This window comes from Nicotiana tabacum, chromosome 14 (genome assembly GCF_000715075.1).
Source record: "Nicotiana tabacum cultivar K326 chromosome 14, ASM71507v2, whole genome shotgun sequence".
Lineage (NCBI taxonomy): Eukaryota > Viridiplantae > Streptophyta > Magnoliopsida > Solanales > Solanaceae > Nicotiana > Nicotiana tabacum.
The window spans coordinates 94050508-94194686 of NC_134093.1; the positions used below are offsets into that span (position 1 = coordinate 94050508).

At 37.1% G+C, this 144179-nt stretch overlaps 1 protein-coding gene, 1 non-coding gene and 1 pseudogene across 8 annotated transcripts; 2 read left to right on the forward strand and 1 right to left on the reverse strand.

Annotated features, from left to right (window-relative positions):
* Window positions 1-2118: 2118 nt before the first annotated feature.
* TRNAN-GUU (transfer RNA asparagine (anticodon GUU)) lies at window positions 2119-2192 on the reverse strand. Its single transcript has one exon. It is a non-coding gene; the product is annotated as a tRNA-Asn (tRNA).
* A 15192-nt stretch (window positions 2193-17384) lies between these two features.
* LOC107821930 (U-box domain-containing protein 45-like) lies at window positions 17385-19557 on the forward strand (annotated as a pseudogene).
* A 25573-nt stretch (window positions 19558-45130) lies between these two features.
* Window positions 45131-88084, forward strand: LOC107790119 (protease Do-like 7). 7 transcript variants are annotated; one of them, XM_075229767.1, is made up of 24 exons: window positions 45136-45571; window positions 47480-47550; window positions 56766-56900; window positions 58622-58680; window positions 60041-60077; window positions 60873-60998; window positions 61963-62052; window positions 76059-76124; window positions 76206-76262; window positions 76348-76413; window positions 76856-76963; window positions 78623-78703; window positions 80525-80574; window positions 80738-80903; window positions 82413-82925; window positions 83933-84115; window positions 84293-84398; window positions 84987-85157; window positions 85357-85436; window positions 85513-85740; window positions 86692-86907; window positions 87052-87209; window positions 87463-87574; window positions 87788-88084. In XM_075229767.1, the coding sequence occupies exons 1-24, from the start codon at window positions 45340-45342 to the stop codon at window positions 87824-87826; spliced, it is 3150 nt and encodes a 1049-aa protein (XP_075085868.1). In that variant the 5' UTR covers window positions 45136-45339; the 3' UTR covers window positions 87827-88084. The 7 variants fall into 7 exon arrangements, with proteins under 7 accessions (XP_075085869.1, XP_075085870.1, XP_075085872.1 ...); XM_075229766.1 differs by having other exon boundaries at window positions 87463-88084; XM_075229768.1 differs by lacking the exons at window positions 87052-87209; window positions 87463-87574; window positions 87788-88084 and having other exon boundaries at window positions 45131-45571; window positions 86581-86792.
* The last annotated feature ends 56095 nt before the right edge of the window (window positions 88085-144179 follow it).

Genomic DNA, 144179 nt, shown 5'->3' on the forward strand with positions numbered 1-144179 from the left:
CTCTCCGCGAACACGATCAAATGTCTGCGATCGCGATGCACACTGTTGTAGCCAAAAATCAGCAATTAAAAATGGCCTAAAATAATTTGAAACCACCCCGAAACTCACCGAGCCCCTCGGGACCTCGTCCTAACATACTGACAAGTCTCAAAATATATTACTGACCTACTCGAGGCCCCAAATGACATATAACAACATCGAAACGATGAATCGTACCACAATTCAAACTTAGAAATTTTTAAATCTTTCGATTTCCAAACCTTGTGCCGAATCATATCAAATCAACTCGGAATGAAGTCAAATTTTGCACACAAGTCCTAAATAACATAACGAAGATATTCCTATCCCCGGAACTACAATCCGGATCTAATAGCCTCAAGTTCAACTCTCGGTCAAACTTATGAACTTTCCAAACTTTCAAATTTCCAACTTTCGCTAATTAGCGCCGAAACCTTCTAGAAATATCCAAATGCTAATTCGGGCATACGCCCGAGTCCAAAATCCCCATCCGAACCTAACGGAACCACAAAACTCCTTTCAGGGATCAACTATACAAAAGTTAAACTTGGTAAACTCTTCCAACTTAAAGCTTCAAACATGAAATTCATTCTTCCAAATCACTTCCGAAAAATCTGAAAATCAAAACCGACGATTCACACAAGTCATAATACATCATACGATGTTGCTCAAGACTTCAAATAGCTGAATAGAATGCAAATGCTGAAAACAACCGGCTGGATCATTACAATTAATTTATTCTGTGTGCCGATAGTCTATCGGAAACATCCTCTTTACCTTCACAAATGTAGGGGTAAGGTCTGCATACATCCTACCCTCCTTAGACTCCACTTGTAGATTTTTACTGTGCTTGTTATTGTTGTTGTTGTTGAATGTCTTATTAATTACTTATACTAACGTATTTCTTTTGTTGACTTTGAGAATTCAGATCATATGCTTGGATTTTCACATGTGAAGAAAGTTTTATATTCTAAAGTTGAAATTTAGTCTCTTTTTTAAGAACAAATATCCAGTTCCTTTCTCTTAACAATATGATCATGATTTCTTTAATAAAAACATAAAAATTTTGGATATTTTTTATTTTTATCGAGTAAATCGATAACCGAACCGATAACGATCGATAACTGACTAACCGATATCTTATCGATTTGATTATCAATTTAGCATATTTATAAATCGATAATCGATATGCCGAACGGATAAGATTCATACCGAATCGAACCGAATGATACCCACCCTTAATTATTAGAGGTGGAAAAAGAAACAAAAAATGAAGGTGATATGGAAGCATTTGGGGAATTAATGAACTTCAGGAGATTTTATCACAATCCGTACATTTGCCCCAACCCTGACATATAAGACAAGTAAAACAGAAAGACCAAACAATCTAAAAAATAAAAATAAAAAGTATGTTAAAAGACTATTTTCTTTAATGTTATCTTTGATATTTGTAGGAGTAGGCGTTCTGGCAGTTCGGGTTGAATATAAAAATTTCGGTTCGGATATTCGATTTTCGAATTGAATAAATGACAATCCAAATAAGCTCAGATTCATGTTAAATTACCTAAAAAGTTTCTCATTCCCACTGCAATCATCCAAATAAAGTATTGAAGTAATGAAATCATTATCAAGAAAATACAACGAAAATATAAATAAGACCGATAAGAAAGAGCAATAGTAAACCAATTATGTCCAAATAGAAAGTATTCTAACAGTAACTTAGTAATTAGTATTGAATATATGAGATAATGTCTAATAGGTAGGGCATTTGACTTATTACCCCTGTATATGGATAATGGACTAAATATGAAGTATAAAAATTTGAATTTTTGGATATCCACAAATCTAAAGTACCAAATCCAAAATCTAAACAATCTAAAAATTAAATCCGAAATACAATTCTTAATCTGAAAATCCAAACCAAAAATTCAAAAAAGTCGGATTTCGGGTTTGCCGAGACTATACCCAACCCTAGATATTTGAGATGAAAACTCAGCATTGCTCGGTCGTTTCTCTTTTTATTATAAGCTTTCCAACCTCTTTTTAACAAAATTTAAAAAGTAGTCGGATAACTCAAAATTACATAAAAAAATGAAAACACGCTAGAAGGAGGGCTTGAACCTCCGACCTTGTGGTTAACAGCCACACGCTCTAACCAACTGAGCTATTCCAGCTTTGGCGAAAGTGTAGCAATATCATCTCTATATATTACATCAGTAATAGCAAATAGGCAAAGGACTAACTTGTAACTTTCCTTCCAAAACAGTATATACCGATAACGTACAGTTATTAGTGTATGTGTGGGTAAAGGATATCATGTTTTCTTTTTGTAAAACATTTTGTTAATAATACTATTTTGAGTGTGTATGTGTATCTCTGCGTAGATACACTTAGCATCATAAAAGAGTTATTCATTTATACCGTTTGTAATGTAAACCAGATCAAGTTAATTCTTGGGTATAAAAATGTAGTACTTCTTCAGAATTAAGTCACTAAAACAGTGAAAGAATTAAAAATAGGAGATTCCAAATATGTTATCTCCCATCTCAATTTGACCATCAATATCACAATTTTTTGGAAACAAAGTTACATATAACAAAAAATGAAGTAGTACTAAATTTATAATTATTGCAATAAAAGTATTTTGCACCATGTAGAAGAAACCGTGTTCAAAAATAAATAGTTTGACTTTCCAAATATTATTACTTTAAAGCAACCCACTCATCTCTAGGAGTAGACTTTTGTATGGGGTAAAATTAATAAATGACAGGTAGACGTTCGTCGAGTTGTCACGTGGCAGTAAAAATATATAGGGTATGAGTCAGCAAACAGCTAGTACCGGTTACGAGTGTCTGACCGGTGTTTTGCGAGTTCCGAAGACATTGGAACCGGAGACAAAAAGTTTGAAAGTAAGATACTGATTGAAGAAGGCAGCATTAAAGGAGCAGCCGTTACAAAAAATCTTAGTATTTACACTTAACCGTTATGCAGCTATCAAAATGGGGTCTTTATTCACATTAAAGAGGAGCTTGATTTGGGGGTCTTGTCTCCCTTAATCTAGCTATAAATAGGGAATTTGTACTAAATATAAGGGCACAAAATATTTGTATGAAAAAAAGCTAAACTTACTCTTGTTTTCTATTAACATCTTTTTTGCTCAATATATGTTCTTATTCTTACTACCGGAAAAGCATAATTTGAGACACATACTCATCTCTTCTTGAATTACTTCTTACTTTATTTAATTTTGTTTTTTATCATATTTTTTTTTCGGATCAATTTAATTCATGTGTCTATAAACTACATTACAAATTCAACTGTACCGTTTTACGGGTAAATAATTTTGCGCCCACCGTGGGGTATAGACAATTGTGGTATTACTTTGATCCATTCATCTTTTACTGACGTATTTTGACATTTTTCTTTAGTAAAGCAAAAAATAGATATGGCACCTAATGATGTCAACAACTCGCTCAATGTTGGAACAAACAACGTTAATGAGCGTGAGGACAATTTCCGTGGTGGAAATTAGCAGGATGATTCTACCAGTGAAACTCGCAATGATGGGAATAAAGCCACTCCGATTCGGGAAGAACAAAATACTCGGCTTGCGAGGAGTCCTACCCCTAATGATATGGACGATGAACTCGTTGACGATACGGTGAAAGTTTTGAGAGCACAACAAAGGAAAATCATAAATCATCTCTCTAGACAGGATCGGATAATGACTGAGCTCCAACAAGCACTATCGGTTGTCTCAAATAATTCCAATGAAGGAGTTCGAGCACCTCCCAGTGGGCCTGCAAATCAGACAGCGGAAAGAACCGGTAACATCGCTTTAAGAGAGGAGTTCAGATTTAATGATAATTAAGCAGGTGGTGCAGATAATGGATCCGAAAATGATAACAACACAGATGATCCTTTTAAAACTGAGCTCATGAGGTTTATGAGGGACATTAATTATCGGATGGATCAAAACGCTAAAGAATTTTACGTACGGATGGATCAAATTCCGGGGGCACCTTTGGTATTGAAGGGCCCGGATTCAAAGAAGTATACTCAGCAATCGTTCAAACCAAGTGCGGCCCTAGAGTTGATCTAAAAAGGTTCAAGATGCCGGATATTTTGAAGTATGATGGAACATCGGATCCATATGAGCACATCACAACTTACACTACAACTGTAAAGAAAAATGATTTAGCTCAGCATGATATCGAATCAGTTTTGTTAAAGAAATTTGGCGAAACCCTAACGAAAGGAACTTTACCTGAACATTCAATCGATTCTTTTGAAATGCATGCAGATTCTTTTATCAAAGTTCATACCAAGGCAAGGAAAGTCCAAGTGTAAGAAGGCGGATATATTCAGAATCTCTCATCGAGAATCTGTATTGCTTCAAGAGTTCGTGATCCGGTTCCAAAAAGAGAATATAATTTTGTCGGCAGTACCGGATGAATGGGCAGCAGAGGCGTTCAATAAAGACCTCGATCTTTTAAGCTCCATTGCCTCGAGGAAATTGAAGGAGAGCCTGTTGGAATTTCAGGAAACCACATGGACAGATGTCCATAATTGTTATGAATCGAAAATCAGAATTGAAGATGATCAATTGAGTTCTTCGGTGTCATCCAAGGGTCATAATCGCGATCGCGATCGAAAAAAATTCACAAATGAAAGATCTAATGGGCGTGGAGCTAAAGATTTTCAATCATCAGAAAGATTCAGACCAGATAGAAGGAGGGATCATGTTCGGAGTATTAGAGCTTTGTAGGACAAAGAACCATTGGGGTCTCGGGATTCGGGATATCCCCAATTATCATATTACAATTTCAACATTAGTTTGGCAGAGTTGGTTTCGGTTATGAGAAATATCAAGGAGGCAAGGTTCCTAAAACCAATTCGATCAGATCCTAGTCAATTGGATCCTAATTTGTGGTGCGAATTCCATGGAACACGTGGTCATAGGAGTGAGAACTATAGTCATCTTCATGAAGAGGTGGCAATACTGTTGAAAAATGGTCACTTGAGAGAATTTTTAAGTGATCGGGTTAAGAAAAACAAGGGGAGCAGTCGAGATGCAATGGAGCCGACAAAAACAACCACATGATCTCCCCGCCAAACGATCAACATGGTTTTTGGTGGGGTTGAAGTAAATGGGGTGGCGTTTTTGGCAGCAAAAAGGACGAAGATATCAGTCACTCATGGCAAGAGAATTCGAGAAGCATCCGAAGATGATGAAATCACCTTCACAGAGGAAGATACAGACGACCTTATTTTACCGCACAATGATACTCTGGTAATATCTCTGAATGTTTTAGATTTTAAAATTAAACGTATATTGGTTGATAGAGGTAGTTCGGCTAATATCATCCAATTGAGGGTTTTGGAACAAGCAAAGTTAACCGAAAATATAGTTCCGGCAACAAAACTTCTGGACCGATTTAATTTAACAAGTGTAACGACCCCAGGAGAAATTATTTTACCTACCTATGCCAAAGGGGTGACGAAATCCACCTTATTCAAAGTTGTGGATGGCGATATGGGCTACAACATGATCATTGTTTGACCATGGATTCATGAAATGAAGGTTGTACCATCAATTTACCATCAATTGTTGAAGTTCCCTACACCGGATGGGATCAAACAGATTAGAGGAGATCAACATGTTGCAAAAGAAATAAATGCAGTCACCTTATCTAGCAGCAAGGTGGGGGGAATAAGCAAATAGCAACTACCGGAACCGGTATCTATTAAAGGTGATGGAGAAGAAGGGACATCAGATTTTTATCAAGTGTCAAGATCCTTTCAGGGACCGAAAGAAACAGATGCAACAAAGTCAACCGAAGAAGAGCTTGAACAAATTGATTTATTCACGGAATTTCTGGATAAAAAGGTTACTTGGGAACGGGGTTAATCCCCGAACTCAGGCTTAGAATTATTGAATTTTTAAAAGCTAACATTGATTGTTTTGTATGGTCTCATTCAGATATGATAGGTATTCTACTAGAAGTGGTTGTCCACAAGTTAAGTTTAGACCCTACTTTCCCTTCGGTAAAGCGGTCGATAGCCGAGGTGAGAAATAGGTTTGTAAAAGAATAGGTAACCAGGTTGCTAAATATAGGTTCTATTCGTGAAGCAAGTTATCCTGAATGGTTAGCTAACATAGTAGTTGTACCTAAAAAGAATAATAAGTTTAGAATGTATATAGACTATAAAGATTTAAATAAGGCTTGCCCTAAAGATTCTTTTTCGTTGCCAAACATTGACCAAATGATCAATGCTATGGCTGGGCATGAATTGATGAGTTTATTTTATGCTTACTCCGGGTATAATCAAATTAGGATGCACCTGGAGGAACAAGAAAAAACCTCATTTATCACAAATTTTGGTACATATTGCTATAATGTGATACCTTTTGGGCTTAAAAATGCTGGAGCAACTTACCAAAGGCTCATTAATAAGATGTTTGAGCGTCAAATTGGTAAAACCGTAGAAGTTTATATTGATGACATGCTGGTTAAGTCTCTCAGTGCAGGAGATCATTTGAATCATCCACAAGATACATTTGATATCTTGAGGAAATACAACATGAAGCTCAATCCAGAAAAGTGCGCTTTTGAAGTTGGGTCCGGGAAGTTTCTTAGTTTTTTGATTTCTCAAAGAGGAATTGAAGTAAATCCCAACAAAATTAAGGTTATAGAAGACATCCCTGACCAACTGAAAAGTATAAAGGATGTGCAAAGGCTATCCGGTAGGTTGGGGGACCTTAGCAGATTCATATCGAGGTCATCGGAGAAATGTCACCATTTCTTTTCGCTATTGAAAAAGAAGAATGACTTCTCGTGGATGTCGTAGTGCCAGCAAGTGTTGAAATACTTAAATAGGTATTTGCCTAGTCCTCCCCTAATGTCTAAACGAAGGAAGGGGAACAATTGTTAATTTATTTAGCTATGTCGGAAGTTGCAGTAAGTACATTTCTAGTTCGAGAGGAAGAAGGTACAGAATTTCCTATATATTATGTTAGTAAGATACTTTCAGGTGTGGAAACACGTTACCTGCACCTGGAAAAGTTAGATATAGCTCTCGTAGTTGCCTCTCGAAAGCTTAGACCCTACTTCCAATGCCACACAATAGCAGTTGTGATGACCTTTCCCTTGAGGAATGTCCTTCATACACCTAAATTATCAAGTCAATTGGCTAATGGGCAGTTGAAATTAGTGAATTTGATATTGAATATAAACCCCGAACTGCTATTACGTCACAAGTTTTGGCCGACTTTGGGGCTGATTTTAGTCCTGAATGAGGACTTTAGCTGCTAAAAAAGCAGTTATGGTATCCGAAATTGTCTCATGTGTATGAACCTTGTTTACAGATGGAGCCTCCAACATAAAATGTTCTGGTCTTTAGATAGTACTAATCACTCCTTCGGGAGAAATCCTAAGATAGGCCATTAGAATTGTCCTGTTGACTAACAATAAAGCTGAGTATGAAGCTTTGGTTGTAGGACTTGAATTAGCCCGGGGACTAGGCTCTAAGGTGATTGAAGTAAAATGCGACTCCCCCTTGGTTGTAAATCATATATATGGAATATTTGATACCAAAGAAGTGCGCATGCAGCAATACTTGATTAAAGTTCAAGTTTTACTTTCTCGGTTCAGGGAGTGATCGGTGATTCATATCCCAAGGAAAAAAATATGGAGGCGGACGCGTTCGCCAATTTAGGATTATCCATAGAAATGAAAAGAGCTTATTCCGGTGCAATTGTTCAGCTGTTGCATTCAGTCATAGACGTGGATGGGTATTATGAAGTTTACTCAACCAACCTAATCTGGGATTGGAGAAACGAGTTTATAGAATATTTAAGGCATGGAAAATTGCCTAAAGATTCTAAAGCCTCCCGAGCATTACGAACAAAAGTTGCTCGGTATTGTCTCGTTGATGGACAATTATACCGAAGGTCTTTCCAAGGACCGTTGGCTCGGTGTTTAGGAACATCATAGGCTGACTATGTCATGAGAGAAGTTCATGAAGGGGTTTGTGGAAATCACTCTGGTGCGGATTCACTAGTGCTCAAATTAATAAGGGTCAGTTGCTATTGGCCCCGAATGGAACATGATGCAAAGACGTTAGTTCAAAAATATGATAAGTCCTAACGTTATGCTCAATTGGTGCATCAGTCGACGGAAGTTTTGCATTCAGTGGTGTCACCATGACCATTCATGAAGCGGGGGATGAATATAGTCGGTCTTTTGCCTCAAAGGCTCGGGCAGCTAAAATTCCTTTTAGTTTTGACTGATTATTTCACTAAGTGAGTTGAAGCAAGTGCTTTCAAGAAGATTGGAGAGCGAGAAGTTATTGATTTTATTTTTGACCATGTCTTTTATCAGTTTGGAGTACCAAAGGATATGGCTTGTGATAATGGGCCACAATTTATATATTCTAAAGTTACAAAATTCCTAGATAGATTGAAGATCAAAAGGATCACATCCTCCCCATATCATCCCAAGTGCTAACGGTCAAGCGGAGTCAACCAACAAGGTGATAATTCAAAACCTCAAAAAGAAATTAGAGGATGTTAAAGGTAGATGGCCAGAAGAGCTGCCGAGAGTATTGTGAGCATATCGGACGATGGCAAAGTCGAGCACAGGAGAAACGCCTTTTTCCCTTGTATATGGTGTGGAAGCTTTGATGTCGGTAGAGATTATGGAACCGACCATAAGGTATTCCCGAGCAAACGAGCAGGAGAATGAAGAAGCAATGTTGATCAAGTTGGACTTGCTTGAGGAGCGTTGGAACTTAGTTTATGTAAGGATAGTGTCACAAAAGCAAAGGATGGAATGATACTATAACCGTAGAGCAAATCTTCCCTATTTCAAAATCGGAGACTTGGTTTTACAGAATGTAACTCACAATACCCGAAAAGTCAATGCTGAAAAATTGGGACCAACCTGGGTAGGACCTTACCGGATTTCAGCTATAACCGATAAAGGGTCATATCAACCGGAAAATCAAGAAGGAGTAAAATTACCAAGTAACTGGAACATGACTCACCTCAAAAGATATTATTGTTGAAGATTCTAAATGATACTGAAAGTATGTGTTGCGCTGTTATTTTCTTCATCCAGTTTTATCCCAATTGGGTTTTTCTGGCAAGGTTTTTAATGAGACAGCAACGTAAAGCATACTCTGAAGAAGAATCATTGACAACAACAAGAACTCCAATCTTCGGATTCTCATACTTTACATCCGAACACTGGGGGAGGAACTATTATATATCAGGGCACTAAAGATGTCAATAAAACCGGGGATTGTTAGAACCGGAAGCTGCATCTTGAACTTAAAAGTTTAAAAGTTTAGTTGTTTTGAAAGACCTCGAGTCAGGATCGGGGACTGAATTATCAGCCCCATAGAAATAAGTAGTAAGAGTTAACATATGTATAGGCAGCTTTATTTACTTAAGCGGATGTAAAAGTTTTGCTCATGTAAATGTACATTTTGAAATGGAAGGGATAAAATAAATTCCTTTTGTTTTTATCATATTTCTTGTCCAAATAATACGATATGGTCTTTTTCATTTAAGTGTTTCAAATGCTAGTGTCGGAATGAATAGGCGACGTCCTCTTCAAGAGCACCGTAAACATAAGGGCCCTCTCTTATGAAACCCTCATAATTAAAGGTAAAAGCTGAAAGTATGAATGTCCGGTATTAAAGTTATTGAATGTAAAAAATTTCGAACCCTATCAACGAAAAAATAAAAAGATGTCTTTTGCGCAAAAGTTAAGTAAAAGATGTCTTTTATTTCAAATATTCCAAACTCAATAAAAGTTTTGACGTAATTACAAAGAAAAAGAAAATACATTAATTTGTTTTATCAGCAGACTCCGAAGGACGAGAAGTCTCTAATGCATCTTTTGAAGGTGAAGGCTGCTCAGCATTCGGTTCTACACCTTCATCCTTATCCTTTTCTTATTCATCTTTAACCTCCTCCTCGATTTCTGAAGACTCGGAGCAAGTGCTCGAAGAGTTTAAAACTGTGGTTCGGGCACAAATGTTCTCGAAAGCGGTGGTCTCCAAGTCAAGGGCTTCAGCGATGCAGTCATCTATATTCGAAATGCCTTCTTTGGCATCATCTAAAGTTTTCCTCCTCATGTGATAAACTTCTTGAGTTTTCTCAAGAAGGAAAGAATCATCTTGATCCCGGAGTTTGGTTTGGAGCTTTTGGACTTTAGACTACAGCTGATAATTTTCAACTCTCAAGATATCATAAGTCTGGCAAAGGTCAGTGTTGGTCTTCGCATGTTCGTTGTTTTGCTCCATGAACTTTTTGAGCCTTTTCTCCATTCTTGCCCTCTTCTCCTCGGCCGCAACAGCTTCCTTGGTTTTGGAACATAAATTTTCTTTCAGGTTGTTGATTTGTTCCATGAAAGAAGATTCGCGTTTGGTTGCCGAAGTCACAGCATCTTGCAGCTCAGCCCACTTGATCTTCAACTCAGCAAGCTCAGCATGAAATTGAGTAGCCTTTTGGATATGGGCCATTTTTTCTTGCTTAGTTTTCTCCAAGAAAGCAAGTGGTACTCATTCGAAACCGAAAAGGTAACACTGCGTTTACCATTAGGGTTTCGGATGGGCGTCGAGAAGCCATTTTCTATGTTCCCTTGATCGGGTGACCGAGGAAAACGCACATCTTCCTCTTGATCGATTGGGGTCGGTGGTGAGGTGAGAGCTAGTGATGCGGCAGCTGGTGTTGGAACAAAGGATAGAGGAACCTCAGAAATAGAGCCCTTCTGGCCGAAGACAATAACTGGATCCCAGAATCGGGACTCAGCATTCTCAACTAAGACTAACTCTGTGAAGAGTCCTTCTATGTCCTCCGGTTAATCTGAGGGAGTTTTTCTTTTTCTTTTTTTCTAAAGAGAAATTGCTTCATCATCGTCCTCAGTTTCTTCTTCGTCAAGGACAATTGTGGTCGGTCCTACAAGGGTTTCTTCTATAATTGGAGGTTTCTCCTGAGTCTCATCCTTGGAGGTACGACTTCTTTTTGATTTTTAGTCCCCTTGGGCTAGGGACTTAAGGAAGGTGTGCCTTCACCGGAAGCAAGAGCAGCTTCACAGACCCTCTTTCGGTCAAGGTCTTCTTGAATTTGGTGCTGAGCCACTTTCGGGTCATGAGAAACTGCAACGGTAGGATAGACGAAAGATCCCTTCGGAAGGCCTACATATTATGAAAAGAAGTCAAAAAATTTATACTACATAAAGTTGAAGATTAAAAGAGGAAAAGGGAAGTTTTACTCACCATGGTTCTTGACCTTCCAGTTGAATCTATTTGAAATTTCCTTCCACTTACAGGAGTCTGGTGTGGAAATGTCTAAAAAAGATTGAACCCATTAGGTTAGGTTTACTACTGCTGGAGGAACCCAATGGGTGGCGGAAATAAGAGAAGAGAAGATTTAGTAAGAGGAGAAAATTACTTTGACACAATGAAGAAAGATATTAAGAAAGCTTACAATTATAATTTGAGGTTTCGGGAATAGGAGATGCTGACGCCGGTAGAATGTCTCCTCGAGTGATGAAAACAAACCTCTCCATCCAACCACGATCGTTGTCATCATCAACCTGGTGATGCTGGCATGGTGATCACGTTTACTGAGTTTGATCATATCTCCACGAAAATATTTAGGGGCCTAGAGGTTGATCAACCCTGCAAGCGTAAGGGTTTCACTGGCCCGGGAATATAGGAACCGAAGACAAGCCATTGTTCCCCATATCGACGGTCCTCCTTGAGCTAAACACACTTGGTAGTTCCGGCAAATCTCCAAGATGATGGGATCAATTTCCTTGCCAATCCTTAAAGTGAAAGGGTACGTGTAATATATGCGTACCCTAATTTACTAAAAGTAATTATTTCCACTTCATTAGAGGCTAAAACCTCAATATTGTTCCAGCCACAATCTTCTTTCACAACGGAAATACTAGTAGAGCGTATGGAAGTATGGTATTTACCAACAACTCTATTTCTATCATTTTTAGGGTCAGAGGATTCCTTTTGCATATGGAAATTCGTCTCACATTTTAGCTAAGAAGGGATGATTGTGTTAGTAGAAGGAGGACCGACATCGGGTTCCTTAGACTTGCTCTTCTAGGACGGGCCGCCACCGATGTAAGTGTCTGTGTAATCGGAGGAAGAGATAACGCAAGACATGATAATGGAAAGAATGAATATAAAAGTTTTACAGATAAAGAGAGAGTTGCAGAAGGCTTTAAGAGAATTCTAAGAAGGAAGGTTTGTAAATGTGAAAGGTAAAAGTGATGAGAAGGGGAGAAGTTTATAGGCGGCAGAATGCAAGGCCAACATTACCTAGGTAACTGGCGAAAGTATTTATCGAATCATGGGATAACACGTGTTCGGCTCATTAAATACAATGATACGTGCGTCCTTTCAAGTGTCAGAAATCGTTAGAGAACTTTTCTGCCAAGAAAAGGGCTCTTATCTACTTCCCGATCACTTCAAGTTGAGTCACCGGAAAGCAGAGGGACTATCTGTATGGGGTAAAATTAACAAATGATAGGTAGACGTTTATCGCGTTGACATGTGATAGTAAAGACAGGTTAGGTATGAGTCAGCAAATAGCTAGTATCGTTACGAGCATGTGACCGGTGTTGTGCGAGCTCCGAAGACATTGGAACCGGAGACGAAAAGTTTGAAAGTAAGATACCGGTTGAAGAAGACAGTATTAAAGGAGCAGTCGTTACAAAAAATCTTAGTATTCACACTTAATGGTTATGCAGCTATCAAGAAGAGTTTTTAATTTGGGGATCTTGTCTCCCTTAATCTAGCTATAAATAGGGGAATTTATACTCAATGTAAGGGCACGAAATACTTGTATAAAAAAAGGCTAAACTTACTCTTGCTTTCTATTAACATCTTTTTTGCTCAAAAGCATATTTTGAGGCTCAGGCTCAGGATCTTCTTCAATTATTTCTTACTTTATTTAATTTTATTCTCTATCATTTTACTTTTCGGATCAATTTAATTCACGTGTTTACAAATCACGTTATAAATTCAACTGTACTGTTTTACGGGTAAACAATTTTATCAAAGTAGAAGTAGAGTCCAATTCAGTCAAATGGCCGCCAAAACGTGACTAATAATATTCACAAGACCGAATCAAAAAAATTTCTTGGCACATGGGGTGGGGAGAGTACTTGATAGCATGAACAAAAACCATAACGTTAAAAAGCAAAAAGTCCAACCTGTGACCATGGTAATTTGATTTGACATGAAACTTAAAGATTTTTTTAAAAAAAATTGTGATTTCAAATATGTGGAAACATTTGTATGATGGCAAAAATTTTGAAGCATGTAAAATCATGAAAAAAAACTAATAACTTTTAAAAGTAATACGAAAACAGTGCCACATAAACTAGAACGGAGGAGTACATTTTTTCTACATTATCTGTCTTTTTAGATTTTTTATACTCTTTAAAAGAGATTTTTAATAGCATTAATAATAAAAATACTTTCGAAGCTACTTTATCTCTAATTAATTATACACTCTACTAATAAGAATAGTAAAAGTATATTTGAAAAAGAAGTTTAAATAACATCGTTTTTTAAACTTCAAATATTTTAACATAAATAAAATTTATCGAAATGATTATTATCTAAATTCATGGAAACTGGAAAGCATAGAAAGCAAGCAAAACAAAAAACAACATTTTGCAATGCCATGTTTGCTAGTTCTTTTTTATAATGGTTCGATGCATAATGAGAAACTGCAGACCTGGGATTAACTCATAAAATTTCATTCTGTGAAGGAAATTTAAATCACTCGAGCACTCAAATATATACCACGATTAAACAAGCCACCAAAAAATTGGGGTTTAATATCGCGTTTTATAAAGTAACAAGCCTCCAAAACCCGGTATCATATAATATAAGGACTATATACGCAAATGATTTTTGTGACTTCAATCCCTACTTAAATATAAGATCGCGTTTTATAAAAAATTTCACATGAAAGAATTTTGATGCTTGTGTTTGAATTATTCAGGCAATCATTTTCTTACCACAAAATAATATAGTATTTAATTTTTAATAAATTAAAATAATTGAAACTTAATAAAAATACATTAACATTGAAGAATTTGTCAATTTTGAAAAGAATAGAAAAATTCTTCATTAAAAATACTATAACAAGAACAAATATGTTAACTTGTATAAATATATGAATGAAGTTAATTTTATATAAATTATTTGTATAATTTCCTATACTACCTCTGATGTTGAGGGTGATCGTTCTATTTTATTGTGTACAGAAGTTGATCTTACTAAGCCTCTTTTATTTTATCTAAGTTTAAATCGCACTGTGTGAAAAATTGAGTATGAGAGCCTTCATATGATCTCTTTTAATTGTGGCAAAGGCAAATATAGCCTTAAAGGATGATAACTGTCCATTAAAGCAAGTTGAAGGCCAAACTGATGCAGTGAAAGATCCAGTTGATGGTCATGGGAACAGTAGCGATCGGTCAGGGCTGAAGTAGACCTTTCCTATTTTTTCATTATAATAAGTATATGAAAAGAGGAAAGGGCTTTTTTATATAGAGGGGCTGAAAGTATCTCAGAGCGAACGTAAGCTTTGCCATGGGAGTAGATCATCGGAGTTTATGATCATAAAGAAAAGGCTAACCCCCCCTTACGAAACATTTCACTTGCTTGACTGGTTCGCTTTCCAGGTTACTCACTTCCGTTCTATCGAGATGAACTAGCGATATGAGAGTTAGCCCATCTTCGACAACTAGTGATTCAGCAAGCGATTGATTCGGCGCATCTAAGTATTCTCTGCTCTCCGACTTGCAAGCCAACTAACAAGAGTATAAAGATTCCAGCTTTGAATCTTGTGCTTGACGATGATCATTTCTGCCACGTCGTAATAGTCTTTAGTGCTTTCTGTTTCAATGGTTTGGAACCCTTCTTACTTTCTTTATTATGTCTGAAAATTTTTTCTCTTAGTCCGCTAACTCCATAAAGGGCTGGTGGGTAGGGGTAGAGCCTCTAGCGCCGATGTCGATGAATCAAAGATTTCTATTTATGGAATGGAATAGGAAGAGCGAGAATGGAACCAGTTTTGTTGATGCATTCCTCTTGAGAATGAAGAAGAAGAGAGATCCTCTTTTTAACAGGAAAATTTGGTCAGGTAGATCTTCGTCCGAAAATCATAGTAAAAGTTATCTTAAGTCAACCATAACATACTGAATTTTTGAAAGACTGTTCAGAAAGAGAAAAGGTGAAATCTGAAGATGCGTTTAACTTGCAAACCTCTTTTTTTTCTATTGAAAGAAATTTCTCATTTTAAATTTTGTTTTTAGTTTTTGTAAAAATTGAACAAACCTTTTTTTGTATCAAAAGGAAAATAAAGCAACAAAAGAAACTAGCTAGAAATCAAGCAGTGAATGAAACGCTAACAACATTTCCCGCAACACACGAAAAAATACTAGAAGGCATAAGCGTATGTCATTTAAAACGAGGCTCTTGACTAAAGGCTAAATTGGCTAAATCATCAGCTACCGAACTAGTCTGCATGTAGATATGAGCATTAGAAATCACACAATTCCTAGTCAAAAGATAGAGATCACACGATTACAGTGGACAATATCACTATTCAGACGAGGCATAGACCCTCTAGACCGCAACACATCAACTACACTAGAACAATTTGCAAGGCAACTCGAAAGCCACCTCCTGTCCCAGACTTCTCAAAGGCCAGCGAGAACCCCATAGCTCAGTTATGAAGGATGGTAGACCTCTATTCCAACTGAAAATCCACCAATTCACCTGCCATTAAAATTACGAAAAACACCGCGAGCAGTCCCCATCATAGTACTTCTTCGAAGGGCCCCCATTTGTATTCAAAACTATCCGCCCATTCCTAATGGCTATCAAAAATCGACTAAATCGATCAAACTGTACCATATCGAACCGATTTTTAGGTTTCTTTTAATAAAACTGTAGATTTTTATATAAATCTATAACTGTATCGATAATTAGGGTAGGTTTTTTATTTTATGGAAATAAACCAAAAAAATATCTAACCGTGCCGAAAAAATTTACATGTGAAAAATATATTTATATATTAAGTTTAAAAATAATAAAGTATTAAATTTGTCCTTCGGCCTTGGAATTATAAAAACGGTTACAAGCCAACAAGTAATTAAACTCAAATCCTAATTCCTAAACTTATTATGTTACTCCTACTGAAACTAAATTATTTCCAACATATTCACTAGCAAGACATAAAGTATTCTAGCGATTATGAGTAACAAACTACAATGTATTGAATATGTTTCCTTTCGTATGATTTAGATTTATCTTTTTAAATATTTAATCTTGTATAAACTTTATTCTTGAATCTCAACTTGGTTAATATATTTCCATACGTGTGATTTATATTTTCTTTGTCTTTGCTTAGTTTCTTTTACTCTGCTGTAGAATAGTTGATGGATCTATACTCTGGCCGTCTTTCTTGTTTTTCTTAATTCATCACCCTTTAAACAGTAAAAATGTCTAGAGAGTTTTGCTAAATCCTATAAAAGTACGTATATTATTGCATTCTATTTCTACTAGTGACTTTTACATGACATTTAAAAATAATTACCGAATTAACAGAACTATACCGATACCAAAGAGAAACCGACATGATTGGGACGATTTTGAAAAGTATAATTTTGGTAGCAGCTATATGGAGTGCAGGATTATACCATATTTGGAAAGCTAGAAACTGAAAATTGTTTAAGGGATGCACAGTTAGGATGTCTAAGGAAGCACAATGCCGTAGGGGATTACTTCAGAAACTTCTTGTATTTTAGCTCTGTTGGAGGCCTGTATTTCATATTACCCTTCAAGGAAGGTGGCTATGGAAATTAGGTGCTCTATAGGTGTATTGGAGTTTGTTGTTAATGGTAATATTTACATTGTTACCAAAAAAGAAGTATAATTTTGATTATACACAAATAGAATAACCAAAAATTTGTTATGATACAAATTTTATAAAATAATCGGTCGAACCGAACCATTGACACCCTGGGAGGTGACCAACCGAGCGAGAAATAGTCTTTAATTTTCGTGAAAATCAAAATATCTTCCTTTCTTGGTGTTTGGTTGAAGAACAATTTTTCAAAAAGCAAATGAAAGGAATGCCACTGGTTAGTAATTTTTCTTTTTCTCATATTGGATAAGATGATACAGGAATAAGAAAATTAACGGAACCCGCGTCCAACTATCAAAACCCGTTGAAGAAAAGTCAACCGCGCTGTCGGACAATGACCGTAAAGTTTCTGTACCTCTAATACTACTGGCTGCTATACATAGATTAAAAAAACATCTCATTGATTTCGAACCTTGTCTAATTAATTACTGATATATTCTTCTATTTCTCTGAGCCACTCCTATTGAAGTTTCTATTACGAAAATTCGCCTTTAATTTTACTATATTCTATCAAGAGTACAAGTACCAGTCGTCAGTCCAATTGCTAAGCCTATTTCCTGATCGATCGATAGCTACACTAACACTACAATGTCTTTCTCCATTGTTGAAAAAACACTTTATCTCGTTCAATCGGAAGACCCAATTTTGAAAGTGCAGGGTGCTCGAGATATTCGCCGATTAACAAAGAGTTCCCTACGTTACCGGCGTCATTTCTCTGACGCCGTTAAACCCCTTGTTGATATGCTTCGTTCTACGTCCTTTGAATTCATTCAAGCTGCTCTTCTTGCCCTCCTCAATCTCTCCGTTAAAGATGAAGGGTACGTTAGTAAGTACAAGTATTATTTATTGGCTAATTTGGCTTTAATAAGCGAAATATAGTAGTAATTACTGGCAGACTCGGAGCTCGAATTTTAATTTTATGGGTTCGAATGAGACTTAAAGTCCTAATAACTGGGTTCTAAATCTAATTTGTATATATTTAACGAATTTCTTAATATAAATACATTATTCGAACAAAAGCTACTGGGTTCGGCCTAACCACTCGGGCTTCTAGCTCCACCCCTGGTTGCTGGTGGTCTACCGGAGTTTCCTGAATTCTGCGCTGATGTGTAATTTTCAAATTTCGCTTGTGAATTTCTCTGGTGCTATTTCTTAGGTGCTAATTTACCTTGTAATTGCTATATAAGGGACCTTGTAATTGCTGTTTCTTAGATTAAGTTCTTTCATTTTTGGTTGCGGATAGCGTTCTTGCTTATAGTTCCTACCGATACACCTTTTTACTTGCATTTAGTGCCTTGCATTCTTGGAAAGGGATGATTATACTCATATATATTTTAGTTGTTTTTTATTTTTGTTTTTTGTTATACTTCATTTATTTGGTATTATATGAAACTGTTTGACGGAACCCTAGTTAAGACAATAACTTGCCTTTCAGATCGATGGTAGTTGAGGAGGATGATAAAAATAATAGTTAAGTACAAAATTTATGCTATTATAAATGACACTTTTTTTTAATGTCTTCAATACACCCCCTTATGTGCCGGGTTGATCATTTTTATGTGACAACGAGCCTTGAACTTAGGATCTCTAACTTTTCTGAAACTGTGTTAAATCGTGTAATCAACTCATCTAAATTCTTAAATTATTAGAAAGCAAACAATCTGATCTTATTTGCTTGTATCTTCAACAGAAACAAGAAAAGTATCATAGAAGCTGGCGCCTTGGAACCGATTATTGGCTTTCTTCAATCAGAAAATGCAAGTTTACAGGATTATGCAACTGCTTCATTGCTCACATTATCAGCATCTTCTGTAACGAAGCCGATCCTTAGTTCTTTCGGTGTCATTCCTCTACTTGTGGATATTCTAAGACGCGGTAGCTCACAAGCCAAGGTTGATGCTATAATGACTCTTTACAATCTTTCAACTTATCAAGGAAATTTAACATTGATTCTTGAAACAGAACCAATTCCTTCTATTGTTTCTCTGCTTAAATCTTGTAAAAAGTCTTCAAAAACTGCTGAAAAATGTACTGCTCTTATAGAATCTTTATTGTGCTATGAGGAAGGTAGGAACGCATTGGCGTCTGAAGAAGGGGGGATTTTTGCAGTAGTAGAAGTGCTTGAAATTGGATCTTTGCAAAGTAGAGAACATGCTGTAGGAGCTCTACTTACAATGTGTCAAATTGATCGGTGTAAATACCGGGAGTTAATTCTTAGAGAAGGTGTAATGCCTGGACTTCTTGAGCTGACCGTTAAAGGGACAGCTAAATCTCAAGAAAAATCACAAACACTTTTAAGGTTGCTTAGAGACACTCCTTATAAGAGGTCTGAGCTTAAACCTGACACATTGGAGAACATTGTTTCAAATCTTATATCTCAATTAGATGGCAATGAGCAAACTGGAAAAGCGCGAGGTTTGCTTGCTGAAGTGATACAAGTTAGTATGGATCAAAGTTTGAGACATTTACACCAAAGGTGAAGTGGTATTTACTCCGGCTGATTTGTCTGTTTCCAGTGGTGCCTCCGAGATCTCTTCAACATGATACATTTTGGTACATTAGAATGAACAACGGTACCTAGTAAGTATCAAAACTAACCTCAGTAGAGTAGTGACGAGAGACAGGAAAAACACCTACTGGACCAGATATTCTAGACATGTATAGGTATAAAACTAACAAAGTATGATATCTCTACACAGCTACGCATAATGGCAACAATAATATGGTACTTGGGACCTTCTTGGCCCCAGGTGACTGGCTAATGTCTACAATTTAGGAGTTCTTAGAATCTTAGTTTTGAAGTTAGTCTTGGTATATTTGTACACTAACTCTGAAGGTTATACAAATAATGAAGGCTCCAATTTTGCTGGTTCCATGGTTTGTGAATGAGCGTTTTTTTTTAAGGAATGAATGTGTATTTTCTGGCACAGGAATTTCCACTCTTCACTTTAGGTTTTTATTGGTAAAAAATAGACTCACCGTGTGGATTGATTGTATCCCGACACGTGGCAAGAATATTAGAAGATCATGAAGAGGATGAGCCCGAGATGTGTCGAGTGGAGAATTATTTGGTACTGTGACCGTTTGTAACGTAATCTTTTATGAGTCGACATAGAAGACTTCCCGGGAGGACATAAGAGTACGGAAAAGAGAAGAATCAGTCAATCCCGAGTAAAGCGGGATTTGGTAGAGTAAAGCGGGATTTGGTATAATTTATTGAGCAGTTATAGATCCTTAGCGTAACGTGCGAAAAATAGAGGTAATGGGTAGGCGAGATATTAGGAGAACAATTACGGGTAATTTTACTATTTAAATCCCCACTTCTCATGCATGGTATCCATCTGAAAAAATCACTCGACCACTCTCTCTATATATATCACTGTATCTTGCTGGGATGAATCTAGGCGTGATTAGAAAAAGAAGACATCTTGATCAATTTGAATTCTTTTTCCATTTGTCTTATATTTGATTTCCTTATTTAGTGTCTTTATTATTTCTTGTCGTTTATATTTGAGAAAGTAAGTCAAATTGATTGATTGCTTGTGCCTTGAAAATGCAGATTTAATTGATTTGGCCTATAAAATCTAAATTTAGGTAAAACAAGGTCAAAGGTATTATAAGAAATATCAAATTATGGTGGATGTCTACTCTTCCTCCATGATCTTAATCTCAAATGCTTAATGACATATTCAATGACATATTTTCTATGTTTAATGACATATTCAATGACATATTTTCTTCATTTTTCATGCATATATAAATGCCTTGTAATAGATAAGAAAATACACACAATTGAAGAAGAAATAAGAATGTTTTCTCTCTTTCTCCATATATCTCTTAGCTTGTTTCTCCTTATTCCGTATTGTTATTTTGAGTTATATTTTATAACACGTTATCAGCACGAGACTCTACCGTCTCAAGAAGCTCTTTGAGAAGACTAAGCAAATATGGATATCTCTCAAAGCAAACTTGGATCAAATTTCAATTGTAAAAATATTTGCTTAATTGATTCATGTACGACACATACAATATTCAAAGAGAAGAAATATTTCTCTCATTTAAGTATGTGTAAGGCAGATATTACTACAATTTCTGGTAGTACTAATCTAATTGAAGGCTCTGGAAGAGCCACTATAACTTTGCCTAATGGAACAATACTTATCATAGAGAATGCAATGTTCTCCTCCAAGTCCAAGAGGAACTTGTTGAGTTTTAAAGATATCCGTCGAAATGGATTTCATATTGAGACAATAGATGAGAATAATATCGAATATCTCATCGTTACCAAGAATGTCTCTTGTCAGAAAAGGGTTATTGAGAAGTTCCTGTATTTATCTTGTGGCCTGTATTAGACAAGAATTAGTGCAATTGAGGGGCACATTCTATCGTAAACCAAAAAGTTACTGATTCCAGTACTTTTGTACTTTGGCATGATCGATTGGGACATCCTGAATCAATTATGATGAGACGAATTATAGAAAACTCAAATGGGCATCCATTAAAGAATTTAAAGATTCTTTTAAATAATGAATTTTCTTACATTTCTTATTATCAAGGAAAGTTAATTATTAGAGCATCACCAACAAAGGTTGGGATTGAGTCCCCTGCGTTTTTGGAACGTATACAAGGGGATATCTGTGGACCTATTCACCCACCTAGTGGGTCGTTTAGGTAGTTTATGGTCTTAATAGACACATCTTCTAGATGGTCTCATGTGTGCCTATTGTCATCTCGCAACCTGGCGTTTACAAATTTAATGGCACAAATTATTCGATTACGGGCACAGTTTCCCGATAATCCAATTAAGTCTATTCGACTTGATAATGCTGCTGAGTTTTCGTCCCAAGCATTTAATGATTATTGATTATCAACTGGGATAAAAGTGAAACATCTTGTAGCTCATGTTCACACTTAAAATGGTCTTGCAGAGTCTTTGATTAAACGTCTGCAATTGATAGCAAGACTATTACTCATGAAAACGAAATTACCCACCTCTATTTGGGGTCATGCCATTTTGTATGCAGCAATGCTAATTCGTCTCAGACCGACAAATTATCATAAATATTCTCCGTTGCAATTAGTTTTGGGTCATGAACCTAATATATCCCATCTAAGAATTTTTTGATGCATTGTATATGTGCCTGTAGCACCGCCATATCGCACCAAGATGGGTCCCCAAAGAAGGTTAGGAATATATGTTGGGTTTGAATCTCCCTCCATTATTCGCTACCTTGAAACATTAACGGGAGATTTGTTCACTGCTCGATTTATAGATTGTCGATTCGATGAGGCATTTTTCCCAAAATTAGGGGGAGAAATTGGTGACACCAAACGTGAAATTTTGTGGAAAAATACATTATTATCTCATCTTGATCTATGTACCTCTATTTGTGAAAAAGAGGTGCAAAAGATTATCCATTTGCAAAAAATAGCAAATCAAATGCCAAATGCATTTACGGATCTGAAAAGGATAACGAAATCACATATTCCTGCAGAGAATGTTCCAATCCGTATTGATATCTCTGTTGGACAATCTTCTAGTGTCATAGTAATGAGTCAAAAGCACGTTTAAAGCATGGCAGACCGTTGAGTTCTAAGGATTGAAATTCTAGAAAAAGAAAAATAAATGATCAAGATGACACTACGAATAACTCTCATAAAGAAACCCATGATTTAACCCATCCTAAAATTCATGAGGAAATCAATGAGCCTGAGACTCAATAAAATAAGAAACTATCAATAAACCCAATCGATATTGAGACAGATTTTAATTGATTGAATATAGTTGTGGATTATGTCTTTGCATATAATGTTGCATCTAGCATTATGCAAGATAATGAGGATATTGAACCTCAATCCATTGAAGAATGTTAACAAAGACGTGATTGGCCAAAATGGCAAGAAGAAATCCAATCTGAGTTGGATTCACTTGCGATTCATTAAGTTTTTGGGTCTGTAGTCCAAACACCTAATGGTGTTAAATCTATTGGCTATAAATGGGTATTTGTAGTAAAAGTAATGCGAAAAATGAGGTACAAAGATACAAGGCACGCCTTGTTGCACAAAGATTTTCACAAAGGCCTGGTGTCAATTATGAAGAGACGTATTCTCCTGTTATGGATGCTATAACGTTCCGTTATTTCATTAGTCTTGCTGTCCATGAAAAGGCTTGACATGCATTTAATAGATGTGGTTACAGCCTACCTTTACGGCTCACTTGATAATGAGATATACATGAAAATTTTTGAGGGATTTAAAATGCCTGACGCACATAATTCAAAGTCCAGGGAAATGTTTTCAATCAAATTACAAAGATCTTTGTATGGTCTAAAGCAACCAGGAAGAATGTGGTATAACCGCCTTAGTGAATATTTATTAAAAGAAGGTTATATAAATGATTTCATTTGTCCATGTGTTTTTATAAAGAAAACAACATCGGAGTTTGTTGTACTTGTCGTATATTTTGATGACATAAATCTTATTGGAACTCCTACAGAACTCCAAAGGGCAATTGACTATTTAAAGAAGGAATTCGAGATGAAAGATCCCAGAAAGACAAAATTATGTCTCGGTTTGCAAATTGAACATTTGGCAAACGGGATTTTTTGTTCATTAATCTGCCTACATAGAAAAGGTATTGAAACGGTTTTACATGGATGGAGCACATCCATTAAGTACTCTGATGGTTGTTCGATCACTTGATGTGAATAAGGACCCGTTCCGACCTCAAGAAAAGAATAAAGAGCTTCTTGGTCCTGAAATACCATATCTTAGTGCAATTGGTGCTCTAATGTATCTTGCTAACACTACGAGGCACGACATAACTTTTTCAGTTAATGTCTTAGTAAGATATAGCTCTTCTCCTACAAGGAGACATTAGAATGGAATCAAACACATATTTCTGTATCTAAAAGGGACTACCGATATGGGCTTATTTTATGGTAATGATTGCAGTCCCGATCTTGTTGGTTATGCCGATGCTCTGTATTTATCTGACCCACACAAGGCTCGATCTCAAATAGGCTATGTGTTTATATCTGGAGTGTTGCGGCCAAACGCACACTCACGCAAGTATACGTGGTCATCATGTAATAGAATAATGAGTAGAGTATCGTTCCCATGAAGACTTATGATTAACTTTCGACTGATTCAAACTCAAATGACTTATCGATTCAAAAATCTCACAAAATAGATAATTTACTAATTTACTACCTAAAAATTATAAAGTAATGGAATAATTAGAAATCAACCAAAATAATTAAGCAATTTCGGATAACAATTAGTAGAGGAGGATATTACAGGGTTACGGGTTAGCTAACAATCGTGTTGCGTTCTTGGCTTAAAATGACTAATTGATTTATCTAGGTTGTTGATTGACAGGGTTGATATTACTCATAAGAATCTGTCGAGTTCTTACTCACCTATTCAAGCTAACTTAATGCCTATATATCTATGGAATTAAGATTAACAAAAATGCATTTACACTTCCTGTATTTCAACCGAGCAAGACAATTAGGTATATTTTTATCCTAATTGCGAATCTGTTTCCCGATGCTCGGGTTCAAGAACTTACTCTATTTAATTCTATATGCAATCTAGAATTCCCACTTTCGAGTTCAACTCTAGATTCGTAGATAGTAATTCACTATTAGCTACTCAGCAAATTAATTAAAAAAAGAATTAAATAAATAACTCAATATGATAAAATCAACTTTGTCAAATTAAACTTCAAACATCAACATTCATGTATCACCCATGACCCTAGAATAATAGGGTTCTTAGCCACTCATGTTCATGCAATCATCAAATAATTCATAAGAGTGCATTAAAATCAATAAAAGAAGGAAAAAATAAGAACTCAAGACGAATTCCGTGGTTTCCAAGCTTTGTCGTGGCTTTTTCCCCCTTCCTAATATGTTAGATGACCTAAAAGAGACGTTTTTGGCTTATATATTGCGTACAAAAGTCGTGGGCCAAAGTTCTCCTATTCCTAATTCAAATCAGCTTCAAGGATTGATGCTGGGGTGGATGATTCGCATCCACCCCGTCCTCCACTTCTCAGCTTCGCATGCTAGGGTGGATGATTCGCATCCACCCTTTGTTCCTTCATCTCAGCTTTGCCCAGGTGCGGATGCTAAGGCGGATGCTATGGGCCGACTTCACTGCTAAGAGTGCACGAAATCTGATTATTTTCTAGATTGGATGCAACGCATCCAACCCCTCTTCCTCTAGCTAGAGCACCTTTTCTTCATATTTTTGCATTCCAAACACCCTAAATCATCACACACAACTCAATTAGTCATAAAACCAATAATTAAATCATGTTGGGCATTTTAAAGATCAAATAGCATCAAAAAGCGGTTAAAATATGGGTAAAGTAACATCAATACATATCGAAATATGCCCAACATCACCACCCCACACTTAAACCTTTGTTCGTCCTCGAGCAAAATAGAATCAACCCACAACCGATCGAACAAAATTAAGGTTATCGCTATCAAGCCACACATTTTACTTAAGCTTAAGCACCCCATGACTTTGATTGATACTAACAATTAGCCCCTTGCATATGCATTTTCAGACTTTATTCTCCATGTTGATAACATGCCAAGCACATTATTGAACAGTTCAAACCAGTCAAATAGCATATTCGGGACATCGCAACCTCAGAAACTGACTCCTTAGCATAACTACTTTCAGGCCAACTTACTCACTCTGATTGAAAAGTTTAATAAAGTCGCCCATTATGAAGCATGTGCCCTCACCATAAAACAGAGGAAGTTAGTCCACACACTCAAATAAAATTTGAATCGTAATTTAAGGACTTCACACAATAGAAGAATTCTCTCACTCTCTCAAAGAAGTTCATTTGCGCACAAAAGGTACCATATGCTTGCCCTTAATGTAAATCTCTACTAATGTAAGCTTGCTCGATATAAAATCAATTAAGACTTTTCATGATTGTAATGTGGGCTAAGGGATGGGTATGATGTATTTAGGAATAGTGGTTCACCCTCCTAAGTACTTTAACACGTCACATGATAACTTAAGCGCAAATTCTTCAACACCACTTCAATTTCATAAATAAAATCACCCCAAAAATGCCCCCTTATTCTTTAAGCACTACTTTAATTCATACCTACTAGCAAGAACAAGACAACAATTTATTCATCTCTATTTTTCCTTCCCCTTTTTTTCAGATTATTCTCTCTTTTTTTTCAACTATTTTTTTCAATTTCCGCTAGTGGTATATTATTTTATAAAACAAGTGAACCTTTCTTCCTTTCATTGGTTCCACTCAAAAGTCACCCCCACACTTAGTTCCTTCTTACTTCTTTTAGCGCTCATTTCATGATTAAAGTGTTTTAAGAGAAAATAGGATCAAAACAATGTCAATTGAGAATAAAAGGGGTCTAGGCTTGTAATGTGGGTACCAATTAAAAGTCAATAGGCTCTAAATGGCTTATTAGGGATAATTTTATTTATGATAAGCATTTAAGCTCAAAAAGATCAAAGAAGGCCTAAAATTATTTTTCAAACCGAGCAAAACTTAGAAATTCGCTTCAACTCACATACCGGGCAAGTTCTAGACACAAATGTACTACACGAGACTTTTACCAAAAATCTCACCACACATTGGTACATGGTTCACTTAGGAGGGCTACATTTCAACTTTCAATCAAAGTAAGTACGGAGTTAAGCCCCAATTTTAATGCATACAGCACAACAATTAGTACAGGAGTCAAGACAATGAACCTAAGCATCACAAAAAAAACTATTCAACTTTTAAAGGCAAAAATAGTTATCACAAAATCATGGAGAAAGTTATAATCCACGTGCTTAGGTCTAACTATGTTAGTATAAAACAAGTCACAGAATGTGCTGAATTTAGTCTGAGTCTTTACATCCTATACTACTCTAAAAAAAAAAAAAACTAGTACCCGGTTCAAAAATTCATCCTTTGGAAAAGAACCGATGGCCAAAGAAAAACCAATGGGGGATTATTACCTACTAGAATAAATTTACTAACTACTCAAGGCTATTAGTCTATTTTTGTGCTTTTCTTTAGTTTTCTGTCAATCTCCTAATACTAACACTAATTTCAAGAATCAAATAAAAATATTTTTGTATTTTTCTAAGGACCTTAATCCCTCGAGAGAACTGTTCAGGTAGTCCGTCGTCGGGAAAAGTCCTCTATTTTCTGGGTTTTTTTTTTTTGATAAGGCTACTTACTACGACTAGACACAACAATGGACTGACAGTTACTCCATATAGATGAATTTACTAACTATTATAGGCCATTAATCCAGTGAATATTACAGCCTCCAACAGTATCAAAATCAATAAAAATTGTAACAGTTAAGTACATTCATCCACAAAAAATATGAATAACCCCCACCCCACACTTAGAACCGTGCGTTGTCCCTAATGCACACAAATAAGGTAAAGTAGGGTGAGAAGAAACTCCCTCAAGTCAAGGTGGAAGGCTCCTCTACAGTTTGTGGAAGAGCATCAGCATCCATGGTATCCATCATGACCCCCTCTGGCCTAGCAATAGCATCCTCTCGAATAGGGAGATCAGTCACAGTCCTATCATCACCAACTAGAAGCAGGTGGTACAACGGCATCAGTAGGCATGGTGTGTGGAACCTCAGGGACTATAGGAGGAGCAGAGGTGGATGGTCCAGCAGTGGACGATGCAAGAAGCTGTGAGATGTCTATATCTGCACGTTGAACCAGAGCACGGAGGAGTAATGATACCTCCCTCATCATCGTGGCATGCTTAGCCTGAACTGGGCTTAGATCCGCACGAGTCTGACTCAACTTATCTCTGGTGGCACTCAACTCTACACGAGTCGCTATCAACTCAGCCCCATTCTCTTGCATATTAGGAAAGAGAAGCAAAGAGAAGAGATAAGAGAGATACCTGTTACCGTCGAGGTTTGGAGGTAGTGCGACGGGTTGAAGGGAAAATAGTGAGGGAGGGAATTTAGATGGTTCAAGTGTTTTAAGTAATACTTACCTGGGATGCGAACTTGGACGCGACGCGTCCCAAGTGACTTCTCTAAATTATTTTTGGACGTTGTTGTGGACGCTATAGGCATACTTCACTGCCTTGAGCAATTGGTCCGTCAATTTTTTATGCTGAGGGGGATGCGACACATCCACCCTGAAAAGAAAAAAATCAGAAATACAGAGCAAACAGGAAAAATGAACAAACTACGAAAACAAAAGCAAATACTTGGGTTGCCTCCCAAGAAGCGCCTGATTTAATGTCGCGGCATGACGCAACACGTTCTTCACACCTCCGCCAAATCCATCGAGGTCTTGTGGCATGCAATGTCACCACCCCAATAGTGTTTTACTCTCTGGCCATTTACCAAGAATGTCGCATTGGAACTCGTATCACGCAATTCCACCGCCCTATGAGGTTTCACACTAACCACTTCAAACAGACCCGACCATCGAGATTTAAGCTTTCTGGGAAAAAGCTTTAGCCTCGAATTAAACAAGAGAACTTCTTGACCTGGCTCAAACTCACGATGTTGGATGTACTTATCATGCCACCTTTTGGTATTTTCTTTATACAATTTGGCATTTTCATACACATGCAATCGAAACTCATCAAGCTCGTTGAGTTGTAGCAATCTCTTCTCACCGGCCAAGTCCATCTCCATATTTAGATTTTTAATCGCCCAATAGGCTTTGTTTTCAAGCTCAACGAGCAAGTGGCACGCCTTCCCATAAACCAACCTGTACGGAGAAGTACCTATGGGGGTCTTGTATGCAGTGTGATATGCCCATAATGCGTCATCCAGCTTCCCGGCCCAGTCCTTTCTATTCCCACTTACTGTTTTCTCCAAAATATGCTTTACCTCTCTATTTGAAACTTCTACTTGACCACTCGTTTGGGGATGATAGGCAGTGGAAACCTTATGCTTAACTCCATACTTTGCAAGAATATTATTCAGCAATTTGTTACAAAAGTGAGTTCCCCCGTCGCTTATCATCACTCTTGGAGTCCCAAAACGTGTGAAGATGTGCTTCTTTACAAAGCTTACCACTACCTTTGCGTCATTAGTAGGAAGAGCAATGGCCTCCACCCACTTGGAAACATAGTCGACCGCCACCAAGATGTACTTGTGCCCATTAGAATAGGAATGGTCCCATGAAATCAATCCCCCAAACATGCCCCCTTATTCTTTAGCATCTGTCAAAATTTTTTAGCATGATAATTCCGATTTTTTAGCATCTGTCAAAATTTTTACCAAAGGCATGTGCATCCTTAAACAATTTTGGCCAATAGAAACCTGATTGTAGCACTTTTTGGCGGTTTTATCCCCGTCGTGATGACCTCCATATGGCGAAACATGACAGTCATGCAATATTGCATTCATCTCTTCCTCAGGAACACACCTTCGCACCAACTGATCTGCGCACTGCCTATATAAGAATGGCTCATCCCACATGTAGAGCCTCACATCATGTAAGAATCTTCTTCTATTGTCAGGTGTCAATTCTAGTGGCGTCACCCCACTTGCAATAAAATTCACATAATCTGCATACCATGGGGCTTCACCTGAGGTGACTGCTAATAATTGCTCATCAGGAAATGTTTCTTTGATTGACCCTCCTTCAGCTACATGGTTCCAACTTTCTAATCTGGATAAGTGATCAGCCACTTGATTTTCTGTCCCTTTTCGATCTCGAATCTCTAAGTCAAATTCTTGCAAGAGGAGGACCCAACAAATCAGCCTCGGCTTGGCGTCTTTCTTTTCAAACAAGTATCTGATAGCTGAATGATCTGTGTAGACGATGACTTTGGTTCCCACTAGATAGGATCTGAACATGTCAAACGCCCACACCACTGCAAGCAACTCTTTTTCAGTAACTGTATAATTCATCTGAGCTGGATTCATAGTTTTGCTCGCTTAATAAATGGAGTGAAAGCTTTTATCCCTCATTTGCCCCAAAACAGCTCCGATTGCTATGTCACTTGTATCGCACATCAACTCAAATGGATGCGCCCAATCTGGGGTGATGATAATTGGTGCAGTCACTAACCTTCCCTTCAGCTCCTCAAATGCTTTCAGACAGGAATCATCAAACTTGAAGGGGACATCTTTCTCAAGAAGCTTGCACAAAGGAGAAGAAATTTTCAAAAAATCTTTAATGAAACCACGATAAAAATCTACATGGCCCAAGAAACTGCGAATGCCTTTAACGGATGTCGGTGGGGGCAATTTTTCAATCACCTCCACCTTCGCTTTGTCCACCTGCAAACCACTTTTCGACACCTTGTGCCCCAGGACTATACCTTCACGTACCATGAAATGACACTTTTTCCAGTTTAGCATCAAGTTCGTCTCTTCACTCCTAGCAAGCACTTTATCAAGGTTCATTAAACAATTATCAAAAGAACATCCAAACACAGAAAAATCATCCATGAACACTTCTACAAATCTTTCAACCATGTCAGTAAAATAGCCATCATACACCTTTGAAAAGTCGCAGGTGCAATACAAAGACCAAAGAGCATTCTCTTGAACGCATACGTGCCATAAGGACACGTAAATGTAGTTTTCTCTTGGTCCTCTGGGGCTATAGCAATCTGATTAAATCCCGAATAACCGTCCAGGAAACAGTAGTATTCCTGGCCAACTAACCTATCAAGCATTTGGTCAATAAAGGGGAGGGAAAAGTGGTATTTTCGCGTGGCATTGTTCAATTTTCTATAATCTATGCAAATTCTCCACCCAGTGACATTTCTTGTAGGAATTAAGTCATTATTTTTATTAACCACTACAGTCAGCCCCCCTTTCTTCGGCATACATTGAACGGGGCTTACCCATTTGCTATCAAAGATTGGAAATACAATACCTGCATCAAGCCACTTAATCACTTCTTTTCTCACCACCTCTTTCATGATTAGATTTAGTCGGCGTTGTTGCTATACACTTGGCTTGTGTCCGTCCTCCATGAGGATTTTATACATGCAGAAAGCAGTACTAGTGCCTTTAATGTCAGACATTGTCCACCCAATTGCTCGATTGTACTCACGTAGCACTCTTAATAGATTTTCTTCCTGCAATTTAAACAAGTGAGAAGAAACTATAACAGGTAAAGTGTCAGAACTACCCAAATAAGCATATTGAAGGTGAGGTGGTAGGGGTTTAAGTTCCAATTTTGGAGCTTCTTCAATTGACGGCTTTGGAGGAGGCCCACTTGGCCTATTCAGGGGCTTAAACGGGTGTATTCCTTGCATGTAAGCACATGATGCATCTAGGATATGCATCATCATCAATCATCAATATATCAAACAACATGCGTGATTTTTCTAGAGAGTCGTCTAGATATACACTCGTGTCAAGAAGTTGCTTATCCACCTCCACAACAGATATCATAGAGAGCTCCTCATAGTGGCGGGGAAGTTGGATTGCTTTGTAGACATTAAAGACTACTTCCTCGTTGTCCACCCTCATAATCATTTTTCCCTCTCTCACTTTAATTATTGCATCACCAATAGCCAAGAGAAGTCGTCCTAATATGATTGGAACTTGTTCATCAACATCAAAATCTAGAATAATGAAGTCAGCTGGTAAGATAAATTTTCCAATTTGCAGCAGCACATCTTCAATCACTCCTTCAGGGTAGGCTATGGACCTATCAGCTAATTGCAATATCACAGTGGTTGGTCTTGGAGCTCCCAGACCCAATTGCTTAAACAAGGACAATGGCATCAGATTTATGCTCACCCCCAAATCACAAAGAGCACGACCCACATCAATATTACCGATTCACACCGGGATGGTGAAGCTGCCAGGATCCTTGAGCTTTTGAGGAAGCTTGTTTTGGACCCTTGAAGTGCACTCCTCAGTAAGTGCAACTGTCTCGAACTCAGTCAATTTCCTCTTGTGAGCCACTATATCTTTTATGTACTTAGCATACTTTGGAATTTCACGAAGTACATCCACCAATGGAATATTTAATTGAACATGACTCAACATAGAGAGAAATTTGTTGAACATGCGATCGTCATTCTTTTCTGCACTCTCTGGGGGAAAGGTGGTGGTGGCCTTGCAGCCTCCACTGGCTCTGAACTTGCATCATTTTTCTTTGACTCGTGTATTGCCTTAGGGGTTAGCTCCCCCTCAGGTATAGGTTTGTCCTTTCTCTTCTTTGGCACTTCCTCTAGTTCCCTCCCGTTTCTGAGTGTAACTGCATTAACTTGAGGGATCTTCTATGTATCACTAGGAAGAGAGACTGTAGGTCTGGTATTTTGATTTGCTGCTAACTGCCCCATTTGCCTCTCAAGATTTCTGAAATCGGTCCTGAGCTGTTGATTGTCAAGCAACAACTTTTTTAGCAAGTCATTCGTACTCTCTTCTGTTTGTTGGGGTGGCTTCTGAGGCTGATTGAAATTTCCTTAAGGCCTATACTGATTCCGATTCTGTTGATTTCCGCCCCATGAGAAGTTAGGATGATTCCTCCAATTTGGATTGTAAGTGTTTCCATATTGTGCATGATGATTCGTCAGACATCTGTTTTGTTGCCCCACATAGTATATAGATTCGGGATTCGTGGGGCACATGTCACTCATATGACTGTCACCACATAGTTCGCAGCAAATAGACATATGTTGTACATGTTGCATCTGTTATGTTTGTTGCATTGTCCTTCTGTTCATCTGATTTGCCAGCTTTGCAATATTTGCTCTCATGGCTGAGAAGTCATCAAGCTCAATCACCCCGGCTGTCTTCTATTTAATTGCTCTTCTTGCGTCCCCATCTCATTGCCAATTATGATCATTAGCAGTGACGTTATTTAGCAAGAGTTGAATTTTACTGTACGGCCTCGCCATGCAACTACCCCCACAAGCTGAATCAAGATTCATCTTTGATGCCTCGTCTAGCCAATCAACAAAAGTGTGACCCAATACCTCATCAGTCTAACAATGATACGGGCAGTCTCTGAGTAGCTTCTTGTATCTTTCCCAAGCTTGACGAAGTGTCTCATCATCCCGTTGTTGGAACCCAAGAATTTGGCTCCTCAGCTATTTTTTCTTCTTAGTAGGGAAAAACTTGATTAGGAATTTTCTTGCTAAATCATCCCAAGTGTGGATTGAGTTCGCGGGCTCCTTTTGAAACCATTCCTTAGCTTCCCCAACAGTGAAAAGGGAAATAGTGTCAGCCTGACATAGTCCTTGGAAACGTTCGGATAATTGTAAGTGTCCGTAATTTCCAAAAAGTTCTGAATGTGCCTCTACGGGTCTTCATGAGATAGACCCACATATTGTCTTGTGGACTGAATCAGCTGTACCATGTACTATTTGAGTTCAAAATGCCTCGTGATATCAGGCTTCACGATAGCCTGAGTCATATTAGCAAGATTGGGCCTTGCGGCTTCTATCACTGGACACTCTTCATTACCTGCCATCTCTATTGGCTGTGGTTGAACTACAAGGTCCAACTCTCTTTCTATTCTCATTCTAGCTTCGACTTCCTTTCTCACTCTATGAAGTGTTCGTTCAATTTCTGGATCAAAAGGAAGGAGGTTGTTTGCACTTCTACTCCTCCGTATTCAAGAGAAGAGTGTGTGTTAACACAAACAAGGAAAACTGAAAATTAAAACTTGAACAAATAAGTAATAAAAGCTTAACTAACTCAAGTAGCTAATTTCTAGATCCCAGGCAATGGCGCCAAAAACTTGTTGCGGCCAAATGCACACTCACGCAAGTATACGTGGTCGTCAAGTAATAGAGTAATGAGTAGAGTATCGTTCCCACGAAGACTTATGATTAACTTTCGACTGATTCAAACTCAAATGACTTATCGATTCAAAATATTTCTCACAAAATAGATAATTTACTAATTTACTACCTAAAAATTATAAAGTAATGGAATAATTAGAAATCAACCAAAACAATTAAGCAATTTCGGATAACAATCAGTAGAGGAGGATATTCCAGGATTACGGGTTAGCTAACAATCGTGTTGCGTTCTTGGCTTAAAATGACTAATTGATTTATCTAGGTTGTTGATTGACAGGGTTGATATTACTCATAAGAATCTGTCGAGTTCTTACTCGCCTATTCAAGCTAACTTAATGCCTATATGTTTATGGAATTAAGATTAACAAGAATGCATTTACACTTCCTGTATTTCAACCGAGCAAGACAATTAGGTATATTTTTATCCTAATTGCGAATCAGTTTCCCGATGCCCGGGTTCAAGAACGAAATTAGGTATATTTCTATCCTAATTGTGAATCCGTTCCCCGATGTCCGGGTTTAAGAACTTGCTCTATTTAATTCTATATGCAATCTAGAATTCCCACTTTCGAGTTCAACTCTAGATTCGTAGATAGTAATTCACTGTTAGCTACTCAACAAATTAATTAAAAATAGAATTAAATAAGCAACCCAATATGATAAAATCAACTTTGTCAAATTAAACTTCAAACATCAACATTCATGTATCTCCCATGACCCTAGAATAATAGGTTCTTAGCCACTCATGTTCATGCAATCATCAAATAATTCACAAGAGTGCATAAAAATCAATAAAAGAAGGAAAAAATAATAACTCAAGACGAATTCCGTGGTTTCCAAGCTTTGTCGTGGCTTTTTCCCCTTCCCAATATGTTCGATGACCTAAAAGAAGCATTTTTGGCTTATATATTGCGTACAAAAGTCATGGGTCAATGTTCTCCTATTCCTAATCCAAATCAGCTTCAGGGATTGATGCTAGGGTGGATGCTTCGCATCCACCTCGTCCTCCACTTCTCAGCTTCGCATGCTAGGGTGGATGATTCGCATCCACCCCTTTGTTCCTCCATCTCAGCTTTGCCCGAGTGCGGATGCTATGGGCCGACTTCACTGCTAAGGGTGCACGAAATTTGATTTTTTTTCTAGATTGGATGCGACGCATCCAACCCCTCTTTCTCTAGCTAGAGCACTTTTTCTTCATATTTTTGCATTCCAAACACCCTAAATCATCACACACAACTCAATTAGTCATAAACTTAATAATTAAACCATGTTGGGCATTTTAAAGATCAAATAGCAATCAACAAGCAGTTCAAACATGGGTAAAGTAACATCAACACATATCGAAATATGCCCAATATCATGGAGGCACTGCAATATCTTGGCGATCGACTAAGCGATCAATCATGGCTACTTCATCTAATCATGTTGAGATAATTGCTATTCATGAAGCAAGTCGAGAATATGTATGGTTGAGGTCTGTAATACACCTTATTTGAGACAAATGTGGTTTGAAGTGTGACAAACTACCCACAATTTTGTATGAAGACAATGCAACATGCATAGCTCAATTGAAGGGAGGATTCATAAAAGGAGATAGAACAGAGCACATTTCACCAAAGTTATTTTTCACACATGATCTTCAAAAGAATGGTGATATCAGTGTGCAACAGATCCGTTCAAGTAATAATATGGCTGATTTGTTCACCAAATCTCTACCGACGTCAACCTTCAAGTAATTAGTGTACACGATTAGGATGTGAAGGCTCAAGGATGTGAATTGATGTTCTCATCAGGGGGAGTTAATATGCGGTGTACTCTTTTTCCCTTATAAGATTTTGTCCTACTGGGTTTTCCTTGCAAGGTTTTTAATAAGGCAACCAAAAAGCGTATTCCTAAACATGTGTACTCTTTTTTCTTCACTGGGATTTTTTTTTTCAAATAAGGTTTTAACGAGGCACATTATCTATGGACATCCAAGGGAGAGTGTTATAAGAAATATCAAATTATGGTGGATGTCTACTTTTCCTCCGTGATCTTCATCTCAAATGCTTAATGACATATTTTCTATGTTTAATGACATATTCAATGACATATTTTCTTCACTTTTCATGCCTATATAAAGGCTTGTAATAGATAGGAAAATACACACAATTGAAGAAGAAATAAGAATTTCTTCTCTTTTTCTCCATATATCTCTTAGCTTGTTTTTCCTTGTTCCATATTGTTACTTTGAGTTATATTTTATAACAAAAGACACATTTTGTTATAAAGATTACCCTTATTCTTACTTATCAAAAAAGTTAAACTTATCCAGCCTTCCCAGGTAAAGACCTACTTGTAAAAAGAAATTATACTGGTTATTTTCTGATGTTAGTCCCTTATTACTCAGATGCAGGTCAATTTGTTGGATTATTGTGTGCGTATCTTGCATTCTTGAATTCTACCTCTTGCCGTATACTGGCTAGTGAGAATGCGAATTAACATATCTTAAAACTGAAACTTGTTTGGGTTTGTGGTCAATCAATATATATATGAGATTTGATTGATGATCTTTTTACTGCTTTCAGTGCAGAAAAAATATTTTGCAGGTTGTTCTCGGCTTCTTTTTCAACTGAATATGGATATAAGTTTTGGATTAAATATAGTGATCACTAAATAGGAGTACTTACTAATAATTGCTTTTTCTAGTGGTGGGGCAAGGGTTGTTGGTGAGCACTGAGCAGACTGCAGAATGGAAGAAAAGTAGTTGTTCAAGAAAAGACCACGGTCTAACGACTCGCAACAGCCGCCAATTTTGATTTGAGAGACGTGACTGTGTGAGCCACTAGAAAAAAGGGGATTGTGCTGAAAACTGACTTCTATTGGCGAGCAGGCATGCATTAGTTATTGACTTGGACTTAAAAAATCTTAAAGTCAATTGACTTCATTATTCACCACGGATATTTTAGGAACACTAATAAATACTCCGTTCACTTTTACTTAACATGTATACTAAAAATAAATTTTTATTTTTACTTGTCATTTTACGCATATTAAGAGAAGATAATTTTTTTTCCTGTTATACCCATAATATTTATTAATCATTTCAAATCATTTTCTCAAATCCAATAAAATATACATCAATTTATATGAGTATTATGGTAAATTATGCACTTCATTTATTATTTCTTAAAAGGCGTGAAAAGTCAAAACGTGCCAAGTAGAAGTGAACGGAGGAAGTACATAGCATGTGTCGTTTACGCATATCTTTATAATAAATCATGATTGAGAATGTGTTCTTATATCAATCTAATATTTAATCATAGTAAATTAATATAACTCAATGTAAAAATCATGAATGTGTAAGTTTAAATTTGCACTGCAGACGTCAAATAATTATGGATTTAGAGTTGTCTAAACAGTAAGGGGTCGTTTGGTAGCCGGTTAGAAAGGAGTTATCCATGTATTAAAACTAAAATAACTTTATACATTAATTGGTTAAAAGAAGGGGAAAAAAGAATCTTCACATAGAAGCTAGCATAAATTATATAATGTTTGGTTGTTTTTTTCTCTTTTCCACATAAAATGTAGCATTGCTAATATAATGTCTGGTTCATATTTTTCTTTTCCGCATAACTAATATATGTATAAGTTATGAGAGAATCTATGTATTATTTATGCAAGGTAGAAGGTGGAATAACTTAGACATGTATTAGTAATAGTTGTATTAAAACACAAAATGATAAGAATACCCTTTATTCAAACTTTTATTTTTTTTTTGTTTAAAAATATATATTTAAACTATACTAACAATTTTAATAAAATAAAGTAAGCTAATAACAAATAACACTCACATTACATTTATATTACTAATCCTTATATAACTATCGCATAATTAATCCATGCATAACTAATCCCAACATAACTCAACCTTGCATAACTTATACATGCATAACTAATTCCTACATTACTTATTCCTGCATAACTAATTACATACATAACTAATACCTGCATAACTAAAACATGTATAAATAATACCTTCACAACTCTATCCGGCAACCAAACGACCCCTAAGGGGTTGTTTGGTAGGGTGTATAAGAATAATACTGAATAGAGTATATTAGTAATACTGAAACTAGTAATGTCGTGATTAGTTATGCTGGGATTATTTCTTATCAATTGTTTGGTTTGGTGCATTATTTCTTATGCTGGGATTAGTTATGCTTATCTGTGTATTAAAAATTATGATATTGCCTAGTGTTATGGTCTGCTATGTATAAGAATAGTACAATATACATATATTAAAAAACAATACCAAAGAAGTAATTATTAATATTAAAGCTAATATATATCTAGGGTAGGGGATGTGGTCAAGGGGTATCCGAGGCCGGAGAATATTAGGCTTTGTCATGACCCAAAATAAGGGCGCAACATGACACTCAACAAGCTAATGTCGACTAGGTGAAATATAACAATGAACAACTTAACAATAAGAGAAACATAATAACATATCCATAAATAGATATAAACAAACTGAAACAATTTGGTACAGATATGCCCAATCCGTCCAATACTTGCTTATTCATGCCCTTAGTTTAACCGAACCATTATTTTATCTTTCTTAAATAATTAATAACCGGACCCAACCAAAATCTACTTACCTAATCCGTTAGGACCCGGCCCACCCTTATTTCAAAGATATTTTTTGATATATTATTTTTGTTTGATTGAGAAATTGTGTGATAATCATATTTATTTATTTGAGTAATTTGATAATCGATTTTTTTTGTTATATATAATTTCGGGAAGTAATCCTACTAAAAAGTAGTAATTGATATTTATTTATTATTTTAATAATATAATATTCGAATTAGTTTGTGCTTTCTTCAATCATTTTACCATCTATTTTTATTTTTCTCAGTGGTGCTTGTTATAAAATAATTAATTAATAAAAATAAAAAAGAATTAACAGTGGTGCTTGTTATGAAATAATTAATTAATAAAAATGGAAAAGAAGCACCATTATTTTAACAATTTATTACTTATTTCATAACAAATTTGTAATGCAGAAAATAATCTAATAAACTAATAATCAATCATATAAAGATCACTTATCTAAACAAAAAAAACGGATCCATCAGGTTAAGTAATAGTGAACATGGAGTTATTTGTATTTGTATTGGTGAAAAATATAAATAAATTGTGAGAAAAATAAAAATAGATGGTAAAATGATTGAAGAAAGCACAAACTAATTCGAATATTATATTATTAAAATAATAAATAAATATCAATTACTACTTTTAGTAGGATTACTTCCCGAAATTATATATAACAAAAAAAATCGATTATCAAATTACTCAAATAAATAAATATGATTATCACACAATTTCTCAATCAAACAAAAATAATATATTAAAAAATATCTTTGAAATAAGGGTGGGTCGGGTCCTAACGAGTCGGGTCAGCATATATAAGTTGGGTCCGGTTATTAATTATTTAAGAAAGACAAAATAGTGGTTCTGTTAAACTAAGGGCATGAATGAGCAAGTATTGGACGGATTGGGCATATATGTGCCAAACTATTACCGACGGGCATATCTGTCCTAATTCGCATAGTTCACTAGAATATATGGCCCTTTTTCCGATAAAACAACAGAAAAGGAAGGCATGGAAAACTATCAAGTGGTCCATACCCTTCATTTCATGACATGTTTTTTTTTAAAAAAAAAATTCGAAGTTAGCGGGGTCATGAGTAGGGTCGTGCATAATTTGGTAAATACCGAATTACCGTACCGAAACCGAAAATTTTGATATTTGGTATTCGATATTTTAGTATTTGATTTAAGGTTTAAAAATAATTGGAAATACCGAAATACCGATATCGTACCGAAATATATATTATATTACACAATACACATATTATTAATTATATCATAAATATAAAAAAAAATCTAAACTTTTACTTTTCTTTATTCTCTAAGTTTATCAATTAACTCTAAGCAAATAATAAGACATTTCTTTATGTATATGAGTTTTCTCTCTCTATGTTGATATTTGCTGGTTTTGGACAAAACTTTGTCAACAAGCGTTTTTAGTTTTATACACTTTTGAGTATTTTAATTAAGAATATTATAGTCTATGGCTCCATGCACTAGTTAGTATTCAAACCGAATAAACAGAAATTACCGAACCGAAAAACCGAAACTGAAAGGAGAAAAACCGAACCATACCGAATTTAATTAGTTACGGTATTGATATAACATTTTAAGAAATCGAATACCGAAAGTATCAAACCGAAATATTTAAACACCATATCGTACCGACGAACACCCCTAGTCATGAGAGAGTAGTAGAGTCCGGTAGCAAGATGGCAGCGAGGTGCTACGAATTTGGATTGGGCAATCCCACTTTGAACAAGAGAGGATAAGCCTAGATTGTTTATAAGTGATTTGCAATAAAAGGCAGATTCAAGATTTCAAATTGATGAGTTAAATTTTTAAAGTTTTAGTATTGAACTTATTATATTTTTAAAATTATGCGTTCAAATTTAATATTTATTATATTTTAGTGAATATATATATATATATATATATATATATATATATATATATATATATATATATGCATGCAAAATACATAAGTTGACACTTGAAATATGGGCCAAATCCATGTTACACATTTTATGTGAGCAAAAATAATATTACACACTTAACCTTTTAAAAGTGTGTCTAATACACACATTTTTGACTAGGACTCAACATGTGTAAAACACAGGACAGAAGCGCGTCTATCAGATAAAAATATTATCTAAATACTTATTTATGCCACGTGTCAGCAAATCCCTCGTCTTCCCCGCCCATCTCTGTCTCTCTCTTCGTTTGTTTCGCCAGCCAAATTCTCCCTCCATACCATGTTCAAGAATCTTATTTTTTCCTCCATCTCTCCCTATCTTCACCACATTTATTTTCCATTTCTAATATCGATTCTGGCCTTTCTACGAACCATCTACAATTACTTCGTCAAATTTGAGTTTATTAACCTATTAGTTACTATCTAACAGTTAAAGTAAATATAGAACTAATGTCATACATTTTACCAAATTGATCAAGAACATCAACAACCCAGTTGTCACTTTTATCTTTTTTCTTCCATTACTTGTGATATTCTCCTGCAAATCCATCAATGTCGGTGTTGCTATCTTCGTTTCCTGTGATTTCTTTTTGTATAGTATCTAAAATCTAGGAAGAGGGATGCACAAGTATGGAAAAGTGAAAATTAAAATTTTAGATATTTAGATGAAAGGAGCAAGAAGATATCGAGGGATATTAGGAGGAAGAGATTGTTAAAATTGAAAATCAAATCACCAATTTATTTGCTGGTATGCAATTTAGTGATCCATGGCTTATTAGCTTTTGATGCCTTTTATTTCTTTCTCGGATTAAATCACTTGGGCTCCTAAATTTTGGGTTGAATTGTGTGTGCTGATTTTTCTGTTGGTCCATGGAGGACGAGATGGAGGGGAAAGAGATGGGGTTGAAGAAGACGAGGGTATGTGTGTAATTTTAGATAGTTATTTTATACTAATGACACGTGTTATGGCCTTATTGGTGCGTGACATTACCCATATTTTGGTAAAGTAGTCAAGAAAGCTATAAATACGACAATTAGCATCCATTGTAAACACGAAATATTTTGTACACAAAAGCTTAAATCAGCTATCATCTTACAATACTATTCTTTATCTTTTTTCTTGAATATTGTTCTCACTTCTGTTACTGAAGAGATTAAGTTCATATCCAGACTTGTGTTTTTAAATTTATTTTATAATCTTACTTTTGTTCTTGTTTATTTTATATTTTTGGATCAAATTAATTCACGTATATGTAAAACCACGTTACAAATTCAATTGTACTACTGTTTTACAGCTAAACAATACTGAGATCAAATAAATCAGCTGTGGGAAGGTCCGATTCCACCTGTCCGCACGCCTTCATTTCATCGGCTAACATTTTGGAGTTGAAGTAGACGAGTTTAATAAGGTGATGTTTGTCTGAAATATGTTAATCAGATACTCGCAGACGTATCTAATAATTGGTGAGCCGTATGATAATTGCTGCTTCGTTTGCATCAAATTCCAAACAAGACTCTTGTGCAACTGAGAACTTTCCTCCTGTTTTTTCCAATGGATGTTAGATGATTTCATTTATCCAATATGAATTTTGATTTCTTAAATTTGTTTTCACATAGAAAACAACTTTGGTATAAGAAGGATTTATACACTCGTCCCTGCAATTCTCACTCATTGCCCTCCAGTTTTCCTTTTCTTTCATCACTATTTATTACTCTGCTCCTATCTCAAAAAAAAAAAAAGTTAAAGAAAGAAAATTTACAACTCAAAAAATTAATTTTAAGTATAATTTATTTGATCTTTTTTCAAATTAAAAGGATAAATCAACATCTATTAAAATACCTCAATCGCTAGTATAATTCAAAAAAAAAAAGAAAAGAGAGTAACACATTTCTCATACAATTACAAATTTTGAATGTTTAATCATAACACGCATGAAAATTGATTGGATATTTGTGCTATTTATATTTTCTCTAATAGTTTCCTTGATTTATTGCCCTTATTTGTCATGTAACTTCTACCAAAAAAAGACAATTGGATCTTAAGAATTAAATCTCTCGAGTATGGTGTATGTAAATCATATTCTAAAAATTAACCTGCGACAAAATTGTCATTGAAGGCAAAAGCAGAACCTTTAGTCGAACACCACTATTTTATTATTCAAGCCAAGGGTGACATTTTATTCTTATTGGATATTCTCTTATTCTATAACAGATCGATTCAAATGAATTTTCTGACAAATGTGTTGACGTGGATCCACATTGCCATACAACTATTTCTGAATAAAAAAGAAAAAAAAGAAGTTCGCAAACTTAAATCCAAACGGACAAAACCATGCCAACAATAATCATATTGTCATGTAGCATGGCATTTCGATTTTAGGTAATTATTTAATTTTAGAAAAATAGACGCGAGTCTTGGCTGTACACAAAAGAAAAAAAATATAATGAAATCGTACTAAGAAAAGAAAATACTATAGATAGTTATTTGTTTACTTGGATTAAACAATTCAGATGTGCTGTAATCATTTATCAGCACATGCGCTTCTACTAATTTTGCTCAATAATCTTAACTAAGAATTTATCTAGTTTACTTTATTAGAATTTGAAATTTAGTTATAAATGTTGAGACTCTATATTTTTTTTAAAACTAGAGATTAATAATCAATAGTTTTCTAATATATGAGAAATATTCAAGGGTTAACAAAGCACATTTGGAAACTAGTTGATAATGAGTCCATCTCTCTATTTTTCTCCGAAAGGATTCAAAACATAAAATGCTGATAAACCGAAATATGTAAGATCAGTTAAACTCGTTTTCTGTCAAATTATGTTATAGTTTAAGTATAGGTCCTATAAGATTGATTCATCTGAGATGCAATTTATATAGTCTTGATTATTATGCGAGAGAATCAAATGAATGAAAAATTGTATGATGAAAAATAAAGTTAATATGACATTAAATTTGACTTCACTTGTTATTTTTTTTTAAAGATAAGATTCCTTCTATAAAGCATAATTAAATTAATAACTTGTTTCGAATTTACTTAATTCATACTATAATTTATAAACAATACCCGTCAAGAAAATATAATAAATCATACTATGTATGTAAATTATTTAATTGCTTCTTTCGAATATAATTACTTTTTAAATACTATACTCCTCTCAAATATATAATAAATCATAATATGCATGGAGATCAAGTACTTGTTGCCATCATTATATACGAATATGAATCTCTTCGAAATTTAATATAACGTGTTATATTAATTTTTTTTCTCATGACTAAAAATTGTATAACAAAAGTAATAAGTATAAACATATAAATCAGACGCAAGTATTTGAATAATTAAATCACAAATAAATAAACAAACACGATGCTTGATATTTTCAACAAAGAAATTACTCTATTACGATTTATGAACCAATTAAAATAAACTAGGATCCAGCATGACTACGAAAAAAAAAAAGAAAAAAAGAAGAAGAGAGAACAATATTCTGGAAGAGAAAAGAGAAGAAAAAGGAGGGACACGTGACTAGGATCCAGTTTTTACAAAAAAAAATTAATTATTTTTCGGGTATGAGTAACGAGTCTTTTTAATTAATTAGGAGATATTTATAATTGACTAACATGACGATGACACATATCCCTCCGTTTAAATGAGGGGTATATTTGAACCCAAAGTATGACCGTAGGGATATAGATAACCCAATAGTATAACGATGAGTATTTTTAGATCATTTTCGAAAATATAGAGGTATATTTGGCCCTTCGCGGTTTTATAGACTGCCACCGAGCTTTAGATACCTTTCCGTTGTGACATGGATCATACCGGTCGCAATAGGTAACTTGAGTGGTTGAGTCCGTTGTAACGGGACATAAAATTCTATACTGTGCGATTTTAATTAAAATGTCATAATTTTGCATTAAAAATTCTAATGATAAATCGTTTGAAACTGTTGAAAATTATTCTCAAGCCCCACAATTTTACTAGAAACATGTTACTTTGTTCTAATTGAGTCATGTATTTCTTGATCGAAATTATTGCTCCAAAATAAAATTTTCAATATTTATTGCTTAAATGTCATTATTTATACTCATTTAACTTCAAAAAATCATCTTTAATAATCAAATCCTCTCTTTTGCTATTTTTTTGTTGTTGCATATTCTTCAGTTTTTATCGTTTTCCTCTAATGCTTAAAATTCACAATTTTCCAAAAAATACTAAAGTGAGTTTTCTAATGATAGTATCACTAAAATTATTTACAGATAATTAAAATAATACAAATATGATTGAATTAAACCCCTTGATGTGCATCCATTTCCATAGTCAAATCACATATATGCAGGGCGGACGTAGATCACTGTCACCGAATTTCTGAACCCAGTACTTTTAGTACAGAGTAGAATTTTATGAGTAAAAATTCACTAAAATTACAACAGACAGTAGATATAAACCCATAACTTTTAAAAAATAATGGGTTCAATACTAAAAATTATAAAGATTAAATCCATAAAGTTTAAATTCTGAATCCGACTCTCCATATATGAGTCGAATCTTGTGACGTGTCCTTAACCTTAACCCACACATCACGCATTATGTTTTAACAATAGACCCAAGCTTTGGGGCAAGTAACTAATCAATAGTTATACTCCCTTGTTTTATTAGTTTAAGTTAATCATAGGTAAGCTTTGTTTCAATTACGTGTAATTAGAGTTTTATATGAGCTAATTGTGCAAATAAAAGTCTTCCCACTGTCGTCAAAAGTTTAGCTCTTTTTCCACACGAGTGAAGGGCCCCTCAACAGAGTGTCAACGCCAACTCAACTTCGCAGACGCCGCCAATTTTCTCGCATTTCTCTCTCCCAGTCCGCTGTCGCCGGAATAATCACTCTCCGTTCTTTTTAGCCGGAAAGTTTGTGATCGGAGGGAGAATTAAGACCAGAATATAGTCTAGTATAATGGAGGATTTGTGTATGGACATTGATCCTCCTCCGTTCAAGGAGAACAGCCTCGCTACGGCAGAAGATTGGCGAAAGGCGCTTGGCAAAGTAGTTCCTGCCGTCGTCGTGCTCAGAACCACCGCTTGCCGAGCTTTCGATACCGAATCTGCCGGTGTCAGTTCCGCTACGGGCTTCGTTGTTGATAAGCGTCGCGGAATTATACTCACGAATCGTCATGTTGTTAAACCTGGTGATTAAGATATCCTTATTTTTATCTCAAATTGTTTCTTAATCTGTTGATAGTGACTATTAAGCATGCGTTTGGACAAATTTTGAGTATAAGTGGAAAAAAGTATGTGGAAGCTGAAATGCGTTTAAATTATATATTTACGCAGTCAGGTCACTTACTGCAGGAAATTCTACTTAATAACGTTGAGCGGTAATCTGATATAAATGATAATTAACCTATAATAACTTGTTAAATTATACTGATAGTGTAAAAAATTCATTACACTATCACTTTATATAACTTAAATCCAGTTGAAATTATGTTCAGAGATGATCTTTACATAGCAAAATATTCATAAAAGTTGAAAATTGGTGACTGAAAGTTTGAAAAACTTCAACTGAAATACACTTCAAACAACTATTTCAATGTGAATTATGCACTGCCGGTAAATGTTTTTTTACACCATCAGTGTAATTTAACCTGTTATAGGTGGTTACTTATTCTAGGTTATCCGTCAATGATTTTTATTTTTATTTTTATAATGGTGTCTGGACCAGCTTGCGTGTATCTCGACTAATTCAACATGATACCTGCTACCTCCCACCAGCAAGAAGTACCAGGTAACTCTGTCCACGAAGGCTTGGATAGATAGGAAGAAATTACCTAGTATTTTTGCCTCCACTGAGATTTGAATTTGAATTTCATGGTTCTCAACCCACTTCATTGACCCCTAGGCCATACCCTTGGGTCTCCATCAATAATTATTAAATAGAGTTGCCTGCAACTATATTTTAAGTGATTTGACGGGTGTAAATATTTTTTAGACCGTTATTGTATAGACCTTAAACTCTTTCAATATTCCACTCAAAGTTTGTGAAAGTTAAAATTATGTTTGGACATGAAATTCACTTAAAAAGAAAATTCATGAAAATTGAAGATTTGAAAAACTTCACTTGAAATACACTTCAAACAACTATTTCAATATGTATTTAAGTTATATGCACTAGCTATAAAAACATTTACACCATCAGTCATTATAATTTAACCTGTTATAGCTGGGTAGTTACTGTTTATTCTAGGTTATCCATTAATGCTTATTAGATAGAGTTATCTGCAATTACTTTTTAAGTGATCTGATGATGTACATTTACATGTCAGTAATAAAACCTAAAACTTTTTCAATATTCCACTTAAAGTTTGTGAAAGTTGAAATTATGTTTGGACATGAAATTTCCCTTGGAAAAAAAAATTCATAAAAGTTGAAGATTTGAACTTGAAATGCACTTCAAACAACAATTTCAATGGATTTAAGCTATATACAAAAGTATTTTACACCATCAGTCTAATTTAGCATATTACAACAAGTTACTCACCATTTACTTTAGGTTATCCATCCATGCTTATTAAATAGAGATACTTGCAATTACCTTTAAGTGATTACCGGGAATTACCTTTAAGTGATTTGATGTGCATAAAACTTAAAACTCTTTCAGTATTCCACTCGAAGTTCAAGCAATGTTTCACTTGAAATCCAAAACATCTTGTCTGAACTAGTATTTGCAAATAATAATTTCAGTATATACAGATACTGTACGTGCTAAATGGGTACTAAGAAAGTAGGGTAATGAGTACATCTTAACACAACTCATCATTCTCAGTGGAAGCAAAAGACACTACATGATTTCTTCCCATCTGCCTAAGTTTTGGGGGGCAGAGTTACCTGGTACCTATGCTGGTGGGAGGTAGCAGGTAATCGGCGGAACGAGGTGCGCACAAGCTGGCATGACACCACCGCCATGAAAAAAAGAAAACAAAAAGAAAAAACACCATTCTGTTTATCATATAGTTTGAGTTTAGATAACCAAGAGAGAAATTTGGAATTCTTACTATTGTATTTTGATGGATGTATGACTGTTCATTTGTTTGTAGGACCTGTGATGGCAGAAGCTATGTTTGTGAACCGTGAAGAAATACCAGTTTACCCCATATACAGGGACCCTGTGAGTTCACTTAGACATCCTCTGTCATGTGACTGTTGGATTCTGTTTATGCATTTATTTTGGTTGCACAGTTCGTTCTCCACCTGTATTATCTGAACATTAGATTTGACTCACGGGATACAGCTAGGAAGAGGTGCTTAATGAAAGGGGGTAAACGGAAATTTTTTGGGAAATCTAAGCCGTGGGTACACTATTGAGAAATCTTAGACACATTCTCAGTGCCTCATACCGAAAGTGAACCTTATTGGAACTAAGGCTATTATGATATGACGTGGCATTTCATAGATATCAATTATGGACTTTTAGCTTCTCAAGGTTGTGGCTGTTCCATGGAGCTGTGTCGATCTGCCAAATGGATTACTTAATCTTGAAACTAGAATCAGTAGCAATGTTAGACATATTTTATTAATTTTGTGAACAGGTCGAATTACGAGTAGGCTTTTTAGCTTGACTGAAGGGTTATAACCGTAAAAGAGCCCAGTGATATACTTAGAAATTATAATTGGCCTTAAAGATGGTAGGTTTGACTTGTTCGATGTATTAGCAAAGTTACAGTTGATTGTGTAGGATCTATTGTATAGGATGCGACTCGGGAGTGGTTGTGTATATCTTTTATGGATGTGAGCTCTGGAGGTTCACAAGGGGGGAGAAAGATCAGGGTAATCCCCTACAATTCCATCTTAGTTGAGTCTGCCTGAGGCCTTGAAATTGGCTGTTGTAGACTGTGAGTTTATGTGTTTTGAATCTTTTGATTTTAGTGAATACGAAAGTGTCATTGTCATATATATGTTTATAGATTGTACCGATTAGAGGAGCACTAACATGCCTTTTCAATGCTCAATTAGATAGAACTGTTTCTCAATGAACGGAGTATACTTTTGATATTTGATGAATTCTCCAAAGAAGCATTTTTGTTAAAAGGCTCGTTTTAAGGAGCGTTACTTAAGCCCTAAAGCTAGGTGCAAAACAAGCTGAGGGCTTCTCACTTAACCAGCTTCAGTACAATCACCAAGGCGCTAAGACATACACCTATCACTTATGGGCATTGTCATAAAGAGGCGACACTAAATAATAAATATTGCACTTAATTGTATATACTTTTAAGTTCCTTCATCCATATAATTGTTATTTATGTTTATATTAATTATTCTTGAATTTTATATATACTAGTTTTTTTTCCACCACATTTGAGGCTTTCTTTATTAATTCCCGCGCTTTTTTGCGGCTTTGCTCTTAAGTCCCCAGCAGGCCTCTGTGCTTTTTTTCTTTGTTGCTTTGTGCATTTGGTTTTAACTCTTAATATCGGTTAAGAAAATCTTTGCTTCCTGTGTAGCTATCTATGTAACAAATGCTTGTTGTATGGTAAATCTATCATTTTACTTAGAGAAGTTTCCTTTCAAGCTAACTTCAGCCTTAGCTGTGCATGAATAGCTCTGGATTATCTGCTCATCCTTTTGGGTCTTGTGTGACTATGAACAATTCATCATTTTATTAGTCCACTAGTCCTCTGTATATACATAACATCTATTACTTGTGTTTAAGCTTATTTGTTGCTGTTACATTTGTATTAGATCCGAGTGTTGCTAGGAGTATGGTTTTACCCCAAAATAAAGTGTTTGCGAGGAGTATGGTTAGAGACTTCTATGATAGTATAGGGACATGTGGGCCTTCTAAAAAAGATTAAAGGGATTCGTAGTATGAGGGTCAAACCTTCTATTTTGGTCTCAATTCGGACATCAATTTCGTAATAAAAATAAGTTAAAATTTGCATAACTAGAAACTAGATAAAAAGTACTATAAACTACAATTTTTTATAATTAAAAATATTAAAAGAAAATGAAAAAGTTTTGGTCAAAGAAAAAGCTATTCGGCTCCCCAAATAGTAGTAATAATTTTATATAGTGGAATGGAGGGAGTAATAATTTGGTGAATAGAGCAGAATGAATGTAGAGGATTCATCTTGTTTGTGATTGAGATATAGTTGATCGATTAGTTGACTAATCCTCTATCATGGATTCCATAGTCTGTTGAACACTTGAACTTAGAAGTTCCAGTTTGCTGAACAAAACACATTATTGTGCGAGAGAAATATCTGAGGTGTTTTCCAGTTCGATGACACTAAGGAATTTGTTTGACTTTCAGGGTGTTGTTGGCACTTAAATGTAGGTTCTGCATTTATATTTTTCTTTTTGTGGAATGGATTTCTAGTTCAATGTACAACTTTTTTCTGATCAGGTTGTTCAATGTAAAACTTAACTTGGTCTACTCCGACCAGGCATATCTCTCTTTCCGAGGAAGGTTGTCACTCATATATAGTGTGTGAGGTTGAATCCCCACATACATGATGCCCCTAATCCCTGTTCCAGTGAATTTTTTGGAAGCAATTGGACAAACAGATGCAATTTTCTTTGGGAAGTCAATGCTGATGGATAAAGATAAATGTGATTAAATTATCAAATGCGAGTAGAGAACTTAAGAACGTATAACAAGAGAAAATGGTTATGAGAATTGATACTGAAAAAGAGGAATTGTGGAAAGATATAATCAAGTAAAAAATGGATAGTTAATGGTGCACCGAGGTCACAACATCTTATGGGTGGTAGTCTGGAAACAGATAAGGAAATGATGGAATGAATTTGAAGTGATGGTAAGAATTTGGGTGGGGAATGGAGGAGAACAAGGATGTGGTGTCTTGAAAACTGACCTTTTAAGGAGCTTTATCAGATCTTGACAGGTTTTCTCACAAAAAAGGCTACATCATAGCAGACTGCTTCAGTGGAAGTATCTAGAAACTCCACTTCAGAAGGAACCTGCAGGACTGGAAATCAGCGAGTGTGAGTCCGCTTATTTCTAGACTGGAAGGTACAGCGTTAGTGGAGAAAGTCACAACCTCTGCAATGGATGGCTAAGAAGGATGGAGGTTTTGAAGTAAAACCGAGCTATAAATGGAAGCAGCACAAGAGGGAGATCCCCAGTGGTCATGGAAGCTGCTATGGAAAACCTTTGTGCCAACAAAAATGGCTGGATTAGTTTGGATAGCACTCAACGATACCTGCCTCATGCATGGAAATCTTCGAAGAAGAGTATGCAACTATGCAATATATATTAAAACAAAAGGTCTATCCGGCGCCTAGTACTACATTGCAGATTCATATGGCAAATCTAGTGTAAGTTTCTCAGTCTAGTTAGTATCAAGGACGGATGACATTGGTTTTTTAAGTGAAAAGTGCAAAAAAGCAATGAGGTCCATGGGGCTTGAAGGGAAAAAAAAGAGATGTGAAACACATTCTTCTTTGAAGAGAAATGTACAATTCACCTATGTTACTCGGACTCTTCAAAAATATTGTTGGGTGCGTGTCGGATCCTCCAAATTTAGTATATTTTTGGAGGATCCGACACGGGTATGGGATCACTTTTGGAGAGTCCGAGTAACATAGCAATTCACTACATTTAACATACCAAACATATATGAATTTAGTTACCCCCAAAAAAAAAATGAATTAAGTACTATTATGATCAAATAGTAACTAATATAACTAATGTCATTATTAATATACAATAATGCCAATAATAATCCATCTCGTCAAAGTTGAGATTCAAAGAGCTGGCCACTTTCTTTGGGTCACTTGGTGCGTCGTTATTTAACGCGCACACATTTATGAAGCACATGGCTTTACTTATGAAGCGATAACCCTCGATTCACATCGAACATGAAAGATGCAGTGGCGAGCTGAAGTGAACAGAACATGAAAAAGTGGCAAAGACCCTGCGGAAAAACATTCAACTATTTATATTTGGACAACTTGGAAAGAGAGGAACCACAGATGTTTGGGGATAAGTGCTTATTATCTTTGTAAAGTTAAAATGATAACAAGCTTATATTTTTGGTGTAACATAAATGCCATAGATGCGTTGGATCTTTTACAGGAATTTGAAGGACTGAATTCCACGCTCATTTATTGTAACATGAGCACTACACACATAAATAGATATTATTTTGATTTTCGAAAAGAAAAGTGGCTCAACTTGGTGTAGTGTTGTGAAGATGGAAATTATGTCTTGAAAGAACTTAAAATATAAGTTAAATGCAAAGAGAAAAACACATGTTGCTTCTTATGATTGGCGCATAAGGGGTTTTGAAAAGTATATTGATGTTAGTAGGTTGCACCCAAGGTTGTGTCCTAGTGGTCAGTGAAGTGGGTTGAGAACCATGAGGTCTCAGGTTCAAATCCTAGCAGAATCAAAAATATCGCGTAATTTCTTCACATCTGTCAAAGCCTTGGTAAACAGGGTCACTCGGTGTTGTGCTGGTGGAAGGTAGCAGGTACCCCCGTGGAATTAGTTGAGATTTGCACAAACTGGCCCAGATACCACGGTTATTTAAAAAAGATTGATGTTAGTAGGTTATGTATACATGAAGAATCATGACTCGTAATCTATGCTTCTCATGTTAGAAAGATTCTTGTAAATGAGGGTTAGAGTTGTAGAGATGTCTTAGATCGTTGTGTCAAGTGGCTTCTTTAAGTTGATGGGTTATCTGAGTCAAATATTAAGGAGACAAATGTTCGGGAAGGAACATATATCATAAAACTTACACATTTCATCTATTAAATGTACCTTGGCCTTAACTCAACCCCAAAAGTTAGCTCAAGAGGTGAGAATTGCCCAAGTTTATATAAGGAGTCCACCCATCCCCTTTATTGTTGATATGGGACGCAACACCCCCTTCCACGCCCAGGACTGGACGTTTGGAGCGTGGACAATTATGGGGGCGCAACATCGGAAGATTGGGATGGGTTCTGCTTAGATACCATGTGAAATGGATTTTGGGCCTAACTCAACCCCAAAAGCTAGCTCAAGAGGTGAGGATTGCCCAAGCCCATATAAGAAGACCACCCATCCCCTTCATTGTCGGAGTAGGACTCAACATCATCTTCAAGTCTCTCTCTCTCTCTCTCATTGTCTCTTCCGCTCTCTTTTTGTAATGTCTTTTCTTTTGTGTTATCTTTTAAGTAAATTTATGAGTTAAGTTTTGTGGAACTGACAAATATCAAGTGAATAATGACTTTTTTACCTCGTTGTTGTTTCCTCAATTTAGATGAATATGTAGATTATTGTGGCTGGGGTGGGTGATGGTAGAGTGAGGTCATGTCCTTGGGTAAGACGGGGGGCGGCAAGGGAACCGCTAGGCTGAGAATTAGGTCCTAGAATATAGGGACATTGATAGGTAAGTCTAAAGAGTTAGGGAAGATTGTCCAGAAGAGGAAGATCAATATAACGTGTGTCCAGGAGACTAGATGGGTGGGTACTAAGGCGCAGGAAGTTAACGAGCTTAAATTGTGGTATTCAGGAGATGCTAGGGGCAAGTACATGGGAGGCATTTTAGTTGATAGGGATCTCAATGAGCTAGTGATGTATGTTAGGAGAGCGAACGATAGGCTAATCACTATTAAGCGAGTGGTTGGTGGTTCACTTCAAACGTGATTAGTGCATACGCCTCTCAAGCGGGCTTGGATGAGGAGGTCAAAAGGCACTTATGGGAGAATTTGGACGAGGTGGTGCGAGGTGTTTCGCTTACCGAGAAGCTATTCATAGGAGGTGATTTTAATGGACATATTGGGAAGACTGCTAGGGGCTATGACGATGTGTGTGGCGGGTTCGGTTTTGGAGGTAGGAACGAGGAAGGAACTTCGTTGTTGGACTTTGCTAAAGCTTTCAATTTGTGATGGCTAACACGTGTTATCAGAAGAGGGAGGAACACTTAAGTCACTTTCCGGAGTACGGTGGCCAAGACTCAGATTGATTACCTTTTCCGTAGGAAGTGTGATAAAAGCATGTGCATTGTTTGCAAGGTTATCCCGACTGAGTGTCTATCGACACAACATAGGCTCTTAGTAATGGACTTGGAGATTGAGAGAGAAGGAGATGAGAGCGGTATACGGTTAACCTAAGATCAAGTGGAAAGTTTTGACTAAAGACAAAGCTCATGAGTTGGGAAGAAATTGGTGGCTATGGGGGGCTGGAGGAGTTGTGGGGACGCGAGTAGTATGTGGACCACGACAACGAACTGCATTAGGAAAGTTGCTAGAGAGGTGTTAGGGGGCACAAATGGATACTCAGGAGGCCACAAAAGGGACTGGTGATAGAATGAAGAGGTCCCAGGAAAAGTGAAAGCCAAGAAAGCAGCATATTTGAAGCTAGTAGAGAGCGCGGTCGAGGAAAAGAAAAGGACGAATAGGGAGTGTTATAAGAAGGCTAAGAAAGGCGAAATTAGCGATCACATCGACTAAGACTGCAGCGTTTGGATGCTTGTATGAGGAACTTGGGGGCGAAGACAGTGACAAGAGACTGTACAGGTTAGCCCAGGTTAGTGAGAGGAAGGCTCGGGACCCTGATCAAGGGAGGTGCATCAAAGACGAAGAAGGCAAGGTATTGGTGGAAGAGGCGTGTATTAGGCGTAGGTAGCAGACATACTTCCATAAACTCTTGAACGAGGATGAGACATGAACATCGTACTTGGTGAGTTGGAGAACTCAAAGAGCCAGTGAGATTTTCGATTTTGTAGGCTTATTAAGGTTGAGGAGGTTGAAGGGGTGATGCGGAAGATGAGCAGGGGTAAAGCAACTGGCCAGACGAGATCTCGGTGGAAATTTTGAAGGATGCGGGCCGGGCAGGCTTGGAGTGGTTTATTGGATTGTTTGATGTCATTTTTAGGACGAAGAAGATGCCCTATGAATGAAGGTGGAGTTTGTTGGTTCCGTTGTACAAGGATAAAGGTGATGTCCAGAATTGCAACAACTATAGGGGTATCAAGCTGCTGAGTCACACTATGAAAGTTTGGGATAGGGTGGTGGAGAAGAGGGTATGGAGAAGTGTGACTATTTCTGAGAACCAGTTCGGATTCATGCCGGGGCGGTCGACTACAGAAGCCATTCATCTTGTAAGGAGATTGGTTGAGTAGTATAGGGAGAGGAAAAATGACTTGCATATGGTGTTCATTGACCTAGATAAAGCCTACGACATAGTCTCGATGGAGGTTCTATGGAGAAGTTTGGAGGTTAGCGATATTCTAGTAGCGTACACTAGGGTGCTAAAACTCGTGCGAGGACTGTGGGAGGAGACTCAGAACATTTTTCCAGTGATGGGTTACATCAGAGATCAGCTCTTAGCTTATTTTTATTTGCTCTAGCGATGGATGTGCTGACACGACACATCCAAGGGGAGGTGCCATGGTATATGTTATTTGCAGATGACATAATGCTGATTGATGAGATGCGCTGCGGGGTTAACGCTAGGCTGGAGGTTTGGAGACAGACCCTGGAGTCTAAAGGTTTCAAGTGAGTAGAAAGAAAACAAAATATTTGGACTGCAAGTTCAGTGATGGGACACATGAAGCAGAAGTGGACGTGAAGCTTGACACACAAGTCATCCCCAAGAGAGATAGCTTCAAATATCTTGGGTTTGTTCAACGGGGAGATTGACGGGGATGTTACACATCGTATTGGAGCGGGGTGAATGAAATGGAGGTTCACATATGGTGTTTTGTGTGATAAGAATGTGCCACCAAGACTTAAGGGCAAGTTCTACAGAGTGGTAGTTAGACCGACTATGTTGTATGATGTTGAGTGTTGGCTAGTCAAGAAGTCCCATTTCCAGAAGATGAAAGTAGCAGAGATGAGGATGTTGAGATGAATGTGTGGGCATACCAGTAAAGATAAGAGTAAGAATGAAGTTATTAGAGACAAGGTGGGAGTGACCCCCTGTGGAAGACAAATTGCGGGAATCGAGGGTGAGATGATTCGGGCATGTGATGTGGAGATACATAAATGTCCCGATTAGGAGGTGTGAGGGGTTGATGGGTCTGAGGAAGGGTAGAGGTAGGCCAAAGAAGTACTGGGGAGAGGTGATTAGGCAGAACATGACATTGTTTCAGCTTACCGAGGACATGACCCTCGATAGGAAGCAGGGGCAGATTTATATAGGGTGAAGCGGTGTCATGTGACACCGCTTAAAATTCAACAAATTATATGTATAAAAATGATGTGAACAATAAAAACAGTATAAAACTAAATGTATGACACCACTTGTTGAAGACATTACTCTGGTGCAGCGGGAAAGACGCTACAATTTATCAGAGAGGTGACAATATCGATTCTCCCAGCCGTGGAATTGGGATTTATTTTTTTCCTTCTAGCAAAATACTCAATATATCAATCTTGCTAGTACTGCCATCTTTACCTGCTTGTGGCGAAGGTTTAGCTTTATTTATTTATGTATTTATTTATTGCTTTCTTTTTCTTTTTTTTGAAATTGAAATATTTTCCCCCTTTTTTCTTTTTGAAAGTTAATGATAATTACAATAAGGCATTTAAATTACTTTTTATTTATACGATCTTCTTCTAACGATTTGTTTATGTGTTCATCTATTTAAATGTGACACCGCTTGCAAAAATAAATGCGTACGCCACTGATAGGAAGGTGTGTAGGTCGAGAATTAGGGTTGAAGGTTGATAGGTTGTCGAAAGTTTCTCCTAGCCTTACTAGTAGTATTAGTAATATTCTTATATTTTCTTGTTCCTAGATCTTTGTTATTACACGTTGTATCATTCTTACCAGTAGTATTAGTACTATTTTTGTATTTCTTATTTCTAGATCTTTGTTATTACTCGTTTCTTTGTTTTTCTTGTTATTTTCGGTTCCTTCCTTTTCACCGTTCTTTGAGACGAGGGTCTATCGGAAGCAATCTCTCTACCTTCACAAGGTAGGGCTAAGGTCTGCGTACACATTACCCTCCCCAGACCCCACTTGTGGGATTACTTTTTTTTTTTTTTTTTTTTTTTTTTTTTGTTGTTGTTGTTGTTATTGTATATAGATTGTGTACGATATTATGCCTTGGTATGTGTCAAACTAGGTAAGGTGAGAGTCCATGTACAGTAGGGTTTTACCCTGGCTTGTGATATCTAATATGATTATCTTGCTACTGATGGAAAGCCTTCCAGCGACATGTGAAACTGAAAAAACCAGTTGGATAACTTCCTATGATGCATATGCCCAAGAATTCCATGTTTGCTTGAAATGATATTTTTCTTTTTGCTTCAGCATGTTGCTCTTTGCAGGTTTATATAAGGATGATGATAGTTTCCAAAGAATGTTTGAACGTCATATTCTTCATTTAATTGTTTGATCACAAACAGCTATTGATGTTCATTTTCTAGGTTCATGATTTTGGCTTCTTTCGCTACGACCCTGGTGCAATACAATTCTTGAGCTATGAAGAGATTCCTCTTGCTCCTGATGCTGCCGCTGTAGGTGTAGAAATCAGGGTTGTTGGTAATGACAGCGGCGAGAAGGTATGGTCTTGGATTGGACATCTTTACTTAATATCCTATTTAGTTGATCATCTTCTGTCAGTTCATGCTAATTGTTTCCTTTAATTCAAAAGGATAGCAAATCAAATCTTTATAGCAATTCCAAGAGTTTGTAAATGGGTTTCCTTGCATGCGCACTCATATATGTATACATAAATGTCAAGTAAACTTTTAGCGGAGGCACGATATCACTCAAAACTTTCTGTTGGATAAGGGCATCACAGCTGTCCAACATGCACACATACACATACATATATATACATCATAAATGTCAAGTAAGTGGAGGCCTGATATAATTCAAAACAATTCTAGTTGTGGTTACTTTAACCTCTTAATGTATATTCTGCCATAAAATGTTTCTAATGTTTGTGTGCCTAGTCATTCTTTGACTCAAGTTTTATGTTGTTAACTTATCAAAAAAGTTGTATGTTGTTCACCTTTTTAACTTATTTGTTGTGGAAACTCGGAATTCTTGTTATTCGTTGACATTAAATATCTTGCTGGCAATTTTCTTTTTGACTTTTCTTTAAATTGCTTTTTGGTGCTTGTCATTGAGTCAAAAGGAATATGGTTGTTGGGATTGTCCAATCCCAACTCGAAAAATAAAACTATGGTCAGGCGTTATTGGGCATACAAATTGGTTTCCATGTTTACAGGCATGGGTAGGCTTCAAGTGAATAGTCTTTACTTTTCAAGTAGATAGTTTTTGTTGATTGAACTAAAGAAGTTGCATTGAGAGCTGCTTCAGTTTTATTTTTGTTAGTATCCAATTTATCGGCGTCTGTTCCCAGAGCTATAAGGAGAATGCTAGGGCATGCAATTCATTCACTATGCTGCACGCAACATGTCTATTTTATTGATGTAGCGCATAATGCGTTAATGCATTTAATTCTAGATGATAAAAGAGATCTTGTGTCATCGTGATCAAATCACTGAAGACAAGATGAAATATTCCCCTAACTTTCACGACTGTTGGTCTCAACTAACCATGACTGAATATCCCCATCCTGCACGTGAGTAGAGGTGAACATGCATGGGATACTTCTTGAATACAAAGTTAGGGTTTTAGATCCTTTGCTTTCTATTCTTCTAGAGTGGTTTTGAGGCCTCACATAATCATTTGAAGAGTTGTGTTCTTAAGGGTTAAGAATTCTGTTGCCTCACAAACACCTTGAAAGAGAATAGATGAATTTTTCCAATTATTAAAAGAGGTGCTCTTTGTATTTACTTGGTCAGTGGTTGCTTCAAGGCCTTTCCACCCTTTTTGTGAGCATAAGGTGGTTCTGCGTGCATTGGGAATGTTCAATTTGAATTATTTGCTTCTTAAAGTCAATCAGTGGAATTGCATTTAATAAGTCTTTGAATTGCCATGTGAATATAACTGAAGTATCCCTTGCTATTGTTATTGTTATTGTTTGAATTACCATGTGAATATTATTGAGGTATCTTTTTCTATTGTTATGTTACTGATGAATTACTGTTATTTTTGCTTCTAATCATATCTGATATATTCATGGGGCTGAAATAATGTCTTAGCCTACAACTTGTCTAGTGAAGTTGCTGTCTCAAATTAGTTGTTTTACATGACTTTTATTTTTATGTTCTATCAACCCTTCCCTTGCGTCCTCTTCAAATTTTCTAGTGATATTTGCTTTAGAATTTCTAGATCCTTATTCTTTTTGACTTTATTCTGAATTATTCAGGTGTCTATTTTGGCCGGTACCCTTGCTCGATTAGATAGAGATGCTCCGCAGTATAAAAAGTATGTAACCTATCACTCAAAATATTCTTTCATGACTCTCGAGTAAGTTGTGATGCTAGAATGGTTTTTTTTTTAATTGGGGATAAGTAGAATATGATGGAATACTCTTTCATTGATCTTAGTTGTTGAATGTATTTGACTAAATGATAGTGGAGCCTGCAAGAATATTACCAGTGTTTAACAGTCTTTTGAAATGCCTTTGCTTTGTAATTGTGGAACCAAAAGAATGTATAAAACCTGCTTTATGTGCTTTGTGGTGTGTCTCAATAGCAATATAGGATCTTCTGCATCTGAATGGACTTTGCGATGTGCTACCCATCAGCTGTAGACTTCTGTTAACTTTAGTCTTTCCATCCCTGAAATATTTTTGGTTCTAAATCTGTCCCATAGATTTAATGCTGCCTCATATCAGTTTAGTGGATTTTTTAAAATGGAAGCATCTAAATAACGGGGTATTTTTGGTCAAGTGTGCCTACCACTGTCTCTCTTCTGGTACTACATCCATGGAAGTCGATTTGGAAGAGTAATGCTTCGCGTAAGTAGCTTGTTCTGGAGGAGTGTAAATAGATTGTCTGTAGGATTGAATCTCATGGTGCTTGTCTTACCTAGTCAAATTTACAAGAAATGAGCTTCAGCATATGCTTTATGTGCTAGAGAGAAACAGAATAGGTGAATCATCTTTTGCTAAACTGCCGGTTGACTAGGTAGATCTGAGTGATGTTCTTGTACATAGTTCGAAAGAACTGGGTGATGTCAAGTCAGTGAAGGAGCTGTTGGTGGTGTTGGAATGGATAAGCTGGACAAAGAGATGAAGAAATTATTGTCTACCCATCCCACTCTGTGTATTTTAGGTGATTTGGTTGGAGAGGAACCAAAGATGTTTCTAACAAAAAGCAGAACCTGTCCATAAGCTTAAGTATAAATGTTTGTATCTGTTGGCCTTTTAATGTAAATTGCTAAATTTATGACACAGATGGTCTTTTAGATTTTTTCAGCTGCATGAGATTATAAAGGGGCTGAGTTTTTGTTGTTCGTATATGCATCTACTTGGTGCTATTTCTCATTAATAATCTTATCTTATCGAAAAAATTCTTTGCTAGTGCATGCCAAGGACTTTAAAGTTTTTCCAGTACAATGAGTAGGCTGAGGCGTTTGGATGGAGAAGTCCCGTTGAAATTAACCAACTGAACTACTAACTTGTCCTCTGCATACACTAGATGTACCTGGTTTCCCTGTAATTATGGAGAACCTTTTTTTTTCCTAAATGAAGTTCTGCAGTTCTTCTCTATTGGAGAATAATTTTGCTAGTTTTTGGGGCCACTATGTATGCATTTTGATAACATCTCCAGTTTTGGTGCAGAGATGGCTACAATGACTTCAACACGTTCTACATGCAAGTAAGCATAATGATGTTACGCTTTTGTTATTTGGCAGTAGCACTGGTGGATTTTGACTAGATATGAATTTAGTAGATAATACTACCTCTGATCCTTTTTAAATGTCGTTTTAGCCAAACAAATTTGGTCCATAATAAGTGTCGTCAATTATTTTTTTCCCAATCTACGCTTGCTCCAATTAATAGGTCTATACATTTTTCTAAAAAAGTCTTTCGACAGTTATTTCTCATTTTGAGGAGATATAAGGGTAATATAGTCAAATAACTCTTATAATTATTGCTATTAAATGGTTTTTAATCAGTGTACCAAAACTTTAAATAAAATTCAAAATGGAGGAGGGAGTATGTGTTTTGAAACAAAAAGGGAGATGGTCACTTTGTTTTTTAATTTTCAAGAAAGAGCACTACCAGAGATAATTTTAACTCTTTGAGCCCTTTTGGCATGCATCTGCTGGTAAAAGACGGAGAAGATGAATATATGCTAATGGGAGCTATTACTGCTCTGCTGTGTTTTATTGTGCTGCTCCCTCAATTAGCTTATGACTTCCAAGTTTGTGTCCTTGCTCTTGGTTTAGTAAATAGGACTGTTTTTATCAATATGGTTCTTCCATAAGTGCTAAGAAATGTCGTGAATGAGTCAAAGTAATTTTTTGTTTTAACTTGATACTCTTTTATGTTCTCCAATTCTGAGGTTTAACTTCTGATTCTTGTTCTTATAGTAGTAGCTTGGTATGTTTTTCTCTGCTACTTCCAATGACTACTTTTGTTGTTCAACTTCTGTGTTCTTTTCTTCCAGGCTGCTTCGGGGACTAAAGGTGGTTCAAGTGGCTCGCCTGTAATTGATTGGCAAGGAAGAGCTGTTGCCTTGAACGCTGGGAGCAAGTTATCAAGTGCATCTGCTTTTTTCTTGCCTTTAGAACGAGTTAGTACATGTTCTCTGTTGTCCTATTTGTTAAAAGACCTTTATTATGTTATTCTATTTCCTAATTGTTGCAATTATTGTTGTTTTTCACTTGAAGCTCTAAAAATCTTAAATTTTACTGAAGTATAAAGTTGACTCTGAGAAAAATTTTGTGGACAGAGTGATATGAAGTGTCAGCCCAAATCATGTTTCCTAACAAAACTGTTATCCTGAGAGATATTAAAACCTTGAGTGGGCAAAGAGACGAGAACATTATCCTTCTCTGCTATTGGCTGTTTGCACCTTGTTTTTATGCTGCTTGCTATTTCGAGTTTTCTTGATTTTTATATATTATTTTTATCATTATTGGGGGAACTGGGAGTTGAGCTGTTTCTTTGTTTCATTTCTGATTTTGATACTTCCATTCAGAATGGTGATGAGTCAGTATCTTCATCACTTGACTCCTGGTTTTATATTCTGTATGTTATAAAGGAATCAAATTCTTTTACTCCTGAAATACCTCTCTAGTCTAAATTTTTCTGTGCTTCCCCTGTATTGTTCATGCATTATCCTTAAAAATAGTTTGGTAAATGAGGGAGATTTGAAGTCTGAAGTTTCTTCATGCAACTTCCTGTTTCGCTTCTTCCCCTCCCCTATTATATAAGGTCTATCCCATATTCCAACAACTACCAGATAAAGTTTTTTGGTTGTGTTTGAGTAATTGCTTCTGCTGAGAGTCAAGGATTTTTTTTTCTTAGAAAAACGGGACAATAGATTGGTTAGGAGTTCACACTGAATTTATATGTTGCATTCCGAACTCTCAAGCCGTACTTATGAGTCATGTTGGTGTCATTTTAGTGACATCAGATTTTCTGGTTCTTGTTTCTTTCCAATGCTTTTAACCACATTTATGTTCAGGCTCACCTTTTCTGTTATTTAAAATCAAGAAACAGTTGATCCTTTTTTTTATTTGTTTGTATTCTAGGTTGTCAGGTCACTCAAATTCTTACAGGAAGGAGGATATTTTTCTACAAATACACGGGCAGCTGTCTCTATTCCTCGCGGTACGCTTCAGGTTTGTTTGTTATTTTCTTGCTGCGACTTATTTCCCCCCTATGAATGCCTGAAAAGGACTTGCATATCTTTTAGGGGATCTTTTTTAAAGTAATTATTTCGTTTATGCTATCTGAATCCTAAGTAAACAAGCGATATCCGAAAGCTAGAGGACCTTCACCAAGAAAAATGATTTGGTCGCTATAAATGACACCAAATCATCTACACTAATAGGTAATTTTTTGTGTGCACAAAAGATTCACCAAAAGCAAAAGGCAAGCATCAGACTTTAAAAAATCATTTTCCATTCTTTGAAATGCTCTCCTATCGGTCATTGCCCTCATCAACAAAAGCCCTCCTATGAAGTGCTCTCCTATCGGTCATTTCCCTCATCAACAAATGCCCTCCATGTCCCATGTCCGGCATCTTCTCCTCCTCCTAAACTAGCTGTGCATCACGTCCTTAACTGTAGTCGGTATTGACCACTGGACTCCAAACAAATTTAGCACCCTTCACTGCAATTGGCTTGCTACCAGGTAATGCACCACTAAGTATTTTTGTATCCGTGTCCCCCTGGAGTTTTGATGCAACGACAATGTTAGAACAATGCGGGATGTGGTTGGTGTATGTCACGAGGTTGACACCTAGCTGTTGAACCAAGTCTAGTATTTAAGTGGAGAAGGGCAGAGGAGCATAACCATTATCCCCAAGTTTTGAAGATGAAACAATAAACTTTTTAGTCCGACAAAAGTGACTCACGTCTTCGTCCAACTGTTTGCACACAATAAGTTAACTTCCTTTCCTCAAATTTTCAATTGTTAGAAATAGCACCCTCTTCTGCCAGCCACGAGAAAAGCATATCTTTCTCGGCACTCTGGAAATCCAAACTGAAAGGTGTGGCAAGCCTGTGCCCTATCTTCTAAGTAATCTATAGTAGTAGATTTTTACCGAAAACAATCCCCTGCCTCTTCCGTTCCATCTCCTAGTTCATTCTCCAAACGTGTGATATTTTGCTCGTACAGTAACTCCATCAGTTTCTGGAATACATCTATCTTCCAATCTTGTAAATTGCTCCTACATGTAAGGTCTGAATGAGACCCCTCTAAGCTGAAAACTTGATGAATTGTCATGTTTTTCCGATGTGATATGCTGCCAATAGCTGGGAAAGCTACTAAAAATGTAATATTGCTGCACCATCTTTGTTTCCAACACTATAGCTTTTAGGGGATTGTCTTGTTTTATTTAGTCATTTTGTTCCATACTCAAATGATAGCCAGTGCGATTGCTGACTATCATATATGGATCTATTCTTAAAAACTTTTTATCACTAGTCATTAGTATTAATTTCATATCAACAACACAACAACAACAACAACCCAGTAAAATCCCACTAATGGGGTGTGGGGAGGGTAGTGTGTACGCAGACCTTACCCCTACCCCGAAGGAGTAGAGAGGCTGTTTCCGAAAGACCCTCGGCTCAAAAAAAATAAAAAGACAAAATGACAAAATGACAAAAAGGAAACAATATTAGTATCACAACAACAATCATAGGATAAATAGGAACACCATGAAATCCAGAAGAAAGATGCCAAGCAAAGGGAGACAATATTAGTAAATATTAGTATCACCACAACAATCATAAGAAAAATAGGAACACCATGAAATCTAGAAGAAAGATGCAAAGCAAAAGCGATAGCTAGTAAATGGGACATGCACTGAAAAGCGAAATAGTAAGCCACAACATTGCCAATAGCTATCTTAGACAAAAATCCTACATGGCTAGTCCCACAATGGTACGAAGTAAGGCACGACTCAACTACCTCCTAACCTACAACCCTAATACTCGACCTCCATATCTTCCTATCAAGTGTCATGTCCTCGGAAATCTGGAGCCTCGCCATATCCTGCCTGATCACCTCTCCCCAATACTTTTTAGGTCGCCCTCTACCTCTTCTCGTGCCATCCACAACCAGCCGCTCACACCTCCGTACCGGAACATCTGGGCTTCTCCTCTGAACATGTCCGAACCATCTAAGCCTCGCTTCCCGCATCTTGTCATCAATGGGAGCCACATGCACCTTCTCCCGGATATCATCATTCCTAATCTTATCAATCCTAGTGTGCCCGCACATCCACCGCAACATCCTCATTTCTGCTACTTTCATCTTCTGGATATGTGAGTTCTTAACGGGCCAACACTCAGCCCCATACATCATGGCTGGTCTAACCACCGTTTTATAAAACTTACCTTTGAGTATCGGTGGCACTCTCTTGTCACACAGGACTCCAGATGCTAACCTCCACTTCATCCATCCTACCCCAATACGGTGTGTGACATCCTCGTCGATCTCCCTCCCCTGGATAACCGAACCAAGGTACTTGAAGCTGCCTCTACTCGGGATGACCTGCGAATCAAGCCCCACATCCACGTCCTCTTCCCCTGGCTCAGCGCTGAACTTACACTCCAGGTATTCCGTCTTCGTCCTGCTCAGCTTGAAACCCTTGGACTCAATAGACTGTCTCCAAACCTCCAGCCTCTCGTTAACACCGGCTCGTGACTCATCAATCAGAACTATGTCATCGGCGAATAGCATGCACCATGGCACATCCCCTTGAATATGGTGTGTTAACGCGTCCATCACCAGGGCGAATAAGAACGGACTGAGCGCAGAACCTTGGTGTAACCCCATTACAACCGGAAAATGCTCGGAGTCGCCTCCTACTGTCCTAACCCGAGTCTTAGTCCCATCATATATGTCCTTAATCGCCATAATGTAGGGAACCGACACACCTTTTGCCTTTAGGCATCTCCAGAGAATTTCTCTAGGAACCTTGTCATACGCTTTCTCTAGGTCAATAAACACCATGTGCAGATCCTTCTTCCTCTCTCTGTATAGTTCCACCAACCTTCTAACAAGGTGTATAGCTTCTGTAGTCGAACGACCCGGCATGAACCCGAACTGATTGTCGGATACAGACACTGTCATCCTTACCCTCGCTTCAACCACCCTTTCCCACACTTTCATGGTATGACTCAATAATTTGATACCCCTATAATTGTTACAACTCTGGATATCACCTTTGTTCTTATACAATGGAACCACCGTACTCCACCTCCACTCATCTGGCATCCTCTTCCCCTTAAAAATAATATTAAACAACCTAGTCAACCACTCCAAACCTGCTCTCCCCACACACTTCCAAAATTCCACCGGAATCTCGTCTGGCCCGGTCGCTCTGCCCCTACTCATCTTACGCATAGCTCCAACGACCTCCTCAACCTCGATACGCCTGCAGTACCCAAAGTCACGGTGACTCTCGGAATGCTCCAATTCGCCTAGCACAATATCCCGATCCCCTTCTTCATTCAGAAGTTTATGAAAGTAAGTCTGCCATCTCCTCTTAATCCGGGCATCTTCCATCAATACTCTACCATCTTCGTCCTTGATGCATCTCACTTGGTCCAAATCCCGAGCCTTCCTCTCTCTCAACTTGGCCAGCCGAAATAACTTCTTTTCCCCACCTTTTTTCCCCAGTTCCTCGTACATACGACCATAAGCCGCAGTCTTAGCCTCTGTGACCGCCAACTTAGCCTCCTTCTTAGCTGCCTTATACCTCTCCATACACACTCGCCTCTCCTCCTCACCTATGCTCCCCACTAACTTCAAGTACGCCGCCTTCTTTGCTTCCACTTTACCTTGGACCACTTCATTCCACCACCAGTCTTCTTTGTGCCCACCAGATATGCCCGTCGAGACCCCTAACACCTCTCTCGCAACCTCCCTAATATAGTTTGCTGTCGCTGACCACATAGTGCTCGCGTCACCACTACTCCTCCAAGCTCCCATAGCCGACAACCGCCCCTCCAACGCTTGGGCTTTATCCTTAGTTAAGGCTCCCCACCTGATTCTCGGTCTTCCTCGAGTAGACCTTTTCCTCTTCTTTAACATAATACCAACGTCCATCACCAAGAGCCTATGCTGCGTCGCGAGTATCTCACCCGGAATCACCTTGCAATCCTTGCACAACCCTCTGTCACACCTCCTGAGGAGGAGGTAGTCAATCTGGGTCTTCGCCACCGCATTTTAAAAAGTAACCAAATGCCCCTCCCTCTTCTGAAATCTAGAGTTCGCAATCACCAACCCAAAAGCCTTAGTGAAGTCCAACAACGATGTACCTCTTCCGTTCCTCTTCCCAAAACCGAAGCTTCCATGCACCTCGCCATAACCACCTGCGGTCGACCCAATATGCCCATTGAAATCCCCTCCTATGAATAGCTTCTCAGCAGGCGGAACCTGGTGCACTATCTCATCTAACTCTTCCCAGAAGCGCTGTTTAACCTCCTCATCTAGGCCCACATGCGGCGCATAGGCGCTAACGATGTTTAGGGTGCACTCTCCAACCACCAACTTAATAATCATCAATCTATCATTCACTCATCTAACCTCAACTACAGACTCTCTAAGTTCCCTATCCACCAAGATGCCCACTCCATTCTTACCTTTCTGGACTCCTGAGTACCAAAGTTTATACCCATCCACGTCCCTCGCCCTCGACCCTACCCACCTTGTCACTTGGACACACGCTATATTGACCCTCCTCTTCATTAATTTCATATCAATCTTTGGAAATAACTTTTAATATTAAAATTTGTTATTTGTTCTGATATCATGTTTCCTTATACAGGATCTGAAATTTGCCAGATACACTGTATAACACATTCTCTATAATCTTTAAACTGGACTTATTAAATTTTTAGAACACAAAGTATTGTCTCATAAAGTGAGATCAGCTTACATTTGTTTTTGCTATAATGTATTTAAGAGATTTGGAGCATTCTCATTCCAGTATTATGTGGTGTGAAATAGCAAGGGAAAATTATAATATAGATTTCTCATTAATCTCTCTCTCTCTATATATAATTCAGGGGCATTAGCCCTATACGTGGCACTTCTATTTGACTAGGAATAACACTTATCTTTTCCCATAATATTTTGGCATTTTACACTGATTTACACCATAAAGAAATAAAACCTTCGCATACAAAAGACGTCGATTCAATTTAAAAAAACCCGTCTCTTCTACTCTATTTATTCTTTTTTCTCTTTATTCCACTATGTCTTTGAAGAAGCGCAAAGTTTTTATCGGCGCTAAAACCAAACCCACGATTCCACGACCATCACTTCTTTATTGAGATCCCTTACTCCTTCAAACAAAACCACAGTACAATCTATGTTATGGCTTTCATCGTATTCCTACTCTCTGGTGAGACTACTCTGATCTCCTCTCCAAAGTATTGCACAATCACTTTTCTGCCAGAGATAGAGTGTGGTAGCGGAGACCCGGTCGACGAAGCAAAAGAGTACGAAAATCCAAGGTTGCTGTGCTATGAGATTTACAGTGCAAGGATTGATGTCATTTGCATGTTAACAGGCATGCAGTATGTCGAGTTCCATACCACAGTTAATATAATTGCGGACAAGGAATACTTGATATATATTCCTTTATCAACTTTTCTTGCTTTTCCAATTCTTAAGTCGTTTTGTATGAATGTACATGTGCTCACATTTGTCACAATCTTGTCTCATCGGGCATACTGATAGAACCCCAATTAGTTCACATTCTAAAAAGCAACAGTAATTCTATGTCTACAAGCTGCAATCGAAAGAAGAGCATCTGAGGTATTTTGCTCCTCCCTTCTTAGCGTTTGAAAGAAACATTCAACTATACATTTCAGAGTGTGTTTCGAATCAGAGGCGAATCCGACAAAAAATAAGGGACTTCAAAGAATCACATATTTACTCCCAAGTTTCATCATGTCTTTGAATTACCCATTAATTCACCAGTATGGTGAAAACGGATATAGACTTGGAATTCTTTTGGCAGAGATGTAATCAACAAAACTTTCATGACACAAAATTTAACAATGAGACAGTTCTACTATAGTATACAACAAAGACTTAAGGAGGGCACGCTCTTCTACAAACTGATACACTATTGCTGCAGTACAAATTGGATAGTTATATTGCAATAGAGGAAGAAGATTTCCTTGTATCCGGAATGATAAAAAAGAACAAGCACTTGATTTATTTTCCTCTAGACTGATGGATACTATTGTATGAGGTGATTATGATTGTAAATGGTAGAAAAAACTATTATCTTGCCTTCGTCGCATACTGGGCAAACTCGATATAGGGTACAAATTTTTAAGATGCAATGGCAATTTTTTGGTGGGCTTGATATTTAGATTGTTCCTTACATTCACTTGAGATTACCAATTTTAACTACACTATTTATTTGTCATCCTTTCTTTTGTTTTTTGTTTTCATTCTATATTTAGCTTTCTTTAGTATTTTAATTGTTCAAGTGTAGTTTCTTTGTTGAATCTGTTGATGAGATTTTGAAAAAGATTTTCGGAGAATACATTATGATTGTTTAGTGTATACAAACTACTTATATCTTCTTTTTCTTTGTAATCTACCTTTGTATTTTGCTTATTCGCTTCTCTTTTTTCCTTGCTTATCTTCATTACCTAGAGAATTAATGCTAAGATTCTGTGAAGATTATTGGAAGAACATTGTGTTCATCAATTTCCAGTCAAGATTATCATTGGTTTAATTTTTAGTCAATTTTTCTTTTATGTTATTTATTAACAGGTCTAACTTATTTGAACTCACCTGTGATCTTAAACAGTGATGATTTTAGGAAACCTTCATATCATGAAGCTCTTGCCAACAAGTATAGTGCACGTCGTGAAATCGAACATTATATGCTTTTTGTGAACATAAAAATAGAGAAAGGGATGCTTGATTATTTTGGAAAGATCATTCAATATTGAGAAGCCAATTGTATCAAGGAACAAATGTTACTATTGAAAAATAAATAAAAGATAAAATGATAAAAGGGAAGACTTTTGTTATCATTCGTTAGAGGTTCTTCAGATATGTGATAATGCTAAATCTTCCCATTTTTGTTGAATGCTCTTAATATGTTTAGTTTTCAGAAGAATCTATCTTTTCGTTATTTTTAATATTTGAATATTAACAAAGGATCATTTGCAAACGTAATGAGGCAGTTTATGACTGCGCGAAGCGCGGACAAATTACCTAGTTTATTATAATACAAGGAGCCATATTTATACAGGGCGTGTACATATACCTAAAAGCTTCACTATCAATGCGAGACACTTATGCAAACAACACACTCTATACATAAACTAACTCTAACACTCCCCCTCAAGTTGGTGCATATAAATTATATGTACTGAACTTATTAAATAGATAACTAATACGAGACCAGTGAAGGACTTGGTGAAAATATCTGCAAGTTGATCATTTGACTTCACAGACTTAGTAACAATATCTCCCGAGAGTATCTTCTCTCTGATGAAGTGACAATCAATCTCAATGTGTTTATTCCTCTCATGAAATACTGGATTTGATGCAATATGAAGGGCAACTTGATTATCACACACAAGTTCCATCTGATTGATTTTCTCCAAACTTTAATTCTTTAAGCAACCGTTTGATCCAAACTATCTTACATGATACCGTAGCCATGACTCGATATTATGCTTCTGCGCTAAATCGAGCAACTACATTCTGTTTTTTGCTTTTCCAAGAAACCAAATTACCTCATGCGAAAATACAATATCCAGATGTGGAACGTCTGTCAGAAGTTGACCCTGCCCAATCAACATCTGTGTATCTAACAATCTGCTCATGGCCTCAATCCTCGGATAGTAGTCCTTTACTTGGAGCTGACTTTATATACGGAATGTGCGGACAACTGCATCCTAATGACTATCACAGGAAGAGTCATAGGAAATGAAATGTCAGGTCTAGTCACTGTGAGTTAAGTCAATTTTCCAACCAGTCGTCTATATCTTGCAGGATCGCTAAGAGGCTCCCCATGTCCTGGCAGAAGCTTATCATTCAGATTCATTGGAGTGTCAACATGTATGCAGCCTATCATTCCTGTCTCCTCAAGAATGTCTAAAGCATATTTCCTTTGTGAAATAACAATACCTGGGTTAGACTGATCGATCTCGATATCAAGAAAGTATTTCAATCTACCAAGATCCTTAGTCTGGAAATGCTAAAAGACATGTTGCTTCAAATTAATAATACCATTCTGATCGTTGCCAGTAATAACAATATCATCAACATAAACCACCACGTAAATACACAAATTAGGAGCAGAATGCCGATAAAATACAGAATGATTAGCTTTATTACGAGTCATGCCGAACTCCTGAATAACTGTGCTGAACTTACCAAACCAGTCTCGAGCAGATTGTTTCAAACCATAGAGTGACCCGCGTAATCTACATACAAGACCACTAGACTCCCTCTAAGCAACAAAACCAGGCGGTTGGCCTATATAAACTTCATCTTCAAGATCACCTTGGAGAAGAAAATTTTTAATGTCCAACTAATAAAGAGGCCAATAACGAACAACAACCATGGACAGAAAAAGGCGAACATATGCTACTTTATCCATGGGAGAGAAAGTATCACTATAATCAAGCCCAAATATCTGAGTATACCCTTTTGCAACAAAACAAGACTTAAGTCGATCAACCTAGCCTTCCGGGCCGACTTTGATTGCATAAACCCAACAACAACCAATAGTAGACTTACCTGAAGGAAAAGGAACAAGCTCCCAAGTACCACTCGTATGCAAAGCACACATCTTGTCAACCATAGTTTGTCGCCATCCTAGATGAGAAAGTGCCTCACCTGTGGACTTAGAGATAGAAACAATGGACAAAGATGATACAAAAGCATAATGGGGTGATGACAGACGGTGATAACTTAAACCGACGTAATGGGGGATTATGATTAAGTGCGGGTCGTACGCCTCTCCGCAATGCAATCGGTTGACTAGGAGGAGACAAGTCCGCAGTAGGTGCAGAAGCTGATGCAGGACGTGAATCATCTTGGCCTGATGTTGGACGTGGACGTTGATGATAAGTCAAGAGTGGTGGCCTTGTGGCTGGGGATGTAGGAGGAGCAACTATAGGCTTTTCAAAAGTCGGTATAGCTAGGAGTGGTTGTGGTGGTGTTGTGGCTATGGATGTGGATGTAATAGGGGGGACAATAGATACCTCACAAGTAGGTACAAGTCAAATATATTAAGATGATCAGAAGAAGTAAAGTAGGGTTGAGACTAAAAAATGTGACATTTACGGACATAAGATACCTATGAAAATTAGGTCAGTAGCAGCGATACCCTTGTTGAGCTCGAGAATAACCAAGGAAGACACACTTAGGAGCACGAGGAGCTAATTTATATTTTTTCCAGAGCTAAATTATAAGCAAAACATGTACTCCCCAAAACCCGAGGAAGAGAGTATAAAGGTGACTTAGGAAACAGTACTAAATATGGAATCTGATTCTAGATGGAAGATGAAGGCGTCTGATTAATCACGTAACAAGCTGTAAGAACTGCATCACCCAAAAAATGCAGTGGATCATGGGACTGAATGAGAAGGGTGCGAGCAATTTCAGGGAGATGCTTATTTTTTCTCTCTGCTACCCTATTCTGCTGAAGAGTATACGGACAAGATGTCTGATGGATAATTACATGAGAACTGAGAGGATAAATATCTAAGGCATTATCACTACGAAAAGTGCGATAGAAACACCAAACTGCGTTTTAATTTCTGCATAAAAATTCTGGAATATAGAAAATAGCTCAGAATGATCTTTTATTAGGAAAATCCAAGTACGTCTTGGGTAACCATCAGTGAAAGTAACAAAATAACGAAACCCTAAGGTTGAACTGACTCTATTAGAACACCAAATATCAGAATGAACTAAAGAAAACTAGACTCTTCATGACATTCAGCACTACATGAAAATGTAGCTCAAATATTTTCCCAAATTGACACGATTCACAATCTAATGTAGACAAACTAGATAAACAAGGCACCATCTTTTGAAGTTTGGATAAACTCGGATGTCCTAAACGTCTGTGAATTAGGTCCCGAAGATTTGTAACCGGACATGCTTGGAAGGAGTGAGTGAGTTCAACTAGTAAAGACCTAGTGATTCACGCTCTGTGCCAATTGTCTGTCCCGTACTGCGGTCCTACATAACAACAGAATCATCAATAAAATATATACCACAGTGGAGAGTACGAGTCAAACGACTAACAGATGCAAGATTAAAAGGACAGTTAGGGACACAAAGAACAGAATCTAAAGGGACAAAGGATAGGGGATTAGCTTGTCGAACTCTTTTTGCTTTTGTTTGGACTTCAATGGTTAGTAACATTGGGAAGAGACTGTGAATATTTGACAAAGGATACTTGTTACGAGAAATATGATCAGAAGCGCCTGAGTCCATGACCCGCGGTCCAAGAATAGTAGACTGGGAAATACAAGCAAAGGAATTACCAACAGCAAAAGTATCAGTCTGAGTAATGGAGGCTACTTGTGGAGGTGTCTGCTTACTTACTCGATATCGGATGAACTCATTATACTCCCCTTCAAATAAGAAAACCCATGGTTACCTACAGTCTCGGTCTGAGCAATATGAGCATTTTTAGGTTGGGCCGTGATCTTCAAAAACAACCTCCTCTTCGTCTATTCTCCACAGTCTGAGATGTCCGATTTTTCACTGTTCGGAATGCAAGGACTGACGAGTTAGCAGTTGGTGGCGAGACCACTGTGTGACTGGGTGGTGCAGCAAGGCGAAGCAATCGTGAGAATAGTTCATCAATTGTAGGAACTATCGGACTAGCTAAAATCTGGTCACATCGAATCAAGGTTATTAGGAAGTCCAGCAAGCGTAAGAACTAGAAACATCTTCTGTCGTTGTTCCTGTTGTTTTTCAACACTAACAGTAATTGGCATCAACTTCTCAAATTTCTCCGTGACGACCTGCACCTGTCCCAAGTAAGTAGACATCCAATTCCTATTTATTTAAGTTTGTCATCCGAGATATTACTTCATAAAAACAGGATATGTTATTAGTGTATAAAGTACGAGCCTTCTCCAAAACTGAATAACATGTTTGGAATAGAGGAAACAAGGGCATTATCTTGGGATCAATAAATCGCCACGAAAGACTACACAATTGAGCATCAATCTTCTCCCAGAATGCTTTGGCCTTTACATCTCCGTCACTTGCCTTTTTGATTAGGTGATCTTGAACACTTTGACCCTTGCACTACAATTCAATCGAGGAAGCCCAAGCTAAGCAGTTTAAACTTCCCATGAAAGGTTCCGAAGTAAGCATCACACTTGAATTTCCAGAATTCGCGCTTTCATAATCAAAAACATCAACTCCGAGGGACATGGTTTACCAACTAGCAAGGAATCAGTACGAACAACAATAATCTCACCAAAAAAGTGAAGAGAAAAGGCCAGTATCCGGAAATCACCGGAATCTGGAAAAACAGCCGCCGGAAAAATAGAAAAGTGGTCGGAATTTGATTTAAACTGGACGGGTAGGCTTGGAATTGTCTCGCGAGCCAATTGTTCTGAAGAATCATTGCCAGAAAATGGCCGGAAGGGGTCTAACGCGCTGGCGCGTGAGCCCTCGCCGGAAAATCCTCTATCTGATCGGCGCGTAAGGGCGCGTGGGAGGAATATTCTGGTGGGGTTGACTGGAGTTTGGTCGCCTGAGCCCAGTGAGTCTTGTGGTGGTGTTGGTTTTTGCACATCACTGATAAAATTGACTTCTGACGCAAATTATCATCGGAAAAGTTGCACAGTGACCTTTTTTCTTCCCGGAATCGCTAGTATATTGCACAACGCGTATTTTCTCACTACCACTCTAATACTGTTAGATAGTTATATAGTTAATATGTAATTAGTCCGAGTCCCATATTGAACAGGAGTAGGATCTGTATTATGTATAGTTATAAATAGGGCTCATTGTATTATAATTAATTGATCAATATAGATTTTTTCCCGTGCATTCTCACACGGTATCAGAGCATCAGTGAGAAAAGATCGCTGTGCGTCATTCCAGCGACATCCGAGAAGAAAAAACTCAATCAATGTGCGATTTTCCGGTGACCTAAGTGACTGTTTGCGTCAAAGTCACTAATTATCAGTGTTGTGCGAAATCCAACACCACCACAAGGTTCCTAAGAGAGAGGTGGCCAAACCCCAGAAAGATTCTCCTGAAAAAGCCCTCTAACGCGCCCCCACGCGCCAGGGTTGTGAAAAGCGGTCGCTTCCTTGCTTAAAGGGAGAAGCGAAGTGACCCGTTACCCGCTCTTGCTATATGAAGCGACTCAGGTAGACAAAAGCGTGTGCTTCCCACTAAAAAGCGAGAAGCGACGAAGCGAGCGCTTCTTTGTTTTAAACAGCTGCCAGCCTATTTAATTAAAAAAGAAGGGTTTTCAGTGTTCTTTTATTAAAACACGACCAGCAGCAACAGAGATTCTAAAGAGGCGACTAGGGTTCCCTTTTCAACTTCAACAGAGATTCAGCAGCAACAAGTATGTGATGATTTCTTCTTCTTCTTCTTCTTTCACTGTTTCAGCGTCCAAATAGCAGCTAAATGCTGGCGTTTTTTTTTTTTTTTACCTTCGGTTGTTCTTTCTCAGTCTTCTCCTCTTCGTTGAAATGTTGCCCAGTTCTTCTTTCATTGCTTTTATGCTGCACGGTTTTTAACATAATGGTATACTGCCTTTCCTCTTATTTTTATATCCTTTATTCTTAGTTCTTATTGCCTTTCTTATGTGTTATGTGTTATGTGGAATACAAGAATTTGACAATCTTGTAGAAGAATAGGATGCTTATTTTGTGCTTTAATTGATGCTACTCTTTAGTTTTTACATTGAAGTATTGAACATTTGCTTACAATTACATGTGTTGTCTATGCAGTATTTATTTTAATTGTTAGTTTACAGATATGTATAGTGTAGTCTTGTCCCACATTGGAAGAGGAGTAATATCTCCTTGTAGTGTATAGCTATAAATAGGGACCTCTTGTATTGTATTTATTATCCAATATCAATAACATATTTTCTCCTGTGCCTTCTCTAATCACTATTATCCTTAGCCCCACGGTGAGCGCCAAACTGTTTACCCGACAAGGAGATATTACTCCTCTTTCAATGTGGGACAAGACTACACTATACATATCTGTAAACTAACAGAAATGATATGAAGATGTAATGGAAATTTGGACATGAATTCTCATGGGAGATGTTCGGGTAAAGGGGTTAAAGTTTGGGCTAAAAGTTGAAATTGAGCTGCGTGTGCAACACGTCGCAGTCATTGATATTAATAGAGAATAATTAGTTTTTAAGTAGTTGACTGTTAGTCATAAGGGCATATTTGATCCACTTGGGTAACGACAAGAGTATATTTGACTCCAACTATTAATGGAGGGCAAATATGAAACAATTTCACATAGTTCAGGGGCAAATTTGGACCTTTCCCCTTTTAATTAAAATAATGACCCCTAGTGTCGCCACACATGCTGTGCCATGTTAGCAAACATGTGTAATAGGCACAATTTGGCTCGAGTTCAGGTGTTAAATAGGAACGAGGCTTGTTCAGGTGTCTAAATGAAAAATGGGGCAAGTTTGAGGGGCTGCTTATATATTTGGCCGTTTCTAATTTATTTTCTAGATTCACATTTTGATCTATTTGTAAGTTATAATTGTATTGTTAAGAATATTACAATAGAACGCGTGCCTCTGGACTAACGCACCCGTGATAGGAAATATGACCTCCTTGAACCGTGCCTTTTAAAAGACTGGATCTATATTCTTATTCGGAGCATATGGTAATGCTTCGGGTTGTTTTAACTTGTTTCTTCTCAAACAGGATGTAATGCCTTTGAGATGATCGAATATGGATGGCAACTTATGTTGTTCTATGATAGAATATTATCTGTATGTCTTTACTATTGAAGTATCCTTGCTGCTGTTTCTTCTTTGAGGGGTTATCAAATTTTGGTAGTTAGCGGTTTTTCTCTGTTAATCTGCTATTGTTCATATGGACACGGTGTTTTTCTCCTTGCAAACTTGAATTTTACTTGGATGTTTTTCATATAGGTGACTTTTCTTCATAAAGGATTTGATGAGACACGCAGGCTTGGTCTTCAACATGAGACGGAACAGGTAGGAATTTAAGATTTTGTTACCTTACTGTAGATTACTAAAATAATGATTTGTCAATCTGTTGAAACTTGGCTGGAATAGTTGGTGCGCAATTCCACTCCACCCAGCGAAACTGGAATGCTTGTTGTCGAGTCTGTGGTAAGTACACCATCCTAAGTGATAATGCCATAGATGTATATGCCTCTGCTTATCAAGATTTATTTTTTCGCTGGGTTGATTGCAGGTTCCTGGTGGCCCAGCTCAAAATCATTTAGAGCCCGGTGATGTGCTTGTTCGCATGAATGGGGAGGTTAGTCTTTCTTTGATCTCTTATGACATTTGAAATTTGATGGTTTCTATGCTCATTCCAACATGTTTTCTAGATTGTTTATAACTATACTATTTGCAAAAACCTAATTCTAGATGTATCTTCCTATGCTTAGAAGTTGGAACTGTACTCTCTCATTTTCCCATATGGCTGCATCCTACCAAATTCTGCAGTCCCACTTGAATTGTCTCCAGCCAACCATTCAACTAGGTTGAACAGAAACTTATTTGACAGTCATACAGTAGATTTATCTGTCCCCTCTACTGTATGGTGTGTTGTGAGGGACACTTCTATTATCCTATTTGATTACTCTCAGATCTTACGTAAATACAAGAATAGTACATTGTCAGAAATTGCTTATGATTGGAAAAATTAATCATTTATTGTTCATAGCATCAAACTGAATCCTGGAAGCTTCACGCAGGTTGTTACCCAGTTCCTGAAGATGGAAACTTTACTTGATGACAGCGTCGAGCAGAAAATTGAGCTTCAAATTGAAAGGGGCAGCACTCCTTTGACAGTAGACTTGTTGGTAAATATTGTCTTTGCACGTCTTGGAATATCTCTACTTTTTATTTCTTTTCAAAGTTTTCTTCTTTCACTTGTAGATGGATACAACAATTATCAATTCTCTTCATCAGGTTAACCTTGGCTTTGGGCCCTAGCTTGATTTTTCAACCCACTTAGGTGCCAGCATTCTTATGCAATGCTGGTTTTAAGGTTGATATCAGTCAATCATTTTCTAACTTAAAATACAACTTCTACAAAAGCACCACATTTGATGGTGGCTCTCTGGGCACAATCAGTTTTTGGTACCTACAGCAAAATTTGGTTGACATTACTCTGTTAAATCCTGGGAATTTCTTTTTAGTTGCAAATAATTGGATATTGTTTTGACAGATGTCCTTTTTGTTTTTCACTTCCGACTGGGTCCTTATGTTTTTGGAGGCTAGCAAAGGGATGTGATGACTGTAAATATACCCAAACTAGCACCTTATAGAGACCGTGAAGCTCGCTGTTACATCAAGAATTGCAGTAGAGAAAAGAAAAGGAAAGCACTCAGAAAGAACGAATGAAAGCTTAACTTTCTTTTTTATAAAGAAGAATGCAAGCTTAAACTTTTTTAATTTTAACCCAAAATTTAATGTCACTACATAATTCTGTTATTCTTTTCAGTTCTTTTAACTTATGCAAGATATTTCCCACAAGAAAAAAATTATGCAATAAACATAAGTTTCTTTACCCAAACTAAAAGTAACTAGATGGTAGCTTCATTATCATGTTGTGATGCAGACTCGATGAACAGTGCTAGCGGCATACGATCAACTACCTCGGCAAGTATATAACTGCAACGAAACATATAAATAAAACAGGAGCCCTATTTATACATTATTGCTATAATCAATAATTATTTATACAGAAAAATATATTATTGCTATAATCAATTATTATACAATGAGCCCTATTTATACAACACATCCTACTCCTATTCTATGTGGGACTAGAACCAATTCATATTATTTACATAACTATCTAACAATCGACTATGTTTTTTCCATGTTGTTTAGTATTTATCATGGGTTCCCGCTCAGGTGCAGAAAGTGGTCCTTTCAGAAATTCCAAGCCTCTTTATATGCTTCTAGTATTGTAGCCATTGATGCATAAATAGTATCTTTTGCTCAAGTTTGATGGTTTCTGTTTTGAAGTTGTACTATACATATGATTATAATATGAGGCAGGTGCCTTTATTTCCTAAACTCTCGATTAATGTTATAAATTTCTTATGGAGCAATTGTTCAGTCACTTTTAAGGACGGGAATCTATGTCATTTGGTTCTTTTCAACAGATATCTCTTTTACCCTTTCAACATCCTAAAGTTGGATGAGTTTTTCATACATAGATGCAGTTCCATTGTTCCGTGGTTTTGTAAGGGGGTGCTTAGTTTATCTGATATATAATTGTAGTGGCACTTGGCTGACTATATTAGTGTGCCAAATTTCTAATTTAACCTATTTATCCAAAAAATGAAAGAAGAATTTTCTTAGTTTACTTACTGTAGTTTCTTAAAAAAAAACGGAATTGGTTTAAGAAAAGGGCTCTAAAACTGTGCTGACTTGCTTATAGTGGTTTCTTCTTTTGTTTGTGCTTTTATCATCCGCGATTATGACTTCTTTTGTTTCCGCAACTTCAGGTTCAGGATTTGCACTCAATTACTCCTGACCACTTCTTGGAAGTTAGTGGTGCAGTAATACACCCCCTTTCTTATCAACAGGTTTGTGATATTCTGCACTGTTGCCTCCCCAGTCTTATGCATGCAATAAGAAACATTCTTTACCAGTAGACTTCCGTTAGATGAGTTTAGCTGCATTCTACTAATTAGTCATCCCAGTGACAGATGAATTCTAACAATTAGTGAGTCACGGAATTGTTTTTGACTTGCTCACAGGCTTCTTCCGTGGAAGAAATCAGCAGTCTGTTCTGGTTAATGCAAGATATGCTCTAATCCTAAACAATGCTACCTGCAACTACTTTTATTTTGCTTGGTGAAAGAAATTCACAAATAATTAAGTATGAATGACAATAAGAACTGACTTTAAGCACCTGAAAGTGTAATTTAGCTGTTGCATCCAGTCTACTGTAAAATTTTTAGTTTTGGTGCGTACTTGGGAACTATCGACCAGGATAAGGAGTGATGTAGGCACATTAGAAGTAATGCAAAGTTCTTGGTATGTGGGTTTCATGTTTGTGGCTTGATCAAATGAGTGTAAAATGAGGAGCAACACATTGAGAACACAAAAGATGTCCAGAAATTTTTGTAGTCATACTTCTTTCATAATTTTTGTATGGAACTTGGGGAACTCCATACCTTCTAGTTTGCAATCTGATTTTAATGCCCATTGGCATATGAATCTTGCTCCCCGCTACAAATGTAACTTAGTATAATTTTGAAGGTGGAGTGCAAGATTTTATCAAGTACATTTTATTGTCTATTTTTTCTTAATGGGAACAGCTTCAGCAAAACCTCCTGAGACGACTAACTTAACAGGGTGCCTCATCACCTGTTTGAAGAAGTGGAACAAATGTGCAACTTTTGTCGCATATGATAGATGAATAGTAGGATGAGTTCAAAACATCAAGTGGTGATGGGTGGAGTAGGAAAGGAGCTTGTAATCCTTAGGTTCCTTCTGTTTTTTGACTTTCTTACTTTTGCAACAGTTCAGGAGCTTTCTGTTAGTTGATACCAAAATTACACAAGTCTGTTGAAATTTTAGTTCAGTTATTTTGGTCCAGTAGTACTAGTAATATTCTTGTTGTGGGTTGAAAGTTACTTCCTTCTAGTTTGTTATTGTATCTGGTACTTAGCAACCACGTCCATTGTTTTTGAAAATTACTACTGGGACTGTTGCTCCATGATTATTACTATTTGATGCTACTTTTTCTCCCCTTTTACTGGATATTGTTGCTCCCTGATGGTTACTATTTGATGCTACTTTTTCTGCTCTTTGCTTATCGTCTTTTGCCTCCCTCTTCCTTCTTTCTCCCCCCTCTTTCCTCTTCTTCTCCTCCCCTATTCTTCCTTTCCGCCTTTTCTTGAGCCGAGGGTATATCGGAAACAACCTCTCTACCTCTCCAGATAGGGGTTAGGTCTGCGTACACACTACCCTCCCCAGACCCCACCCGTGGGATTATACTGGGTATGTTGGGTATGTTGTTGTTGTTGTTGTTGTTGTTATTTTGGTGCAGTTTGAACTATCTTTACTCTCTGGATGGTTTGAGTAGGCTGTCAATGTCCAACGAACTAGGAAAGTGTAGTCAACGATTGCTTGTATCTCTCTTTGGAAATATTGAGACTTGTGAGGACTGGATTTCTGGCTTGTATGTTGAAGAAATAAATAGATATTAGATGATCCCTTGTAGCAGTTCGAATCATTTTGACATTCTATTTGAAGCACAGGGTAGTCATCTAACTATAACATGAAGATCCACTGTCTCTTTGGCACAATTAGTGGCTTGTTTTTGCTCATACTTATGTAGTTTTCTCATCTGCTGTTTGCAAAAGTGAAGCCTCACCTTTTGTCTTCCTTTTTTGCAGGCTAGAAATTTTCGTTTTAACTGTGGTCTTGTCTATGTCGCCGAACCAGGGTTTGTTCATTTTTCCTTTTCCATTTGTTTAAATGATTGATCTAATGTAGTTTCTTGGCTTAAGTTCTCATGATGCTAGATTTCTAAGTATCTGTTGGTGCAATCTTTAGATACTGGCTTGTAAACAAATTTTATTGACTGTGACTACTATTTGCCATTGTAGATACATGCTATTTAGAGCAGGAGTTCCTCGCCATTCCATAATTAAAAAGTTTGCAGGGGAAGGTATATCAAGACTTGAAGACTTAATTACCGTTTTATCTAAGTTGTCTAGGGGAGCAAGAGTACCATTGGAGTATATAAGCTACAAAGAACGTCATCAAAGAAAGGTATTAGAAGCACTGCAACTGAACCATCTGTCAACCAAAAATTTGTTTCCATTGCTACCACTGGTTTTACCCTCATTTATAATTCCCGCTTCCTGTTATTGTTCTCTTCTGTTTGTTGATAAGCACAATTGCTGGTACTAGTTTGCCTTTTTAATTTGAACTTGGTGATCTACGTAAACCATGGACAGCAAGCTATGCCTCTTCTATAGTTGGGTATTACTACTGATGTGTCAGTGTAGAATGGAGCATTCTTCTTGATCAGAAAGGGTAAGGGGAAGAAAAAGAAAAGTAATGGCTGGTCCAATATTTGTTGTCATCAACAGTGTCAGGAGTATTGGCAGGAAATCTCTGTAACTGCATTGATTTTACAATTATCTATCTAAATGGTTTCAGATTTTTTGAAATATAAGGGTAAGAGTATAATATGTCCACCTGTTTGCAACTTTGTGTTTGCCGACAATATCATATTGATCATAATCTTTTTGCATGTAGACATAGGGTTTGGTTACTTTATCGTTTTCATGGTTTGATTTTTTTGTTCTTTTATTTTTGGTTTAAATTGAATTTGAACATCGAATCTGTAGAAGGGATGAATTACTTGAGCTTTGACGATGTAGGTATAAAAGATGTAATGATTGGGAATGGGTGAATTACAGCAGTGTGCAAAACACTGAGGCTACCATGGCTCTGTATAAAACAAAGCAGGGGTGGGATATTAACTCTAGGAGAAACTCTAATAATTGTGAAGTGGATGATGTGTAACTATTGCTACAGACGCTGGAACTAGTACCTTCGCGGATATTCCAGATTCGTTAGCTTGGAAGCCAGAGAAAAGTGAGGTGTTTACTCTCAGCTCCTACTACAAGTCCCTGATCTCCTCTGGTGGTGAAATGTCACTTTGTCCTTTGAAGAAGATTTGGAGAAGCAAAGTTCAAATTGAAGTAGCACGTTTTTGCTGAACTTTGATTCATGAAGCTGCTCTCTCTCAAGATAATCTTCAGAAGAAGGCGACATTATTATGCAATAGGTGTCAAATGTCTGGGGCTGGAGCTGACGATGTCAACCACTTATTCGTACAATGCCCCTTGACAACACATCTGCGGCAGTTATTTCTCAGTTTTAAACAGTGTCAAGTGTTCTACAAAAATCAGTAAAGGATTTAATGTTGTGCTGGTCTAACAGAGAACTCTGCAGGGACAAAAGAAGAGTTGGGACACAATATCAGCATGTATTTGGTGGGTGATATAGAAGGAAAGAAATCAGAGGGTTTTTGAAAGCAAAACTGAATATTTTTAGTGTAAAATGAGAAATGTCAAAATAATGTAGAAAGCATAGTGGGGATCCTCAGTCTCTTTGAGTGAAGGGACTGGAGTTATTGAACCTTGATGCACATTCCTGCACAAGCCTATGCTTTCTGATTCAATAAAGCTGTCGGAAAGTCATTTTGGTTTTCCCATCGTCTTCTTGCATGGAAGTATGACCTTCTAATAAACCTTATTTTGACTGCAGTCTGTCTTGGTCACAATTGACCGCCATGAGTGGTATGCACCCCCACAGATATATAAGCGCGATGACAGCTCTGGCTTATGGACAGTGAAACTGGCTATGCGGCAGGAATCCCCACACTTGGTATCTGGCATTTATCCAGTCGAACAAGATTTATCAAATCATACCGGGTCTTGTACTGGTGAGGTTAGTCCAAAGGACTATATACCTGAACAAGTCAGCCAAGAACCCCGGGATGCAGTTACTAGTATGGAAACTAGTGGTGAACATGTTGCCGAGGGACCAAATTCTCAGGATGATTCTGATAATGGAACAAAGAAACAGAGGGTAGAAGAGAACTCATCTGTAGATGGTGATGTAATAGCGGATTGTTCTTTAAATGAGCATGGAGAAGAAAGATTGGATGAGTCTGGATCTGTGGAAGATGCAGTTCTGAGAGATTATCAGGGTGCAGCACCTGTAGCAGCTACTTCAGTTGCTGAGCGCGTAATTGAGCCTACTCTTGTGATGTTTGAGGTAACTTTAAGGTCTCAAATGACTTGTATACTTTATTGAAAAGCATTTATATTTTTATATCATGAATGTTGATTATTCAACCCCACGGTGTGGGATAAGACTGGGTATGTTGTTGTTGAATGTTGATTATTCAAGTTTCTCCATCACCTCTCTTTTGGGTGCCTTGGCGGTGGCTTTCTTTTCTTAAGCAGTACTTATAAAACGACTTTTGATCTTTCAAAGTTTTCTTTCTCCTTTGCTTCTTTGTTCCTGGGAGGTGGTTTTTGTTGTGTAATCAGAATAATCAGACTAAGAAATGTGTTAAACCCCAGTGATGGAGCAGAAAGCTTTTCTTTTGGCTGTCTCTCTTTTGGGTCCCTCGAGGTGAGTTTCATTTTCTAAGTTTGATTAATGACCTTTGATCTTTCAAATTTCTCTTTCTCCTTTGCTGCTTGGTTCGTGGGAGGTGGTTTTTATTTTGTAATCAGATTAATCAGACTAAGAAATGTGTTAAACCCAGTGATGTTTCGGGTGGGTGTTTTTTTTGGTGGACTTCTGCTTTGGATGTTAACTTTGCAATAGCTGCATGTGTGTTGCAATAAAAAAGTGTTTTATTCTCTTGACACATCCGACATTCCTTCAATTTTTTTGTGCACCATAAAGTGTTATGAATGTGATAATGATGGTCATATGGACTTCTATAGTAATGCTTTGAGCATTACATTAAGGCAATTGATGTTATTGCAACTACTAGTAAGACTTCATTCAGCATTCAATTTAATAGTGTAGGACATAAAATATGCTGAATAAATCATAAACTCCTGATTTCTTTTGCTCACTGTTGGTTTAAACTTGATATGTACGTTAGCTATAACGAGTGGTGGTCTCATGGTTTTTGTGTTATACAAATAATCAATACCAAAATGGCATGACTGCAATTAGGAGGTATCTCTAGATTTTTTTTGTATCCTGGTAATTCCTGTTTCCATCTGCTAGCTAAAGTACCTCTTATGGTGTTAAAATTGCAGGTTCATGTCCCTTCATCATGTATGCTTGATGGTGTTCACTCGCAGCATTTTCTTGGAACTGGGGTAATTGTATATCATTCCGAAACCATGGGCTTGGTTGCTGTTGACAAAAACACAGTCGCTGTACCAGTTTCTGATGTCATGATATCGTTTGCTGCCTTTCCTATTGAAATTCCTGCCGAGGTGAGGTTTTATGGGGGAAGTTTTTTACCTCCTGTTACTTCTCCTCCATTGTTGTTAAGAAGCTCAGTAACCTTTTGGGCCATTTTGTATAGGCCCAACCTACCTCAATATTGTTGGATTTGACTTAAGTCATGCAATTTTGACTTAAACATTTAATCAGCCCTTATTAACCCTCAGGTAGTCTTCCTCCACCCTTTCCATAATTTTGCTTTGGTTGCATATGACCCCTCTGCTTTGGGAGCTGCTGGCGCCTCTGTGATTCGTGCTGCTGAACTTCTTCCTGGTAAGTGTTAAAACTCTTTGGATGATTCTACTGTTAACCTGCTTCCCTTTCATGTTCTCGCTGCGGGTGGGGAAAGTGATTTGTCTTCATTTCAGTTGCTTAATATGTGAGTATGCATTATATACTCCCAAGTGGAAAGATATTTGGTTCACAAATTTCTTTTGAAAAATCCTCGTTCTAGAGGGGAGTTTTAATCCTGCTACTGATCAGGACGTGATCCCCTTTGACACCATATCTATTTATAAAATTCTTTTCCCTTTCTTTGATCAATGGTCTTTTAGCCAAGTTGAACGCAAATTCTGTAGTCTCCCACTGTATACTGAGATATTCTTGCAGAAAATGGGCATGTTTCACATTCTTCACGAATTAAAATATTTTAAGACAACTTTTCCTTCTTCCCCCTTCCCAAAGTACATAATATCTTTGGATTAGTACCTTGCTGTCTTTGGAAAATTTTCAACATAAGGTTGTGACTCCTTGAAATCCTCTTTAAACTGCTTACCTTGTTATTATGTTTCTCAGAAAATGATGTCTCATCTCATCCAGAACACCTTTTATGTTTCTTAATTACTATTTTGTTGCCAACAGAGCCTGCTCTTTGTCGAGGAGATTCAGTTTATCTAGTGGGATTGAGTAGAAGTCTACAGGCAACCTCTAGGAAATCAATTGTCACTAACCCTTCTGCTGCTTTGAAAAGTGGATCCTCTGATGTTCCGCGATACAGAGCTACAAATCTGGAAGTCATTGAGCTTGACACTGGTATGTTGGAACCTAAGGGCCGTGCTCACTATTTGTGGTGCTGATTCCTATATCCTAGCTCTTTAGCACTCATTTCGTGAACTTTTCATGGTTCTCTACCAATTCTTCTTTTATTCATCAAAGCTCATCCTAATCTCCATCTAGATTACTGCCTTAGCCCTGTCCTATCATCTGTATAATGGATTCTGTGACCTTTCAGATTTTGGAAGCACCTTTTCTGGTGTGCTTACTGATGAGCGTGGAAGGGTTCAAGCTTTATGGGGAAGCTTTTCAACGCAGGTAAGTAATTTTGAACTGCTGCTCGGAGTTGCTGTCTGGAGAAACTTGTTTTAAGTCCTTCCTTCACTCTTTCCAGCTCAAGTATAGCTCGAGTTCATCAGAAGAGCACCAATTTGTCCGAGGTATACCAATTAATACAATAAGCCAAATCGTTGACAGGATGACTTCTGGCACAGGGGGACCACCTCGTCTTATAAATGGTTTGCAAAGACCTATGCCGTGCATAAGAATATTAGAAGTAGAACTTTACCCTACTTTGCTTTCCAAAGCTCGAAGTTTTGGACTAAGTGATGCATGGATCCAGGTAATCTGCTACTTCTTTAGGTTTCTTTTTCTGTCGTTTATGTTCTTGTGTTTTTCTCTTATCCATTTCTTGAATGGAATGTGTGTTTTGTTATAAAAAAATTTACTTCGCCTAAGACACAGAAACTTGGTCTACTTCCTTTAAAGCTCTTTTAACATCTGGGTCCATATGTGCTAGATGTGTCCTCACTCCGTTAAAGGTTAGTCGCAACTCCCAAGAAGAATACAACCCAAGCTGTAAATGGATCGAAAATTCTAAGGTTACTCGGCGTACTTGGTCTTCAATTTCATCATGAGTGTATCTATCTATGTGGCTTTTGTATCATAGCACAAGTGTATGAGCAAAATTTGTTCGGAATTAGCTGGATGTGATGTTTATGGATCTGGATATAATCATGGACATCTCTGGTTGCCACCTGGTTAATCTTCTAGGCAACATTTACTTGATTGAAATGTCGAAACACCCCCCCCCCCCCCCCCACAACACACACACACACACACAAAGATTAATTCCTACTCCCAAGTAGAATTCAACTAAAGCTTGAAGCTGGTAAATGAGATCATCAATTATACAATTTCTTATTGGGCATGTGTCATGGAATTCGTGCATGGACATATATATCCATCTACCTGTAAACTGTATCATGTTCACGTGTATGGTAAATTGCAACTCCCAAGAAGAATACAACCCAAGCTGTAAATGGACGTCTTATTGCTCAAATCATTTGCCTCTTAATTTTATGTTACCTGACATTTAGAGGCTCTCTATTGATGTTTATGCATGTTAATAGCTTTAGTCCCACTCAACTGTTTCTAAAGGATATCATTTGAATAATCTTAGGCTTTTCATGTGATCTTAAGGAATTCCAGATATTCTTGCCAAGATGGTTATAAGGGGTGAGCATAGTATGTGAGTTGGGCATTTTCTTAATAGTTGACATATCTCATTTAGGCCCTTGTGAAGAAGGATCCTAAGAGACACCAGGTTTTGCAAGTTAAAGGTTGCTTTGCTGGCTCAAAAGCTGAAAACTTGTTGGAACAAGGGGACATGGTCTTAGCAATTAATAAGCAGCCAGTTACATGCTTTCGTGACATTGAAGATGCATGCCAATCGTTAGACCATTCCAGTCACGATGATGGAAGACTAGATTTGACAATCTTCCGTCAGGTTAGCGGGAAGCTATTTAGCATTGGCTTTACTTTTTTCAATTTCTCTCCACTTATTTGATCAATAGGACTTTATTATCATCATCAAGTACAAGAGTTCAGACATTCGCTTAGATTCTTATTAAGTTGTCTCATGGTTTCTCAGGGAAATGAAATTGAACTACTTGTGGGAACGGATGTAAGGGATGGAAATGGAGCCAAACAGGCAATAAATTGGTGTGGCGGTATTCTCCAAGACCCTTATCCAGCTGTACGTGCACTTGGGTTTCTGCCCGAAGAAGGCCATGGAGTATATGTGGCAAGGTGAGGAGACACTAGAATGTTGTAAAAAATTGAAGATGACAGGAGTGCTTCTGATCCATTTGCTTCTCAATTCTTAAGTTTTCATTGCCACGTACTATTTATCACATGTTTTCTTTTAATCTGCTATACTTCAGCTGCAATCTCTAGTCAGCAAGTAGTTAGTAGTTTTTGCTTTAGCTGACCTAATTGTGCCCTTGTGAATTTTCTTTGTCAACTATTTTGTCACAAAGGCTAATTAATGCCTATTTCTCAGGTGGTGTCAGGGGAGTCCTGCACATCGTCATGGTCTCTTTGCTCTTCAATGGATAGTTGAAGTCAACGGCAAACCAACACCTAACCTAGATGCTTTTGTCGATGTGACTAAGGTATGGCTTTTATTTATTGAGAAACTTCGCAAGAACTTATTTTGCATGAAGATGTACTAATCGCGGCTTTAGAAATGAACTAGAGATACATTTCTTTTCGAACGTGGTTCTAGCAAGCTTTGTTAATGATTTTCAGTCAACAAATTTCTGTAATGATTTTTTCTGTGGTCACGGTTTTAACATCTACTTAATTGAGTTCCTTACGGGCAATAGAGCATGGAGAGTTTGTTCGTGTACGAACAGTTCACCTGAATGGGAAGCCCCGAGTGCTCACATTGAAGCAGGATTTACACTACTGGCCAACATGGGAACTTAGGTTTGATCCTGAAACTGCAATGTGGCGACGCAAAGTAATCAAAGCATTGGATTCTGGTGTTCTGTGAACTATCTCGGCTGATTGTTTAAAGCATTTACACTACTCGGAAATTTTTGTACTGTTGGTATTTAAAGTTGTCATGTGTCATTGTACGTGAATCTTAATGAACTAAAGGTATATGGATTTGATGCCTATATATTTTAAAATAATAGATTATCTGATCATTTTTTCCAAAAAAGAAAATTACAGAAATTGTAGAGTAAGATAAAAGGCACAAGGCAGTAAGTTTATTATATGCTCTAGACAGCCTATTGTGTACCTGATTTATGTAAAATATGAACATGAGAAGAATTTTAGTCTCTGTTAACTGGTGATTCCCCAGTTTGCTCACTAGGGTGAATGTTCAAATTTTCTGCTGAATAATATTGTGTAATTTAGGTGACAATATTACACCAAGTTGCTTATCATCTCATGATTTCTTTTTCTATTTATAATTTCTGACACTGCGAACTGTTTAACCATCTCAGTTCCGGGCAAGGGTGTTCAATCCCCAACTGAAGTTTATGTGTTTTATTTGTTATGCATGTTCGAATTGTTTGATTAAACATATTCATGAAATACCTGAAATCAGGAAACAAAGGACTGCTAATCGATTTAATCAAACAGAATTCTCCATATAGGGACATTCATATGGTAATGGGTGGAAAATAGCAACTATAGGAGGATTCATAAGGTGGTGGAGAACCATATAAGAAGCCTTGACTAGACAGTTTACTAATGTCTCGCATTTTAGCAATGCAACTGAAGTAAAAGTTAACGTTAGTATCATTAATATAAGAAAAGGGCTGAATTTTCTGGTCATAGCTTTGTTAGAGATGCAGTATGGATTATAGAGGATACATGGATACATATAAATAAAGGAGAAGGGTTGATGAGAAATGGCCGTAGTGATGGCAGATTACAAGGAATTTTGCTTCTTGTCACCCATATGGTTGGTCAGAATAATTAAAAAGCAATCATTGCATAAACGAAATTCTGAATGAATCGCTTGCTGTTTAAAGCATCTTTAGATGACATTGTATAATGTAGGAAATTTTACGACACCCAATTTATTATAAATCAAAATTATTTTAAAATATTTTTTTCTATAGCTACCTTTCATATTTTATAGCAAAATAAGTATTTATGGTATATAATACCATTGAGGCATGAAATAAGGCATGAAATACGCTATTTATATTTTTCCTTTCTTAGACAACTGGACATACCTATTTTTAAGGTGATTGTCGTTACTGTATTCATGAATACATGGCACGAATACATGTGAGTACATGCACATACAGCTGGACTACCCTGATTTTAGACGCTTTTTACTGATGTATTGATGAATACAACAGCACGAATACATGTGAATACATGCGCGTACAGCTGGACTGTCCTGATTTTAGGCGCTTTTTGCTGCTGTATTCATGAATACATGGCGCGAATACATGTGAATACATGCGCGTACAATTGGACTACACTGATATTTAGGCGCTTTTTGTTGTTGTATTCATGAATACAACAGTGCGAATACAACGAATACACTACCGTAACAACTGAATAATAGTTATAAGAAGTAATTATGTATATGATAGTTATAGAAAGTTAATAACCACTAAACAATAATGGTTTCTGAAAATTCCTCCATAATCTAAAGGGTACGTTATGCTAAATAAGCTGTTATCTATAACAAGTTTTTCTATGTTTTTCTAACAAAATAAAGACTATGGCCCAACTAACTTAAGCAACGGATCAGCTCATTTGAGTTGGAAGAGCATACACACTACTAGTTTTGTGAGGAGATTCTCACCTTAGCAGCTGTTAGCACAGAACATGATACTTACAGCATTGGTATTATTTTCTCGAAGATGAATATAAGGCCCATTTGATAAAATTATTCTGTGGTATTGATATAGTTACGATTCATCAGATCAGTTGGTAGATTGTTACGAAAATGAAATTTAATGTAACTCAATCTCAAAAGCGAGAACTATCCAAAACCATATAAATCGACAACAATACTTCACTCGATGTAAGATTTTATTTAGTATGCACATAACTAACTTATCGTCTTATTTATCCGATTGTACGAGAAATATACTGGTATCCAAAAGCATATGTGGGGTATTATACTACTCATTCCCTTTCAATTTATGACTGGACACAAATGTTAAGAAAAGTAAGGAAGACTTTAAATTTTATGGTCTCAAACTAAAGATGTATATAATGTACTAAAATGCCCTTGAATCTTGTGGTCTTAAATATGCCATATGAAATTTTGAAGTTAAAGAGTTACTCCCTCTATTCCAATTTATGTGAACCTATTTGACCCTCTTGAATCTTCGTATTTCTTAGTACTTTCTGTAGCAACTGGGTCCGAGATAGAATAGAAAGTTTGAGTTAAATTCTTTCTTTTTCGAAGACCTTAAAAAAGAAACGAAGACTTTTAAAACTTATGGTTCTAAACAAGATATGATATTTGTGTGGCTATAATTCTTTTGAAACTCGTGGTGTTAAATATGTCAGAATATTTGTGTGGCTATAAAAGCTTTTCACTGAGGATAGAATTCAAAGTTTAAATTAGATTATTTTCAAATTTAGAAAATGGATCTTTTGTTTTGGAACGAATAAAAAAAGAAATACTTTGTAAATTGGAACGAAGGAAGTACTAAATAGAGAAATAGACATTTTTTTTTAAACCGACTAAAAAGAAAAGTAAAAACACATAACTTAAATTAAAACGTACATTGCCATATGAGGAATAAAAACTATAGTTTTGTCTTCCTTCCCTTGCAAGTGCATGTTACGTCTAGCAACAGTCTGTATGGGGTCAGAGGGTCCTATGCACTTTTATGCAGACTATTGCATTTGCGGTTTGAATGCGCCACTATGAATGCGGAGACGCAATATAATCCCATTCAGTACTAACTTCATCTCTCTTCTTCTATCGACTCTATAGAAATCAAAGATATGGCTAGGAACATTCCTACTCTTCATCTTTATAACAAACTTTCTTTACTTCCTCCTTCTATAACATATTTTGTAACTGTTCTGTTAGTCTTTGCAATAATCTCTATGGTGGCATTTTTATGTGGAGTTGGTGCTCACAAGAGGGAAAAGGAGAAGAAAAAGAGTGTGCAGTTGGGTGGTAAAAAGCCAGTTGGAAGGTTAGAGAGCAACATAAGTAGTACTAAAGCTCTTTTGATGGCCAAAATAATATCTTGGAGAAAAGAGCAAGATGAAGATGATAATCAACCAAAGGAAAATTGGGAAGATGAGAATGCACTGTGGAAAAGAACAATTATTAAAGGAGAAAAATGCAGACCATTGGATTTTTCAGGCAAGATTTCATATGATGCTAAAGGAAATATGGTGTTGGATTAATTCATGGCTTCTGCTTTGTTTTTCTCTTTTATATTCTTTTTTTGGGTGTGGGAGGAAGTGATATAAGAGTGTTGATTGTTCTCTAATTCTCTTACTTTTTTCTTTATTTTCGATTTTTTGGATTTTGCTTTTGGTGATTGTAATTTGTAAGTATCGTTGATCTCGTGACTTTTGTAATATTGTTAACATCCGGGGATAACAAGCTTCGGTACTTGCCACCTAAAGGATCGCTTGATGTCTGTATCTATGAAATCGAGAATTTCGGGGGACATTTCGTTCGAAGTATATGAAGTTTTAATCTTCCTCTAAAATTTTGTATTACTTATATAACATTGGGATTTTTATATAAAATATTACATAACAAATATAATATTATCTATAATTAACATAATATTTAGTTTTTGAATCAAATTTCCCATAAGTATCAAAAACTGTTAATTTGAGTGCCCGTATGAATTATAAAAGAACGTGGTTCTTTATCGTATTCCTTAAGCGTAAAGTAAATAAACAATAAAATGAACACAATGATTTTTACGTGGAAAATCACCCGGCTCAAAAGGTGCAAAAACCACGACCTACCATGTAGGATTTTTAACTCCAACTCTACTAGAACAATGTGCCAAAATATATCAATTACATGACTGTAATTAAATACTCTCTAGTACTCCAACTACTCCTATTTGATTCACAAGTTACTCTAACTTGTAAAGCAAAACACTCACTCCAACTCACTAATTATTTTTGACACTTGATTACAACTCAATTTCCTAAAATACATTCACTAGACTGACTCAGGCAGAATACAATGCAAGTACTCGACTCGAGTAACCAACTTATGACTCTTTTGTTGATGTGTAAAAGGATAGTTCAGAAGTCCAAAGTCGATCATACTTAAACACTTCAACTTAAGATCTTCTAGGAGTCCTATTCATAGTCAGCTTCCTATTTGATAGGACTCCTACTGTTTCAAGGATTCCACAAGGTTTGGAACTTTTGTCTCTGACTAAATTATCCATATCTTCTTGAGCAACGACCCTTATCACTTATAGCAGCCTTCTTCCATCAAACTCGGACCTGGGTAACTTTGAAATAAAATTATTGTCTTGTACAGTCGTACAAGTATCAACATGAGAAACTGATACTTTCTCTTGAGAAGTTGGTTCTTCATAACAATTAAGCAGCTACGTTAAGGACCTGGTTCTTTAAACCCTTAGTCATACTTTTTTAATCATCAAAACTTCAATACTCAATAAATTCTCTCTCGTTGATGATGACAAACCTTGTACACAACAGAACCAGATAATCACATCAAAGAACCAGATAATCACAACAAGTGACAAGTACTATTGACAGACATGTACGTTCAAAACCCACAACCCTCCAACCTTATCTTCCCCCTTTTGGCATCATCGAAAACACAAAAAATTGTTAGACATGAAGTACAGATAATGTAAGATTCAAAGCCAAACATGATACATCACAATCTTAAGAAATATCAAGGCAAATAAACTAGACTGATGATCCAATATAGTATAAAACAGTAAAGCAGAGCAAGAGGAGACATTAAGTAGTACCAAAAGAAGCCCATGGCCTTGTCTTCATCATTAAAACAAAATAAACTAAGCATACTGCAAACTACTCAGACTAAGACAAAAGAAAAAAAAAAGATAAGGCATCACTAGAATAGCAAAAGAACTAAGAACACTGGGAAGGAACATGTTCATGGGTGAGAAGCAGAGGGAGGTCAAAGCTTTCATATGGGTGGAAATATGTTGGGCATTAGCCTCCCTATCTATTCTGAGATCTTCCTTGAGTTGCTTTGTTTCCTTTCTCAGCTCATTATTGTCTTCACGAAGCTTGGCATTATTTTCATCAGCGAACTCTAACCTCTTGCTGAGCTCTGTAGCCCTACTGCTCCCAGGTAGAATAACAGATCATGTGGGTCCTCTAGCCTTGATCTCGGTAACACCATCCAAAATGTCATTGTGGTGTCCAAACTTAAGCTCAAGTAAGAAAATGTTAAGCTTGTCAAGCAACTCAGTTAACATGAAACCATAAGGCATAACATGCTTAGGTTTGGAGGTGTCTGCAGATCTTGTCATGTGCTGAATCATCAGGCTAGGAAGATTGATAGGTCTACCAGTGTCAAGAATATCCATCACAGCCATGTCCAAAAAAGTAGCTTCATGCCTTCTCTCAAACCTCTGCAGAATGCAGGAATTGACAAAATGAAACAATAATTTGTGAAAGGGAGTCATATCAGTCTTATACACTTTCTGGGGAGTATCTAGTTCAAACTTTTGGGAGAGCTTCCTTGTGACCATAATGCCAGTGTTAACATAATTATCTATGGCTGGCCATATTTTATTCAAGTAATTATCAAATCCCAAGGAAGAGATATTCAGAAGCATCCCCAACTCCTCAGTATCAAACTCTATTTCAAAGCCCCCTACCTTACTCTTGACTACCTTCCCATCAAAGTTGAAATTTGCATAGAACTCCACCACAGCAGGAACACATACTGGGGGAAAATCTTTGACAAACATGTGCTTCCACCCCTGTAGCTCAAGTTTTTCAACCAGTTGAGCCGTCCTTTTCTCATCAGTGTTCGCAAAAATCTTTCCATTTAGCACTTTTCTGTTCCTGAACTCTGTGAGTCGATCAACTGCAACTGGCACATTCTTTCTTATCTTACCCCTACTAGCCTTTGCAGAAGGGGTAGCGGGTTTTGTAACTTTGACACCCTTTCTCTTTGGTGCAGAAAACTTAGTTGGCAAGGCAGAGTCAGACTCATCTTCTCCATCCACCTCAATAATAGGTTCCACAATTGAGACCTTCTTCTTTGGCTTCTTTGCACTTCTAGACTCCTTAATGATTTGTGCATCTACAACCTTTCTTTTACTCCTTGTAAGAGGAGTTCTGGTAGGAAGAGCCACTCATTTACTTGTTGAGATTGCTGACTTTGTAGCTTTCACAAGGGTTTTCCTGATTTTCTTCCCTACCTCAGATAGTGGCGCATCATCTTCATCACTGCTTACTTCTTCATCTCTAGTGAAAAGAGTTAACAGAGACCCAGGTTCTTGAGCCCTTGTATCTTTACTAGTTTCTTCTGAAGGGGTTATGATAGCGTTTTCAATGGTCATTGAACCTTCAGATTCCTCACTCATATTCCCATTTTCTTCCTCACTCTCTTTATCACCTTCTTCACTCTCACTTACCTTTTCTTGATCCTCACCCTCACTTTTAGAGTCATCCTCTTCTTCACTATGATTTTCTTTTTCTGCAGAATCATTAACCTGTTCATATGTCTTATCATCTGTATCACTCTCCTTCTCATCTCCAAATGCTCCCTCATTCTCACTTTTTTCTTCTTAATTGGCTATGTTTTGAGCATCATGCTTCTCATGACTGTTCACAACTTCTTCTTCTTTTTCACCCTCATCATCTTCCTTATCCTCAGTCCAACTAAAAGAAAGGCCATCGGAAGCCTCTTTTTGCACATGTTTTCTTGGAGTGGCCTTGACCTTTGTTGACTTAGAGGTATTTTTCGCAGTAAGCTCAGGTGCATGGGTAGTTGCTTTTGGATGAGGGTATACAGTAGAGGTGGGGATGATAGGAAGAACAAAAATATGGGATGATGATGTAGATATAGTGGAGGATATCGAAGGAGACGGAACAGGTGTGGGTGTTGTTTCCCTTAAAGGCTTGACATTTTTCTTCGATTTGGGCTTCATGATTTTGGGTTTTGCTTCAGCCTTGGTCGATGATTTAGTTTTAGAGGGTGTTTGACTAGCTTTAGGCATGGTGATCAGATGAGAGACTCGAAGAAGAGAAAGGGAGAATTAGTTCTTTATAATTGCTCTTGATTCTTGCTTAGGGTTTGAGAGAAACAGTGAGGTCTGAGAAGATGATCATAAGATCCTTTTAAAGACGTTACTCCTAATTTGACTGAAAGAGAGAAGGTGACTGAATTTGAGCTCTAATGGGACTCTTATAACAGTTACTTTGACTGTTAGGATTTCAGGAGTAATTGAACTCTAATTGCACTAGGATTCCCCTTACTCTTTGACTAGAAGACGACTGGAAGTGATGCCAATGGAATTAGAAGTCTGAGTATAGCAATAATTTTAGGATATAAAGTCCTAGTGACTTAAGACAGTGTGGCACATACCTGAGTCAAAGGACCAACTCCTTATTTGTTTCTGCAATAAAGCTTCAACACTTCATATTAGTATCACACAACATATTTATCAGCTAGATTTTTCAAGCAAGTGTGTGAGCTTAATACCAGCACAAAGTTGAATCAAACACATTGTACTTAATTATCTACATCTAATTATGCTTTTTCTAGCTAATCACTGGGATTCAACTTAGAGGGAAGAGTTGATTAGACCTAGTTCTAGTCTATTCCTTTCAAAGTGATCCCTACTCAGAGCTTTAGTAAATATATCAGCAATTTGATCTTCAGTTTTACAAAAGTTAATTGAGATATTCCTTTTATCAATATTGTCTTTGAGAAGTGATGTCTAATGTCAATGTGCTTGGTTCTCTTGTGCTGGCATGGATTTTTAGAAATGTTTATGGCACTGGTGTTATCACAAAAAGTGGAAACACAATCAATAAATATACCATAGTCTCTTAGCTTTTGTCTTATCCATAGCAACCGAGCACATCAGGATGTTGTTGCCACATATTCAGCATCGACTGTAGATAAGGCCACTGAGTTTTGCTTCTTGGTTCCCCAAGACACCAGACAAGAACCGAGAAAATGAGCTGTTCCTAAAGTGCTTTTCCTATCAACATGAAAACCTGCATAGTTAACATCAGTATAACTAACTAGATCAAAGTTATACTCTCTAGGATACCATAGACAGAGGTCAGGGGTCCCCTTGAGATATCTTATTATAATTTTGACAACCTTCAGGTGAGATTCCTTGGGATTTGCCTGGAATGTTGCACATAATCCCACCTGAATACAATATCGGGCTTGCTTGCTGTGAGGTACAACAATGATCCAATCATTCCTCTATATAGTTTTTGTTCCACACTTTTCCCTTCTTCATCAAGGTCCAGCTTTGTTGCAGTGGCAATGAGAGTGTCAATTGACTTAGAGGAGTCCATGTATAACTTTATCAGTAGTTCCTTCATATATTTCTGTTGATGTATCATGGTTCCAATAGATGTTTTCTTGATTTGCAGCCCTAGAAAGAAGTTCAATTCACCGATCATACTTATTTCAAACTCATTTCCTATTATCTCAGCAAATTCCTTGCACATTGCTTCATTGGTAGCCTCAAAGATAATGTCATCCACATACACTTGCACAATCAGAATATTCTTCCCTCTGCTCCTTAGAAATAGAGTATTGTCCACTTTTTCTCTTACAAACTTGTTGGTTAAGAGACATTTTGAGAGTCTTTCATACCAAGCTCTTGGAGCATGTTTCAGTCCATAAAGAGCTTTATCCAGTTTGAACACATAGTCAGGAAATTCATCACTTTCAAATCCAGGAGGTTGTTTGACAAACACTTTCTCCTTCAGATAACCATTCAAAAAGGTACTTTTTACATCCATCTAATATAAGGTGAACTCCATGTGGGCAGCAAAGGCTATCCGTATTCTTATAGCCTACATTCTAGCTACATGTGCAAACGTCTCATCATAGTCAATGCCCTCCTCTTGATTATATCCCTGAACCACCAGTTTGGTCTTGTTCCTTGTGACATTTCCTTGTTCATCCAACTTATTTCTGAATACCCATCTAGTACCTATGACAGTTCTGCTCTTCAGTTTCTATACCAGGCGCCTGACCTTGCTTCTCTCAAATTGATTTAGCTCCTCTTGCATGGCTATGATCCAGTCTGGATCCTTTAGAGCTTCTTTGATGGTCTTAGGTTCAACCTGTGAGAGGAATGTTATGAGTGCACATAGATTTCTTAGAGAAGACCTAGTTTGCACCCCTTCATTTGGATAAGAGATGATATTCTCAAGAGGATGTGAACTTTGATGCTTCCATGGCCTGATCTGTATACCCAGAGAAGATTCACCCGAGGAGTGACCCAAAGGAGCAGGTTTAGTGTGTGTGGCTTCATTAGTCTGGTCAGCAGTTAGAGTAGTTATTTCTTCTTCTTGTTCCTCATGATCACTGTTAATTTCCTTGTGGTTTTCATATCCATCTTCATACTGAGGTTCAGATTCCTTTGTATCTCCATCACTAGTGAATCCTATGTCATAATCTTCATCCTGCAGACCTTTCTCAGCTAGATTGTTAGATTCATCAAAAATAACATGAATATTTTATTTCACACACATAGTTCTTTTATTAAAAACCTTATAGGACTTACTATGTGGAGAGTAACCCAAGAAAACTCCCTCATCACTTCTGTCATCAAACTTACCTAGAGCTTCTTTCCCATTATTATGCACAAAACATTTGCACCCAAAGGCTCTCAGGTGAGTGTTGTCGGGTTTTCTTCCTCGAAGTAACTCATAGGGAGTTTTCTCAAGAATGGGTCTGACCGTACATCTATTAGCAGGTAGAAAGCAATATTGATAATCTCAGCCTAGAAACTCTTAGGCAATCCATTAGCAATCAACACGGTCCTCCCCATTTCTTCTAAGGATCTATTCTTTCTTTCTAAAATCCCATTTTGTTGTAGAGTTCTAGGTGCAGAGAAATTATGGTCAATACCATGTGAGCCAAAGAACTCAAGGAATTTTGAATTTTCAAATTCAGTTCCATGGTCAGTTCTTATACTTAATACATTACACCCTAGATTTTGTTGAATCAATATGACAAATACACAGAAAACATTAAAGGTTTTATCTTTGGATCCCAAAAACAAAGTCCAGATATACCTGGAGAAGTCATCAACACTCACAAACACATACCTCTTACCTTTTCTACTCCTTTTTCTCATTGGTCCATATAGGTCCATGTGAAGGATTTCTAGAGGTTTAGAATTACTTACAAACTTTTTAGATTTAAAGGATGACCTTACATGTTTCCCTCTAACACAGGCATCACATACCTTATCAGAGGTGAACTCAACTCTAGGTAGCCCAAGAACCAAGTCCTTTGCTGCCAACTTGTTGAGTTGAGAGAGACTGGCATGTTCGAGTCTTCTATGCCATAGCAGTGGATCATATTCCTTTACACTCAAGCATATGTGCTCACTCTGGGGAAGTGACATAATCGATATTTTGTAGACATTGTTATGTCTCTTAACCTTTAACATAATTTCATCAGTATCAAGCTTAGCGACAATGCAAATTTTGGAATTGAATTTTACCTCATTTCCTTTGTCGCACATTTGAGAGATACTAAGAAGATTGTGTTTAAGACCTACCACCTAATAAATATCTTCTATAGCATGAGAGAGTGACTTACTAACCTTGCTAATACCTTTTATCTGACCCTTTTTCCCATTTTCAAATGACACACTCCCTCCTTGGAAGAATGTCAATGAGAGGAAGTTTTTATTTTCTTCCAGTCATATGTCTTGAGCATCCACTGTCTAGATACCAGTCCTGATTGTTTCCTCTCACCTTAGCCTGCACCAAAATTCACAAATTAGTTTTGGGAACCCAGACAAGCTTGCATCCTTTTTTGTTGGAAAAGGGGATGAATCAGACCCCTTCTTGCCTAGAATAGGAGAGGGTTAACCTTTGGCTCCTCTTCCTTCTTCACATTTTTAGCAATACCAAAGGTGTTTCTAAATTGAGCATGAATTAAGGCAGGACACGTGTCTCTAAAGTGTCCTATTCTTCCACAATGAGTGCACATGTTATTATCAGAAATTCCTACATACTTGGGTCAAACTTAGGGACATGTTTTCTGTAGCCAATTCCAGATTTGTTAGAGCTACAATGTTCATTCAGCCAGTTCAGGGCATCAGAAGATCTATGTCATTTGCTTAGTCTACAGAGTTCATAATTAACCTTTTTTAGGTTTTCCTGCAAGACTTTATTTCTATATTCAACATCACAAAGATTATCTTTAGCAATTTTTAATTCCTTTTTAAGATTTTCCTGCAGATCACTCATTTTTCCTTTGCCATGTATATCAGGATACTTCTAATTCTTAGAAGTAAGCTCAAGAACCTAGTTCTTAAGGTCTTTGACATGTTTCTCTAAACTAGCTTTGTCAGATTCAAGCTTTTTAATATCAAGTTTGACACAAGAAAAGTTGTTTATTAGCCGATCATTTCCAGTACTCATTTTATCCATTTCGTTCATTAAGGTCACAATTATGGCCATCAGTTATTTTTTGGACTTAGCATGAGTGTTCTCTTTCAAGTCAGATATACTTACCTGGTTTGCTTCATCTTCGTTTCTGAATCGCTCATGGCCATAATCCCTGTCACTTCTTTCTCTATTTTGGATTCTTCAATCGCCATCAAGGCCACTTTGATATTTTCATTTCCAAAGTCAGTTTTTAAGGTCCGCCATATATCATGAGCAGAGATGCAAGAGGATACTCTGAGGAGAGTATTTCTAGACAAGCTTTTGTAGAACTGGTCTTTTGTTTTAGCATTTTTCTGAACTAGCTGACAATCTTCCTCATCGTATTCCTCTTCTCTTTTGTTGCACCTGTTACCTTCACTGTCCATTTTGATTGGGAGAATTGGTCTATGACTAACAATTATCCATAGGTCAAAGTCAGTAGCCTGAAGAAATGTTTCCATAAACAACTTCCATTCATCATAATGGTGTTCATCAAACAAGGGAGGTCTTCCAATGTGCATTCCAAGCTGTATTGGGGGTTCAGTCTCCATAGCTTGGTGTTCATCAATCACAGCATAGAGACTTGTAGCCTCATCCTCCTTTTCTTCCACTAGATCACTTCCACTATCCTCATATGCTACCAAGAAGGCCTACTTCATTGCTTCAGTAAATCCTTTGCCTAGGATTTTTCCTATGTTGGAACCCTTTTCTCTCATCTACTCCCATTTCTCTTTTCAGCTCATTCTTTCCTCCGCTCAATTTCCCACATTGGGCAGTCCTTGACCATGTGATCTAGCTTGCTGCACTTGTAGTACCCATCATAGTTAGTTTTGTCGATCTGCTTGGGCTTACTACTAGTCTCTCTCTTGGATGCACTTTTGGAATTCTTCATGAACCTATTGAACTTGGAAAACATTGATAGATCAGGACCATCATAGTCAGATTCATCATTCTCAGATGCTTTAAAAACCAAGGCCTTATCCTTCTTGGGTTCTTCCTTGCACAGTTCTATCTTTCTTATTTCATGAGTTTTTAAGTTTTCAACCAACTCATCAAGTGAGATTTTGTCTAATTCCTTGGCTTCCTGGATTGCAGTGACTTTTGATTCCCATGAAGCTGGAAAGATTCTTAGAACTTTGCTAACCAGCTCTTCGGAGGTAAACACTTTTTCAAGTGATTTCAGTTCATTAGTTATTATAGTGAACCTAGTCATCATATCATGGATGGCCTCAGGCTCCTTCATGCAGAAGAGCTCATAGTTTCTCATGAGTAGCTCTATCATTGATCTCTTTACTTGGTTTATTCCTTCATGCGCAGTTTGGAGTGTATCCAATATCTGCTTTGCATTATAGCACACAGAAAATCTATTGTACTCATTAGGACCTAGTCCACAGATAAGGATTTTCTTAGCCTCTGCATTCTTCTCCATCATTCTGAAATCTGCTTTCCACAAATTCGGAAAGGGTTTCTTAGGAACTGTTTCATTTTGTGCATTTTGTTTAGTAGGAATCAAAGGACCTTGGTTCACTATGGTTCATATTTCATAGTCTTAAGCTGTCAGAAAGTCTACCATTCTTGCTTTCCACTAACTGTAATATTTACCATTGAACAGGGGTGGCCTGATAGTTGATTGTCCTTCATTAATTTCGGGTCGACCACTCATCTTGTTTCCAAGATCTCTCTAGGTGTTAGACGTGTAAATGAAAGAACCTGCTCTGATACCAATTGTTAATTTGAATTCCCATATGGATTAATATAGAACTTGGTTCTTTACCGTGTTCCCTAAGCGTAAAGTAAATAAGCAATAAAATGAACACAATGATTTTTACGTGAAAAATCACCCGACTCAAAAGGTGCAGAAATTATGACTTACCACGTAGGATTTTCAACTCCAACTCCACTAGAACACTGAGCCAAAATGTATCAATTACAATGCTGTAATTAAATACTCTCCAGTATTCCAACTACTCCTATTTGAGTCACATGTTACTCTAACTTGTGAAGAAAAACACTCACTCCAACTCACTAATTATTTTTGACACTTGATTACAACTTAATTTTTTAAAACACATTCACCAGACTAACTCAGGAAGAATACAATGCAAGTAATCGACTCGAGTAAACAACTTATGACTCTTTTGTTGATGTGTAAAAGTATAGTTCAGAAGTCCAAAGTCGATCATATTTAAACACTTCAACTTGAGATCTTCTAGGAGTCATATTCATAGTCAGCTTCATCTTTGATAGGACTCCTACTGTTCCAAGGATTCCACAAGCTTTTTGACTTTTGTCTCTGACTGAATTATCCGTATCTTCTTGAGCAACGACCCTTATCACTTATAACAGTCTTCTTCCATCAAACTCGAACCTGAGTAACTTTGAGATAAAGTTACTGTCTTGTACAGCCGTACAAGTATCAACATGAGGAACATATCCTTTCTCCTGAGGAGCTGGTTCTTCAGAACAATTAAGCAGCTACGTTGAGGACCTGGTTCTTTGAACACTTAGTCATACTTTGTTAGTCATCAAACCTTCAATACTCAACAAAAACCAAACACGATATTACTATATGTGAATATAATCTATGCACTATTTTATGTGGACAGAATGAAAGATTATAATGCGTAGAGGCGGATCCAGGATTTAAACTCTATGGGTTCAATATTTGAGTTTTTTTAGCATTGAGCCCATTATATTTTAAAATTATGGGTTCATAGCTACTATTTGTTGTAATATTAATAAATATTTACATATAAATTATGCTCTGCATCAAAAGTACTGGGTTCAGATGAACTCGATACCATAAGGCTAGATACGCTCCTAATAATACGTGTATCAATAATACATTTATAAGAGTATCTAAAGAAAAAATAGCTCTTAAATTAGGCAACTCATATACAAAAATCATGTACTATTATTCACCACTAATAATTCATATAATATTATTATTCACTGCATAACAATCTTTGCATTATAAAAATCCATACATTATAATCTGTGACAAGATCGTGAACTAAACAATTCTAAAACCTAGAGTTGAGCTCGTTATTGTAAGTGAATATTTGGTTACGAAAAGTAAAATAACTGAGCCACACAAGAGAATTTATCTATCATATTATATGTTGCTATGATGGGGATAGACCAATGGAACAAAGTTGGTCACTTTTTGCATATTCAAGCTAACAACTTCTCGTAGTTGGGCTAGTATAATCTACAAGTTGAAGGATGATCTCCTTTCTAGTTGATTGTGATTTTTGAGTCTGGAGCCCATTTAGTCATTTTCTAAAAATATTTGGCTGCTATATAGACTTATAAAGCTTCTGCAGATAGAAGCGGACCCAAGATTTGAAAGTTGGGGGAATGTGACATATGAGCGAACTGCTCAACCAGTGCCCGTTAGACTTTTGATCTTAATGTTTCCAAGCAAAATACATGTCTGTTTCTAATATATATAAACTTATATATTTAGAATTTTTTCCAAAATTAACGGGATCTGGTTAACCCTTTTTCTCCAAGCATAGGCCCGTCTTTATCTACAGATTAAGCTGAAACAAAGCTTATAGTATGAAGGGCCTAAAAAATAATCAAAACATTGACAGATTGGGCCTCATAAATCTTTCTGGCCCAAACTATTAAAAACTAGGGAGTTTTATAGCTTTACCCACAAAAACTAAACTAATTACCCTTGCCTACCCATTGATTTTTCTACCTACCAAACTAATTACCCTTCCTACCCATGGTAGCTTTTGTGGGTAATTGTTTCTTTTTTTTTTCCTCATATTCTTTTTTATTCTCTGCTTTTTTTCCTTTTCCTTCTTTTCTCCTTTTATTTTTTCTCGTTTTTATTTATTTATTTTTTTTTCTCTTTTTCTGTTCATATACTTTTTTCCAAAATTATATTATTCTTTATTTTCTTTATTCACCATAATCTGATTTTATACTCAATTTGGCTCGTTTCATTTCATTTTTTATTTTTCTTTCCTTTTGTTTATTTTTTTAATTTCACGTTCCTTTTCTAAATTCATTCAACTTTTTTCCCATACTACTATTTTATGTCTTCCGACACCTACTTCTTATACAATGAATATTATTTTCATGGAACTCCATCAAAAAATCATTTAAGAAAATTGTCACGACCCCAAATTCACTAGTCGTGATGGCACCTAACCCAACCCGCTAGGTAAGCTAATTTATCACAAACCAATTCCAATAACAATTAATAAAGTGATTAAGTAAAGAAATATTTGATTCTTATACATTCCTCAAGGATTGATAGTACAAATCATGAGCTTCTAAGAATAGAGTTTACAAAGCGGAAATGAAGTAAATACATCATCTGTTTGAAAAATACATTAACAGAGTTTTATAGATCTAAGTCTACCATGAACAAGAGGCAGCTACAACCGGGACGCAGGTACATCTTCAAATCCATCTCCCATCGAACACAGCAACATCAACAGTCAGTATATGCACGCAAGGTGCAGAAGTTTAGTATGAGTACAACCGATCCCATGTACTCAATAAGTAACAAACCTAATCTTAGGTTGAAAGTAGTGACGAGCTAACAAAAAGGTCGAGTCCAACACCAATATTCCACAACAGTTCATTACAACATAGTACAAGTAACAAAAGAGGTATCTCAGAAATAAAATGCTCAGTTTGTTCACAGTTCCAGAAAAATAGGCATTTCTTTTCAAGTATCTCAGTGAAAACCCAAATCTTTTACCGAAAAAAAAAGCCAAATACGAGTAAGTTTGAAAACTATAATTTTTCCCAAAAATCCTTTCAACAATAAATAAGATGTTTCATTTTCCTTTTAGATAGTAAGTGTAAGATGTCTCTCTATGCCCATATGTCAAAATGTATGAGAGGTCATAAATGACGTGATACTATACAACATGAGAAAAAATACATCTCTATGCCTGTATGTCAAGTGTGCATGCCAAATGCGATGCAAATCAGTGATAAAGATCATATGCATACTCTCAGAGTATCAATTCACTCTGTCCTCCCAGTCACTCAGCACTCAACACTCGGCACTCGCACTAAGTAGGTGCCTGAGCTCACTAGGGGTATGCAGACTCCGGAGGGGCTCCTAACAGCCCAAGCATTATAATCCGCACGGACAACTCATGTGCCGCACGGACAATTCACGTGCTGCACGGACAACTCACGTGCCATAATATCAATATCTGGAATCGCACGGACAACTCACGGGCCATAATATCAATATCTGAAATCGCACGGATAACTCACGTGCTATAGTAAGCCAATCTGACCTGCTGCGGCGTGCAACCCGATCCCATAATCATTCTCACAATCAGGCCCTCGGCCTCACTCAGTCATCAATCTCTCCAGTCTCTCGGGCTCACAATATCATGATACTAGTCCGAAAATAATGATATGATGCATCAATAAATAACAACAGAGACTGAGATATGATATGCATATGAATGCGTATGACTGAGTATGTAATGCAATGAAAGCAGATTACTCAACAATAGAAATGACCTCAGTGGGTCCCAACTGGATAAGCATGTAGCCTAGACATGATTTCTAACATAATCACATCTCGATAACTCTAGTACGTAGAGATTTTATGATTTCAGACAAGTTCTGTTAATTACACAGTACCACAGAAATAACGAAAATCACAGTTCACACGGTGCACGCCCACACGCCCGTTACCTAGCATGTGCATCACCTTACAATCAAACACATAACACGTATATTCAGGAGTCATACCCTTAACTCCAAAATTATAAGAGTTACTTACCTCGAACAATCCAATACCAATGTTGAGCAAGCCAAACGATGCTCCAAAGATGCCATCCCACGCGTGCCGACCTCTGAACGGCTCAAAACTAACCAAAAATAACTCAAGTACATCAAATAATGCTAAAGGAACCAATCCCGATCGAAAAAGATCAAATCTTGAATCAAAAGTCCAAAACCGGCCCAAGGCCCAACCCGAGCTCGCACCTCGAAACCCAACAAAATTTATAAAATCCAACAACCCATTCAATTACGAGTCTAACCATACTAGTTTCACACAAATCCGACTCCAATTCGATGTTCAAAACTCAAAAATTCACATTATGAAACTTTAGGCCAAAACCCCCAATTTCCTCTTTAAAATTCACAATCCAATTACCAAAAACGAAAATAGATTAAGGAAATATAACCAAAACCGAGTAGAGAACACTTACCCCAGTCCACAAGATGAGAATTGCTCCAAGAATCGCCTCAATCTGAGCTTGGAAGTGTTAAAATGAAGCCAAAATCGCGAACCCTTGTATTTATTATTCTGTCCAGCACTTTCGCACCTGCGGCACATTAACCGCTTTTGCGGCGTCGCATTTGCGACCAAAACACGCTTCTGCGGAGAAGCACTGGAGGTCTACCTTAGCACCTGCGGTAAAAACTCCGCTGCTGCGCACATGCAGGTGCGAGTCCAATTTGCGCTCCTGTGCTTAAGTTCGCTCTTGCACCTCTCGCACCGCATCTGTGCCTTCGCAGATGCGGATAAATCCTCCGCTTCTGCGGACTCCTGCTCCCAGAAACACCTTCGCTCCTGCGACTCCTTTGTCGCTTTTGCGACCATCGCACCTGCGCAAAACCAGCTGCAGGTGCGATCACACCAGAACCAGCAGCCTTCAGCAATGCACTATGCAACGAAAATGATCTGAACCTCGTCCGAAACTCATCCGAGCCACTCAAGACCCCGTTCGAATATATCAACAAGTACAATAACATAACACAGACCTACTCGAGGCCTCAAATCAAACATAACAACATCAAAATGACGAATCACACCTCAACTCAAAATTAATAAACTTTGAAACTTCAAACTTTCACAACCGATGTCGAAACTTATCAAATCACGTCCGATTGACCTCAAATTTTGTACACAAGTCATATTTGACATTACAGACGCTCCAACTTCCGGAATCGGATTTCGACCCCGATATCAAAAAGTCCACTCCCGGTCAAAATTTCCAAAATTTCAACTTTCGCCATTTCGAGCCAAATTCAACCACGAACCTCCAAATCACAATCCGGACGCGCTCCTAAGTCCAAAATCACCCAACGGAGCTAATAAAACCATCAAAATTCCAACCCGAGGTCAAATGCTAAAAAGTCAAACTTGGTCAGTTCTTTCAAATTTAAAGGTCCCTAGTTGAGAATCATTCTTCCAAATCAGTCCCGAATAACCTGAAAACCAAAACCGATGATTCACACAAATCAAAATACATCATACGGAGCTAATCACGCTCATAAACTACCAAGCGAATTGCAAATGCTCAAAACGACCGGTTGGGCCATTACATTCTCCCCTACTTAAACATACGTTCGTCCTCGAATGTGTCTAGAGTTGTTCTCAAAGCCATCAAACCGCCGTATAACCTTGCCATGCATATACCCGGGGGTGATCCCACATCACCCTATTTCATATAGGCCCGACAACACAACATAACTGAAGATCATTACTCCAATTTTAGCCCATAAGCCTTAGAATCCAATTTCCAACATCCGGAATTTCTATAAGGTTAGAATCTCGCATCTACACACTGTATAAGTCTGAACAAGCTGTAACCATAACCCAAGATGTAATCACATGATATAACGCATAACTCAAATACTCATAGCAATAATTTCTAATCACAGTGGATGCTCAAAACCACCCAATATCAGTAATAAACCTCATGCCAAACAAAACCTCATTCTAAAACCTTCGTACACTGCCGATGATGAAAGAAACACGCAGAACTCATAACCATTCATCAGATCAATCAGTCATGGAATTCCCTCTCATTCGACAAGAACTATACCCAATTCTAAGCCGGCTTTCGATATTATCCTTCCAAACATGCTGTAATTAATTCCGATAGTATCCATTCTAGGTTTAATGATCTCATCTCATCCAACACGACCACTCTAGTGACATGCCGCATCAATACAATCTAAAGCCATAACACGTGCAATCCGTGCACCAATAAGCAACATTCCAAATATACTCAAATCATGGAAAACTGACTCAGACGGGAGAACTGTCCCGCAAACTTAACAAGTACCACCACAACACAACGCTAAGAACCAATCACACACCGTAGAACAAAAACACGCGAATCTAACGCAAGGGATCATATCTCAACATAACTCTGCTGCAATGCGTGACCCCATCCAAACACTGGTCCATATGAAATACCTCAGCCCCCATGCTCAAAATCAATAAACATGCGCAATCCGACATCAAGTACTCAAAGTGCATTACCATAACCATGAAGAAGCAAATGACACAATACCACACAAAACCCGAAAGAACATAACCCATATGCCATCGACCATGCAATACCCAATTACTCATCTCGCTCAACTTCCGCTATAAAGCACAAATAGAACCGCACCAGGTGTGCTTATAACCAACGAATCACAACTCCTCATAGCATAGAAGAGTAACTCACAGATCATTTCAGAACACGAATAAGCTCAACAACAACCGAATGGCACATCCCTCAACAATAGCAGTATGGAACCAACCAATCCGGCTCGGTGTAGAATACACATCCTAATTGGGCCTACCAATGGACCCCCAAATCAACTCTTGTCACCCACAAATAGATAAATACCCTCCGAAAGTCCACAATGACTGAATCATAACATATACTATCATCTGGCTAGCTTCGGCCACAACCTCACAGTCCACAACCATGAAACAATCTGCTCTTAAGAACTCCCAGCCTCCAAATCCATAAAACACACGAATCACCATATCTGATTCCATCTCCACCGCCCGAATATCTAACACATATCTCATACACGATCATCCCACGGGGAATACTTCTAAAATTCTTCCGTGCCACTTAGCAAAATTTGAATATCAGCAGTCGATCAACCAGGAGAGTGCCGCAGTACCTGTGAAGTATCCATAAATCAAAACACATTGCCCTTTATGAAATGTATACTCTCATCAAGACATACTGATTAGTAATATCAGTTACCTAGTCATCTGAAACCGTCCATGTTGCCTACGAATCTATGCCCTTCCCTTTCAAACTAGCCTGTGACCTTGCACATGCAAATCTCAATCCCACACAAAACCACATCTACCGTGCCATCATGTGAAGAGTACAAGAATCTCATAATCAACTCTGAGTCCCAAGAAAAATACATACCCGATCAGTCAAAAACCTTCAATTTGATCTCATCCCGGAGAAAATCCCAACACGCAACATATTCCTCACGCCGGTAGGAAATATACTCCTCAAACCGTGGTAAAAACCATTGAGAACTCTTTGAAACCCATTTGCACATAACCAAGCTATCAGAACCGAATCTCTCTAAATCAACCCAGTCACGCAGGTCGCCAAAACCCAAAAGCATTAGCACGAAACACCTGTGGAGACTAGCCACATCATAAGTACCCAAAGAACTTATTATATCCATTACTGTGCTGACCCAACCTACTACCACACTGTCCTATTTCTCCAAGTCCCTTCCAAATTGCCTTCAAATTGATACTTCTCTTTGCTGGAGCACCACGATCCTTAACCAAAAATCACCACACAAGAGACCCTAGTATAAAACCACAACGCCCTAAGGCCCAAAAGCCGCTGACTTCCCTCTTAAGCACCCCAAAGCACCACAACCGCGACCCCTACTCTAAAGAGACCTTATGTGAACCTAAACTATTTTCTTCACCTTCTTGATGCTAAAATGCATAATCCACAACGGTATAAAAATGCCACAAGTCTCGACTCCATCCAATGTAACTCTCAGTTTTTATCCATATACAAATCTTGAAAATTCCAAATCGCTACATATAAATCTCGAATCCATCAGAACCATTCTCGAGAGTCATCCACTCTACTCAAATCTCAATTAAATCGACCAAACGAACCGAACGACCTGTGCCCCATTAGCACACCAACACCCAAGGGAGTAACCCACACTCCTAAGCAACCGAGCAAATTCCTACTCCATGTACATTACACCCTTTACGAATAACCACTCAATTATTTTATGATTCCCATATACCCATAAAGTGTAATACAACCTGTATCCCGAATTTCCTTTACGTGAGTCATCCTCGATCTCGACCTCTGCAAGTCATAACTGATTCACCAGTATACCCTGAACTGAAACCAATACAACACATAACCGTGCAATCAACTCGTCAATAGTAGGCTCCCCCACTTGGCTCAAAGCCATAGAACAAAATAGTCGATAACATCACGATACCCATACTCTATTACTGCCAGAATCCTGCACTGAAATTCAACTAAATCCTTCGTAAGCTCATGTAACACAAACCATATAATACCTCAAATCATCTGCAAATCTTGCATTCATCCTCGTGATAGTTAGGTCAATTGTTACAACCGATCCAAACTCAAATCGCACAAATATACCCCACTGGTAGAAAAGAAAGCCCCCACATAACGTTATAAAAACTACACATCCATAGATTACCTCGCAGGTTATAAACCACATGCTTAGCCTCAAGCTGACATCTCTTTATACCCTTTCACAACCACAACTACTAAGCAATCACTTAATCTCCCTGAGTCTGATCTCGACAATAAGACATGAGAACATATTTCGTTCCAGCATTAAGCAACAGAAAGGATCCTTCAATGCACTCATACTCGAGATTGTACGTCACATCAAAACGAAAATCAAGCACCCAATGGCCCCCTCCTTTACATTTCAATAAAACACTTCTCGTCGTATTCAAATCATCTTAACACATCCCATAGTCACATCATACTCATCATAAAGTCATTCCACCTCTCATCGAGCCACAAATTCCACTCGTAGGGACATTACCGGACATATGAATCCAAATGTAAAAGTTACAACTGAAGCTATCGAGCTTAAGTTACGGTCTAACCATGGCCCCAAGTCCTCCAGACTGGCCCATCACCAAAATACAGAATACACATCTCGAACCTCGTTCATAGAATCACAAGTCGGTAATGCATGGCCGATATCGAGCGCTCACATGCGCATACGAATACATGGAAGGCATTCAAAGAGTTACGCTTCAAGCTGAATCAATGCCGCATAATAAGGAAAGAAAGATGGGAAGTATATCCTAAATGTCCTGTAGCCTCTCGAAGATAGGTATGGACGTCATCATGCCGATTCGCAAGACTCTATTAGACACTTGCTCATGACTTATAAAATCTATGAACCTAGAGATCTGATACCACCTGTCACGACCCTAAATTTACTAGTCGTGATGGCACCTAACCCAACCCGCTAGGTAAGCCAATTAACCACTAACCAATTCCAATAACAATTAATAAAGCGATTAAGTAAAGAAATATCTGAATCTTATACATTCCCCAAGAATTAGTAGTATAATTCATGAGCTTCTAAGAATAGAGTTTACAAAGCAGAAATGAAGTAAATACATCATCTGTTTGAAAAATACATTAACAGAGTTTTATAGATCTAAGGCTACTATGAATAAGAGGCAGCTACAACCGGGACATAGGTACATCTTCAAATCCACCTCCCATCGAACACAACAACATCAGCAGTCAGTATCTGCACGCACGGTACAAAAGTGTAGTATGAGTACAACCGACCCCATGTACTCAATAAGTAACAAACCTAACCTTAGGTTGAAAGCAATGACGAGCTAACAAAAAGGTCGGGTCCAACACCTATATTCCACAACAGTTCATAACAGCATAGTACAAGTAACAAAAGAGGTATCTCAGAAATAAAATGCTCAGTTCGTTCACAGTTCCAGAAAAATAGGCATTTCTTTTCAAGTATCTCAATGAAAACCCAAATCTTTTACCAAAAAGAAATAGCCAAATACGAGTAAGTTTGAAAACTGTGATTTTCCCCAAAAATCCTTTCAATAATAAATAACATGTTTCATTTTCCTTTCAGATAGTAAGTGTAAGATGTCTCTCTATGCCCATATGTCAAAATGTATGAGAGGTCATAAATGACGTGATACTATACATCATGAGGAAAAATGCATCTCTATGCCTGTATATCAAGTGTGCATGCCAAATGCGATGCAAATTAGTGATAAAGATCATACGCATACTCTCAGAGTATCAATTCACTCTGTCCTCCCAGTCACTTAGCACTCGGCACTCACACTCAGCACTCGTACTCAGTAGGTACCTGCGCTCACTAGGGGTGTGCAGACTCTGGAGGGGCTCCTAACAGCCCAAGCGCTATAATCCGCACGGACAAACTCACGTACTATAGTAAGCCAATCTGACCCACTGCGGCGTACAACCCGATCCTATAATCATTCTCACAATCAGGCCCTCGGCCTCACTCAGTCATCAATCTCTCCAGTCTCTCGGGCTCACAATATCATGATACCAGCCCGAAAATAATGATATGATGCATCAATAAATAACAACAGAGACTAAGATATGATATGCATGTGAATGCGCATGACTAAGTATGTAATGCAATGAAAGCAGATTACTCAACAACAGAAATGACCTCAGTGGGTCCCAACAGGATAAACATGTAGCCTAGACATGGTTTCTAACATAATCACACCTCGATAACTCTAGTACGTAGAGATTTTATGATTTCAGACAAGTTCAGGTAACTACACAGTACCACAGAAATAACGAAAATCACAGTTCACACGGTACACGCCCATACGCCCGTCACCTAGTATCTGTGTCACCTCATAATCAAATATATAACACGTATATTCAGGGTTCATACCCTCAGCTCCAAGATTAGAAGAGTTACTTACCTCGAACAAGCCAATACCAATGCCGAGCAAGCCAAACAATGCTCCAAAGATGCCATCCAGCACGTTCCGATCTTCGAACGGCTCGAAACTAACCAAAAACAACTCAAGTACATCAAACAATGCTAAAAGAACCAATCCCGATCGAAAAAGATCAAATCTTGAATCAAAAGCCCATAACCAGCCCAAAGTCCGCACCTTGGAACCCGACAAAATTTACAAAATCCAACAACCCATTCAATCACGAGTCCAACCATACTAGTTTCACTCAAATCCGACTCCAATTCGATGTTCAAAACTCAAAAATTCACATTATGAAACTTTAGTCCAAAACCCCCAATTTTCTCTCTAAAATTCACAATCCAATTACCAAAAAATGAATATAGATTAAGGAAATATAACCAAAACCGAGTAGAGAACACTTACCCCAGTCCACAAGATGAGAATTGCTCCAAGAATCGCCTCAATCCGAGCTTGGAAGTGTTAAAATGAAGCCAAAATTGCGAACCCTTGTATTTATCATTCTGCCCAGCACTTTCGCACCTGCGGCACATTAGCCGCTTCTGCGGCGTCGCATTTGCGACCAAAACATGCTTTTGCGGAGAAGCACTGGAGGTCTACCTTCGCACCTGTGGTAAAAACTCCCCTGCTGCGCACACGCAGGTGCGAGTCCAATTTGTGCTCCTGCGCCTCTCGCACCGCATCTGCGTCTTCGCAAATGCGAATAAATACTCCGCTTTTGCGGACTCCTGCTCCCAGAAACACCTTAGCTCCTGTGACTCCTTTGTCGCTTCTGCGACCATCGCACCTGCGCAAAACCAGCCGCAGGTGCGATCACACTAGAACCAGCAGCCTTCAGCAATGCACTATGCAACAAAAGTGATCCGAACCTCGTCTGAAACTCATCCGAGCCACTCGGGACCCCGTCCGAATATATCAACAAGTCCAACAACATAACACGGACCTACTCGATGCCTCAAATCACACATAACAACATCAAAACGATGAATCACACCTCAACTCGAAATCAATGAACTTTGAAACTTCAAACTTTCAAAACCGATGCCAAAATATATCAAATCACGTCCGATTGACCTCAAATTTTGCACACAAGTCACATTCGACATTACGGACATGTTCCAACTTCCGGAATCGGAATCCGACCCCGATATCAAAAAGTCCATTCCCGGTCAATCTTTCCAAAATTTCTACTTTCTCCATTTCGAGCCAAATTCAACCACGGGCCTCCAAATCACAATCCGGATGCGCTTCTAAGTCCAAAATTACCCAATGGAGCTAACGGAGCCATCAAAATTCTACTCCGAAGTCAAATACTAAAAAGTCAAACTTGGTCAGTTCTTTCAAATTTAAAGCTCCTAGTTGAGAATCATTCTTCCAAATCAGTCCCGAATAACCTGAAAATCAAAACCGACGATTCACACAAATCAAAATACATCATACGGAGTTACTCACGCCTGTAAACTACCGAGCAAAGTGCAAATGCTCAAAACGACGGTTGGGTCGTTACAAAAATATTTGTAAGTCATATTTGGAAAATTAAAAAAAGACTTATTTATTACAATATACTGTTATATTATATTGTATACTATAACAATATAATATTACTATAACCATGACATTAGCTTTACACAATAGCACCTAGATGATTCAACAAATAGCAGTTGAAGTATACTATTATGGTATACCGTATACTATTACAGCATATTGTTGCAGTATATTGCATATTATTGCAGTATACCGTTATAGTATATTGTATACTATAATAGTATATTGTTGCAGTATAACTATATAATCCTACTGTATATTGTATATCGTAGCGGTATACTGTTAGGTAAAGTGTGTTCTTCTTCGATTATTACAATATACCGTTGCAGTATATTATATACTATAACAGTATACTGATGCAATATAGCTATATACTCCTACAACATATTGTATACTGTAGCGGTATACTGTTGGGTAACTGTTTTCTTTTTTTATTTTCAACTGAAAATTTCGATCTCAATCAACTCCAAATGCGATCAAATTTCAATATGAACTTCTAGAACATACTATAAGCAATATTTAATAGCACTGAAATCACAATTAAATTCCGGGAAATGACTCGAGCTAGAACAAATAGCGACGAGAAAATATAAAATCTGTAGGGAGGAAGAGAGCGTTTTGTGGCGATGAAAGGTATTCAATAGGTAACGATTTCATTCAACAAGAGAATATTAAACTACATGCACGTAGCGAGTTATTTGAATCGTAATTTATAGATATTGAGCAAATTTCTTTTGCTGTACACATAAAATTATCACATAACTAAATAAAAATTGCTACTCCTTGCACCCATTAATTTGTCAATATTTTACTTTGTGAATATCATAAAAATATTGCCTATCAAATAAACAATTTTACTGATGAAAATAAAAGCAAGAACAAAGAGAGAATCGATAAAGAGAGAAATAAAACGTTTCTTACCTTAGGATTGAAGAAAGGAAGATCATGTGTGGGTTAGGTATAGGTTCATTGCCCCTGAAGCCTTTAAAGACGTTCTTAATGGGTGGACGAGTAATAATTATATATGGAATATGTATGTATGGTAATTATTATCCAAGTGGGTATAACCGGGTAATTAGTTTAATTTTAATAGGTAGTCCCCTTAAATTCTTCTAAAAACTATTGGTTAGACTTTGTTGCATTTTATTAGGCGTGACAAGGCGGGATATATATATATATATATATATATATATATATATATATATATATATATATATATATATATATATATATATATATATATGAATTATACATATATTATATATATCCGTTGGCTATTTTTAGTTTAAGTGTTAGATGAGCGGCTATTTAAAATAATTTTTCATTTACTTTTTGATAAAAGATACTCCCTCCGTTTCAGTTTATGTGAACTTATTTCCTTTTTGGTCCGTTCCAAAAAGAATGATCTCTTTCTAAATTTGGAAATAATTTTACTTAAACTTACAATTATATCCTTAATGAGAAGCTTTTATAACCACACAAATACTCTGGGCCTCTTTTTGAATTGTTTAGGACCACAAATTCTAAAAGTCTTCATTTTTTCTAAAATTCCGTGCCCAATCAAACAGGTTCACATAGATTGGAACGGAGAGAGTATAAAACAGTTTTCTTCCGAATCAATTACCAGAATAAGTATGCAAGACAATGCGCATGCACTTCGTATTTATGTATGTACACTATGAGCCCGTTTGGCCATGAAAAGATTTTCATTTTTTTTTTAAAATCTTTTCACTTTTTTTTTTTAAATCAGTGTTTGGTCATAAAATTTTTAATTTTCACTTGAAGATAAATTTTGGAATTTTTCGAAAATTTGAAAAGCTCCAAAAAGTTATTTTTTAAAATTTTCACTCGAATCACTCACCAAATTTCAAAAATAACCCAAATTTATATTCATGTTCAAACACAACTCTAATTTTCAAATACCATTTTAACTTGAAATTGTTTTTCACTTTTTTCAGAATTTCACAATTCTTACGTCCAAATGCCCACTATATCTTTTAGGTTTCTCCTAAGGTAGACCGCTGATGAAATCATTTTGAATTTGCATTTCCAAAGAGTAATCCAATGGCATCATTTACGTTACTGTGTGTAAAGGATAAAAAAGTCCAAAGTATCCAATGGCACCATTATTTACAATCGTATTTGGGAAGATTTGGTCCCAAGGCTGTTCATGAATTGAAGAAATAAAAATCTAAAACTATAATATACAAATTTGCAACTTCTAGACAGAGGCGGATCCAAAATTTTAAGTTTATGGGTTCCTATAAAAATCTCAAGTTAATATGCAATAATAACTAAATTAACGAACTGGGTTCCAAGCTAAATATTTTATACATTTAATGAATCTTTCAATACAAGTAAATGATTTAGACAAAAGTCATTGGTAACTAATGCATTGGATCCGCCTCTACTTCTAGATATCTTCACAAGTCACGTCCATCTCGCATGAAGTAGTAAACTTTTTGCAAAATTATTTGAATTAGGTATTTTTACATTGGATAAAATTTTTACTTCCATTCAACCATTCTAATTTGATCGTTCAAGAGCTTTTCTTATTGCAATTAGAGCTTCATCAATCATGAAATTAGCAAGAGCCTTTTTGAGGCTTAATTTGTAATCATTGTGCATTATTATTACCCTATTTTTTGAATTAATTGAAACTGCAACTCTTTATAAATTTAGAGTATTTATTGGCTAATTTAAAATTGCTAACTAGAGCAGCATTCAAGTGAAAGAACATTGATAAGATGAAAATTCCCTTGAAATAAGTATTAGTAATCTTTTGTTATGAAATATAGCTCAAAGTAACAATATAAAACAAGAAAAAACAAGCTAAGAGATATAGAGAGAAATAGAGAAGAGATTCTTATTTCTTCTTCAATTGTGTGTCTTTTCCTATCTATTACGAGGCCTTTTTATAGGCATGAAAAGTGAAGAATCACTATTGTAAAATATGTCATTAAGAATTTGAGAGGAAGATCATGGAGGAGGTTATGGAGTTACAATCATAACTTCACAAGTATTAGAGTAGTGTGAGTTATGGAGATAATGGAGAAGAGTAGACATCTACCATAATTTAATTTTTCTTATAACACCCCCCCTTGGATGTCCATATATAATGTGCCTCGTTAAAACCTTATTAGGAAAAAACTCTATGGGAAAAAAAATTCTAGTGAAGGAAAAAGAGTACACATATTTAGAAATACGCTTTTTGGTTGCCTTGTTAAAAATCTTGCAAGGAAAATCCAGTGGAACAAAACCTTATAAGGGAAAAAGAGTAGAACGCGTATTAACTCCCCTTGATGAGAGCATCAATTCACATCCTTGAGACTTCACATCCCAATCTTGTACACTAGTTTCTTGAAGGTTAACGTGAGTAGAGATTTGGTAAACAAATCAGCCATATTATCACTTGAACGGATCTGTTGCACATTGATATCACCATTCTTTTGAAGATCATGTGTGAAAAATAATTTTGGTGAAATATGCTTTGTCATATCTCCTTTTATGAATCCTCCCTTCAATTGGGCTATGTATGATGTACTATATTCATACAAAATTGTGGGTAGTTTGTCACATTTCAAACCACATTTGTTTTGAATAATATGTATTATAGACCTTAACCATACACATTCTCGACTTGCTTCATTAATAATTATCTCAGTATGATTAGATGAAGTAGTCACAGTTGATTGCTTAGTCGATCACCAAGATATGACAGTGCCTCCACATGTAAACACATAGCTTATTTGAGATCGAGCCTTGTGTGAGTCTGATAAATAACCTGCATCGGTATAACCAATTATTTCTGGCTTGAATTCATTAGAATGAAACAATCACATATCTAGAGTTCCACGAAGATATCTAAATATATTCTTAACACTATTCCAATGTCTTCTTGTTGGGCAGGAGCTGAATCTTGCTAATAAGCTTACTATAAAAGCAATATCTGTCTGTGTATTGTTGGCATGTTAGCAAGATACATGAGTGCCCAAATTGCACTAAGGTATGGAGTTTCATCACCAACGAGCTCTTCATAATTTATATTCATAATTTAATCATGATGGAATCCTTATATGCAAATATTTATTAAATAAGTTTAAATTGAGGAGTTAATATAATTATCAAGAATTTGGATTGATAAAGGTGTTGCCCTATACTGAGTATTTTTTACCTATGTTGATTGTTTTGAGGTTTTATATACGTTGTGTGGAGCCTTGGGCTATTTGTTGAAGAATTTATTGATTCTGCTACATATTTGGAATTTGATTTTGGTCAGTGACAAATTGTGATATGAATTGCTGTATTGTGTTGTGGTTTAAACACTCTCCTTGATGTTATTTATGCTTCCTATCTTTCTTGTTAATAATATACATGTGCTTGGCAAGGAAGAGTGTAAAGCACAAAGGGTGATACCGTGCCATTTGAGAGTAAAAGCATGAAGGGTGATGCCGTGCCATATGAATTATATTATCATATGAGGAAGAGTGTAAAGCATGAAGGGTGATGCCGTGCCATTTGAGAGTGTAAAGTACGAAGGGTAATACTATGCCATTTGAGAGTGTAAAGTACGAAGGGTGATGCCGTGGTATTTAGAGTGTAAAGCACGAAGGGTGATGCCGTGCTATTTCATTTATATTATCAGGTGAGGACGAGAGTAAAAGTACGAAGGGTGATGCCGTGCAATTATTTTTATATTATAATATATTCATGGCACGAAGGGTGTTTCCGTGCAGGCGAGGACGAGAGACATACATTATAATGTGATATCGCTTTGTTGTGTATACATTCATGCCTTTATCTTGAGATGTTATTGTGCACCTATGTTTTCTATGTGACTTGTAGTCGTTGTTACTTCATGTGTGCCTCTACGTAATTTCTTTTATTATTTTTGGTATTTCTCCCACCTAGTTGGTACTGTTATATGTATGCACGGTGAGAAAGATATAATTGGACGAAGGGTGTTACCGTGCTAATTGATTTGATCTACATATATGTATTGGGCGAGAATGAGACAAGTGCACGAAGGTATTGCCGTGCCATTTAATGTGATATGTTGAATATATTTCTCACGCTAGGAAAGTTAAATGAGTTGTCACAAGGTGACTTTTATTTGAAAGAATTATATTGGAAAGATATTTACTTGAAAGAAGTATATTTGAAAGATATTTACTTAAAGAATTATATTTGAAGGATATTTACTTGAAAGAATTATATTGGAAAGATATTTACTTGAAAGAAGTATATTTGAAAGATATTTACTTAAAGAATTATATTGGAAGGATATTTACTTGAAAGAATTATATTAGAAAGATATTTATTTGAAAGAACTATATTAGAAAGATATTTATTTGAAAGAATTATATTTGAAAGATATTTACTTGAAAGAATTATATTCGAAAGATATTTATTTGAAAGAATTATAATGGAAGAATATTTATTTGAAGGAAGTATATTCGAAATATATTTATTGAAAAGGATTATATTCTAGAGAATTTTATTGAAAAAAAAACTTATAGATAAAGATGTATATTGAAAGGACTTGATTAATTGGTTGTATCTGTATTTATTATTCGTTTGAGTAATATTTACGGTATTCCTACTGCCTTGTTGTTTAAATCATTAGTTGATTTGTGTTGCTATCATCGCTATTTATTTTCTATTATTTTGTATATCATATTGCACAGGTTATTAGATTAGTGAGTGTCTTGACTGTACCTCGTCTCTACTCCACTGAGGTTAGTCTTGATACTTACTGGGTACCGACCATGGTGTACTCATACTACACTTTTGTATATTTTTGTGCAGAGCCAGGTATTGGAGATATCGGACTCGGACAGAGTTAGAGTGTGATCGCAAGGATTCAAGGTAGAGCTACTTGGTCGTCGCAGTTCCTTGGAGTCTTTCCATTTTATTGTACTGTTATGTATTATTCAAATAGTATTGAGTATTCGATCCTTGAGATTATTTTATGCATTCAGTTAGAGTTTGTGACTCAGTGCTACCAGTTTTGGGAGGTTGTATGTTCTTATTCGTTTCACTGTTAGTTTTGGTTGCTTATTTGAATAAAGTTTCAAAAAAAAAAAAGGGGGCTTCGAATTGTAATAGAAATATCGATTACCTAGTCTTAGAGACTAGGTGCCATCACGACGCCTGTGGTGGGATATTGGGTCGTGACAGTATTAGAGTAGTGTGAGTTATGGAGATAATAGAGAAGAGTAGACATCCACCATAATTTAATTTTTCTCATAACACTCCCCCTTGGATGTACATAGATAATGTGCCTTATTAAAACCTTATTAGGAAAAAACCCTATGGGAAAAAAAAAATCCTAGTGAAGGAAAAAGAGTACACATGTTTAGAAATACGACTTTTGGTTGCCTCGTTAAAAACCTTGCAAGGAAGACCTAGTGGGACAAAACCTTGTAAGGAAAAAAGAGAACAACGCGTATTAACTCACCCTGATGAGAGCATCAATTTACATCCTTGAGCCTTCACATCCCAATCTTGTACACTAGTTTCTTGAAGGTTAATGTCAGTAGAGATTTGGTGAACAAATCAGCCATATTATCACTTGAACGGATCTGTTGCACATTATTATCACCATTCTTTTGAAGATCATGTGTGAAAAATAATTTTGGTGAAATATGCTTTGTCCTATCTCCTTTTATGAATCCTCCCTTCAATTGGGCTATGCATGGTGTACTATATTCATACAAAATTGTGGGTAGTTTGTCACATTTTAAACCACATTTGTCTCGAATAATATGTATTATAGACCTTAACCATACACATTCTCGACTTGCTTCATTAATAATTATCTCAGTATGATTAGATGAATTAGCCACAGTTAATTGCTTAGTCGATCACCAAGATATGACAGTTCCTCCACATGTAACACATAGCCTGTTTGAGATCGAGCCTTGTGTGGGTCAGATAAATAACCTGCATCGGTATAGCCAATCATTTCTGGCTTGAATTCATTAGAATGAAACAATCACATATCTAGAGTTCCACGAAGATATCTAAATATATGCTTAACACCATTCCAATGTCTTCTTGTTGGGGAGGAGCTGAATCTTGCTAATAAGCTTACTATAAAAGCAATATTTGTCCGTGTATTGTTGGCATGTTGGTAAGATACATGAGTGCCCAAATTGCACTAAGGTATGAAGTTTCATCACCAACGAGCTCTTCATAATTTATATTCTGGAACTGTGCTCTAATAATTTGAGCAAGCAACCTTGCAAAAGTCAAACTTCAAATTGATAACAAATGCTCATATGACCATAAAATAGATGCATCTATTTAAATCATATAATAGTAAACGGTCCACATGGCAGGTGACTGGCCCATATATTTATCACATTTTATTCATCCTAGAAATTAAGGGATTCAATCGCAACCTTAACTGATATATCACGAGAATAAGCAGCACAAGAGAATTCTTGAAAAATCTTCTATTTCTTCAATATACGTGAATTCTCAATTAATTTTGCATCATAATTGAACCGGGATGGCCAATCGGTCATGCCAACTAATATTTGTTTCAGTAAACATCTAGTTTACTTGTAGAATATGATTCAATCATCATGCTTATACTTGTGTAGTATAATAGAAGAAAAATCGGGTGACCTTTTATATTTACCCGCTATGATTAAAGTAATATGAAGATAATCAATCTTCTTTTCATTTATAGTCTCAATATGCCAACCACTTTGACTAATATATTTGAATCTAAAAAAGTTTCTTTTGAGACTTAGTACAATATCAATATCATGAACAATTTTATGCATACGGGTAGTAACAAATTAGCTCTTTCAGAGCTTTTAATTAATTTTGTACTATAAGATCTTTTGTCACACGATCCATATAGTGAATGTCTCTTTCATGGAGAAAATTATATCATAATAAATTGTCATGATCAAAATCATCATAAGAAAAATTATTTCTTGCTTTAATTTTGCCTTTAATAATTTTTATAAGGCATGCAAAAATATTATGGCGTATCATATGTACGCGACCAATGCCATATTCATATAACCACATAATAATATTTATTCTCTTTATTTCACTCAAACCTGCCTTAGAGGTGAGTTGTGTGGTATTCATCTAATCATGCATTGCATGTCTTTATTCATTACTTTTATCACATATTGTCATATTCACCTTTAGGAATGGGTCTGCATTCTCAATGCTTATCACAAGTCGTATTCTCTTCAAGAAATGAATCATAATCAGCAGCGTGCTTTATTATTTTTCATACCAATTTGATGGTAAACATTGCATTTACTTTTTGAAGGATATATTTTGAGAACCATTATTGTTCTCTTTTTTATAATTATCATAATGATGATTATTATTATTTTTTCATTTGTCACACCAATGTTCATTCGTCAACCACTTGTCTTCGTTTAGACTTATTATACCCTGCTACCATGTTCACTTCAGGGCATGGAGCATATCCAGTGGGACGAGATTTTTTTATCTAAAATATATTATTTTGCCTTAGTCATTATTATATCATCAATATGATGCATTAGGACTGGAACCCAATATCTTACCCTTATAAAATCATTTTAAGCCATAAGACATTGGGATTCTAACCCAAAATCTTATTATCATGGTACATCACCCTCATGGTGTACTAGGACTTGAAGGCATTTATCATACCAGCACAACTTTCAATAACTGCGCTTTACTAATATTTAAGAGAAATAGATATTGCACTTCTTGAGTTGCTCAACAAAAGGCTTTGTTAAAGAAAATCAGTTCTATAGGCTCGTACCACTGTATCCTTGAGTTCTAATGAGACGGGAAACCAAGTGTGGGAGGATGAGTGTTGAGATATAAAAGAAAATCACTAACATATTTACTGTAAACAATAAAATAAGTAAATAAGTATAAGGTAGCTGCAAAAATGTTGTGAAAAACAAAATGTACACAAAGTATTGTTGTTGTTCGTATATAATGAAAGTATGTATATTTTCATTACAATTCCACAACACAATTAACATCTTCACACATATAATTTAAAACATACACTGTTAATAAAATACCAAATTAACACACTAGCCTTACGGAATAAATGCATACTATAAAATTATGTTATCACTGATAAATTATACAAAAAAAATTATTATAATGAAAAAAAAGGTTCTTTGGTTGCTTACTTATAAAGAATAAACTTTGATCATAGTCAAATGTATACAACAAGCAGAACTAAAAATATGCATGTAAACTCTTATTCCGAATATTGATTTGAGTATAAATGAGCAGAACTCAATCCTAACCAATACTTTCATTTTTATTTTGTCAAATCTCTCCTTCTTAATCATTAATTACCAAATTTAAAAGCCCTGTTAGTAGGAGGCTTACTTAAAGATACTTGCAAAATATAAATAATTAATTGCTACTATGATTTCCACATATAGGACTTCGGAAATTAAGTTCCATTCACGTGATACAAAATATGCTATATTAATATGTGCTTCTGCAACACATGTGTAATACGAAGTTGTGTGCATACGAGATATTAGAGGAATGACAAGTATAAGATAATCATACCTTCTTACGTTTCATTACTTACCATATGTAGTTTCTCTTTATATCTAACCATGAGATGATATGTATGGCTTCTGATTGTAACCTTTTCGGATGTAGGACAAATATTGCAGATATATATACAATTGGTTAGAGACTCGTGCTGATAATGTGTTATGAAATATAGCTCAAAGTAACAATATAGAACAAGGAAAAACAAGCTAAGAGATATAGAGAGAAAGAGAGAAGAGATTCTTATTTCTTCTTCAATTGTGTGTCTTTTCCTATCTATTGTAAAGCCTTTATATAGGCATAAAAAGTGAAAAATTACTATTATAAAATATGTCATTGAACATGTCATTAAGCATTTGAGAGGAAGATTACGGCGAAGTTATGGAGTTACAATCATAACTCCACAAGTATTAGAGTAGTGTGAGTTATGGAGATAATGCAAAAGAGTAGACATCCACCATAATTTAATTTTTCTTATAACATCTTCAAATTTATAAGTACTTGACGTTGACCTGATATTTCAAAACTTTAGGTGCCAAAGTTTCCTATTTTTGTTTCCAACTTTGCATTATAATGCCTTCTTTTAGTATTCAAATTGTTTAACCCAAAAATTAATTTTAAAATAAACAATTGAATTTATAATTTTAAGGCCTCTAGCAATCAAATGCGTGTACACTATAATGAATGTTACAGAATATAAACAAGATAAAACAACAATAAATATAAAGAAAGAGTACGTTTGACCTGCTTCGGACACATGCTTTTTCGGCTGCTTCTGCTTCGGAATAAATTGATGGTTCCGGTCACAGCTCCCTTACGCCGGGATCCTAGAACATCACCCTCCACGTGTTGTCATCTTAATGTGCCACGTGGTTAGGCCGAATTTCGCCAATACACAAATTAAAGCCAAATACCAAATAATCATGAAGCTACCTAAGGGATTCTTCGTAAATAAGATAGTTTGGATTATGGGTGTTAATGGATATTTAAAAATCGATTAAATCATTTCTTATCGAATCGAATTTTAAATTTCTTTTAATAAAACTGTAGGTTTTTATATAAATCTATAATCGTACCGATAATTAGGGTAGGTTTTTTATTTTATGAAAATAAACCAAAAAAATATTGAACTGTACCGAATAAATTTACAATGTGAAAAATATATTTATATATTAAGTTTAAAAATAATAAAGTATTAAATTTTTTCTATGGCTTTGGAATTATGAAGCAGTTACAAGCCAACAAGTAGTTAAACTCAAAATCATAATTTCCAAACCAATTATGCTACTCTTATTGAAACTCAATTATTTCTAGCATATTCACTAGCAAGACATAATGTATTTTAGCGATTATGAGTAGCAAACTACAATGTATTGAATATGTTTCCTTTCGTATGCTTTAGATTTATCTTTTTGAATTTTTGATCTTCTATAGACTTTATTCTTGAATCCTAGCTTGGTTAATATCTTTCCACTCCTGTGATTTATATTTTCTTTATATTTGTTTAGTTTCTTTTAGTTGATGTTGAATAGTTGATGGATCTATACTCTAGCCATCTTTCATATTTCTTAATTCATCACCTTTTAAATAAAAAAAAGGGTCTACAGAATTTTTCTAAGTCCTATAAAAGTACGTACGTTATTGCATTTTACTTCTACTAGTGATTTTTACATGACATTTAAAAACATTACCAAAAAATTATCGAACCGTACCGATACCGAAGAGAAACTGACATGATTGAAACGATTTTGAAAAGTCTAATTTTGGTTATACATAATAGAATAACCAAAAAATTGGCATGATACAAATTTTATAAAATAACCGGCCGAACCGAACCATTAATACCCCTAGTTTGGATGGATATCAAGTTTGCTTAATTACAATTTCAACATATTCTTCAGCTAGTGTGTGTCTCTTTCTTTTTTTTTTTTTTTTTTTGGATACGAATTTGAAATTCTTTTTTTTATTGGCCATTCTAACATATTATTCTGCTGAACTTTTATTCTTCAAATATTCCTTGAAGACGTATGAACAAATCAAACACTCTATTTTAAGGTAATAATCAAATAAAAGAGAAAAAGTTTATTGTCTTTTACTTTACGCGGCAAACTGGTCCAGCAAACTTTTTATGCCCTTATTCCATAAACATGTTTGATATTACAAAATGTTATACTTTTTTTTTACCTGCACGTTATCATTGTTATCACATTTATGTATAACAATAAAGTAGATATGACCTTCCTTATATTAGCCATTTTTTAATGCACTTCCAAAACAAAAGAAGAATTAACTAGTTAGGAGATCTACTTCTCTCGATTCAGATGTTTGACCTTGCAACCAACTTCAATATATCATACTCTCTTCGTCCCAATTTGTGTGACGGTTAATCTATCAATCATGAAGTTTTTTTTAATTGTACCTTTCTAATCACACAAATTAGTATCTAAATATGACTTGTTGGCCGGTATAATCATTGGGCTGCTAAATTTATTGCCTTACAATTTTTCTAAATTATGGACGTTGTATTTATAAGCAACATCATAGTCAATATTATTTTTCATCTTCTTATTTTAATATCTTTGTGTCACGACCCAATTTCACCTATAGGTCGTGATGGAACACTACAGCTAGGCAAGCCAACAAATAAATTAAACATATATCAATTATTTTCAGAAAAATTTTCTAAGTAATTTTATTATTTTTCTAGAAATATTAAAGAAATTTAAAAAGATACTGATTAACTTAAATCCAAAAAAATAATACAATTCCAAATTCTATCAATGTGTGTGCCAAGACCTGGTGTCACAAGTGTATGAGCATCTAGTAGATTATTCAAAACACCAAATTCTGTTTGAAATAAAATAGACAGAATGTAAATACAAGAAGAGACACTGGTAGCTGCAGAACGACTCAGAAAGGCAGCTGACCACTACGCCTCTAAATAATGTGGGTGTAAGACGATAGGTCCTCCACTAGTACTTGTCTCAGGTCCTGCACAAAAAGTGCAGCAAGTGTAGTATGAGTACGTAAACAACGTATACCCAGTAAGTATCACGCCTAATCTCAAAGTGGTAGAGACGAGATGACCGACTTTGACACTCACTATGGGTCAATAATAATAATTAAAATAAAACTAGAATATCTAAATCAGCATGATTCACAGAATTAACAATAATTTATTTAACCAGCAGAAATAATTAAATTCTTTCAATTCCAATAAATTTCTAATTTATCAATTAGTCTCATTTACAGGAATAACAATAATTCCTTAACAAGCAGGGATAATAATTCTTTAAATTCCAAAGATTTCTAATTTATCAATTAGCTTCACAAGCTGCAATAAACTATCAAAGTATCGTGTAATTATTATTATTAGGCACGATTTCTGCCGAGGTTGTACGGCCCGATCCAGAGTATCGTGTACACTGCCAAGGGACGTGCGGCGTGATCCATAGATGCATCTATCCTGCCGAGGCATTCGGCCCGCTCCACAAGAAAGGAAGACATTTTCTTATGTACCTCCAAGAAGAGAGTATATTTATTATAAGATCAATTCGAGAGGATGAACAATTTCTTTCAACAGTTAATTAATTTAAACAGAAAATTAAGCGTATGAGATTTTTATCTTTTAATATCTTCCCTTTCATAATATATATATATATATATATATATATATATAATATTTAATTAATAAAGAATACAATTTACACAAGTAATTCATGCTTTGAGTCCTAAACTACACGGACTTTAGCATTAATAGTAGCTATGCACGGACTCTTGTCACCTCATGCGTACGTAGCCCCCACAATTAATAACAATTATTAATTTAATCACTTATGAGGTAATTTCCCCCTCACAAGATTAGACAAGAGACTTACCTCAATTTGCTCCAATTTAATCTACTAGTAGGCCTTTTTCTCGATTATCCAACTTTGATTGGCTCGAATCTAACCAAAATAATTCGATACAGTCACCAAAAATTATAGGAATCAATTCTATAAGAAAATACTATATTTTTCAATGAAAATCCAAAATTAATTTAAAAATCACCCGTGGGACCCACGTCTCGGAATCCGGCAAAACTCACAAAATCTGACAACCCATTCAATTACGAGTCCAACCATACCAGTTTCACTCAAATTCAACTCCGAATCGATACCGAAATCTCAAAAATTCGTTTATATGAGATTTCTAAAATTTCCCAAATTTTAATCTCAAAACACTAATTAAATGGTGAAAACAATGATATATTCGTGTATATTGACCAAATCCGAGTTAGAATCACTTACCCCAATGTCTTTTCCTTGAAAATATATTAAAAACCGCCTCTGCTCAAGCTCTAATTTGTTAAAAATGGCGAATATGATGAATGCCCTCCTTTATAATTCTGCCCAGGCAGCCTTCGATCGTGACCTCGATCCTCGGCCTCGATCATGGCCACGATCTTCGGCCTCGATCATGGCCACGATCTTCGGCCTCGATCATGGCTTCGATTATGGCCTCGATCCTCTGCCTCGATCGTGGTTTCGATCATGGCCCTCGAGCATTTGCCTTCGATCATGACCCTCGAGCCCTGCCTTCGATCATGACCCTCGATCTTGGGTCTCGATCCTGGGCCTCGATCTTGGGCCTCTATCTTGGGCTCGATCTTGGGCTTGATCACAGCCCAGAATTTTCAGTAGAAGAGAAAAATTGCAGCAACTGTTTTAAGTCCAACTTTTGATCCGTTAACCATCTGAAACTCACCCGAGGCCCTCGGGACCTCAACAAAATATACCAACAAGTCCTAAAATATCATACGAACTTATTTGAAACCTCAAATCACATAAAATGACGTTAAAACCACGAATTATGCTCCAATTCAAGCTTAATGAAACTTAAAACTTCTAACTTCTACATTCGATGTCGAAACCTATCAAATCAAGTCCGATTGACCACAAATTTTTGCACACAAGTCATAAATGACATAACGGAGCTATAAAAATTTTCAAAACTGGATTCCGACTCCGATATCAAAAAGTCAATTCCTCGATCAAACTTCCAAACTTAAATTCCTATTTTAGCCATTTCAAGCCTAATTTAACTACGGACTTCCAAATAAAATTCCGAACATGCTCCTAAGTCCAAAATGACCATACGGAGCTGTTGGAATCATCAAAATTCTATTCCAGGGTCGTTTGCTAAAAATGTTGACCGAAGTCAAACTTAGCCTTTTATAGTCAACTTAAGGAACCAAGTGTTCTGATTTCAACCCAAACACTTTCAAATCCCGAACCAACCATCCCCGCAAGTCATAAATCATTAAAAGCACACACGAGAAGTTTTATTTTAGAGAACGGGGTTCTAAAAGTCAAAATGACCGATTGGGTCATTACAGTCTCCACCTCTTAAAAAAACGTTCGTCCTCGAACGGGTTTAGAATTATACCTGGAGTGCTGAATAAGTATGGATATCTGCTCCGCATGTTTTCCCGGCCTCCCAAGTCGCTTCCTTGACTAATTGGCCCCTCCACTGGACTTTTACTGCAGAAATCCTCTTGGACCTCAACTAGCGAACTTGTTTTGCAACTGGCTCCTCTTCATAACCCAAGCTATTATCTAGCTGAAATGTGCTGAAATCTAACACATGTGATAGGTCAGCATGATACTTCTGGAGCATAGATATATGGAAAATCGGATGAACTCCCGATAGACTGGGCGGCAATGCAATCTCATAAGCAACCTCCCCAACTCGTCTCAACACCTCAAATGGGCCTATAAACCCTGGGCTCAATTTTTCCTTTTTTCCCAAATCTCATGATTCCCTTCATCGGCGAAACTTTCAAGAGAACTTTTTCATCCACCATAAATGATAAATCTCACGCTTTCTGATCCGTGTAACTCTTCTGTCTAGACCGTGCTATACAAATTCGCTCTTGAATCAACTTTACCTTTTCCAAGGCATCTTTCACCAAATTAGTACCATATAACTTAGACTCACCGGGCTCAAACCATCCGATGGGCGAACGACATCACCGACGATACAAAGCCTCAAATGGAGCCATCTCGATGCTGAATTGATAACTGTTATTATAAGCAACATCGGCCAAAGGCAAGAAACGATCCCACTGACCTCCAAATTCAATCACACATGCCCTGAGCATATCCTCCAAAATCTGAATTGTTCGCTTTGACTGCCCATCGGTCTGCGGATGAAAGGCTATGCTGAGCTCTACACGTGTCCCCAATTCACTCTATACTGCTCTCCAGAAATGTGAAGTAAACTAAGGGCCTCTATCTGATATGATAGAAACTGGCACACCGTGCAACCGAACTATCTCCTGAATATATATCTGGGCCAACCTCTCTGAAGTATACGTAGTCACAACAGGAATAAAGTGTGCCGACTTGATCAACCTATCGACAATGACCCAAACTGCATCAAACTTCCGCAAGGTCCGCGGCAACCTGACTACAAAGTCCATAGTGATGCGTTCCCATTTCCACTCTGGTATAGTCATCTGCTGAAGTAAGCCACCTGGCCTCTGGTGCTCATATTTAACTTGCTGGCAATTTAGACACCTAGATACATACTCAACTATGTCATTTTTCATTCATCGCCACCAATAATGCTGCCTCAGGTCACGATACATATTCGTAACACCTGGATGAATAGAATACCGAGAATTATGTGCCTCCTCTAGGATCTTTTTCCTCAGTCCATCCATACTAGGAACACATAGACGATCCTGGAGTCGCAGAACACCATCCGCTCCAATAGTAACTTCCTTGGCACCACCCCGTAGTACCGTTTCTCGAAGAACCATTAAGTGTAGATCATCATACTGGCGAGCTTTGATCTGCTCAAATAGTGAAAACAAAGCTACAACACATGCAAGAACTCGGCTGGGCTCTGGAATATCCAGCCGCACAAGTCTGTTGGCCAAGGACTGAATATCCAAAGCTAATGGCCTCTCCTCTGCTGAAATGAAAGCCAAACTACCCATACTCTCTGCCTTTCTACTCAAGGCGTCTGCAACCACATTTGCTTTGCCTAGATGATATAGGATAGTAATATCATAATCTTTCAGTAATTCCAGCCATCTGCGCTGCCTCAAATTTAGGTCCCTCTGCTTGAACAAATGCTGCAAACTGCGATGATCAGTGTAAACTTCACAAGACACCCCATAAAGATAATGCCTCCAAATCTTAAGAGCGTGAACAATCGCAGCTAATTCCAAATCATGTACCGGATAATTTTTCTCGTGGGGATTCAACTGACGTGAAGCAAATGCAATAACTCGCCCTTCCTACATCAATACACAACCCAAGCCAACGCGTGAAGCGTCACAATACACTGTATACATCCCCGAACCGGAAGGCAACACTAACACTGGTGCTGTAGTCAATGCTGTCTTGAGCTTCTGAAAGCTCACCTCACAATCATAGGACCATCAGAACAGAGAACCCTTCTGGGTTAGTTTGGTCAAAGGTGTTGCAATAGATGAAAAACCTTACACGAACCGACGATAATAACTTGCTAAACCCAGAAAACTCCTGATCTCAGTCGCCGAAGTGGGATAATGCCAATTCTGAACTGCCTCAATCTTTTTGGGATCAACCTTAATACCCTCGCCCGATACAATATGCCCCCAAAATGCTACAGACTCTAGCCAAAACTCACATTTAGAGAACTTAGCATATAGCTTTTGTTCTCGCAACGTCTGAAGCTCCACTCTCATATGCTGCTCATGCTCCTCCTTACTGCGCGAGTAGATCAAAATGTCATCAATGAAGACAATGACAAACAAATCAATATATGGCATGAATACCCTGTTCATCAGATCCATAAACGTTGTCGGGGCATTAGTCAAACTGAAGGACATCACCAGAAACTCATAATGACCATATCTAGTCCGAAAAGCAGTCTTCGGAACATCCAGACCCCGAATCTTCAACTGATGGTACCCCGACCTCAAGTCGATCTTAGAGAACACCCTAGCACCCTGCAACTGGGAAAATAGATCATCAATATGTGGCAACGGATACTTGTTCTTAATAGTGACTTTGTTCAATTGGCGATAATCAATACACATACGCATTGTTCCATCCTTCTTCTTCACAAATAATACCGGTGCACCCTAAGGCGATACACTCGGTCTGACGAACCCTTGGGCTAGTAACTCTTCAAGCTGTTCTTTCAATTCTTTGGGAGCCATGCGATACAGTGGGATAGATATAGGCTGGGTATCTAGGGCCAAGTCAATACAAAAATCAATATCATGATCATGTGGCATACCCGGAAGATCTGAAGGAAATACATTAGAGAACTCCCGAACTACAGGCACTGAATTAATAGACGGAGTCTCTGCAGTAGTATCCCGAACATAGGCTAGATAAGCCAAACAACCCTTCTCAACCATGTGTTGAGCCTTTATAAAAGAAATAACTAGATTAAATGAACTAACAGACGAACCCTTCCACTCCAGCTTAGGCAATGCTGAAATAGCCAAGGTAACAGTCTTGGCATGACAATCTAGAATAGCATGACATGGAGATAACCAGTCCACGCCCAGAATAATTTCAAAATCGGTCATCTCAAGCAATAGGAAATCTGCTCTAGTTTCATAACCATTGAATGTAATAATAAAGGACCGGTAGATCCGATTCACAATAATAGAATCGCCCACAGGAGTGGACACATAAACATGGGTACTCAAGGACTCACGAGAAACACCCAGGAAATGAGCAAATAGAGATGACACATATGAATACGTAGATCCTAGATCAAATAATACTGAGGCATATTTTCCTCAAACAGAAATAATACCTGTAATCACGGCATCTGAGGCCTCTGCATCCGGTCTAGCAAAAAACGCATAGAACCGAGCTAGAGCGCCAGCTGGCTGGCCTCCGCCTGGCTGACCTCCACCTTTAGGATGGCCCCTACCCACCTGTCCTCCACCTCTTAGTGATCAGACAACTGGTGGAGAAACTGGTCCGGTAATCATAGGTTGCTGACCCTGTTTCACTAGTGTACCCCGAAGCCTGGGGCAGAATCTCCGTATGTGACTGGGGTCCCCGCACTCGTAACAACTCTTCAGTGCGATGGGCTGCTGACTAAGAGTCTGGCCTTAGGGAACTGAATACCCATGGTAGGACCCTGAATAGCTGGTAGGCGATAAGAATTCACTGGTATAGCACTGAGATAGGGTCGCACTCGAGCACCTCGAGGAGGCAGTGGTGCTGGATATGGGGGCCTGCTGGACTGCCCTCTCACGAACTGAGCTCTGCCCCCTGACGGAGTACATATGAAATCTCTAGAATACCTAAACCGCTTATCTCTCATAACCTGCTCCCGGCTCCGCTGACGTACACCCTCAATCCTGCGGGCTATATCCACGACTAGCTCATAAGAAGTACCCATCTCAACCTCTCGAGCCATAGTGGCCTGAATGCCAGTATGTAAACCCGCAACAAACCTCCGCACTCTCTCCGCCTCAGTAGGGAGTATCATAAGTGCATGGCGAGATAACTCAGAAAACCTCGCCTCATAATCGGTCACTGATATCTAACCCTGTTGGAGCTGCTTAAACGGAAACCTCAACTCTTCCCTCTGGGAGGGTGGAATATACCTGTCCAGGAAGATACGAGTGAACCTGTCCCAAGTCATGGGAGGAGAATCTGCTGGTCTGCCAAGAACATAAGACTGCCACCATCTACGGGCTCTGCCCTCTAGTTGAAAAGTAGCAAAGTCTACCCCATGAGACTCCAATATCCTCATGTTGTACAGTCTATCCTTGCACCGATCAATGAAATCCTGGGGATCCTCATGTCGCTTACCCCCAAAGACAGGAAGATGTAGTCTAGTCCATCTCTCCAATAGTTTCTAAGGATCAACGACTATAGCTGGCCTGGGCTCAGGTGTAGCTGTTGCTACTAGCTGGGCTCCACCCACGGGTAATGCACCCTGAGTCTGATATACAGCAGCTGCCTGCCTATGAGCCTGCGCGATAGGGGTCTGTGCTCCCCCGCCGGCCTGAGATGTGGTTGGGTCTGCCGTAAATAAACCGACCTGAGTCATATTGTCCATGAACCGCAACATACGACCCATGACATCCTGAAATCTCGGTGCAGATGTGAAATCCACTGGAGCTGGCTCTGCCACAGGCACCTCACCATGCTCCTCAATAATGGGATTCTCTGTTGGACCCACTGGCGGCATAACTGGAACAGTCCTGGGACGTCCTCACCCTCTACCACGGGCTATATCCCTCCCTCGGCCTATAGCAATTGGGGGAGTAGCTCTTCCCTGGTGTTGAACCTCATTAGAGCGCGTTCGCACCATCTCTGAGAGAATAAGAGAAGGATATTTAGTATTACATTAATTGCACGATGGAATATGAAGAAAGGTAGTTTCCTAACACCCTATAGCCTCTCGAAGATAAGTACATATGTCTCCGTACCGATCCGCAAGACTCTATTAAGTCTGCTCATAACTTGTGAGACCTGCGTGAACCTATTGCTCTGATACCATGTTGTCACGACCCAATTTCACCTATAGGTCGTGATGACGCCCAACACTAAAGCTAGGCAAGCCAACAAATAAATTAAACATATATCAATTATTTTCAAAATAATTTTCTAAGTAATTTTATTATTTTTCTAGAAATATTAAAGAAATTTGAAAAGATACCGATTAACTTAAATTCAAAAAAATAATACAATTCCAAATTCTACCAATGTGTGTGCCAAGACCTGGGGTCACAAGTGTGTGAGCATCTAGTAGATTATTCAAAACACCAAATACTGTTTGAAATAAAATAGACAGAATGTAAATACAAGAAGAGACACTGGTAGCTACAGGACAGCTACCAGTGTAAATAAAAGAAGAGACGAGATGGACGACTTTGACACTCACTATGGGTCAATAATAATAATTGAAATAAAACTAGAATATTTAAATCAGCATGATTCACAAAATTAACAATAATTTATTTAACCACTAGAAATAATTAAATTCCTTCAATTCCAATAAATTTCCAATTTATCAATTAGTCTCATTTACAGAAATAACAATAATTCCTTAACAAGCAGAGATAATAATTCTTTAAATTTCAATGATTTTCAATTTATCAATTTGCTTCACAAGTTGCAATAAACTATCAAAGTATTGTGTAATTATTATTATTAGGCACGATTTCTGCCGAGGTAGTACTGCCCGATCCAAAGTGTCGTGTACATTACCGAGGGACATGCGGCGCGATCCATAGATGCATCTATCCTGCCGAGGCGTTCGGCCCGCTCCACAAGAAAGGAGGACATTTTCTTATGTACCTCCGGAAAGAGAGTATATTTATTATAAGATCAATTCGAGAGGATGAACAATTTCTTTCAACAGTTAATTAATTTAAACAGAAAATTAAGCGTATGAGATTTTTATCTTTTAATATCTTCCCTAACATATATATATATATATATATATATATATATATATATATATATATATATATATATATATATATATATATATATATATATATATATATATATATAATTTACACAAGTAATTCATGCTTTTGAGTCCTAAACTATTCGGACTTTAGCATTAATAGTAGCTACGCACGGACTCTCGTCACCTCGTGCGTACGTAGCCCCCAAAATTAACAACAATTATTAATTTAATCACCTATGAGGTAATTTCTCCCTCACAAGATTAGATAAGAGACTTACCTCGTCTTGCTCCAATTTAATCCACTAGTAGGCCTTTTCCTCGATTATCCAACTTTGATTGGCTCGAATCTAACCAAAATAATTCGATACAGTCACCAAAAATTATAGGAATCAATTCTATAAGAAAATACTACATTTTTCAATGAAAATCCAAAATTAATTCAAAAATCACCCGTGGGACTCACGTCTCGGAATCCGGCAAAACTCATAAAATTTGACAACCCATTCAATTACGAGTCCAACCATACCAGTTTCACTCAAATACGACTCTGAATCAATACCGAAATCTCAAAAATTCGTTTTCATGAGATTTCTAAAATTTCTCAAATTTCAATCTCAAAACACTAATTAGATGGTGAAAACAAATGATATATTCGTGTATATTGACCAAATCTGAGTTAAAATCACTTACCCCAATGCCTTTTCCTTGAAAATCTATCAAAAATCGCCTTTGCTCAAGCTCCAATTTGTTAAAAATGGCAAATGTGACAAATGTCCTCCTTTATAATTCTGCCCAGGCAACCTTCGATCATGACCTCTATCTTCGACCTCGATCGTGGTTTGATTATAGCCCTCGATCATGGCCTCGATCACCAGACTTGATCATGGATCATGGTCCTCAAACCTTTGCCTTCGATCATAACCCTCGAGCCCTGCCTTCGATCATGACCCTCGATCAGGGCCTTAATCTTGGGCTCGATCACAATCCAGAAGTTCCAGGAGAAGAGAAAAATTGCAGCACCTATTTGAAGTCCAACTTTTGATCCGTTAACCATCCGAAACTCACCCGAGGCCCTCAGGACCTCAACCAAATATACTAACAAGTCCTAAAATATCATACGGACTTATTTGTAACCTCAAATCACATAAAACGACGCTAAAACTACGAATTATGCTCCAATTCAAGCTTAATGAAACTTAAAATTTCTAACTTCTACATTCGATGTCGAAACCTATCAAATCATGTCCGATTGACGTCACATTTTTGCACACAAGTCATAAATGACATAACAGAGCTATAAAAATTTTCAGAATTGGATTCCGACTCCGATATCAAAAAGTCAACTCCCCGGTAAAACTTTCAAACTAAAATTCCTATTTTAGCCATTTCAAGCCTAATTTAACTATGGACTTCCAAATAAAATTCCGAACATGCTTCTAAGTCCAAAATTACCATATGGAGCTGTTGGAATCGTCAAAATTCTATTCCGGGATCATTTTCTAAAAATGTTGACCGAAGTCAAACTTGGCCTTTTAAAGCCAACTTAAGGAACCAAGTGTTCTGATTTCAACCCAAACACTTCCAAATCCCGAACCAACCATCCCCGTAAGTCATAAATCATTAAAAGCACATACAGATAGTTTTATTTTATTGAACGGGGTTCTAAAAGTCAAAATGACCGGTTGGGTCATTACACTTTTGTCCTTATTTAAGGAGTGGAATTTTCACTTTTGAGCACAATTCGAAATCGTTACTTTCGGAAAGAGAAGAGAATTTGCATCTCTCGAGTGTGTGTAATCAAGTTTGATAAAGCAAATTCAGAGGCGGATCCAGGATTTGAAGGTTGCAGTATATATATATATATATATATATATATATATATATATATATATATATATATATATATATATATATATATATATAGAGAGAGAGAGAGAGAGAGAGAGAGAGAGAGATGATTCACTTAATTTCTGGTTATTCCAGTTAAGTCTTTTATTTAAAAAAGACAAATAAGTTCAATTTTAGTTCAAATTTATACGCTTGATTTAATTATTTTCTAGGATAAAATTACCAAAAAAAAAAGAAACTATAAATCATGAAAGTGCGCCTCCAATTAGTCAATGGCCTCTCCGGCTGGCGACCAGCCCTCTCTAATGGCTGGTCAAGCGTCCTCCTCCATCCCTAACAACACTACGAACATCTCCAAGCCCTTAGATTATTCGAACATCCTCAAACCAGCCGCTATGAATCAAACAGTACATGCAACCACTAGCTCGCGTCCCACTGTTGTTCCCATCCCCCTTCGACGTGCAACGTTGCTACAAGGACAGCCCATGGTGAAGTTTACCAAAGCGGAAGTCGATCGCATGAATGTTATTGAAGGATTACAGTACGTTGTTGTATGCAAATTCTCGTACGGATGGCCGGAGTTACAAGAGTTACGTCGCATTATTCCTACTCAATGTGGGATTAAAGGTGAATGTAACATTGGTCTTCTCAGAGATAGGCATTTTTTGATTTAGATTGACATTATGGGAAGATTTTATAAATTTTACATTAAAAAGTGTTTATTATGTAAAAGCAAAAGATGGCTATGCATACCAAGAGGACATTAATCTATGATGCAAAATTCAAGGTCGGGAAAGAAACTCCAAAGGTAATGGTGTGGATATCTTTCCCAAACTTCTTCCAACTTTTTTTGTCAAGGAAAATCTGTTTTCCTTAGCTTCAGTTGTGGGGAAGCCCTTGCATCTTGATATGACGACTATTAATAAAACTAGACCGAGTTGTACGAAAGTTAAAGTACTTGTGGATCTTTTAGCTGAATTACCAAAGAAAGTACGTATGGACATAGTGAATGATGCTTAAGGTGAAATAAAGACTGAGTGGGTGAAGATCAATTATGATTATTTACCTAAGTATTGTAAGGAAAGTAAGCTACAAGGGCATGATGAATTTGACTATTGGCGTCTTCATCCAGAATTAATGGAGAATAAAGGTTCTGACATCCAGATTTCTAATGACAAGGAGCAGGAGAAAGACAATGCCAAAGCTCCTTTAATGATTCTCACAAGTGAAAAAATAGTAGGGAATGTAAGTGAGCAATAGAAAGAAGTTCGCGACAATCGAGTCAAGAAAACTGGACAACAAGGTGATATGCAAAATAAGGATGGAAAGGGAATTATTCCTATTGATAGTGCACCTCAACAGACTAACAAATTTGCAGTCTTAGAGTTTGAGGAAGTGGAGAAGGATGATGACAATCAATTGGTATTGGTGGAGAAATCAGTTGAGCAGACGAGTAATACACCTACTTCTACTATGGCTGGGTGATTAAATCCTGCAGCAGCTGTGTTTAAGCCTACTACAACTGGGACAGATATGATGGCAAAAAGAAAAAATAATAGTCCAAAGAAGAATGGGAATGGAACTAGTGAAGGAGTTCAAAAGGAATCAACAGCTCAGTGGGTGAATAGGACGTTTGTCCCTACAAATACAGGGCTAAGAAAAGAAGACAATGCTAACAGTGTTAACAAGGAACAAAAGGGAGCATATTTGCCTCAACTGTTTACAACAAATCAGTCCTACTAACAGGTGCCTTCACAATCCTTGGCTACTGGTAATATACAATTAGGTCGTTTGTGGAGTGTTCAAATGGAGGTGGAATCTAAAGAAGAAGGGGAATTTCATTCTGATGAAGAACAGGTGGTTGCAGAATATGATAAACACGCGGGTGGGGAAGATGCAGATGTTGTGGTACAATTTGTAGCGGAGGAGGATCAGAGTGATGATTTTCAACCAGCCGTGTATAAGGGTAATACAAGTGCAGAACCAGTGAGAAATACTGAATCTAGTGCCAATCCTAGTCCTAAACCACCAGATAAAGCACAACCTAAATCACAATTAACCTTACAACAAAATAACCCTCAACATAATCCTATTATATCTGATATAGCCTTAACCCAGTAACTCCTCAAGCCAATGATAATATCATCTCATCAGATGGTCCATCAATACCTGAAGCTCCAGTAACCCCAAAATACCGAAAAATAGCATTGTATTAGCTCATAAGCATGTTAAGACTCAGTTGGTAAAGCATGCACAAGAATGTTGAAGAGGAGAGTGGGGGGGGGGGGGGATAAGCATGGAATTGACATGGATGAGGAGTCAACTGCACAGAATTTAATGCATATAGCAAGGCAAGGAGACCTATCTCCTAGACAAATTGATAAGGTTAAATTAGCTGGTAGAGGAAAGAAGAAGCATCAAAAGGAAAATACTAGTATCCTAGGCACTGGAGTGCAAACTAGAAGGACAGTATCTAAATCCATCGTTTAATAATGAATGCTATCATTTGGAATATTAGATCTGTGAACACAAAACAAGCCTTAGAAAGGCTTATTACAATGCATAGACAACACCATTTTAGGTTTGTGGGGGTAATGGAACCAATGTAACAGTCGAGAAAAATGAAAAGATATAGGACCAAATTTGGAAATGCTCAGGCTTTGGTTAATAGTTCCAATAAAATATGGGCCTTTGTTGATTATAGATATGAGGTCACAGTTCTGGTTGATATGCATCAACAACTCACTTTGAGATTGATAGATACTAGCTCTCAACAAGAACTCATCCTCACCTTGGTTTATGCCAAATGTGATCAAAGTTAACGGATAGAACTATAGGATACTTTGTATACATTGGCGAGTGACATGATTGTTCCATGGATTGTTGGGGTGACTTCAATATGATATGGGATGAGGAGGAGAAGTTTGGGAGTTTACCAGTACCATTACATGAGGTGGATGATTTCAGACATTGTGTTAACTCTTGCAATCTCACAGATCTTGGTTTCAAAGGGAGTATATTCACATGGTGGAATGGAAGAGCTGAAGATGATTGTATTTTCAAGAGACTTGATAGAGTTTTGGACAATATGAAATTCCAGCAACTTTTTCAACGTGTGGAAGTAACTCATTTATCGAAGATAGGTTCTAATCACAGCCCGCTACTAATTGCATGTGATCCAAATCATACTCCTATTAAGAAATAGTTTAGATTCCTCAATTTTTGGACAGATCATACTTTTTCCTAGAGGTGGTGAAGAATAATTGGATTGTTAATCCTAGTGATAACCCTCGAGCCAACTCATTCACTGTTTTCAACAACAAGCTAAAAAAGCTTAAAAGAGCACTATCAGGGTAGACTAAAGATACACATGGTGATATATTTCAGAAAGTTACGAGCCTAGAGGAAGTAGTGTTGGTGCATGAAGCACAATTTGAATTCAGTCATACGCAGATCAATAGGGAACGACTCAACAAAGTGTAGTCAGAACTCATAAGATTCTTAGCTCTTGAAGAAGAATTCTGAAGGCATAAAGCAAGTATGACATGGTTTAAAGATGGGGATTGAAACACCAAATTCTTTCATGTGCAAGTAAAAGGAAGAAGGAAAAGGTTACAACTAAATAAGATTCAAAATAGTGAAGGCAACTGGATTGAGGGCAATGACCAAATGGCGGAGGAGGATGTCAAATTCTTTCAATCGCAATTTCATGAAGATGTGATGCATACTGATTTCGGCATCATTGATCATATTCCTAACATGATAGCAATGGAACAGAATATAGAACTAATAAAGCAACCTATAAAAAAGGAGGTGAAACAGGCTGTTTTTGGACTAAATGGAGATAGTGCATAAGGGCCCGATGGATTCAATGGTAAGTTCTTTCACTACTATTGGGACATTATAGGAGATGATGTATTTGACATAGTCAGGGCTTTCTTTAATGGTAGGGATTTACCTAAGAAGAAATAAGTGAATTCCTTTTCAGATATGAGACCGATAAGTCTTAGTAATTTTATTAACAAGGTATTTTCACGAGTTATTCATGAAAGAATTGCAGTATTACTGCCTTCTCTAATTTCTGATGAGCAAGCTAGATTTGTTAAAGGAACGAGCATTGTGAAAAATATTTTGTTGACACAGAAAATAGTCACTGACATCAGGCTTAGAACTAAGGCAGGACCAAATATGCTGATTAAATTAGAGATGACAAAAGCTTATGATAGGCTTTCTTGGTTATGTATGACTAAAGTACTGAGAAAGATGGGCTTTTGTGAAAGATTTGTCGGAATAGTGTTTGGTATTGTCTCCAACAATTGGTATTTTGTGTTGATAAATGAACAACCTTATGACTTCTTTAAATCAATGAGAGGAGTCAAGCAAGGTGACCCCTTATTGCCTACTTTGTTCATTCTATCATCTGAAGCTTTGTCAAGGGGTTTGAATGCTCTCCATTTGAATTTTTATTCTTGTGGCTTTGAATTGCCGAAATGGAGCCCTAAGATAAATCATCTAGCTTATGCTGATGATACTATCATATTCTCCTCTTCTAATGCAAATCCATTACAATTAATAATAAAGGTGTTGAATGCTTATGAAGGAGCATCTGGACAACTAATATATAAATCAAAATCGGCAGTATACATGCACCATTCAACAAACATGGAGGTAGTGATCAAAGTGCAAAGGATGACTGGGATTGGCAGCCAGGAATTCCCCTTCACTTACCTAGGGTGTCCCATATTCTATGCAAGAAGGAAAATGGACTACTATCACGAACTAATAAAGAAAGTGCTTGACAAATTACAATCATAGAAAGGTAAAATGCTATCGATTGGAGGTCGGGCAATGTTAATATCTCATGTCCTGCAAGGAATGCCTACTCATTTGCTTTCAGGTATGAATCCACCATCATTTGTTATCAACAAACTTCATAAAATATTTGCTCAATTCTTTTGGAGAAATTCCATTGGAGGAAAGGAAAGACATTGGGCATCATGAGATACTATATATTTGCCTAGAGAGGAAGGAGGTGCTGGATTTAGATCACTACATGATGAATCGAGGGCTCTATTCAGCAAACTATGGTAGAATTTTAGAACAAAACCAACATTATGGAGTTCATTCATAAGTCAAAAATATTGTAAAAAGATGAATGCAATAGTGGTACCATGGAAAAATGGATCGCATATTTGGAGGTAAATGCTTGAATGTAGAGATGCAATTGAACACCAAATTATATGGCAACCAAGAATGGGCTCATCTCTATTTTGGTTTGACAATTAGACAGGTTTGGGTGCGTTGTACTTCACTATACCTCCAGACTTTTATTGTGACGAATCAATCCATAATTTACATGAAGTGGTGAGGGAGGGTGCATGGGATGAAGACAGATTAATGTTTTTTCTGCCCCAGAAGTTCGCAAGACATATTATAGAAAACATCAAACCTCCAGTGCTTACTAATGAACTGAATAAGCCATTTTGGATAATGGAAGCAAGGGAAAACTTCACAGTTATGAGTGCATGGGATTATTTCCAAAGGAGAAGGGAACCTAATACTGTTTTCAGAAACATTTGGGTCAAGGGTTTACCTTTCAAGGTTGTATTCTTCATGTGGAAGGTTTGAAAATGAAGAATACCATTAGATGATTTTTTTAGGAGACTGGGATATCTCATGATGTCTAGGTGCTGGTGTTGTCGAGAACCAGAAGAGAGACATTATCTCATGTTTTTTTCAGATCATTTGCAGTGCGTACAGTGTGGCATTATTTTCTTGCACATGCTGGAATCTCTATAAATGGTTTGTCACTACAACAGGTGATAATCAAAGTTTGGACAGTGCAAGTTGTCCCTCGACTAAAACCCGTGTTTCATGCATTACCTTCTATCATTGTATGGGAGCTGTGGAAGAGGAGAAATTGCTATAAACATGGTGATGTCATTACAGTTAGTAGGGTGATATATCAGATATCGACTACTCTTTAAGCTTTAGTCAAAGTTAGAAAGCCAAGCTTACAAAATGTTCCACATAAATGGCCTGAACTATTATATATGATGGAACATTATACGCCGAAATTGAAGGTAACTAAGGTCATTTGGGAGCTACCTGAGCATGATTGTGTAAAAATTAATACAGATGGGGCCTCAAGGGGTAACCCAGGTAGAAGCTCAATTGGTTTTGCAATAAGAGACAGTGAGGGTGATATGAGATATGCGAGGGAAAAGGAGATTCAAGAGGTTACAAATATTGAGGCAGAAGCTAATGTTATTCTTGAAGCAGTAAAACATTGTGTACAATATGGATACTTCAATATCCTAATTCAAACAGACTCATTGCTGATGAAGAATGTGGTGGATGGTACATGGGAGTCGCCTTGGGCTGTTGATGTATATGTGGAGGAGATTAAGGAATATATGAGAAGCTGCAATTGTAGGATATCACACATCATGCGAGAGGTCAATAAGCTAGCTGACTACCTAGCCAACTATGCACTGGATAATGGGGATTATGAGGCTCACAACTTTGCACAACTGGAGACACAAGGGAAGCGAATTGTTAATACTGATAAGATGCAATGCCCATACTTACGTATAATAGTAGACATGATATGAGGTGGAGGAAGGGGTGCAACAGCAGAATAAGTATGATGGGGGAGAATATAGAAGTAAGGTGGGCAGGGGAAGGAGAAAGCTATCAGGATTTTATCCTAACTGTGGTTTATTTTTTTGCAGGAAAGGATACTTTAGTTATGCCTTATTCTTTAACATAACTTCAAATGGTGGTATTAGTTTGATGTACTAATTCAATTGATGGAGAGTCAAGGATAACCACAAGCATGGCAACAAGAATAACAAGGATCATACTTGGCGCCCAGTTTGATTACACGGATGGCCTTTCAAAATACTGGTTTTGCAGAAGGATTCTGGGCACAAAGGATGCGTTGGAGAATAAAACCTCAGTGCAACATATTATTGGGGAGTTAACAGAATATACACAAGGCTACAAGATGACTACAAAGCAAGCACTAACAAATCAATAAGGAAGCACACAAAATGGGCATACTGCATGAACATATCCTTCGTGTGAATTGAAAGAGTTAAAGAGATCTGCTACAGGTCTAATGAAGGTGCTAACACATCATTCAAAAACCTACCAAGGAGAAGTTACTGTATCTATGCCCTATCCTTTGACGAACTTACATCTGGTGGTATTAGTACAACGTACTCGGTCCATTGGGAGGGAGTTGAGGGTAGGCACAAGCATGGAGGTAAGGATGATATGCAGGCAACTATGGTTTTGTACTGCAATAGGAACCTTCAAACCTCGAAGGTTTGCTATTCACATCTTACACCATAGTGTCCTATTGCTTAAGCTAATTATCAGTAAATTTCACATGAAGTTACAAACAAGGTACACACAAAACTGGAATTGTAATAAACGAATACTCAGAAAATTCATCAAGTCATCACTGATGGGCACATGCT

Coding starts and splice junctions, on each gene's coding strand:
- LOC107790119 (XM_075229766.1), top strand. CDS start 45,340: ATGGAGGATTTGTGTATGGACATTGATCCTCCTCCGTTCAAGGAGAAC. Junction 56,901..58,621: donor GTAATGACAGCGGCGAGAAG/GTATGGTCTTGG, acceptor TGAATTATTCAG/GTGTCTATTTTGGCCGGTAC. Junction 84,116..84,292: donor CTATTGAAATTCCTGCCGAG/GTGAGGTTTTAT, acceptor ATTAACCCTCAG/GTAGTCTTCCTCCACCCTTT.